Consider the following 132,376-nt stretch of genomic DNA (forward strand, 5'->3'; position numbering starts at 1 on the left):
GAAGACTACAAGATCAAAATTATCACCCCAACTGTGAATAGGGCCAACGCACCTCTCCAGTCCTAATACCCGCAGGTACTTATCTGCATCATCTGAGGCATATTTGGCAGCTGACTTCCGGAACCGGAGGACCTCATCATATGTTGCAACAAGACCATGCTCATTTAGGTTCCGAACCAGTTCTGAACTACCATGCTTATGATGAAGTTTTACAGCTAGTCCCAAAGTTGTCTGATTCCAGCTTTTACTGATGTGCTGCTGGATGCATTGAGCAAGTGTGAGTGCTGGTTTGGTCACCGTTTCTTCCCTGGACACAAGACTGGAGATAAGTCTTAGGAGGGTTGGACTTGTATCTTGAATGACCCTTTCATGCCTAAAGCTGCCAAGGTCGTATTCACGAGGAAAGGGAATATTCTGTACCTCTGCCCGCACTTTTCTGACAACCTTGTTGACATCATCATCGTCGTCATTGGAGAGGCCAGTTTGTCCTACTAATTTGAGGGATTTACCAATGTACTGCCTAAAGCCAACAATTGTCTGGCATCCTTCAACTCTCAGTACAATAATGGCATCACCATAATAATCACACAGGTTGGCTAGCATTTGCTTCTGGCACAAACTCCCAGAATTGGCTACAAAAACATCATGTAATTCGGAGACAGTCCAAGTCACTGACTTGTTTGCACTCATGTGGTCTATGACCGAAACTAGGCAGCTGTCAATTGGTTTACTAGCAGTTGCACTTGAGTCAATGGGTACCTTCCTGAAAGCATTGTAACACTTGGAGTGATACTGAGCATCAGCTGCAGGTAGGTCCATGATGCCATTAACCCGTAGCTTCACAACTTCTGCCCAATCATCCTGCCGTTCATCACATTTAGACAAAATCACATCTTTGAAGGATGGAAAGCCTGGCCTATATAAAGTCTGACATTTTTTTACTGAATTCCACCTCTTAGGATTTTTAGAGTCTTTTTCTTCACAGATAAGACCACAGAACAAGCACTGTTTTGAATACTCAAAAGCAGAGAGTTGAGAGCGAATTATTCGCTTTCCGGGCTGACTCTGACATGAGTCTGACTTGCGTTTGCTCACATTTCTAGAGCGAGAAGTATATGAGCTGTAGCAAGATTTGTGACATAGCACAGAAGCTGATGAAGCACCAGCGGCATCAGCATCAGTAGCAATGATGTTTGACAAAGTCTCATGTATGGCTGTGTCTCTGAGCTCCTCGCTTTTAAGTAGCAGAGTAGCAAGTCCTTTAGACCCAGATATTTTAAAGTCGCAATCTTTGCCACTGCACGGTGCAAACAGACACTTCTTTCCTGACATTTTGACCTGATTAAACCATCTCTCTTTGTTTTGAAAGTACTGCTCTAGAGTTGAATGGTAAAATTATCCTCCACAACAACTTCAGAAAACTGCAATAACACTGAATATCGATTGTTTTTAATCCTTTCCTTATCAAACCACAAGAAGTCTGAATTGAAAAAAAAAATACTAAATTTTAAAATAATTCCACCCACAAAATGGATCTGATTTGAAATTCACAATGTATTGAACAATACTTTTACTTTATATCTTAATGTGAAAACATTAGTAAGGTCAACATTAAATCCCTTGACTGACTTTTGAAAGTCAACACTCCGACACTAGAATTGAAATGTCATTCCAACTTACATCTCAACTTGGCAGAAAAAATCTTGAGACTAACGGCTGACCGCTACAACTATGACAGATAGTGCCATACGGATCGTGTATCGATGTATATTAGCTAAGAGAACGGTTAGCCTCCACCGGGAAGCTAATGGCAGCTATTTCGGTTAACCGCTAGCTAGCTGACAGCTTCATTCAGTCTAAAATAACGTTACTCAAACTAAACAGTAGGAAAAGCAGCTCCAGCTAAATTAAGACTTTACAGTAATATTAAAGACAAGTATCGAGTGATTGTATTTTAAATGAGCACAAGTAGAACTGACGTAACAGTTGTTATATATTTAAACAGTTATTTTCAGTTTTGAGGGTCTTTTACATGGTGTTTCAGCAAGCGGTTAGACGAATTAGCTGTTAGCTAAACTAACGTTAGCTTTCCAGTTGAGGTGAACAGACTTTTTTTAACTGTCTATGGTAACAGATTGTGCAGTGTCGTAAAGGTCATTAATACGCGTTAAACATGTGCAAACATCTTGCAAATGCGCAGGACGGATCGTGTACAGACAAGCTCTTTGCTGAGCACGAAATTTAAGTTATGTTGTACCAAAAATGATCCATCCTTAACGTTTCAGTTGTTTGTGATTAGCTTGTTTGATATGGCTATGAGTTAATAACGCCGGCGTTCTGCTTTAAGGAAGACATGTTAGTTGGTGAAACTACTCCCTTTATGATTAAGTTTTCCATACATTTTTAAATGTTTCAAGTACTTTAAACTAGACTATGCTCCCTTGCTTTACAACATAATTATTACAACAACAGCTAGCTGCCACACCTTATTTGCATGAAAACGTGACCGGACCTCAAAAAATGTAAACAAATTTAGGTTATCAACATTCACATCAAAGAGCAAGAGCTCTAGTAATTCTGAAATGTAAGATTATTGTGTTAACCATGAAAATAACGTTAAGGTTTGTCCTAAATTAATAAGAAATGTGTCTAAATGTGTCTAAATTTATCCAATTTTGTTATAGAATCACCATTTTGAAGTCTGAAAGTGCAGGAATTGAATTCAGCATCCTCTAAAACATCTTTAACCACTCTAATATTGTAGAAAATGATTGCAAAGTTCAAAATCTATTGTCAATCTGGACGATTCTGCTAATTATGCTAATTATGCTAATTATGCAAATTGCTCAACATATGCAAATTAGCATCCGTCATTTTCTGTATGCTGGGGACCCATACTTCACATTTATGCAATAAAACTTTGGTGTACTCAACATTTCCGGGTTCACAATGGGGCTCTATGGGCTGGCTACTAGACTATTTGGGTCTCAGACTTAGGAACAACATACAACTCTTATTACAGGCTGTACAGGACTCACCATGATGATTAAATGGTGTGAAATGGGTGGACTACCCCTTACAAGCTTAAATTGTAATGTAAGTTCACAGATAGTCTTCCAAACTGAACACAATTGGCAAAACCCATTTAAGGACTTACACGTTAAGGCGCTGACACACCAACCCAATAAATCGGCCGTCGGACAGTCTGGCGAGGTCGGTGACTCGAGTCGGAGTGGTCCGGAGGGGCCTGTTCAGTCGGAAGGCGGGCACTGCCAGCAGTCAGACTCAAATGACCAATCTGAGTGGTGGGGTGCAAATGAGCGTGACTAGATTCTCTCAAAATGGGACAAAAATCTTTTAAAACTGACCTTTGTTGATCGGACATGAAGACAGATTCAGCAGCTGCACGGCCTATTTCTTGCTTAAAATGTTTTCAGAAACACGTTTCGGTGAGTAAAATATGAGATCGTATTCTGAACAAGCCACCATGACAGTCTGGCTTTGAATTTCCAGAGAAACCAGGGGCTTTACACGCTTTGATAGGAAACTCTCCGAAAGAGAACGCAGGTGTCTGGGGTCAAATCAGGACCTCATGTGATTTAGAAATCACATTTGTGTTTCGTGCGGCACATTTGCACGGGATAAGCTTATTTAGGTCCGTATTTTACTCAAATTTACAGACATTGTCCCCCACAATACCATATCCAGGACCTGCCAAAATGTTCATTACTAATTGCCAATGCAGCCAATACAACCCTGAATCACAGAAATGCCGATTCACGGGACTAATATCACACTATCTCTTTGTCTGGTGAAATATGGTATCCAATTTGAGGACAAATTTTTACTTGACATGGGAGATTTTGCAGAGGATTAAGATCACAGGCCCAATTATCACAAATGACTAGAGGTCCCTACTAGACCTTTGCGGATAGGGCTTTAGTCCGAAAAGCAAACCTACGGGGAAAACCTGAATGTGCTGTCAGTTCAACTAAAAACAGTCCATTCAACTAGCAGACAAACTCATTCTCACTGTGCTTTTGAACACATTTGAGGTTCAAAACCACAGTGAAGGACAACACCGGACAGATGGAGAGGAAGGAAGGGAATCAAACAAAAGGCACAAAAGGCCCAAAGATAAGGACAGGGCTCCGTTTCAGCTGGCCGCCGAACAGAGGACGCACTGGGCTAAGGAAAGGACACTGGGACACTGCCAGTAAGAGGGAAAAGGGGAGAGGGGGACATAAAAGATGAGGCAGAGATTTCTCATTTCACGTTTTTTTGAATTTCTATTAAACATAAGGGATCAGAATCATTAGACCTGGCATGTACTCGCCATCATTAAGGACAAACACTGACTTCGACTGGGGGTTTTGAGCATTGCAGCGAAGAGCACCATCTAGTGTTGGCAACAAGGTACAACCACGGTGTTCACTCTGGCCTTGATTTGTTGGCTTTATAAATCCTAACACATTCAAGATATCGCACCCGCGGATTTGTTTATGCTGTGTGAATATGTAACCCCTAAAAATGATTCATTTCAGCTGGATGAGGAAGCGGGTCCGGGCACAGGGCCAAGCTGTGAGGTTGTTCAGCGGGGCCTTTGTACTTTGAATAAGCTTTGAAAGCATCGGGCTTCAGCCACTCCTGGGCTAATTAGCAGAGGAGAAACATTAGCTCTTCCAAAGCCAGCAGAGAAATGTCGAAAGCAAATGTGATTTCAATTTAGCCCCTTATTAGGCAAGACCTGAATGATGATTGCTACCATGCCCCTACCACAATGAACTGTCAGCACTGCACAGAAAACAGATGCAGAAAAAGTGGAAATATGCATACTATTAAACCCTCTCCCCTCCTTCACTGCCTCACTTTGATCAGCCATGGAGGCAAACTCACACTCAGCAGCTTTGGTTAAAAGAAAAATGCTGTATATCATGTGGAGCCCACAACACCTAGGAACACGGGCACGGATGACTCCCGAGACAGAACAGACTGGGACCGTTCAGCCCCGAAACCTTCGAGCAGCATGAGACGCCATTCACACGCAGCACCGCACCAGCGCCAATTAAACACAGAGACACAATAAAAGCCTGTTTAAAGTGTTGTGAAAAGAATTAAACAGATGGGGAAAAGAGAACACCACAAGAACAGGTTGGAGGAAGAAAAACATAGGAAACAGGAAACCGTCTCAATATTAAAACATTATGTTTTATGTTACAGGACTATATTTCGGAGATTTCAGGATCAATAGCGGATTTTATGAGATAAAATCGATAGTCATATGCTCTTCAAGAAAAAAAAAGATTTAATGCATCATACGTAGGCAACAGCAAACTTCATGGTAGGGCTGGGCAATATAGCAATGTATTGATATCGCGATATGAGACTAGATATCGTCTTCAATTATGGATATATAGTAATATGGTAAAGGGTTGTCTTTTCCTGGTTTTACAGGCTGCATTACAGTAGAGTGAATTCATTTTCTGAACTTACCAGACTGTTCTAGCTGTTCTATTATTGACCTTTACCCAATAAGTTATTAAATCTTTTCTGGAGAATATTTATCAAAAATCTCATGTGTAAATAACATTTTGTTAAAAGCACTAATAGTCAACCATACAATTTTGTCGCAATATCGACATTGAAGTATTTGGTCAAGAACATCGTGATATTTGATCACGCACTATCTCATGGCACCCACACAGCTAGGAGCAGCAATTTTGACGTTGGAATAAAAAGTCTTTATTATTACATTGCTTATTCATAGAATACAATAGTTGCTTCTTTAAAAAGGCTACCTACAAAAAAAAGTAGGTTCAAAGCAGCAGAAAACACTCTATATGTTCTTCCAAATATACAAGCTTCTCTTTAAAAGTGAAATAGGCAAGCTTGTTCGGTTAATCACATCTTTATTGAAGCAGCAGTTGGCATCCTAAAAGTAAAACCCCTTCAACCCCATTACTGCCCCAACAAAGCAAGCCTCGCTCTCTCAGACTGCTCGGTAAGCAACCAGATGGGCCTCAGTGGTTTTGATCAAAGCCTCTTCCTCCTCTCACTCTGCAAACTCCTCTTCCCACCTCTGGTGCAGGGCACATCAGGCCCACATGCACTAGACAAGAGGAAAGTCTACCCATGGGCACCTATTAGTACAGCACAAAACACAAGACTTCAAGGTGTCATTCTGCAGCCCCAAATAGACGGCGCAAGAGCAGATAAGAGCTTCAGAGAGGGCAGATAAAGACGTAAGTGGGTGAACGGAAAAAAATAAAGGGGTAGTAGAAAAGGGTGCATGAGTGTGATACAAGCAAGGGAGTGAATAGAGAGCAAAATAAGACAACAAAAAAAGGTATATTCTTTTCAAAAACAGAAGCTCTTGTTCACATCGGTAAGAACCTTATCTTGACAGCACCCATCCAGGACGGAACCAGGGGGCGGGGGGGAAAGGGAGTAGGGGGCAAAAGGTATAAGCCTTTCCATTTTTCTCTCCCCATTTCACATCCAACATCCTACACTGCCGTAACCTATATATCTACTCAACGGCAGCAACATTGCTCTTACACAAAACTGAGCCCCTTTTTGCCACCCAGGCACCCGACCGACATAATTACTGAGCAGATACATCCAAAGACAGAAAGTAAACAGCTAAAGTAAGACAAAAATGGGAATACCAGAGGATGAGATGGAGAGAGAGACTTGATGGACCAGAGGAGGAGGTCAAGATGGGCGAGGCGCCGTACCTTTCATAGTTGCTCTGCTCGCTGTCGTCGCCAGTTGGAAACAGCAGTGAGGAAGAAAGAGATAGCAAGGATATAGTAGAGAAAAAGATGACAGAGAGAGAGAGTGAGACTGCCAGAGGGTAGTACTGGAAGGGCTCAGAGTCACATGACCAGACTGGAAGCAGCTGGCGGCTCACCACTGACCACGGGCCACAAAACCACAGGGTGGGTTTGGCTGTGACAGTAGTGTTGGCCCGTTAAGGCAGCGACAGGCACGGTCAGAGAATCAGCCTGGCACCTGGGGGTGGGTCACCGAGACCCCAGCCAGCGATTTATCCCGAGAGAGAGAGAGAGAGAGAGAGAGAGAGAGAGAGAGAGAAGAGAGAGAGGAGAGAGAGAGAGACGTACACCTGGAGTGTGTCTAACAGCGCTAACGGACATGACAGTGATGACTAGAAATGGGAATGTGTCCTAATGAGGGTGAAGTGGTATAGGAGGGGGTTGGACCGAGTCACCCAGCAGAGAAAGGAGGGGGGGGAGGAATTCCTTTTTTATGCCTTCCAGCGGCCCTGGTGAGTCAAACAGAGGGACAGTAAACCAGGAAAAACAACAGCTTGAATGCAGGGGGAACAACATTCCCACATGGCTGAAGACCAACGGCCATAACTGACAATCACAAACGTTATTCCAGCTCCTGCAGGAGATGAGCGAGGGTGCTGCATCACTCTCCCTGACAGTTAAATCAAAAAACTGTATATCTATAAACACAAGACAGACCAAATAAACAAGAAGCTGTTACCATGGTGAGTAGTTAAAAGTTTGGCATTGTCCATACAACCAGGGTCTGTTGTTTATTCACCTCATAATAGCAACACATGATGTCATTGACAAATGGTTACCACTGACTGTTTTGATGGTTGACTTCCACCAGAGAGAGGCCTTGTAAAGGTCAGCTCATGTCTGGCTGACCCCAGGACAGGGAAAGGCTCTTAGCCCCCTTCCTAACGTGATCAATGCTGCTCAGTAATTTACAGTATGTCCTCTTGGCAGCAGATGAGTCTTTCAGTCCCATGAACCATTGAGAAACTCTTAAAGAACACTGGCCTTCATTTATCAACCCAGCGTAGAAACCAGCGTGGAAATCATCACGTCATCAGGCTTCACGTGTGATTCATGAAACGTTCGCATCACACCAATCAGAGCGTAAGACTGCTCGTACATTGATAAATGAAGCGGCTGGAAACAATTGTAATTGCATATCATATCACGCTCCGATATATTCTTGGTTTTGAAGCCTCGCCCCTACAATTTACGACATGGCCAGAGGTAATCCGGCTAAGAAGCGGAAACCTTTCAGAGGTGGAGATTGAAACCCTGATATCTCAGGTCCACTTGCTCTAACGTGTGTACTGTGCTATTTGGCAGCCTGAAAACTGTTTTTTAAGGCTGTAGAAATAACGCGGAATGGAAAGAGTTTACTGATGTGGTTAACAGTGTTGCCGTAGTAAATCGGACTCCAGCTGAAGTTTGTTTAACTTTTACATCCTTTCCTTGACAACCAGTATGTATACTCCTAACCGTAATATACAGGCTTATATTACAATCTCTTGGGCCTACATGAAGGTGTACCTGTATTTAAATAAACTAAGTAGCAGAGTTTATTCAGTGTCTTTTATTATACCCATGTTTTTTTTAATGAGTCAGAGCCAGGCAACTGTGAGCTGTGAGGGAGAGCGCGTGTCCTCCACCCCCCCGACCCTGTGTCCTGACAGCAGACGGGCTGGAAAAACGAGCCGAAATATGGACAATGACAGAAAAAAAAAAAATCGTTCACTTGTGGCCATTAACACCGACTGTGACACTTTAAAAGAGAAAACCTGAAGAATAAATGAAAATGTGGTGCATGGTCATGTTTCCTGTATTAAATACCATTGCCAACCATAACACTATACCTTTTAAAAGCGAGGAGGAAGATCCTGTCTCCTTGGTATAGCCCCAGTTGGGGCTGTGCTGGACACGGCTCTCTGGGCATCAGGTCACCTGGCTCCGTCACTACATCTATGGCGCCCCGTTTTCCTGCACGATGTTGTACAGAACCCCAACGTGCTAATACAATGTTCCAGACTTTTTCTTGCATGTATAGTAGGGTCCCCCCGCTGATGAAAGACAGAGCCATTTGCCCTTAATCAAATCAAGCGCTCCACCATGACTCGTGTGTGTAGGCTACGTGTGCACGGCTGCTCAGCTTACTTCTAAAAGCACCAGCTGTGCCATTGTCGATAAGTGACCAACTGAAGATTTCTCCTACTCCCGTTAAACTAATTCTATGCTGCACCGCAAGTCCACAGTGACTCGAAAACTTGCGTACACGTGTTCAGGTCAGACGTGAGATTTTAGCGCAACCTACGCTCACGCTCAAATTGATTAATGCCAAGCTTTGGTAGGAATCGGCATACGCCCGTCCTACGCCTGTTTTAGGTTGTACGCACGTTTCATAAATGAGGGCCACTGTGTTTTCATGAGAGGAACAACTGGACGCAGCTTATGTACTTACAAGACTACCACTGACGCAGAAGAGTTCAACTTCCTCCCTCCAGTGTCTGGGCCCCTGAACGCCACCTGGTCCTGAAAAACAAATGATTGACATACTGTAGTCACCACGGTGTGTCTGGGATTCTCACTTCCTGTTAAAGCTATGATGAGAGTTTCCTTTTCCCCTTAAATAGTGCAATACCTGGGAGAAATGAGCATACAGTGCAGATAAATCCAAATTCAGACCAGTCCAGTTCAGGTAAATCAAAATCAACCAAATGGTCATGCTGGGTATTTAATCCTGTTAATACCCAACTACTGTGTAAAAGGTTTTGGATTTCCCAATTGAAATCCATGGTGCATCCAGGACTAAATGGGAACATTGATTACGCTCCTCTCTTGTGATGTGTTTTGTTTCTGTTAATGGATATTGTTCATGTATACAGATATCCAGCTGTTAGTTTGATAGATCTTTTAATATTTTTCCATTTTTATTTAGCACTTGTATTGGGACTGTATTCTGTCTCATATATTGGAACCATATGTTGAATTGTGATTTTCTATTTTAGTATGGGTTTGAGTATGATGTCACTTCCTCTCTTTGTCCTATATATTTCCTGCTTGTATCTCACTTCTAGTTAGTCACTCTGAAGATAGTTCCATATTGCCAAACCTTCCTCCACAGCGCCGCGGAGGAGGGTTCGGCCAGTCAACACAGCATTCCGGGATAGGAGAAAAACATGCTCTGGTTTATTGGCAGTTCTTTAAACCAATAACAATTGTCTTGGGCGGCACGAAGCACCAGGAAAAGTCACGGTGCCTCTGCAAATCAGCCTCGGGCAGGAACTCGTTTTGATGGAACATGTGTACGTTCAAAAGCAGTTTCAGTCGTGCAACAGAAAACTCAGATTGGACATATAGTCTAGCTAGCTGTCTGGAGTTACCCTGCAGAGATCTGAGGAGCAGTTAACCACAGTCCTCAGAAATCCACCGGATGTTAGAACGCCAGCACAGAGAAAGAGGAAGCCTCAACGAGGGAAATCCGGTGGTATTTTCGACAGCAACGGAGATATCTCGGAAGTGGAACATCATGGATATAGACTACCCTGAAGAAGATCTGTGTGCCGCCACGCATTGGTGCGTATTTTTTAAAGTATTTCTTAAAATTTTAAAAGTCTTTTACTTTGCTTATCCTTTAGCCGCAGTAATAAAAGGCTTTTAAACTTTTTCTTTAACAAGAGTCCCTTTGTTTTCACACAGTTCTGATGCTATTGGATCACCCCTGCACCAAAGAGCACCTTGTCAGACTTCTTCAACCACCACCAAAAATAAGCGCTCCTTTTCTCTGTCTTCCCCGAAAATGATTTTGATTTTAGGTCACATCGTCCAGCCCTAGAGAAGAGACAGCGACATGCACATTAGCATGTCCCAATACACCTGTTTGTTTCTATTGGCCGCTGGGCTGGGGTGGGTGTGGCCTACCTGCACCACCGAGCTGAAAAGCATCTGTGAAGCAAACTGAAGGAGGCTCAGAGAGGCTAACTGAGACAAGTGTTGTTAATGTTATGTCCTAGTCTGAATTGTCTACAAATGAACTGCCAACTTAGGGTCAACGCTGTTTGCACCACCTGACGAGAGAAAAGGAGCGAGCTGGCAGCAGAGCGGATAAGGAATCGGCACCCGAAGTTAACGACCAACGTGGGCCTCAAATCCCCAACTCCAGCCTGGCGCTGAAGCAGTTTGCTTTTCTAGTTTTTTTAATGCACAAGCAAAAACCAAGCTCCATCGTAATCCTAGACGTAACAAGAGTAATCAAGCTTTCCCCGGGGAAAATAAATAAAAAACAGATTCAGCTACCCTCACAAATTGAATCCAAGTAATGGCACTGTCACTATTTTATCAGAATGACCAACATTATTTAATGTCACTAAACTTAATGTGGATAAACTCTAATACATAAACTTGTCCATGAACGGATACATTTTCATCGGCAATGGTGGTTGTTTAACAATGAAGACAACTCCCATGACACCACGCAACTTTACGACGTTATCAAAGTTGCGCACACACACACAACACCCCACCCCCACCCCCCCCCCCCCCCCCTTAGGCAGCTATGAAGAAATGCTGTAAACTAAATGATTTAAAAAAAATACATAATGATCATTATTTTGATCAATATTTGGTGTTACTAGCCTTTGCCTTCAAACCAGCATCAATTCTTATAGGTACACGTGCAAAAGGTCGGGCAACGTTGAGGATCGTAGACGCAGTGGTCGGCCAAGGAACCTTCGTGCAGCAGATGTAAAACACATCAAGCTTATTCCCCTTCGAAATCTGAAGATGTCCAGCAGTGACATCAGCTCAGAACTGGCAGAAACCAGAGGGACCCGGGTACACCATCTACTGTCTGGAGAGGTCTGGCCAGAAGTGGTCTTCATGGAAGAGCTGCAGCCGGAAAGCCAGACCTCCGACATGGAAACAAGGCCAAGTAACTCAACTATGCCTGAAAACATTGGAACTGGGAGGCAGAAACATGGCAGCAGGTGCTCTGGACTCATGACTCCACATTTGAAATATTTGGCTGTAGCAGCAGGCGGCTTGTTTGCGCTACAATAATGAATTTCTAAAATGTCCAAAAGGCACAAGGGAGTTGATTTTAAGGAAGTGCTGTATTTTGTTCCATGAGTCAGGTGCACTAAAATGAAAAGCAGGTTTTCCAAGTTCACATCGAGCTCGTGGAACATGAAGTAAAAGCCAGACAGCACAGAGAGTCTGAATGACATGATAGTTCTGTAAGGCAAGATGGCAGTTTTCAAAAAGGCTAGATAAAGAGATACCAGTGAATAATGATGTGGGGTTCCTGCAGGGTCACAATATGAAAGACTACAACTTTGATTGAAGATTTGTTTTGAAAAAAATTCAACCACGCTAGCTAGTAACTTGAGGGAAAAGTCTGCAGATTTTCTGTTCTGCTGGACATGGACTTTATCCACTGGCAAAACTGTTAAAAGGGAAAGTTATCGTTCAACTAGCGCTGGACAATACATATATTATATTGATATTGGATATGAGACTAGATATCGTCTTAGATTTTGGATATTGTAATATGGCATAAGTGTTGTCTTACCCCGGTTTTAAAGGCTGCATTACAGTAGAGTGATACATTACAGCAGACTTAGTCATTATATCCACATTACTGATGATTTATCAAAAATCTCATTGTATAAATGTTTTCTGAAAGCACCAAGTGTCAACACAATATTGTTGCGGTATCGATAGAGGTATTTGGACAAAAATATCGTGCTATTTGATTTTCTCCACATCGCCCAGCCCTACGTTCAACCCTTCGGAATCAAGTCATTCAGAAGGGTTGAACCTCAACTTTCCCTCTTTAGCATTTAGCTTAGCGCCATAGCAACCATAAACACCCCTGGCTCTAGCAGTTTGCTGCTTCCTGTTTGGTGCTGGAGGGAGCGCACACATTCGTTGTTGACAATGTTCACATGATTTAACTTCACTACCAAGATTAAAAACGGGAATGGAATCGCTTGAAAAGTTGTAAGCCTCACAGATGCTCAAATAGCAATTTGGGGGAGCTTAATGGTAAGGCAAGATGTTTTCACAAACTAGTGATCTGGAAAACAATATGGGTGCAGATCCACAGGGTGACACAGCCACTAACAGCACGCTGTTCCAGGCTAACAGGCTTTAAATCGTCATGGTTTCTCTGTTGCTCCAGAGATCTGGAGGCACCACAGTGCAAACTAAATCAGACATTTAGGTGATCTTCCTTTTTTTGAATTGTCAAACAATACTTTGTGTAAATACAAATCAACTGCTACCCACAAAGTTTTCTTGAGAGTGATTTAGTGGCGGTGAACACTACAGGCGGGGTTGTTTGGAGAATTATACACCTATAAATCATTCCTGTTTTGCATGTTTTCCCTTTAATGTCACGGCAACCAAGCCCACCCAAACCAAACTCTGATAGACAAAAACCACATGCACGACACAAATGCAAAAACTACGTTACAGCTGGACGCGGGTTTCATCACCAGCGCTGGCCCGTGTCTCCTAGCAGGAGAGACTCACTGAACATCTGCTTCCAATAGCTTCCAAGCCTCCGCCCTCCCTCCCCCTCTCGGAGGGTCTGTGGGAGGCAGCGGACCCACCGGACCCATTTGAAGCCCGAGCCCCAGCTCTGTGGACCGGGGCCCCCAAGACAGTGATGTAACACCCAACAGGCTTATGTAACTAATCTCTGTTGGCAGCTTCTCCCTCTGAAACACACCAAGTGGAGACCCTGGGAACACTCCAAGAAAAAATAGTACACCGCTTACACCTAGTTCTATCTAGCCTTGTAGATGTTTTTTTACTTTTAATGGTCCATGTTTTGCAAGGTCATTACAGATTTTACATGATATGACTGATCCATCCTATAAAGAAGCATCAACTGGTGCAAAGGCACCTTCAAACTGTCTGATGAGCGCAATCTTGAGAGAAACGTGTATTAATAAAATATTGGTGATGTACTGTTTATTTAGACTGGGTAAACCCAGCCCAATCTGCCAGAGATTTGATTTCTCCCTGCAGCTCAGGCTGGAAACCTAACATAGACAGTTAAAGAAGTGGACCAACAGATCCCGTTGTTCTGGACGGAGACCAGTGAAGGAAAATAGAAACACTTCTCCGGTGATGGCTAGGCGTTCCTGTGCAGCCTCCAGCTGAGCTTGACAACATAGATGTGACTGGGCAACCTCATAGTCCGATAGTTGTAAGTCTTCTGGTAGCACACTGACAGCAAGTTAGAAGGCCCAGCCGAACTCACACAGTAACATTAGTGTTAGCCACCATGCTAACAGCATTGATAACTATGGCAGACCATGCAGTCCCTATTTTTCCAGCGGTTTATTAGCAAGTGTTTCTGGCATTTTGTAACTTTGTTTTTTACATTCGTTTTTAATATTCATTCATCAGAATCATTTATAATGATTAAATGATTGAGAAAAAAAAAACTGACATCAACCATGTTATGAGTGTTGTCAGTGCATAGTTTGTCCACAAGAGGGCACTCTACACCCTCCCTGTTGGCAAAATTGATTATTTTTTGTTATTGGGATTTAAGGACTTTAAGTTTCATATCTTAAGTTGTGTTTTTGTACATATTATTGTAACTTTAATATATTTTGATGTTTCTCTGTTCAGTTACAAATTATTTTATTTAGTGAGAACTCATAAATGACTACAAATAACTAGTGTTAAGGAAATCTGTTTTGTTGCACGTGTGTTTTTTTTATAAATAAGTATCGGCCGATATCAGATTTTTAAATAACCAAATATTTGTATAGGTCTTAAAAAAAAAAAGAAGATAAATCGGTCTCTCTTCTATTCGGTATTTACCGTAGCTCCATGCACTAAGATCTTGTGTTGCTAACTCCTGCTAACCTGTTGTCATCAGACAACACATGCAGGTATAAAGCAAGATTTGCCAACGTTAGCCAACACATTTGAAAAAAGCACACATTTGAATACTAATTTAGCATTTGATTATAGGGATGCAACAATATGAAAATGTTGTGACCGAAATTATCATGGTTTTGGGTATTATTGCGATATTTTTAAAATGGTGTTCAATGCATTTAGCAATCAACGGTCCTTCGGCATTCTTGTGACAAAAATGAGTTAAAATGACTGTTGTACCAGTAATCGTTTCCCATCCCTACTGCGCAGACTCTGGTTAAAAAATTCCAAGATGGCAGAGGCCTTATCTGGGATTTTTTGGAATCACATTTGTACGGTGGGAGGAAGTGGAGTCACGTTGTCCATCTTTAAATACAGGCTATGAGTGGCAACACTCAGACAATATTTGACCAAATACATCAATATTGCGGCGATATTGTAGGGTTGACAATTAGTGCTTTTACTAATATTTTCACATTGAGATCAGTATTTTGGATATAATGACTAAGTGGGTAGAGGTAAATTATAAAATAGCTAGAACAGTCTGTTAAGTTCAGAAAATGACATAACTTTACTGTTATGTAGTCTTTAAAAACAGGAAAAGACACGTGTGTCAAATCCCGATATTACGTTATCCAAAATCTAAGACGATATCTAGTTTCATATATCGAGGTCGACATAATAGCGATATATTGCTCAGCCCTAGTTGATTTTCAGGTGACAACGCAGGAACTCAAACTTGCGTAGCTCGAAGCACCCCGGTCCGAGTACTCATGTGCCTATGTTTCTGCCTTAACTCCTCATGCTGCGCTCCGACTCCGTCCCAGCTCCGGCGGTCCCCAGTCCTCCGGAGCAGATACGCAGAGCTTCTATTTTTGCCGGATGCCAAAGAGTTCCGCAGCAATTCAGCACATAGTGCTGGACAGGAAGTCAAGCACAGAAACAAAAAAAAAACATCCGGGTAATTTTTTTAAATAAAATAGGCCGTGCTCACAGCGGATCATTATTCCCTGCACTACACGTAGAAAACACAGCTCAGAGTTGTTGCCCCTCTACTCCTCTGGATGGAAACAAACGGTTGTTGGTTATGTGGTTTTATTCTACGTGAATACAGGAGTTGTCATGGGTCCTCGTGACTTCAGCTGTCAGTCATGGCCGCAGCCGTTCCGCAACAAAATCCGGACGTGGTGGGTGTTGACGGACGGCGGAGCACGGAGCCGACACGCAGCGGAGCAGATTTGAAGATGTTCTGCAACCGGTTCCATCAAGTGTCAATTTCTGACAATTTCTGTGCCAAGTTCTGATTGGATGTGAATAGGCCTACAACTTGAGTAGGACAACAGCATACAAGAGGAACATGAACAGTGGGAAACGCTGTGTGTTCATACCCAGGTCTTCAGGAGAACACCTATTGCAATTTAATTAAAAAGAAAATGAATTAGGGGGATGAACCCTTTGCCATTTTCAAGTGGCACAAAACATGGAAGTTTAGAAACATCCTCAGCAGATCATATTATCCCGGTTCCACCATGGCAAAACAAAGGCAATGTACCAAACATTGTTATAAGGAACAGATTCTGTTAAAAGTCACAGCCCAACCATTATATAGGCGGGCCGATATTATTGGCCAATATTAGGCATTTCCCAATATATCGGTATCGGCCGATATAATTATGTAAATTATAATAGACGATTACATTTTCTTATATTCATTTATCTGAATCATTTATAATGACAAATAAATGATTCTGATAAATTTCAAAAATAAAAACTCAACCATGTTATGAGCGTTGGCGTTGCATAGTTTGTCCACCAGAGGGCGCTTTACAACGTCCCTGTTGGCAACACAATATTTTTTTATTAATGTGTTTTTGTTCAAAAGGACTTTGTTTCATATCTTAAGTTTGTATTTTTATACATTTTATTTATCAGAGCTTTAATATATTTTGATGTTCTTCTGTTCTGACAATAAACGAAATTAGTATCATATTATTTTAGTGAGAACTCAAATAACTAATGTTAGGGAAATCTGTTTGTTTTGTAACGCGTTTCTGGATTTTTAAAAGATATATACAGTATATCAGCCGATATATCGGCATATCGGATTTTTAAATAACCAAATCGGTCGGGCTCTAGTTTGGAGCCACATTTCTGAGGGAAAAGTGCAGCATTATCCATGTAAAGTCATTCCACTCTCTAGCAATTACAATGATCAAGCACAAGGTACTCAAGTGTTGTAACAATCCCTCAGGGTTCACTGACCTCACATCTTGAAGGTCTGGTGAAGGGGAATGGCTACTAATTAGCTTCCCTATGCACTTCCAAGTGTGGAACAAAAACAAAAAAAGTAGCATTCCTTTTTCGTTTTTTTATTTTTATTTTGGCAGACATAAGAACCAGACTACCTGCCAAATATGAACGAAAGGAGAAACACTGACAGTGCAGTTCAGTGTGTTTGTCTAAAATGTGTGATATAGACTAATTTGACAAAATGTGCATTTACATATGATGTAGACTGATTCTACATTGCGTGATACACTGACCTACTGTCCAAACTTGTAGCGCAACGATTTGTTTGCCATACATTGCTGCAAAAAGATAAAGAAAGACAACCATTAAACCCATTGTGCTACATTGTGGCAGGGTGCGCCAAACAATTGAAAATAATCCACATTTTTAAGTTGCTTTGCTTATCATTTTCGGAGATGTTAGACTTTGAAATTGTTGCCCAACTCCTACGGTAACTTCCTCGGTCAGATAATCCTCCAAGTGAAACTAAACAAGTTTAGAATATTCCTAATTTCAGCATTTCGTAAACTGCTGAAGACACCCCATCCCTGAGACCTCTCGTAGAGAAAACCGTGTGGATGACTCGCGTGTCAATTATAATTAGGTCTAAATATCACTTCCACGAACGCTGCATTGTGTGTTGGAAAAATGCCGAAATAAAGAAAATATTGTAGTAAACTAAGCAAGACGTTGAGTCATTTTTGTTTTGCTACGTATCTTCGCAGGCGAGCATGCCAACTTTAAATTTCAGTTTTTTTCCAACGGAGTTTGGCGCTGCGTTCTCTCCCAAACTACACGCGCACCCAACCACGCAGACCAACGTCTTCATCTCTCTGATGTCATGTAGCCTACAGTTTAGCCTAACATAATATGTATCTGGCGTTGTGGCCTGCGTTCAAAGATAATAAAAAAAAAAAGTCTAGGGCCTTGGTCCTGGGTCTTTAGTTTTACAATTTGCCTAAACACAGACTCTTAACTCCACCTTTTTTAGCCTACGTCTCTGGGTTATTGTGGATGGTGTCGCTAATTTGATTAGTCTCCACCTGTCGGGAGGATGGGCTCACCAGGATGAACAGTGGCTGAAGGTTTCAAGCTTCACGTGAGAAACAGCTAGCTCACTTTCATAACATTTTAAGTGTTTCATACCAGACAAAACGACATTGAAAGCACCACCCGACCGCTGCAAAGAGGTACATTAGCAACTTGTTGCGTTGCAGGTAAATGCGTTGACAGCCTTCAAACGTCTCTCCTCTTTTTCTGCTGTTGTACGAAAAAGACCTTAAGTTGAACAACTCAGAGTCCTTTCTCAAGTTAGAAAACGTTAGAAAGCACAATTTTAAAACACAAAAATACAGGCAAGTAACTCACCCACGCTGCCCTGCGGGAAAACAACTTGACTCTGGTGTCCACCGCTAAACACAAAGCTCTTGTAATATCCCGCGGACACACACAAACGCACGCACACTCGAATGTCATCACACAGGTCCGCCTGCTGTTAACTTCTTCTTCTATCAAGTCAAATAAAACAGCACAACGTGTTGCCGACTCGAGTTTTCAAAATAAAAGTCTATTAGGAAGTCGAGTAGACTTCCTTTAGTGAACAACTGGCTATGCTAAAATTGGCTTGTTTCTAAAGACAGTAGCCTATAGGTCTGTTTTCTAGTGGATTTTGCACAGCACAAATAATAATGCCGACTCATACGCCATACAGGCTACTTGCTCTTCTTTTATTTATGTATTCTAAGTCTACTTACTTTATTTATGTTATCCCATCTCAGCTTAACGTAACCTATGGACTGATAGATTGATATTTATTGCGGCCTTACAGTTTACTAAAATAAATGCACAAAAACTGAAAACAGAGGTAGCTACCTCATGCTTACGGCCACAGAATAATGATCAATGTCAGATAGTGACAGTAGAATAGTGGCAAATGTGTAAGCTGCGAAGCTTATTACGTTGACCCTTCTAACAATATAAACTGAATGGAAACAGGCTTCACATTATCTCAACTCATCTTATTTCACTCCATACACAATGGCTGCCTCGTTAGGATTCATTTCGTGCTCTTATTTTGAAGGCAAGATTTATCAGCATTGATCTCAATTTTCTGGCTTGACTCAGCTTTCTCCTCTTAAAGGAGATAAATGTATAATGTTGCATGTCTATAATCCTGCATGTCTCTGCTATACCGTTCCTTTTTGATGTATACCAAATCAACCATGTGTACTGCAAGTCCTCTTTCTCTTTTGCATGTGTATATTTCAAAGTGCTTTCATTTTCTCTTCATCTGTCTATGAAAAGTCCTCTCTCTGATACACATGCACAAACACATTTTAAGTGTTTTGTCCTGCAGTGACTTATGGGGTCAGCCGCAGTGCAGCGGACAATCAATTCTCAGTCTGCTCTAATGGCAGAGTTAACAGTCCACATATCCTGTCCATTAAAAAAAAGAAAAAAACAGATAAACATCCCATTTCCCCACAGTTGGAGCTACTCCTATCGATGGGACTCCAGCACTTAATAGGCTTGTAAAATGCAAAACGCCGGAGGTGAATAGATCACCCTCTTTTGCCATCAAAGCCTTATAGACAGAGAAGATACATTGTCTGGAGGTTTAGGCCCAGTTTTCTATCTAGATGGAAGTCGCTGAGGTGGAAAAGGTAACCTTGGGACTTTGTTTGTCTGACTTGTCACCTCTGCTCTTTGTTCACTCTTACTCTTTTGAATAGTCGCTACAGTGGTGAGTTCCAAGGCATGTTGCTAAGGGAAACAGGCTAATGACAAACAAATGATCCCCAGCCGGCAGCAGCAGTCAGAATAGTTGATGAGCCTTTGGGGAACATGAAACTCGCCAGCAGCCATATGGAAAACAGAGTGGATGAGCTGGACCTGTAGATTGATAACAAGGCCCACACATGGCAGACCTTCTTCAAAGTGATGATATTCTAAGTTATGCTGTATTGTGATTGCAAATGTATTCCCTGTCCTGGTATCTCAATCACGTGTCAGCCCTGATAGATAAAGGACTCTTTGTTTATAAAAGAGAAATCTCAAACACGGCTCTTGTTGCCTCTGAGTTGCTACCAAATATCTTTCACAATGCTGCAAAGGATGATAGTTATGGTGTTTGAGTAGTGCATTCCGTAAATGCCAGTACTGAGATATGAAAGTTGTAAATCAGAAACACAGAAGGCAGACAGGCATGCTATAGACTGCCAAGGCTGTTACGGATGACTTCTTACTTCTCTGAGTATAACCGAACACGTCCATCAGTGTACAAACTGAACCGCATGCATCAGGGAAGACTGGAACAATAGCTATGTTCCCATCCACACGTTCTTGTCCGAATTAAGCGATGTTGAGTGAAAAATGCCTTGTTGAAAGAGTAAAATTGGATGGAATTTCATGAAAATCGACTCAAAGGAAATGCGTTCGGTCTCATCGGATTTTCTCTTGATCGATGTAGGCCTATGGCTTACTCGATAAACGCTGATGGAAACGTTATTTGCTGAATAAATATAAATTGCGATTAAGTTTTAGGTCATTTTACGATTACAACCCGCCACAAAACGAAGGATAAGAAGTTTTAGTTCATTTCCGCCCAGTTTTTCCGCTCTGTTTGCACACATGGCGGACGTCAACAAAGACAGATGGAAGTGGACGGACGAGGAGATGAGAGACTTCTTGAATTTAATTCATGAGCAAAATGTAACGGCTATTTTAGATAGCAAAAAGCTAAGAAATGCCACAAGTTATCAGGAACTCGCAAAGGAAATGGCCGACAAAGGTTAGGACAAGGCGTGGGACGTCCTCTGGAGTAAATGGAAGGCGCTCAAACAGCGAGACGTGTCTCAAAAAGAGTTGTCTCACAGCGGTGCCGGAGGGAAAATAAAAGCTTTCATCTGCATCATCATAGCGATGTGTTGACAGTGTCGTTGTTTTCTTATTATAGCTTGATATGTCGCTATCAGCTGCTACGTTAGCACTATTCCAACTTGTCCAATGTTGATCATGTGTTGGTAGACGGCGCGATCCATTTTATCTAGAAAAATTCAGTGCGAAAATGAATGGAAACACCTTAAAATGTCTCAAATCAATTCGATATACCAATTTGCTCGCAAAACAGCATGTGACATCATTACGAACAGGTTTTTATTCGCTTTAAAGCCGTTGGATGGAAACACACTTCCACCAGCTTGAGCATGAGTTTGTTTTTTTATCAAACTTCAGATAGTTTGATTGTAGTATGTCTCCATACATCGGTACCTTTATCATCTATTGAAAATTTCTCCCGCAAAGTCACAGAATGATTTACGGCAGGTGGACGGCGCTACAGTAACACATTCTGACGGGGAACAGATATCGATATCTGGAAAAGCCCGTGTTAGATTATCCAGCCAGGTAAAAGGTAGCAGGATATTTCTTTACATCGTCATAACTGTATTTTAATTTTATTTAAGAAGTTCACGACACATCCAAAGTAGGCTACCATATAACACTTGAAATGCAACAGTGTTTCTGTAACTTATTCTCTTATTGTACATAATTAATTTTCTATCCAAGCTAAATATTCATTGCAGGGGTGGCCTCCAGCTCACCCAGTAAGAGGGAGTCCTTCAGTGGCCGGGGTTTGAATCCGACCTGTTGCCCTTTTCTGGTTGTCATTCCCCATCTGTCTCGCCCCCCTTTCATGTCTATCCACTGTAATACAGAGTAAACCACCCACAATTCATCACGACTATATGACTTATCCGTAACACTCACTCAGTAATCTCACTAACAGTGGGCAATGGCCGCTAGAATCAACGCAAACTGAAAGTTACATATAGCCACCTTGGTATAAAAACATTGATTTTAGCAGCATTAAAGAAGAATTCCAGTCGATTCCAACACGTAGCTCTGTTGTTTGATTATCTGGAGTGCTGTCAGTAGAGAGAAAAACTAAACCAGTCGGTGCTGCCTACACCGTGTTATCCTCCTGCTAGAGTTAGCACCCAACAGGCTTGAACAGGGCAAGTTTTAAATGGGTTTTTAGCCTCTTAACATGTTCAAAATGTCATTAAAAGTGCACTCCAAATTTCCAAACAACCGAGCTACGTGTTAAAATCAACTAGAATTCACCTTTAAGAGTCTCTCTATTTTCTTTTAAAACTATAGTGCGTAGTTTCAGTCGCCCCCATTAGGAACACTGTCATGCATCCACATGGCGCAGGCCTTCGCTGATCGCATCCCCCCCCCCCCCCGGACATTTTCTAGTAGTGTTTAACCCGTCAAATCAAGGAGGACAAGGAGGATTGACAAACATGATGGAGTCTTCTATATTGTTGTATCCTCTTTGTCTCCAAAATGAACGCTGCTGTTTCCCACTGTTTTTCCCCCGCTTTCCCAGCGTTGACACAGTGACCACCACTCGACCTTCTTTTCATTTTGTTAACATATAGTGATATATATATACACTATATGTTTACAAAACTATATGTTTACAATATATATATATATATATATATACACTATATGTTTACAAAATGAAAAGAAGGTCGAGTGGTGGTCACTGTGTCAACGCTGGGAAAGCGGGGGAAAAACAGTGGGAAAACAGCAGCGTTCAGCTTTGGAGACAAAGAGGATACAACAATATAGAAGACTCCATCCAGTTTGTCAATCCTCCTTGTCCTCCTTGATTTGACGGGTTAAACACTACTAGAAAATGTCCGGGGGGGGGGGGGGGGGGTGCGATCAGCGAAGGCTTGCGCCATGTGGATGCATGACAGTGTTCCTAATGGGGGCGACTGAAACTACGCACTATAGTTTTAAAAGAAAATAGAGAGACTCTAAAGGTGAATTCTAGTTGATTTAATATAATTATATATTATATATATATATATATATTATTATATATATATATATATATATATATATATGTATATGTAAATATAGTCATACTGAGGAATGCAGAGAGAGTTTTGTGGAGCTGGCTTAATTAGCTTTTTGGAACTCATTTGGCAATGAATAGTTGCGTACTATAGCTTTAAATGTTTTTTTGTTTTTTTTGTCTTTGAAATTGGGGGGTCTAAGGACAGTTTTGTATGTTGTATAGCTCGTAAAGCCTTCTAGGGCAAATTTGGGATATCTATGTGAATAACACTGTCTTTACTTAACTTGAATAACAGAGTGTACCAACAGGTTTTCAAGAGGCTTTGACGCTTTTTTTCAACTAAATATGATCACAGCAAGTTATATGATGATACAGTAATTTTTCCTTTCCCTATCCCCATGTGGCATATCATATTTCAATCCGTCAGGTTTGTTTGTGTGCACTCAAGCTTGCATGGCTGTGAGGTCATTTTTGGTCAGATATCCTATAATGGTTTCTTGGACTTACATGAAGGCCAATAATACTAAATTCACTTACTCGACTAGGGGAAAGCGTATCTTGAGATCCATGTTGTTGACTGTTGCCCCTTCAATCTGATTGAAACACAGTGTGTTATGCTCTCTAAACAGGTCCAGGTCCTCCTGCACTTCAGAAATGGTTCGTTGGCAATTCCATTTAGCACTCGATGCACGAGGAACACGTGTGGCTCCAGCAGGCCTTTGAGGCTGTGACGTTCCACACATGGGTTTGGCGTGTACAGAACTGCTCGGCCGACCACGAGGTTCTCAAATATCACATAAAACAGAGACAGGAAACAGAAAGCCATCTCAAAATAAATCGTCACATCCTCAATGAAACAAAGCTGAATCAGAGCAGAAAAATGAAGAGTCGGTATGTGATGCTAATGCCACCCCCTGAGGATTTTTATTCCAGTATATATATTTATAGAGAATTTTCAATAATATCAAAAGCCTCTCTAGTGGCCTCTACAGGCTACCATTATATTACACCCCACAGGATGTGGGCTTGTGAACAGATGCTGTGAACAATGATTTATTTTTTATTTTTAGAGCCTTACCAGCAGTGGGGCTAAAAATATCATGTTTTTCCTGAGATTGTCTCTAGAGGAAATACCAGTGGGTCATAAAAGTCATAAGGGTTTGTCAACCTTACAGTCTGAATGTGCTCAACACGTTTCATGGCAATCTACCAACGTGGTTGTGTGAGTACTGTATAGTGTGTGTCATTTTGGCCTGAAGGTGGTACTAGATGAAAGCACATGGAGTGTCCAAAATTTTATTCACCAAATGTTGCTCAGTAAATGGCATGGCAGTAGGCCCATTATATTTTGATATGTCCAGGTGGAAATTGTGGCCTTAAAGTAAAATCAAGATAATAATATAATAATGTAAGAGTCTACAGCCGCCCTAGCAGCTCTGTGAGGTTGTACTTAGGAACAGCTTTGAGCAATATGCTAACGTCAGCATGCTAACATCTATCTCTATCTCTATTTAGCCTGAGGCCTTTGAAGGTCTTACCTATGGGGTACATCATGTGTCTAAACAGTACACTGGTATTTTTAATTGTGTACACAATTATCTTCTTTATGTACATTTTTGTACCCTTGGTATCAGTGTTGTTATACTTGGTCTTGGTCTCAATTTTTGAAGGTCTCGGTCTCAGAATCAACCACATTTTAACTCGGTCTTGTCTCAGTCTCGGAATAAGAACACTCAGGATTTTATTTCAAGACCACAACTGCAGGGGTTTTTGCCAAACTGCCTGTATTGTCTGGTATACATGTGTTAAAACCTTCAAATGCAACCATTAACTTGACTCATATCTAACTTGAAATTTGTTGCCGTAAACCTCCCTCTCCCCGCCTCCCTTTACACGCACACACACTGAATGCGGGAGACAGTAGAAGAAGCTCTGGCTGTCTAACACGTATCTAGTCTTGGTCTTTACCTGGTCTCGCCCTGCCGTGGTCTTTGTCTTGACTTGGTCTCAGCCCCTCAAAGTCTTACACTCTGGTCTTGGTGTTTATTGTCCGGTTTAGGGGTCTCGACTCAAAAGTGGTTGGCATAGAGCCTCACACATTATGTTTATTTTTAATCATAAGTTTTTACTTATTATTTTAAAACAGTGAACAAATTTGGTTGACTTTTTCAACGATGGGTAGCACTTCTGTAGGATAGTTTGGGTTTTTAATATGCCGACTTTTGAAATTATCCCCCGTTGTTTAAAGAGCTAAGCTTCTACCGTGAGCAAATTAGTGTGGGCTAAAAAAAGGGGTGATTTCCCCTCTCTTTCGGGGACCCCAGGGGGACCAAGTAGTGAGGGGGCCCCAAGAAGAACGTGCCTGTGTGTAAGTTATCACACGAGAAAGGGGGTTTTGTTGTTTTTGCTTACGGCTGAAATTTAGCAAATTTGGAAAAAAAAAATTAGGTAAGAAATGTATGTTGGTGTGGGGTGTGGAAGGGCTAAGTACCCACCTAAAAAAAGGCCACGACAAAATGCAATAAAATTTTGCTTTTTTGCTTCAAAGTCTTTAAATTTACTAACGCCATGTTTTTTAAGTGTGCCTTTCTGATCATTATGTTTAATGCTCTTATTTTATTTTCTCTGTATCGTTCAAAATTTTGCATATCAAAAATTTTTCAGTTAGTTATTTTGGACCATTCAAAGGATAAAAAAGGAATGTTCTAAAAGGTCCAGGGGGGCTCCGGAAGGGGGGACGGAATTACTTCTTTGTTTTATTAAATACCACCCATATACAAAACCCTATGCCAGCCCCAGCATTTAGAGGATCCCAGAAGGCAATCCCTCTTTAAACAGTTTAAGCGGAAACGCAAGCCCTTTACGTTGGCCTCGCAGTATCAATTTCGCCCCCAACTTGTGCAAATGCTGGCCCGTTTTTTTAAAAAGACATTTTTAAAAACTCTATGGCTTCCGCCCTTTTTGAATTGATTTAAATCCTGTGTTTTCTTTTTAGCCCTTTTGTGGGCCCCTCTTTTTGCGAGATTTTTAAATTTTGCAATTGGGGGGGGCCTTGCGCCTGGGCGCTTCCTTTTGAGGTCCCCCAGGTCAAGACTTAAACCCGGGGGCGTGTTCTTTTCCGCGCGTCCCAGACCGTGGAACAAAATACCCCCTGCCCATCCGCACCACTACTGACCTCAGCCTTTTAAAACAAAGCTTAAGCCCCACTTTTAAATTAGCATTTAATTCTGACTAGGGCAATACTGTCTCTAGGTGTCTCCTTCGTCTGCTCCTTCTATGCATTTCTGGAAGGCTTTTAATGTCCCGCAGCGCTGCACCACTACAGCACTTTTAATTGAATCTGTATGTTTTGTATGTGTAGTATTGTTTTATGGTTTGTTGTAAAGCACTTTGGGTACCTTTTGGCTATTGTAAAGGGCTATACAAATAAACTTGATTGATTGATTGATTGATTGATTGATTGATTGATTGATATTGGACAGTCCTGGAAAAACTGCATTACTTTCAATACCAACTGCAGTATCTGTGAATGGCAACAGCAGCAGTTAGGAAAAGATTCTTGTTATGAGAAATAAACTATGGCTAGGATATGGTAACGTTAGGCAACTAAAACAGTAGATTTAGGTTTGGGAAAGTTTGTGGTCACTGTTTGATAGGTTGTCTTTATGTCACAACCCACAATGATGCTAGTAAAGAAAATGGTCATATAAATGGTTCCTAAAATGCAAATACTCCCCCTGCACGATCTCTCTGCTCATTGTTTTTGCTCCCAGTCAGGCATAACGTAGTAATATTTCATTTCCTTCATGAACACGCTGATGTTTGTGAGGCTTCAGAGAAATATGGTTGCGTGGGTCGGATTCATTGCTGCATGCCAAATGAGTGTGCATTCTTGGCATGGGGTTGTCTAACTGTTGAGGGCATTTATCTGTGCCGCCCCGACCCTCGTTAACTCTGCGACTAGCATTAAGCCTCAGTAATGAGGTCAACCTGGCAGCGGACTCTGGCAGCTCTGGATTCACTAACAAGCCCCTCCATTATTCCATTGTTCTTGATATCTCTGGACAGACCGGAACCTTGTCACCTTGTTTGTTTCTGCAGAGCTGATATTTTAAATCCCTCCCTGCCATTATTTTAATTGCATTTTGGCATAATCAATAATGATTGTGAGCAGCACTGTCTTTTTCTTCTTCTTTTGATGTGAAAGATGCCGTGCATGCCGCCAAAGCAATGCTATCCCCATGGGATGTCTTGTAAATAACCCATGTAACTCCTGATATTATTTTTACATACATTTGATATTATTGTGTGTAATTTTAGTTGTGGATTTTTTTCTCTCTTTTTTTGTATCCGTATTTTACTTTCTTTCCATCTGAATTGGAGTATGCCTCGGAGAGTGCCCGGATTAAGCCCCTCTGAATTCTTTTTGCATCTTTCCATCACATCTTTTCTTGATTATGTGTATTATAATCTGTAGTGTTTGTGTATGTGTAAACCAGTAAACGAAACTAAACTAAGGGCTCATAATGGCCACATAAGAGCAGCAGATGAACCTTCTTTATCATCCACATGCCTAATAATTTCCTACTCCTAATAATGGGAGAAGAACCCGCCTGCTGAAAATTGCAGTTGAGTTGTCAACCATGTACCGTTAAATGCAAAACAATCCTCACCCACCACTGTAATCTGTACCTTGTGTTTGAATTACAGTGGATGCCCGAAATAGCCAAATGAGATGTTATTCAAGAAAAATTGGATACTCTAATGAGTATAATTTTGGATGTCAGAGAAGGCATGGCCGGGTGTGAACTTTGTCCTTTGCTGTGGCGAAGGCCAGCTGAGTTGTTTCTTTTTACGTTTCAGAAGAAGAAGAAAGCTCCTTTAGTTTCCCTACAGCAATCATGTGTGTACCATTCTCTCACTGGGGGCTTGTACCCCCCAGAGAGAAGCTGTTGGATGTGAGCAGGGTAGTGTGACGCTGAACAAACACACTTCGCCAGGTGAATTTTTACTCACTTTGAATGGAAAAAGTACATTTAGAAATGCAGGCTTAAAGTGGCAGCTCATCCAAATGCTTATTAAATGTGATGTTAAATGTTTTTTTTTTCACTTAGCTCTAGCACCACGCAGATAGTAGTTTCATTTTCAAAGTTTTTGAAATATTCGCCACTAACAGTGGTAGAAGATGGATTCAAAGGCTTTACATAAAGCTATAGTGCTTAGTTTTAGTTGCCTCCATGAGGAATTCTAAGTAATGACAACAACACTGTTGGCGCGTCCGCTTGATACAAGCCTTCCGTTATCGTGCACCGCCGTCCTCCTCCACACAGTTGGCAGTAGCCAAGGAGACACGGACAATGAAAAAACGTGATTGACTCTTAAGATGGAGCTATCGCTAACTACGTCATACATGGTTTGGTAGTCTAATCAAGAGTAATAGATCCTACTTCATAAAAAGTACAGTATCAGATAATTTGTATAGAAGATGTTAAAAGCCCTGCATGTGTGTGTGTGTGTGTGTGTGTGTTTTGACCTATTCCAGGATGGATGTGATCCTGGCTGGTACAATTTCATTCCAGACTGACCCCATAAATTTCCTCTACCTAATAAATCCTTGCTAATTACAAGGGCATGCTTTCAGCGGCCTCTGGAAACAGAACTGAACTGTACAAAAGTCGAAATGTGTCTTTGCCATTCAGACTTAGTAAAGTGGGACTTTTTGAGATTTGAGTCATGCATTTGCACATTAAAACGTGTGTCACATTTGTTGATAGTTCACTTGTATTACAAACAGTAAGTTGTAACATAATAGACTAGACTTAAACAAAAATGTGGATCTTTTTTATAGCAGACTGTTTAAAAGACACTTGTGTCTTTAGATGTGGACATATATACTACAGTGTACGTGTTCGTTTGGTTTTATTTTAAGCCATTATTGTGTTTCATTCAGATTCGGTTCATGTTGTTGGTTTTAGAAATACTACAATTTTCCTAATAATGTCATTGTGACCTCATTGTGTGACAGGTTTTTTTATGCAATCATCCTTTAGTGGAAAGTAGAAATGAAAAACAGGTGTAAAAGTTGTGTGGCATTGAATCAAGGGAACTGTATGTCAGAGAGGTCTTTTTCTTCTGGGCTCTGTTTTTCTAAGATTACTGAGACCTGTGATGAGGCCAACCAATGAGACATTCCCATCTGCAACTGATTATTGTGAAATAACAACAAATTATATAAGACGGTTTAGACGCGGGCCAGTGCGAGTGATATAACGCGCAGTCATTTTCAATAAGGTCATGGTTCATGAATGATCATGGACTTTTGAGAAGTGATTATGGCAGAAAACCTCATACCTTTCAACAATTACTAAGACATTTGAAAAACTGTAATTTTAGGAATATCCACACATAACGCAGGATGGGTGAAAATGACAAGGGCTGACTTTATTGAAACTTTTTGGGGCCATTTTAGGCCTTTATTTGATAAGACAGCTGAAGACATGAAAGGGGAGAGAGAGGGGGAATGACATGCAGCAAATATATATATACTGTAAATATATACAGTATATATACATACATACACACATGTACACATGTAAACACATACATAGACTTAAGTAAACCTTATCATCAATGTTTACGTAATCCCAGAACCCCATCCGCCCCGGCTTTTATCTTTTTTAAAGGTCTCAATAAGCTGACTCATTGAGACTTTAGCTAGAGAGTTAGATTAGTTCATACATACCCTTCTCGTCTCTGTGTGTCTCATAACTCTGTCTGATGCCCCCACCGCTAGCCTAGCTTACCACAGATCCTGGAGATAACCGGCTCCAACTAGCCTACTGCTCCCAATAAGTACATGTTCCTTTTTACATGTTGTGATGTGTAAAGTCACAGCGTGTACAAATAACAGGGTCACATGAGACACAGCCATCATCTAACCGTATACATACTGGGAACTATATTCTCAGAAGGTGAAGCACTGCTACTTGGGCGGACTGATTTGCTCGTAGCACCTGAGGAGCAGAGAGTTCGCCTGGAGTAAAAATCCCTCCGCCCAAGTAGCAGTGCTTCACCTTCTGAGAATACAGTTCCCGGTTGGTTCCAGATGTCTAACGTGACCTTGTTATACAAATCACAACTCGTAAAGGGGATCATGTTGGCGTTATTTTGTCACTCATTGGGAGCAGTAGGCTAGTTGGAGCCGGTTACCTCCAGCATCTGGGGTAAGCTAGGTGGGGGCATCAGACAGAGTTATGAGACACATGGAGACAAGAAGGGTATGTGGGGACTAATCTAACTCCGGGGGATACGGTGAATAAGCTAAAGACTAAAGTGATGCAGCTGGATATATTTTCTGTCTAATCTAATGCAAATGGCTGCATGGCATTATTTAGTTCTGCCATTTCTGAATCATAGGCAACCTTTTCAGCCTCTTTGACCCTGCAGGCATGTCATGATGTATCAATATCTATTTAACCGCACCTCTTATTCCTCTCTCACAGCACATTCAGTCACATGGGAAAATGAACAATATTTTGGAAAGCATGCGCTTCTGCGGCTCAAAGGAAGAATAATGGCAGACATAAATAATGCAACAGCTCAGCGGGCTTGAGCAGATTAGGGAGTGAACAGAACACAATCTGCTTGTTGCTTACAAGTCGGTCTTGTGTTGACGGAAAGCTTTGCACGCAAGAAACGAGACGAGAAGAAAAAACATGACAGAATGGACAGGATAACAAGATGAGAACAGGAGCAGAGGGGAGGAAACACAAGTGAGCTGGCTGTGTGTGTGTGTGTGGGTGTGTGTTGACTGTCAATTCTATAATTATGAGGACCAAACCTGAGATTAAGCAAGGGGTAGAAGTTAATGTTGGGCATATACATGTGGTTACAGTGTGCGGGTTAAGCCATGACTGTCCAAAACACTCCTCACAAACACAGCAGTGCTACTGTGAGTGGGTGTGTAACAGACTGGCTTTTCTGTAATTGAGGCTGACATTCCAACATTCATCTTAGCCGTTTTCTGGGGTTAGCGTTGTTATTTTGCTCTAACCAAATCAGCAGTCCCTCCTGATGGTCTCGTATTGCCAGATCTCCCTCCACAGCGAAAGGGTCTGGCTAGTCCACAAAGCATTCTGGGATGGGAGAAAAACATGCTCTGGTTTGTTGGCATTTCTTTAAACCAATCACAATCGTCTTGGTCGGTGCTAGGGGGCGGACAGAGCCCCCGTGCCTCTGCACGGAGCTGGTTGATGTGGCTCGGGAAAGGGAAGTTTGGGGTCCCCTACTGGAGCTGCTGCCCCCGCGACCCAATACCGGATAAGCGGATGAAGATGGATGGATGGATGGATGGATGTTCAAATGTAGTTTTAGTCGTGCAACAGAAAACTAACTAAGTTATAACAAAGTTATAATTTGTCCCCCCAAATGTTGAAACAAATGTTTTCCCTAGATAGGTGGAGATCTCGAACCCCCCCCTCCCCTCCAAATGCTGAACCCCAAAAAGACATCCTTGCTTTTGTCATTATGTGAATATTTATCTAGATCTATTTTGCAGGACTATTTGTGTCTCAGTCTGTTTGTGTGAGCTAGATTGTGTCTCCTCCGCTTGCATGTATGTGTGTGTGTGTGTATGTGTGTGTGACTGTGTGTTTGTCGAACAGACAGCAGTCCACACAAATGCAACCACTCTGGCTTCACAGCAGCTCTGTCACCGTTGGATACAGTCAGTAAAACTGCTGTGGCTCGGCCCGTCTGGCCGTTGACTTTCTGTCTGTTGGGTTGCCAGATCCAGGGTGGTCCGCACCGCCGCACTCATCCCGCACCGGCCGCCTTTGTTGTCAGGGGAATTATGCAGATTTAGGAGCACTGCCTCACTCCTTCCCTCCTCCTCCTCCTCCTCCTCCTCCTCCTAAATTCATCCATCCTCTTCTCGTTCTTCTGTTCTCACGCCTCTCTGTCGCCACTCATGCCAGTCGGGGAAATGCCCTTTCCACTAACGTCTGAGCAGCTGGCTCTTCACGAAGAGATAACATTCTCTGAATGTGAGAAATGTCACACCGACTGTATGCATGAGATGCTACTTTCCTCAGCAGACACAAAAACAGTCCAGGCTGTAATGTAAAGAGTAACAAGCCAAATGTTGTGTAATACAGGTTTTCATAGACTTGTTTAACACCTTGTAACATCTTAGTGTTTAGATACAAAGATATGGAGGATTTAAAGTGCACACAGTAAAACAAATCACATCATTTTCCTTTTAACATATTGTTTTATGATATGCTTACATAAAAAGGAAATGCACGTCAAATTGTGTATTGTATTCCACTTTATAATTGGTTGGATTTGTTTTTATTTGGGCAATTGATATCTTACACTCAATTAGAACTATAATTATTGTACGGGACCGACAAAAACACACAAAAAATAGTTTTAAGTAAAACAAAGGTTTGGGAGATTGGGGACATTTACAAACTTGTGGCTGGTCTCCTTCGCTGGCCGAGAAGGTACTGGAGGAGGTCATGACTGGCAAATTAACTCAATTGGGACTTAGTTGACTTAAAGAGGCCAGACACAGACGACACTTGCATCTTCCACCAGCCAGTTAGAGAGCTTTTGGATGAAAGAAGGCTACACAGCAGGAGAGGTTTACATCTGCCCATCGTAACCTAAGTGAGGTCAGGTTCTTTTCGAGCTGCTGTGCTTTATGTGAGATCTTGAAGTGCAGCAGACAGGAACAGCTCATATGATCGACCTGAGGAGGGCCAGTTATGTGGAAACAAGTCAAGTTGAATTACCACAATTGCTCTTGGTTCAGTTCAGTTTCTAATACATACTTTACAACCCACACGGATACACAATACACATCAACAGTGGCCTACTGTACATGCTGTACAAAAATGTGTTTATTTGAATGATTTCATTGTGCTTGGAGCATTATGGAGCTTTGAGTGGGCAGTTAGCTGCAGTGTCAATCTAAATAACCATCTCAATCACCCTGAATGCTGAATGAATCAACACAAAGACACAGGGCCAATATGGATACCCACGTTACTCAACATCTAACTATAATTTGAGGAGTTTGTGTGTGTGTGTGTGTGTGTGTGTATGTGTGTGTATGTGCTGTGGGGGCGGGGAGTTGCTACATCCCTAGAAGGATCATTGATTGCGAATGACGGTTCACCGGCTAGCAGCGTCGTGCCAAAAAGTGATCATCCGCCAAAAACTGATTCCTGGTTACCCTACATGCCAACGATAAAGTTCATTGTACAAAAATACGTGCAAACAACACGCCCAGGATTATATTTATTAGAAAGTTCTGAAAGAAAATACTGGGAACCAAGGATTTTGCCCATTTGGAACAGGCACATGCTTCAAAATGGTTTTAGCTCATTATTATAAAACTGTTTATACTTCCTTTCACAAGAATATATTATTGCATGTCATTTGTATTACCGGATGAGGTTTTTCCTTCCATACTGCCACTTTTCATGACAATGTCTTTCCAAACAAACAGGGAAGTTATGTGATTGGCTGTCACATTATGCAAAACAAAGCAACAGCCAATCATGGAAATGGCTCCATTTGTCTTTGTTATTGACAGAAAAAAGGCTTTCAAATGAAATGTCTCAGTATTAAATAATAATAATAAAAAAATAGTTGTGAAATAAAAACTAAAGTAATGTGAAAAAACATGAAATATATTATTTAAAAAGCATATCCCATTGCTTACGGAGGGGCCGGGATTTATGGCCTATACTGCGTCCAGCTCCACCCCTAACCCCTTCACTTATCCAGTCTATGCATCAACCCCTGGTATGAAACCCATGTCAAAGTAGACATACATTCGGCCAAGGTGTTACTTATGGATGGAATTATCATAAAAAATAAATCATTTCCCGTTTTGCTGGGGACCCCCTGGAACCCCCTTGAGGATTCACTTTAGGATAAACCGCCTTAGGCAGTGACGTGTACATGCGCCGAAACTACAGACGCGTAAAAAAACAACAGCAAAACTCAACAGCGTGAGTTGGACTTGAGCTTGTCAAGACTTTACAGTTTATGATTCTGTAAAAAATCAACATCCTAGAGTTTTGACGGGACATGTAGCCTTTCTCCCTAGACGGAGTCTGTTGACACAAGTCTCTCCAATTCATACATAATTCATGGTTAAGCCTGTTGTACCGTTTGTGGCCCACTGTTAGCCATATGAATAATTAAAGACAGAGGTTTCCTCTCCATCAGGTGGAGATACAAAATGGAAGGTTTATATTGCAACAGTATTAAGCAGTACATGGAAGCTACCATATACTCTCTCTTTGTGGCAGCTGGTGTTGGTACCCCCTATGTTATATAAAGTTCCTCAGCTGGCCAGGCCTTCATGTTGCTCATCTGGGTGTACTTTCCCAAAGTGAGGTAATGTTTTTCAGTCTGCTCTCCCAAAACTCTCAGAGCAAATAATTTTGCAATGTCATTTCAAGTTGGGTTGTTTCGCAAGCTTTCATTGCGGAAAATGGAAACAACTCTGTCCTTGGTTTTTTTGTTTGATCTGTGCCAGATGTTGCCCTCGCTCTGAATTTTGTCCTCCACTCAGTGTCCAGCAAATAAAAAAAAAAAAATGCTGCTTTCTTTGAGTCCTCCAACAGGCTCAGTGTTGCGTTGCTTAGCCATGATGGAAACCAAACAAAAACATGTTTTCTGAATTTTTTTTTGGCCTCATGTGAAAGAAAGGGTGGATGATGATGTCAAATACAGGGGTTGGATAGCCTCTTCCCCGAGCCCTTGACCCATTTTATTAAGATGCTGGAAACATTCTTTCAAATTGTTCAGTGGAAAGACCACAGTGGTTTGACAACAGCTGGGTCTGTGGTCAGCTGAGAAACTGTAGATGAAACATTGGGCTTTTTTTCCCGCCCTCATAATCACTTGTATGGGTATATTTATTTCAACATGTCTTTTAAAAGATCCACATTCCTACACATAACGAAATAAACTAATTCTTAATTGTCACAGCAGAGGGACCAGGAATAGACTCTAAACGCTGTTTTGTTGTAGGCTATGTATCATAGCAACGGTTTATATATCCAGTTTTCCTTTTTGAATGAAGAATAGATGACCGCCGCCCCTCCCAAACAGTTACCCACCATGCACCCAACCAACTGCAGACTCTTTCTCACCTTGTAATCCTCCTGCTGTTAAACATGGAATTTTATCTCATTCATCTGACAGGGTGGGGTATTGTCCATTTATCATAAAATAAAGTAAGTTTTACTATAAATATTTGAAATGTAATGGCGTAGGTGTAATAATATTATTAAAATCTGCATTCCCATGTCTCCCGGTTCCAGGACCCTGAAACTGTGTGTGCAGGCTTATTGGAAAAAATAAATGGAATAAAAACCATCGTTAATGTAATAGTCTCCTGTGGTTCATCTGCAAAGTAAAAAAAAATCTGCTTATTAAGGCTTATTGTAACCTATTTATTACACATTCAAACAACATGTCAACAGGTTATGTGTTCTAGTAGCAAAACATGCTGCGTTGTTACTTATTATTTAACAGGTAACTTGAAAGACACATTTTCAATTCAAGCTTGGCAATTACATTTTGGGGAAATTTCTGTTTTTCTATTGGAAAAAACACCCATTTATTTTCGCAATGCTTCCTGTTCATGGTCACGAGGCACTTGAAATCTCTTAACTGTGAATTAAAATCATTGTACTGATTCCTGAAGGTTAGGCTATACATCATGTTAATAAACTGGGGATCTTTTTAAACGGATGCTTTTTTATTTTATTTTTTTTATATAAAAATGGATCTACCCGAGATCATAGACCGTTGATGTACAGTCTATGCCAGAGATCAAGGAAGGCATTTTGACGTCACATGATTTGGTTCCAGTCCGCGTGCGTGGCCGCCACACAGGACCGCATGCAAACCATGAAGCCGCAAACAGAAGTCCGTTAATTGATGTTGCTAGTGCTAATGGCGGTGAAACTCAAATAAATAAATACATAGAAAGTAAACAGCCAAAACAACTGTGCAGTCGAAAGGCCGTCATAGTTTGTCAGTTAAACCGAAGCTTGTCTACAAGTAAGTAACTTTAAACAATATGCTATGAAATAGAAGTTCATACTCCTAAATAGGAGTTAGTGTTAGCTAGCTAGCTAACGTTTGAGCTAACTTAACTTTAGCTAACGTTAGCTAAGTTCGACTCTTATTTCCGCCCGTTATAATTTTTTTTATCGTTTGCTCTTCCAGCACAATAAAACACCGGGCATCTGAAACACAGTTTGGTTCATGTTTGTCCAGCATAATATAAAGTTGAGATAAGGTCGCTCTAACTGTTAAGCAATAATACGAAAATGTTATCCTCGTATCATGTACTAGCTAGCTAAGTTAACGTTATCCGAATGCATTAGCTAACGTTAGCGATAGTGTATTGTAGATTGTTGGTTTAAAAAAAGTACCATTATCACTAAATTAGTTAACAATTATTCTTTCTCCCATTTCCCTGTTTTCTCTCTGTGTGTGTGTGTGGTGTGTGTGTGTGTGTGTGTGTGTGTGGTGTGTGTGAGACGTTACACTGAGCCTGGAGGACTGTTTGAGAGGAGAGGGAGATTCATACTTATGCAGCCTATGGAAGACCTGTAACGTTGACTGCATCATTCCACAGCAAGGTACACTTCCCCCATACACGCCACTCTGGCACTTTTTATGTGTTTATCCGTTTCACTATTTTTAAATAAAGAGTATAGCCAGTATGGGTGCATGCAACTAGTAGCCTAACTAGTGGGTTACCTCAAGGTGACTTAAAAGAATGTGAACCACTGCCATCTTGTGGCCAAATTATGGAACTATAAATGATGGGTGCGTTTTTTTTTAAATATAAACTTCCTATGTTGTTAGAAGGAATACATTTTAGTCATATTTAAAGCTCAAGTTTATTTCAGATAAATCAAAATCCTTACATATGTGAATTGACTCCACATGATAGTTAAGGAGATTGTTGAAATGTTTTTACTTAACTTTACAATGTGTCCTTCACCTAGAAATGTAGGCACATGTAATTATATATTGACTAGTATTTATTAAGACAGATTCATTGCAAACTGCTGCTATTAGCAGGGTTGTCGTGGCCGAGTGGTTAAGGCGATGGACTAGAAATCCATTGGGGTTTCCCCGCGCAGGTTCGAATCCTGCCGACAACGGTACATTTTAAGTCAAACTTGTAACTGTTGCTTACAATGCATTGCTTATAGTTGGAAACACCCCTGGATAGAAAAATTGCAATAAAAAAGCCCAGTAAGTCAAAAGACATTTGCACAATTCTCTGCCAAAACACACTACTAGGGATGTTAATTTATGCTCAGCTTAAATCTTTTTTCTGAGCTTAGGAGACTCTGTCCCATATCATCTGTCCAAGACGCTTGGACACACTTTCTGTGTTGTGCCATTGCACAGCTACGATGTTCCAAGCATTGTCGTGGACACATGTAGGCACTTAATTGGAACTGTTTGCATGTCCGTACGACCAACACAAGTTTGCTATTGTCCGAGCCGTCTCCACCACATCCACCAGCGAGGTGTGTAGGATGGCCGATTTAACCAACCAGTCCTTACCGATAAAGTGGCATGTGTCACGTAGCTCTCCACTGTGAGAGTAACTGAGACCCACAAACTTAGCAGAAAACGAGTTAACGCAAGCTAACTAGCAGTTAGGAAAGATTGTATAGCCTATTTTTCTTTTACAATGCAAAACCTTTTTTGTTTTTGTTTTAATAACGTTGTTAACTCATTGTGTGAATCCGTCGAGTCAAACTCTTATTTTCGGTTAACTGTTGAAATTTAATCATTAACATCCATAGACACTACCGATACAAATACTACTAAAAATGTAAATTCTGACTCTCAAAGGCAAGCAGACTTTTGATTACCCCCCCTTCCTCTCCTCCTCTCCTCCAGTCCACCTTTTCCCCCTCTCTCTTACCTCCTTTGAGTTGGTGATAAGCTGCTGATCTGCAATGGACTTTTTTTTTTTTCCCCCACTTCTGTGCGATGTGGTAATGGTGAGCATAGCTGGGCCTTCCCAAACAGTTGGACCCGGGGTTTGATTCCCGGCCATCGCAAATCTTTTCTTTTCAAGGAATTTGTGGTACAACCAAATGACTTTTTCTTTACAGAGTTTTTGATGCATCTCTCCTTTCCTTCACACCTTATCCCCCCCCCTTCCTTCTTCCCCTGTATTCAATGTTTGGATCCATCTCTACTCACCAGCCAACCCCCCCCCCCCCCTTCCCTCCCTTTCAATGGTCCTTCCTCTCTTTCACACCTCTTTTTTCCCTTTTCAAGGAAACAGGGAGTCTGCCGTGGAAATTACTTTGTACTGCGATGGTGGTATAGTGGTGAGCATAGCTGCCTTCCAAGCAGTTGACCCGGGTTCGATTCCCGGCCATCGCAAACTTTTTTTTCTGAGTAATGTTTGCTGTTGACCAACTAATTTGAACAGATCCAAAATCTGAGAGGAAGGTGTAGTTGGGAAAAACCTGAATGTAGTTTTCTGGGAACATAGCTGAAAAGCTATTGTAAGGTACAAATTGCAATTGTCCTAATTGAATTGGCAGAGGAGCTGAGAGCAGAGTTTTATAGAAGATCTGGATCAGTTTGGAAAACTCCCTTGCTATAAACTTAACCTGGAAAAGACTGAATTGTTCCCTGTCAACAATGCAGTTCATGAATAGCCAACACCAAATTTACCTTTTAAGACTGTGTCCTCAAGATTTTAATATATCTGGGAATCACGGTCACTCGCTCATATAACCAATTATTTAAAAGCAACTTGTCCCCCTTGATTGAGAAATGTAAGTAAGCCATGGAGAGGTGGACGTTTTAGGCTGTATGCTGATGGTGGTTTTAAGTGGTGAGCATAGCTGCCTTCCAAGCAGTTGATCTGGGCTCTATTCCTGGCCATTGCAAACATTTTCTTCTGAGGAATGTTTGCTGTCAAACAACTAATTTGATCAGATCCAAAATCTGAGATGGTGGTGTAGTTAAGAAAAACTGGACAAGAGATTCATTGTGGTCTCTCCGCACAGGTTTGAATCCTGCTGGCAACGGTTGGTTTTAAGTTCGATCTGCTAAATTGTTCAAACTTGATCAATGCAATACAAATACAATTAGCTCAGGCAACTTTAGTTCTACAGCACAGGCAATTCAATTACATTCCTTTGCACTTAAGTTAGTTCTCTAAAACGGTAGTTCAACGTTGACAGCAGGGCAGTCATCAAGTTTATTGTTAAAGGTTTGTGTCATTATGCAGTTTGCACTAAAAGTCTTGTTGTTTACATGTCTTTCCAGGCCATTTTTTTCCTGAGGAATGTTTATCAAATGGCCTGAAAACGACACCAGGCTGCTACAGTATAAACATACAGACTTCTACAAAATCAGACTGCTGCTTGGAACTCAACAGTTCTCTGTGAAGGATGACGTAAATTAGGCATAAATTAGGTAGATACCTACCCATGGAATGAATATTTCAATGTTTGGATCCATCCCTACTCACCAGCCGAAAAAAACAAAAAAAACAATGGTCTTTCCTTTCCTTCACACCTCTTTTTCCTCACCTCTCTTCTTCACTTTCAGTAATGTCACAGAAAGTGGTGAGTCTGCAGTGGAGTGTACATTACTCAGCGATGGTGGTATAGTGGTGAGCATAGCTGCCTTCCAAGCAGTTGACCCGGGTTCGATTCCCGGCCATCGCAAACCTTTTTCTTCTGAGGAATGTTTGCTGTAGAACAGGGGTGACCACACTTTTTCAGCTTGCGAGCTACTTTTAAAATGACCAAGTCAAAATGATCTACCTACTATAAAATTGCAAAATAATATATTTATTTCTACATATATTTATTTATAAATATATTGAAAATTATATATACAATATAAGTTGGTGTACCTTGCATAACTGCATTAACCCATATGCACAATACAACTGTACAGTTTTTTGTCATCACCTCACTCTGACGACTTGCCCTGAATGGAATCAGCCAGGGATGCATAGTCTGGACAATAGCTGCTGATAGCCAGCCTCAAGCACATTTCCAAATGATCATCAGTTATGGTGGAACGGTATTTTGACTTAATAATCTTCATGTGGGAAAAGGCTGACTCACTTAAATAAGTGGAGCCGGACAGTGCGGTCAAGGAGGTAGCACATTTCCTCATGTTGGGGTACTTTTCCTCTGTCAGCAAGTTCCAAAACTGTCCATGAGCCCTAGACTTGAGCTCAATGTCAGCTTACAGTGTCAGGATCTCATCCTCCACTCCAGACGAGTTCAGGTGAAACAGTGTTGCAATTTTTGATGCAAGTAAATCCACCTCAGCATCTTCCCGAAAAGGGTAGTACATGAATGTCGCGACTGGCTCCAATAATGCAAAGTCTTGAAACCGTTTGTTAAAGTCTGACTGACAGTTTTCAATCTGCTCTGTGTAGCGCCCATTGACAAGTTGCGCACACGCCTTCCCTTGTGTCTCTTTTGTACAAAACTAAAGTAACGAGTCAATTGTGTAAAATGTAAGGAGTAGAAAGTACTGAGATTCGTGTTAAAATGTAAGGAGTAAAAGTTAAAATTCACCCAAAAAATAAATAGTATAGTAAAGTAGGGATGTCCCGATCTCGAGATCGGGATCGGGATCTGCCGTAAAGTACCCGCTAGTTACGGTTGACGGTAGTTGCGCAATACAAACCTCCGCGGCGGAGCAAAGCAAGCATGTCAGAAGTGTGGAAGTATTCTATAGCCTATTTTTCTTTTACAATGCGAAACCTTTTTTGTTTTTATTTTAATAACGTTGTTAACTCATTGTGTGAATCCGTCGAGTCAAAACTCTTATTTTCGGTTAACTGTTGAAATGTTAATCATTAACATCCATAGACACTACCGATACAAATACTACTAAATAATGTAAGATTCTGACTCTCAAAGGCAAGCAGACTTTTTGATGTACCGCCCCCTTCCTCTCCTCCTCGACTCCAGTCCACCTTTTCCCTCTCTCTCTTACTCCTTTTGAGTTGGTGAGTAAGCTGCTGACTCTGCAATGGACTTTTTTCCCCTAACTTCTGTGCGATGGTGGTATAGTGGTGAGCATAGCTGCCTTCCAAGCAGTTGACCCGGGTTCGATTCCCGGCCATCGCAGATCTTTTCTTTTCAAGGAATTTGTGGTACAACCAAATGGCTTTTTCTTTACAGAGTTTTTGATGCATCTCTCCTTTCCTTCACACCTTATCCCCCCCCCCTTCCTTCTTCCCCCTCTATGTCAATGTTTGGATCCATTCTACTCACCAGCCAACCCCCCCCCTTCTTCCCTCCCTTTCAATGGTCCTTCCTCTCCTTCACACCTTTTTTGTCTCCCTCCAGGTTTCCCTTTCAGTTTGTCACAGAAAGTGCTGAGTCTGCAGTGGAAGTTACTGTATGATGCGATGGTGGTATAGTGGTGAGCATAGCTGCCTTCCAAGCAGTTGACCCGGGTTCGATTCCCGGCCATCGCAGACCTTTTCTTCTGAGGAATGTTTGCTGTAGACCAACTGATTTGATCAGATCCCAAATCTGAGAGGAAGGTGTAGTTGGGTAAAAACCTAACTGAAGCTTTCTGGGATCATAGCTTCAAAGCTATTTTTAGAGTATAAATGTGGGACTTTAGTTTTGGCAATTGTTCTAACTGATACACCAAAAAGTCTGCGTGTAGTCAGAGATCGCCAATTAACTATCGCCATTATATCAAATCAACAGTCTAACTCAGTCTAACACCTAGCTAACAGGTGAAAACACAAACAAGCTAACTTTTAAATTTGCAAAAACTATAGACCAATACAACATCAGGCTTAAATTACCTGACAACATAAGTTTAATGACTTACAGTTCTCAAAGATGCACACAAACTCATCTTATTATCCTCTGGACAGCTAGTCTCTTTTACCTTTCTCTCACTTTTGTCTCTGTGTGGTGTGCGAGCTCGCTCGCGGTGTGAGCCACTTGTCCGCGCTATTCTCCGACATGCACTCACAGTCACACCTGATAGACAATCTTTTGTACAAAACTAAAGTAACGAGCCAATTTAGTAAAATGTAAGGAGTAGAAAGTATGGATATTCGTGTTAAAATTTAAGGAGTAAAGGTAAAAAGTTGCCCAAAAAATAAATTGTAAAGTAAAAATATCTGAAAAATCTACTTGAGTACAGTAGCGGAGTATTTTAATTTATATAAGTATGTATATATATATATAAGTTTATATAAATATTTATAAAGTAGCACTGCATAAATTAGGTAGATACCTACCCATCAAATTAATATTTGACTATTTGAATTAGGGTTGAGCACCGAACATCAATACTTTTATGGTACATTCCTTTTATGGAATGTTGTTTACATTCCTTATCTGTTCTCTCTGCATATTTGCTGAGCTCTGACACACACACACGCACACACACACACACACGCACACACAAGAGGTGCAGACAGAGTAAGCTTGAGCAAATTACATTGGCTCTGCATTTTTGTTGAAGTTACAGTGAGTAACAGCAATGCAGATAAAGTGGTAACAAATGGGGTTACAGTTTTTCAAAACTTTACGCATTAATGGTGACACCAATGTGCTGTTGATGTTGTTACTCCCCAATGTAAGTTAAGTGCAGATTTGAGTGATACGACTCCACCATTTCCAAACAAAGGAACTCATCCTCCGCCTCGCCTGGCAACAATCTGGGTGGCTATCATCTAATGGCACAAAATAAGCTTCTTCCTGGACCTTTCTATTCTATAAAACATTTTCATGGGAACTTACACCTCTACTGCAAAATATGTGTTTAGAATCCCTAGAAAAAGGCCATCTGCCACATACATTACGCCGAGCATTTATTTGCCTTAACCCTTGTGTTGTCTTCCCGTCAAAATTGAAAAGCAACTTTTTCAATGTTTCCAACAATTCGTAACACTAACTTATTAACTTTAGTTTTACAGTTATTTTTGGAATTTATTATCAATGAACCTAATTTAAACCTAATTAGAATAATTCCTAATAGGAAATTATACCTAATGTTTGAGTTAGAAAAGCAGAAATTAGGAATTATTTAGACTAAAATTAAGGAATGGATGTTGGTGGATAATCACAGACTGGAATATGTCAACTTTTACTCAATACTATTTTGAAACCACTTCAATTTTTTTCTAACTCTATAAAATTGAATAAGACACCCCACAATTAATTTGAACTTTCCAAAAAGCGTTGTGCTATCATTTTTTGTGTGAGTGCATTAAGCGAATTGTTCCTTTGTTTACCAGCAGATGGTAGTATTTGTCTTTCCTGTTCATTGGGAAACCGTATACGTCACTGTAAACGCTGCTGCTTTCAGATCAGACTCTGAGGCAGGCCCCTTCACAGCCGAGCTTGACGCCCGCTCACGTGTGACGCTTTTAGAAAGAGGAAGAGTAGGCCTGAGCCACAGATAGGAGAAAAACACATCACACATTTTAATCACTTGGGTTTCCCTGATGCAAAATCAGTAGTAGATATGGCCAATGACTAAACAAGAACAATTCAAAGTAATAAAGGACTTCACTAAAACTTGATTCAACCCTCATCTGTGATATAGTTGCTAGCTGGGAAATCCAGGAAAGCCCACATCAATCAGTTTCCAATGAAATGTTAGTTCGGTATTTCACCATTTTGTTGCTCTTTCTTGATGAAATACTGTAGAATATGTAGCAGGAACATTACCACTTTTACAGTTTTGCTTCATGTTGGGTAAAACGTATTCACTACTTAGGTAAAAATAGAAATAGAACGATAGAAAACGACTCATTATTAATCCATGTTCTAAAGCTACACAATTAAAAGTATAAGGCATTCAATTTGTCAAGTAAATGTAGGCGTAAAAAGTACTTTATATTTAGAATACAATAGTGTAAGTAATGACTCCAGTTAATGTCAGTTGGTCGGTCCACCACTGTTAGAGTTTTTGATGTGCCTCCCTCTTCCTCTTCTTCACGCTTCTTTTTTTCCACCTCCTTTCTTCCCTTTCAGTACCTCACAGAAACCTCTGTGTCTGCAGTGGAGAGAGCTTTGTACTGCGATGGTGGTATAGTGGTGAGCATAGCTGCCTTCCAAGCAGTTGACCCGGGTTCGATTCCCGGCCATCGCAAACCTTATCTTCTGTTTGCTGTAGAACAACTAATTGATTAGATCCAAAATCTGAGAGGAAGGTGTAGTTTGGAAAAAACAGATTTAAGTTTGCTGGGAACATAGCAGCAAAGCTATTTTCAAGGTACAAATGTAGGACGTTAATTTTGGCAACTGACCTAATTGATACGCCAAAAGTCTGTGTGTAGTCAGAGATGTGCTTAATGTGAAACTTAAAAAAGGGTGTTGGGGTCTCCAGGTGAATAAGATTTATGATCGTGTAGCAAGATATGAATTAAAGTGTGATTTTGTGTATATTGTCAGCCAATTAGATTCAATTTGGTATTGATGACGCAAAAATAATAACTAACTGCAGTGAAATTATTTTAAATTTAGTGAGGACTAGATTAGGACTGGATTTAAAGCTGATTTTGTTTTCCAACGTTGGCCCAGTTGTGTCTGTTAAAACATGGACGGAGACAACTTCTGTCTGTTGATGCTTTTTACAATCAAGTGTGGTAATATTAGAATAAATAATAAAATTTTTTTTACCATAACATCATCTTATATAACACAACCTGGTTCGATGAGGATGGGACTCGAACCCACGCGTGCAGAGCACAATGGATTAGCAGTCCATCGCCTTAACCTCTCGGCCACCTCATCTTCTACACACACTCTAGACCATTTTATCACTTTTTTCACACACTATACTGTGTCTTTTTTCACTTTTTTGACACACTACTGTCTTTTTTCACTTGTTTGACATGCTATACTGTCTTATTTTTCTCTTTTTTCGACATAATATGCTCTGACTTTTTAATATTTTTTATTAAATGCTATATTATGACTTTTACATCAATTGAAAAATTGAATAATATACTAAGACTTTTTTTTTTACCATAACATCATCTTATATAACACAACCTGGATCGATGAGGATGGGACTCGAACCCACGCGTGCAGAGCACAATGGATTAGCAGTCCATCGCCTTAACCTCTCGGCCACCTCATCTTCTACACACACACTAGACCATTTTGTCAGTTTTTTCACACACTATACCGGTTCTTTTTTCACTTTTTTGACATACTAACTATACTGTCTTTTTTTTTTTTTACTTACTATACTGTGTCTTTCTCTTTGTTTGACATAATATACAGTGTATTTTTTTCTCTTTTTTAAAATCTCTATACAGTGTCTTTTTTTCTCTTTTTTGACGTACTATACTGTGTATTTTTTTCTCTTTTTATGACTTACTATACTGTGTCTTTTTTTGACATTTTTGACATGCTATACTGTGTCTTTTTTGACATTTTTGACATGCTATACTGGTTCTTTTTTCTCTTTTTTGACATACTGTACTGTGTCTTTTTTTTCTTTTTTTGACATACTGTACTGTGTCTTTTTTTTCTTTTTTTGACATACTATACTGTGTCTTTTTTTATCAGTTTTTCGACATACTATACTATGGCTTTTTAAATTTTTTATTACATACTATACTATGACTTTTATATCACTTAAAAAATGTAAAAGTCGTTTTTTTTTACATACTATGCTGTGACTTTTTTTCACATGATAAACTATAGCTTTTTTTCACTATGCTGTGACTTTTTTCACTATTTTTTGGGCTAATTTTTGACATGCTTTCATCATACTATACTTTGGTTTTTATAACAATTGCTATGATTTCTTTCAACCTACCATACTTATACCAAAAAATATAAAATGCTCATCCGCCGGGGAAAACCTGTTAACATTATTATTATTAACATTGTTACTTTTTCACTTTTTTGAAATACTATACTACAACTTTTTTTAAACTATATTTTCCTTGTTTCTTGAATGTATTTTTGATTGGTTAAAAGTAACATTGTATAATCCATGTGCAGTCATCTTGTTTCTTTGAGCTACACGTGTTTTTAAAAATGAATCACCACAGAATCTCATCCCGCAAACACTGACGGTGTAGACGACCTTTAGTACAAAACTGAAGTAACGAGCCAATTTTGTAAAATTTAAGGAGTAGAAAGTACCGATATTCGTGTTAAAATGTAAGGAGTAAAGTAAAAAGTTTAGGTAAAAAAATAAATAGCAAAGTAAAGTAAAAATATCTGAAAAATCTACTTGAGTACAGTAACGAAGTATTTGTACTTTGTTACTTCCCATCTCTGGTGTCAGAATATACACATTATTGGCTAAAAACTATTTGGGACGCAGCCTTTTTTCCAGGAACAAATGTGCTCATTCTAAAAGTTACCCAATCACGTGACTTGTTTGAGTTTGCTACAATGTAACATATCTCTCCTGTCTCTCTTTCACTGTTGCCAACTCTTTTCCAATTAAAGTAGCTGGCACTAGCTCCAAAAGCAAGCTAAGCAAGACAACTGTATGCAGCCAGCAAGCAATCCAGGACCTGCTTTAACCTTCTTTTAACTGCTGTGGCCATTCAACAGCGTGCTGCGTGTGACGTCTATCTCGCATGCGGGTCACTGCATTCGTGACACTCGGACGGACTACCCCACTCACTCACTCACAGAGTTTCCTGCCTTTATTGTGGGGTGACCAAATACCTGCAAAATGAATGACAATCCCGTCAGCCTAAGCCAAAGGGAATTGGAATGTGTCGTCATCAACAGCAAGTCGGCCATTTTTGGAGGATAAGAGTGACACAGACATCCGCTGGCTGTTTACTGTCAAAATGTGTCAAAACGAACTGCTGAGCTAACATGAAAACACTACACAGCGAATAAGAACACATCTCTTAAATTACTTTTATAGTAAAGAGAAAGAGAGCAAAAGAGAGGGGGGGGGAACTCAAGTGTCCCCTGCCCACTCTCATGTTACCATAGAACCACGTTCCCTCAAGAACAGACCTCATTCTGTCCTTTCCATTAACACTCATCTGTGATCAAGACTATAAAATATCAAATCAAAAAAAACCTTGTTGCTTAGAGATATACATACCTTATGTCAGTGCTGCCAACACATAAGTCTAATAGTAAGGACATGATGTTAGAAAAAGACAGTAAAGGTTATCAAGAGCAATGTGAAACATTCTGACATAGTGAATGTTGTAATTTCACAGGAACCTTTCTTAGTTATGAAGCTACAAATGTAAAATGAATAATCTGTTTAAATCACTACCCAATGTAGAACTGAAATATCACAGACAGATTGGTATTTTCATTTTATTGCATATTGCATAATGACACATTTTCAATTAGATATCACATGCATTCCACAGAAGTGTCATTTGCACAGCATCATGTTGTATTCATATTCCACAGGAATTTACCCACAGTCCATAAAGAACTACATATACATGTTTGCATGCATACTTTAACAGAAAGCTTACATATATTTGGTGATAGATAATTTATTTTTAATTTTTTTAGGCTATGAGACATAGTTTTCTTAAAAAAATTGCATTCTTTTGATTACTATGTTAACTACCACACTAAAATGTAGTATGTACTAGAATAACATAGGGAGCTCTGGAAAATTTAACCAGTAGCTGATAGTTAATGCTTAATGATACACAATACCAATCTCTTCCAACCACTGTCCCGCAGTGTTGTTGAGTCACATCAGCCCATTTCAGCAACAAAGTTGAGCTAATTCCATTAATTTAAAGTCATCTTGGAGTCTGAACAATTGCAGTTTGTCAATGAGCCAGGTCGCCTGCAGCTGTCCACCTGTCTGAAGTGTTCATCAGTCCTCCAACGTGAAAGCCAAATGTTTAAAAAAAGGCTAAAAAGTAAAATATCAGTTGGCTCTGACTAAAATCCACCCACATAAATGGTGATCTGTGGTCCAGTGCTAGCCATATTCTGAGGTGGGGGGCCCTGTTACCAGTTTACAGTAACCTGACAAGGCCCCTAGGTCAATATACAAGGAGCCCTTCCGCCTCATGTGGCCAGAGTCCTCAGAGTACAGAGAAGAATCTGCAGAAAAAAGAAAGGCACACATGTCTGAATAGGGCAAGTATCTTGTCATTAATTACTGGAACCAAATTGACCTCAGCATGTGCTTACCCTGTGTGGTGTCATGGTGCTGGCTCTGCTGCCGTAACATTGTGTGTGTGGCCTCCTCCAGGGCTGAGTCGAGGCTCCAACAGCGTGGCTGATCCTCCCTAAGCGGGTTGATGGCCTCGTCCTTCAGCAGCTCAGACGCCGAGCTCCGCAGGGCAGGGTTCTTCTCCAGGGCTCGTTCCAGGAAGGAGCGCATGGCCGGGCTACAGTCCTCAGCTATGTCCTCCAGAGGGGGGGCTTGCTTATGGATCTGTTGGGGAAAGTGATAATGCAAACATTGGCATAAGAAAAATTGTAGCATGAGAAAAAAAATACTAAATTACAAACACAGTTAATGCTTCCAAACAACCAACAAACAAACAACATGTGTATATATTAGGGCTGGACGATTAGTCGTTTTAAAATCGAAATTGCGATTTAAAAGAATGCGATTAGCTAATTGTGAAGACCGTGATGAATCAAATGTACAATATTTTGTCAAATGTTTGGTGTAACGTGAATGATTTTTATATATATAAAAATCATATATATATATACACACACACACACACACACACAGTATACATAAGATAAATAATGATGACTAGTGTTACATATCACGGATTATTAACAGAAATGTCCTATTTTCAATGGATTTTTCATTTATTTTGTATTACTTCACTGAACATGATGGCAGTAATATGTAGATGCTGCTGCTGAACTGAGGAAGATCAGACATTTCATTTTACAGGAAAGTACTAGTATTTGTTTGTTGGAATTTTTTTTTGTAATACATGTTCTATGTTTGACTGTTCTAATGCTCCATGCCTATTAAAAGAAAAACACTAGCTGGCAATTCATATCTAATGTTCTCATCCTTCATAAGAATATAGAGCACTTTTGATGGCGTCTCATGTTATAATGCTCCTTGACATGTTGTATCTGTTATACAGTTAATATTGAACTTTAGCTTTACTTACAAAAAAATAATAATCACTTATCAGATCGTAATCTGGCAGAATAATATTATATTATATTTTCTCTAAATCTTTCAGCCCTAGGTGTGTGTGTGTGTGTGTGTGTGTGTGTTAAATATATATATATATAAAACTCCTCCAGCAGCAGTGACCCAGTTTCTTGACATCGTGAGCAGTAGCTTGAAAAACAAGTTTGGTTGTAGCCAAGCTCAGCCTAGTCGCGACTTAAACCACGTAACATTACTTCTCCATGACGGCAGTTTCACAAGGAAGTGAGTAAATCAAACAAGCTGATAATTGTGCTACATGACTTCTTGAAAGCAAAGAACCCATGTAATGGAAAACCTTTTAGAAGAAACAGAAGTAGTGACTGACTAACTGAGCCATAGGTCACAAACTGCAATCAGTCACATTGAGCCTTTTTTTAATCACATGATATCTAGTCTGTGGAAGTCATGCTAAAGTGTGTCATTTTTTTAAATGCAGCAAGATACAAGATACTGTCTATCTCGCAAGTGTAATATATGCCACTAACTGTGCAGGTGGGATGCTAATCGCAAAGAAAACCAAACTGTCAGATGGATAAAGGCTTAAGGCCAAAACATGCTTTTTGATATTTAGCAGTTGAGGTGACATTAAAGTCATAATAGTCCAGAGGATGGTGTCAGAAAAAAAGACAAAGGCTTTGCCATAAATTGAAATAGCTCAATCCTTGTATTCTTGAATAAGTCTTCAAAGATATACACATATCCAATAGTTGGTGAGACATTTCAATATAAAACTAAAAATATCAACCATGCAAATGAGTGTCACTAGAAGAAAAGTCAGGTGATCACTAAAGTCAGTTGGCCTCATCCTCTAGGAATCATGCATGTCTTGCAATGTCTTTGCAATCATTTCAACAGTGACAGTTATTTCAATCCAGCGTGGCTCATTAAAAAAATGTACAGTTCTTACAATGTAGAGGTAGGAAGGGTATGCAGTACGTGGGTATCTCTGGACCCATGGAGGGCTTCCGGTCTGCATGTGAATGATGGTTGTGCCCAGGCTGTAGATGTCTGTCTTGGTGTTATGTCCCCGACACAGAACCACCTCTGGGCTCATATACATCTAAATGCAAAAAGAGTGACATAACATACATTAGAAATTGCATTGTGAAAGGAGTTGCTCTTTTTTGTTTGCCCATTTAATTACGTGTGTCAGTCTTAAACAACATACAGGAAAAACGAAAAACAAAAATTTCTGTTTCAACCAACAAGATAACCTTTAGACCCACGCTCTGTGTGTGTGTGTGTGTGTGTGTGTGTGTGTGTGTGTTAAGAGCAGTGCGTAAGTGTATTGGCCTTTGGAGTGTGAAAAGTAAACACACTACCAGAGTTCATCTCTTTCTCTGGAAATTCCAGCCTGCTCTTCCATGTTAATGTAGGCCTGAGCAGCCCAGTGCATTTGCTAGCTCTGTCTCTCTTATTATTACTGCTGGGAGTCTGCCCTGGGACTTTCCACAAGCCAAGTCATGAGAGGCCCAGGGTGCATGTCCAAATAAAGACACACAAACAGGTCGATGGGAAAGCTGGGCAGATAAATGATGGGAGAAATCTCTTGGATTAATCCTAAAATGTCCAAAGTACTGATGACATCTGTTCTGAGAACCCTAAGCATAAGCCCACTATTATTAACATCAGTGAGGTCAATGAGCGCACTGACTGCTCTGCAACAACTCTTGCCAATCAGTGACTTCCAATCATTTCGGAAAGGCCCAATGCTGACAAGTCCTAAAAAAAAATTTTTTAAAACCCCTGGGGGTCTACCCTGAGCCCGATCAAAAATCCCCCTTTTTAGAAAAACCCATTCATGATGAGAGCGGGGAAAACAATTATCATTAACCAAGAATTAACAAAAAAATTTTGGTTTTATGCACCTTTAGGGGCTTAATTCAATTCAATTTATTGTATTAAGTGATTCATAACAAAATTATCTAAGACCAAGTAGGTTGGTCTAGCCCACCTATAATTTAAAAGGAACAAAAAATTTAGTAATTCCTCCAAGAAAAAGCATTTAGTGCAACATGGTGAGGAAAAAACCCCTTTTGGAAAAACCGGGACAGCCCCGGGTTGGTAGGAGTTGTTGAAGCAGGTTGGGGGTGGGATGAATAGGGCTTTAAAAATCCAATAAAGAGAAGGAAACGTCTGAACTAGTAGTTTGAGTTTCTGGCATAGCAGGGCACGGGGCGTTAAGGGAAACCGCAGAGCGTAGCAGGAGTGAAAAGGCATCGCAGGACTGGGCAGGACCACGGGAGCGCGCCATGATTTTGGAGCCTCCCAAACCCAAGGAACAGTGGGGGGAAAAGGAAAAGACCCCCGGGGGAATGACGCCCAGGCTGGGTTGCACCGAAGACTCCTGCAGACTGACAGTTTTGGCTTTTTTCTCCCTTTTTCCTCCAAGCCCCGGGGAATGTATACGCCCTCTGTCATGGCCCCGTCAGGCCAAAGTCCACCAACACTGCCTTGTCTGACATCAGGACAATGTTACTGGCTAAAAAAAACAAAACAGAAAACAATAGTTATGGCCCTCTGTCAGAGAGGCTGCTGTGTACAGTATTTTCAGTGTTTACATGTATGCTTTGCTTTGTAGGATGGCATTTGAGATAATAACTAGCAACTTCTCAGCATACTGAGCTGGCTTGCACTGAGTTTGCATTGATTTCAACTGGGGAAAAAAGGCCACAAAACCTCCCAAGAAGAAGACAGGCAAGTCACGTGCTTTGAGCCAATGAATTTAAAAGATAATTTGAGGGCAAGCCTTCCGTGAATGGTCTCATCATTGCGCTTAAAAACCTCAGCAGGTATAATTACATATTTTGATCGCAGGCAGGGAACGCTAAGTACCACAGCAATGTCTCAGAGGGCCCAGCAGCCCATTGTCGTAAGTCACTTGCTTCTTAGGACCCTACATTTAACCCTGAGAGAGCATGAGAAGCAGGCTGGAATTTCCTGACACCAAACAGCCTTTAGGCCAAGATTATGGCCGCCGGTTCTGGAGAATGCTTTGATCCCTGCAGCGGGGCTGGGATTCAACCACTGGGAAACTAGCTCGCATCAAACCTCAGCTGGGCCCCACCTACTGAAACTGGCATGTGTTCTTATTATCTATTAGCTATTTGTGTCTGGCCTGATGCACCTCTTCCTGCTTGCCGCTTAAGACTATAATTATATAATTATATAATTATTTTACAAGAACTGTGTCCGTCTGTGGCTCAACTTTTTTGTAAACAGGGTAAAAATTGACATTGACATACTTCCTGAACTATGTGTAGTAGCTCACTACAATGCAGTACATCCATCAACAACTGTGCTTTACAAGCTGTGTGTTGCTCTTACGTTTGATGTCGTGGTGGATGACGTTGTGTGAGTGCAGGTACTCCAGGCCCCGCAGGACTTGCTGGGTCACCCAGATGATCTCGAACTCCCTCATGGGCCCACAGCTGTCCAGCTTCTCCAGGACCGAGCCGCCCTCTCCGGCCTCCATGAACAGGTGGACGCTCTGGTCCCAGAGCACAGCGCCGTAAAGCTCGGCGATGTTCTCGTGGCGGAACCGGGCCTGGAACTCCACATCGGCTGCTTTGAAGTGCTCCATAGGGATCTGTGAGCATGATGATAGGATATGAATTATGGCAAGGAAATCTCTTGTAACTCAGATACCAAGCACACACACTGGTGCCAGTAAGCCTTCTCTGTGTATTTAACAGGGTGAACAATACACTGTGTCAACATAGCATTCTGATGACAACATCAGACTGATAGGAAATGACTCTCCTTAATTGTTTCCATGTAGGAAAGAGTTAACAAACAACTATCATTATTATCTATCAATCTATTTATTATTAAATAGATGAGGAAAGGAGAGAATGTGTGACAAGGATGTGTCCCAAACATCCAGAGAAGCCGTGGAAAGCTGTTCAATTTCCATTCTTACTTTAATCTTGGCTAATTTTGTAAGTTTGTTACACAAAACCTGGTTCTGCTTTTAAGAACACTGTTCCTCTTTTAATTCAAGGGCAAACCTACCCAATGTCATGTTGACATTAACATGCATTGTACAAACATAGGAGTAGATAATTAACAAACAGTACTTGGCAGGGGATGAATATTTGGCAGCTGGGGCAAGAGTTACGAGAAGACAGCATGAGCTGGATTCCAGGCATTGCTCAGCAGCACTCACCAGTTTGCAAGCCATTCTCTTCCTGGTGGCGGTGTCCTGAGCCAAGTGGACTTTCCCAAATGAGCCCTTGGGCACAAGGCTAGAGCCGTGATCCTTGTAGGTCAATTTCCATGGAAACAGGAGCACGTCCATGTTGATCTGGTAGCGGCCTTTTTTCACAGCCATGGCCTTCTGCAAACAAAGTTTCAGTTAAGACGTGGATCCAGTAGAGGTTAGGGCTGCACAATCTATCGCACTTACAATATGGACTAGTGCAAATCCAAATCGCAGGGGGGGGGAAGCAATATTTGTTAATGGCAAAATATGTGTCTGTTATTTTAAATGAAGTATCGTGGTGCTGCAGAGACGTCCAGCCTACAAAGTGTATCCTACAGACTACGGAAAAGATCTTTTGGTCTTATTTTAAAATAAGAATATTGATACAAAAAAACGATAATTCCCTCCAGCATCGTGAAACATATTGCAATTACAATATCAGTTAAAATAATCCCAATTAGATATTCCCCCAAATCGTGCAGTCCTTGTAGGGGTGAGGGGAAAAAAATCGATATAGCATAGTATCGCGATATTTTCCGTGGCAATACTGTATCGATACATATCGTTTGTCTGCTCGACAATCCCATTTTGCAGGGAATAAAATGTAAGTCTGATTAGCAAACAGAGACATTTATCTTTTTAAATAAAGCAAATGTTGACAAAGCAATACGTTTTGAAATTGTAATAATATGGTATGTGACATAAGTATCGTGATATTGTATCGTGAGGCCTCTGGTGATTCTCACCCCCCCTCAAAACCCCCCCCCCCCTAAATAAATCTCTGACCTTGTTCAGCAGAACACCCGTCTCCTCAGACAGGTGCTGCAGGGCTGCTGGCTGCCTGTTGGACAGCTGGTTGACAAAGGACAGGAGGTCTGCCACCGCCCCGTACCGAACACCACCAACCCCGTCAGCGTAGTCCTTCTGCAGACTCCCCGAGCCCACCGAGTCCCCTGCCTCCTCGTTCTCATCCATCTCCTCCTGGGAGAGACCTTCCTCTTCAAATGACAAGCCTCCTTCCTCCTCTTCCTCGAGCTGATACAGAGTCTCTGCGGCGTTGATGATGTCTTCTATATTCATGTGAGCCAACAGCAGTTCTACTCCGTTTCCATATTTGTAATCCATCTTGCTGCTTGACTTGTGCTGCTCACCCTAAAAGGACACATCAGGAAGTCAGTGAATGGACGTTTCTCTGTTTGGTTGAGACTCACACAAAGATCCTGTCGGTGATCAGTCATTGTGTGAAAGACAACAGGATGCGCAGGACACACAGTAGGGCACTGAAACTTTGATTCAGCTGGCTGAAAGCACAGCTGGGAGGGGCTTAAAGGACATGTTTTTCAAGCAAATGAAGGGAGTTTCACTGTAAAGCTGGGAAGCCCCCGGGAAAGCTTGGACCTTATTGTACATCTACAAAACGCTCATAATAGTAATACTAATAATAATAATAAGAAGAAGAACGTGTAAATAAGAAAGAAAGAAGCAGAAGTTCATGGTCGTTGGCTTGTGAAAAGAAATCCAGCTCATACACATATGATGCAAATCATACACATCTGCAAAATATAGCTCAGACCACCAAGCACCATGTTAAAAGGAAACAAATAAGACACTGATGCAATAGGCTATACAACCACTGTATCCCAATCTAAAGCAAATTAACAATACCTGGCTTTTGTAAAAATGAAATATGTTCATAATTCTGGGTGTTAATAGATGTTACAACTAAAGTATTAAGCTGGTATTTTTCTTTTTGTATTTCAACAGCTTACGTCCGATGATATAGTAAAGGGGGAAACGCACGCGTACTTGCCGTATTCTTTGAGTCAAACGGAAAGCGACTGCCGTGTCCCCATCGTGCGTCTCAACCGTCCAACACTCACTCGCCGACTGACTGGAGGACAGAAGTCGGACCGTGTTAAGAAGGAAGTAAACAGAGGAAGTGCCGTTGATCAGCGCGTAGGTGGTGTGTGTGTGTGTGTGTGTGTGTCAGGTGCCGGCGCTTACTCTACAACTCTGTAGGTTTCGTTTTCCCTTTCTCCTTTTGTCAAATGAAAAACAAATTGCATGTGGCTTGACTGCTAAAACACAGGCCATCACCTTCCGCAGAACTGTTGGGTGTTTTCCTGTGGGAAAATGTGTTGTGTTGTTTTTTTTTTCTTTCCAATGCAACGTTTAAAAGAGGTCATAATAGAAATGTCCACCCTCCATTACAGATTATAATATATTCGCATATTCATTAGACATAGAAAAAGTCAAATGACATATTTCATAAAGTCATATGTGACTGTAATAGCTACCAATGACACAGTAGAAGCCGATCATCTAGGTCTGCAAGTATTTCTCAGACATATTTTATTTATCGCCACGTAAGATTTGGTACCTCTCTGTTGCCGTAGACAAAAACCGCACGCATGCGCATTTCCGTTTATTACGGGGCAGCAATGGCGTCCCCCTTTGCAGTGTGCAGGTTGGGGGAAGGGGCCGCCTGGTGAAGTGTCTACAGAAGGTCGAATCATTTCTTCACAGGAATGTTGGAACAGACGTTGTCGCTGCCCAAGGTGAAGCACTAGTTTATTACATTTTAACAAGCTGTTAAATAAACCTAGTTAGCCTACTTGCTAGCCCTGTCTCCTGTATAGTGACCGTCATTCCAAACTTCATTCAGAAATGGTTATATTTTCAGTATTCTTAGCCATATATCAAAATTGGTAACTTATTTAATAGAAAACGAAAAACTGAAGAAATCACTAGGGCTCTCGGTAAAAAGCGGCACTATGTCTGTCCACCAAGGAGTCTTGAATTTGCTAGTTAAGTGAAGTCTTCTGTATGCAAAGTGATTCTATCTGTCATTGTAGATCATTTTAATAACAAGTTGCTTTGTTGATGATATTTATGCCGAATTGAAGTTTTTTCTAAGAGTTGATAGAAACTCACTTATGAAAATAGTTGTATGTGTTTTTTGCCTTGCAGAAACAATCTTAGAAGTGCCACACACTGTAAAATAATTTTGAAGTTTGGAGTTGCGTTCAGGAGCCACTGAAGCGCAAACTTGTGTAACAAATAGTACTGAAGTCTAACTTAAATATAACAAAGGAGAAGATGAAAGTTATTCATGTAATCGTTGGATATTCTGCTGATATTCTGCTGCTTCTTTGTTGTCAGAAGAAAGGCATGGATGCAAATCTTTGCATGCTGTCCAGGCGGAGGGACAAGAACAAGCAGAGAGGTCCGTTCTCATCAGCTGCCACTCCAGAACCAATGAGAAAAAGTTCCTCAAGTATATATCAAGACATGGAGATATCAAGAAGTACTTTTTTTATGAAAGTTATGTAAGTGAACTCTCTACTCAGCAATAAGCATTGTTTTCCAACATATTTTAAGACACATACGAAAAACTTTGCTGTCATGCTCCGATTTGATTGGATGATGAAGTTGTGTGTATACTTATTTTCTAGGGCTTGTATGCTGTGGTTGAATTTGCCAACCGGGAAAGTGTTGCCTCGTTGTTTGAAGGGGCCGCCATCCCTAGCGGCAGCCATGAATCCACTGTGCCTTTTAAATCCAGGCTGCTGTCGCTAAGGAACGTCGGATTGGCTGACTCATCAAACCAGCAGTCAGGCCAACAGTGCCAACCGCAAACACCCATTCCCATCAACGAGCTCATACTGAGGCTGTCCAAAGAGGAGAGTGTAAGTGGTTGGGTTATCACGCCCAGATTTACAGGTCAGATTAAAGGATTCATCCAGCCAATGTGTGAATTAGGGCTGAATGATATGGCAATATAATATTTTGCGGTCTCTTTAGACCACTATTTGAATTCAGATTTCCTATTGGATTTCTTATTCAAAGTTCCTCATCTTCGTCTATCTTCTTCCTTATCTATAATGTTATTATTAGTAGTAGTAGTGTTTTTTTTTGTTTTTAGCACGAAGCAAAGGGCCGCCGGTCGGAGTATTAGTATTGTTGTTGAACAGTAAATATGAATCTTACTGATCTCTAGTCAGTAACAGTAGTGTAACAAATCACACACTGACTACGGCTCTACCACTTGAAAATATGGGAAGTACAAACTGAAACCTACACCGTGCATTTACTACAATTTAAAAACGTTACCACCAATTTGTTTTCTGCTCCGATCACCAACACCTGTCTGCTCTGATCCACCATCTCTCTCTCTCTCTCTCGCTCAACCAAACACTCACTATGCACACATTACATTACTTGTACAAAAATCTAATTTGTAAACATAAATCACAGTTGAAACTGGCCTGGGGCCATTTTCACACATTAGTACTGCTAGCGTCAAACTTTTTTTTACAAGTGGTTTTCTTCATCTGCTTTCATTCGCATATGTCCCATGGAGCGTAGCGCAGTGTGTGTGCACGTGAACCCCCCCCAGGGCCAGTTGTTTCCAAACCTTCTTGTTGGGTTGATTGCGTAACACTTAAGTCTATATCGACGATGTTTCGTTCACGGGATTGATCCGGTGCTTACGGAGGTCCGGCCGAATGTCTCTCATCTTTGCTTATTAATTCTTTTTGAGTAAAATTCTCATCATACACTCAACAGCCATTCTAATCCCAGAGCTCGCCTCCCTACGTGCACATGTTCCACCAAAACCAGTTCCTTCCCGAAGCTATTTTGCAGAGGCACCGTGACTCCGTCCGACGCTTAGCACCACCCATGACGATTGGGATTGATTTAAAGAAATGCCAATAAACCAGAGCACGTTTCCATCCCGGGATGCTGTGTGGACTAGCCAGACCCTCCTCTGCAGCGCTTTGGAGGAAGGTCTGGCAATGCAAGACTATGTAACACAATACCACTTTTGCAATTTAAAAATTGCATTCTTTTACATTGCTGTATCGATTTGAATGTATTTCAATTTAATTTAATAAATCTAGTGTGAATCCATTCCAATAAATTCAATTGCAGTAGGATTTTTGCATCAAGGATTGTGTTAATCATGGCCTCTGTCTGTCTGTCTACTCTCAGATAGACCAACAGATAACCTCCCTGACAGACGTCTATCAGCTCACAGAGGAGAATAGCCGACTACGTTTCCTCGTCTGCTCTCTGCTCAAGGACATTGCGGCTGCGTACTTCCCAGAATGCACATCAAGCCCTTTGGCTCATCAGTGAACGGCTTTGGAAAGCTGGGCTGTGACCTGGACATGTTCCTGGACCTGGATGGCATCAGTGGGAGAAATGCAAAGATGGTAATAGTGGGAGTTTGGGGGTCATCTTTCAGTAGGTGCCTTTAGACTAAATGAGGTGAAAACCAAAACCACTAGCCGTGTCATGTGTTCATGACAGTGTCATGCATAGAGTATTTGTCCTTGTTAAGGGGAGCATTTATTAATTTCATAATCATTTTGTTAAAAAAGCTAAACAACCTTTAGGCTGTAGTATCAGGAGCAATAATAAGGACTTTGGTCTTATCTTCATCAAGCTGTAAAAAATTGTTCAACCATCCAGTGCTTAATGGAAGACAAACATTTGAGCAATTCCATCACTTTGTCTCTTCCGGGTTAAAAGAAACATAGAGCTAAATGTCGTAATCATAATAATGAATTATGGATTTGTCAACAACTACAGTGGTGCTCATGGGGTACTTTCCATAAGATTATTTCTCAATGCAAATCAAACCAGCGATTAGGCTAACTATAATCAAACCATTCCATGGTGAAGGGTATGTAATGATGTGTGGTGTGGGGGGGGGGGGGGGCTGTTTTAATTCTAAAGGCCAAGGAAACTTTATCAGGATGCATTGTACCCTGATCCATGAAATAACTGTCCTTTAATACTAAAAATCTGCCTACTTCTATGGGAATTTAACATAGAGGTGTTTATACTCATGCCCCCTGTATTTTAAGGAAGGACATTTAAAGCCCATGTTGCAGGTTTAATTTTGCAACGAATTTGTGCAATTTGCTTGTTGGTAGTCAATATTTGAACTGTTATCAATTGTATTTGATAGTGTAGGATGTCGCAAAACTGAATATAATACGAAAAGTCGGCACAATTTTACAGTGTTTCCTTCTTTCCCCCCACAATGCATTGCATGACGTCACGTTGGGGAGCAAACAGAGCAGCCTTCGTTGTATTTACCACTGGTCTGGCCTGATGTGGCTTCTGGTCTTTTAATATTAACAGTCTATGGTCTCGACCGAGTCCATGTGACTTTATTATAGCTATAATAATATTGGAGGGAAAGTGAAACACAGCTTAGACGGGGATTTTGTTTTTGTTATTTATTATTATCATTTATTCACAAACAAAATTGGTGTCCTTTTAAAGGTTGGATTTTTCCTCTCTTTTTTTTTTTTTTTTAATTAAGGCATTAAGATCAATTTCCCAAAGATGCTTTTTTTTTTTTTTTATTCCTCTTTTTAGTCAACTTTAGCATGGGTTCCTAAACTTATGAGCACCACTGTATAACCCCTCCTGTGGGCACCCATAGTGGAGGCTGGTGTATAAATAGATAATGAATGACGATATAATAACACTCAGTTGTAACAAAAACGTTGTCTTCATAGAGTAAGTTATAATTGTTGACAGATACTTTACATTATTGAACACTTAGAAATGTCCATATATCTGCGTACAACTGCATTTTAGTGTGTTATAAACCATTTTATAAATGTTTGTATACTGGTCATAAAGGTTAAAGTTGAAGTCAAATGTAACCACAATAATACACTAGACTGGTTCAGGTCCCTGTTGATTTATGTGAACCAGACACCGAATTCCTACCAAATCAAGGTGGTTGTTCTTTGAAAACTCGTACAATAAGCAATATATTGAGATTACAAAAACGTATGTATCCTCATCATGATTTATCACCAATGGGCACAGTTTTGCTATAATTGTCACATCTATCAAAAGCAAAGCATGTGTGTTTTTTAGAACTTTGGTGTGCACAATGTAATGCATATATAGTACACTGGGAAATTGGCAGTCTGAATAAAATGGTACAGAATTAATATAGTGCACTAGGTAGGGAGTGGAGAGGAATTTAGGACCATTAAACATCTCTGAACTTTCTGCGCAGCCAAAATCCGGTCTGGCCCTGGAGTATCAGATGAAGAGGGCCAACTCGGAGCGGGCCGTCACCCAGAGCATCCTGTCCGTCATTGGGGAGTGTGTGGACCAGTTTGGGCCGGGGTGTGTGGGGGTGCAGAAGATTCTCAACGCACGATGCCCCCTGGTCCGTTTCGCCCACCAGCCCTCTGGTTTTCAGTGTGACCTCACAGCAAACAACAGGTAGTCACCCTGTGCACATGTGTCGTGAGACCAAGCCTGTTTGCCATACAACAGTACGAACAGTGATTTGTCATGGCTCTGGTATTAGAGTGGTTCATTAAAGAATGGGTCAGTTTCAGAAGGGGTATAACTTGAAATGTCAGTCAGAGTTGGTCATACGGCTCTCCACAGAAACTGCTAGTTTTATGTCGTGGCAAAAGCCCCAAACAGAAACCTGACTCCGACAGGAAGTGCTGTGATGGCACGGTTGCGTGCATGCCACAGTGAAACTGAACAGAAGGGCCAAAGAGGGGGCTTGTTTGTGTTTCACTTCTTCCCTTTCAACATTAAAGGTATGTACACAAACACGTACACACTTGCTAACGTACAGAAAACCACTTTGCAGTTTCTAAGGAAATGGGGGTTGAACCACAGGTTGTGGGTGGATGTGAGGGGGACTTTTCTCAAATGTGTGTGGGTGTGTGTGTGTGTGTGGTGTGTGTGTGTGTGTGTGTGTGTGTGTGTGGGGTGTGTGTGTGTGTGTGTGTGTGTGTGTGGTGTGTGTGTGTGTGTGTGTGTGTGTGTGTGTGTGTGTGTGTGTGTGGTGTGTTGTGTGTGTGTGTGTGTGGTGTGTGTGTGTGTGTGTGTGTGTGTGTGTGTGTGTGTGTGTGTGTGTGTGTGTGTGTTTTAACAAGCTGAAGGCTGCTCTCTAGTGGTGGTTTTGTTATGGTTCAGTTTCCCTGACCCTTGACATTCAACATAAGAGTATTTTGTGTTCTGTACTGAGGAGGCATTGGGGTCAAAAATATTTTCAAATGATGCTAAATATATGTCCAAATACAAGCACTTAAGGGGATGAAGAAGACGGGCAGCATGTCCTTATTGGCTGTCCCAGAGCAGGACAGTGGATTTCTATCCAGTAATTTTATGCTAAAAAGCAAAGCAAACAAAATGCAGTAAATATCAAATATTTAAATATTTACCCAGTGAGGTGTCCTTCCTGCACTTGCATTGGAAGTCTCCACACTCCAAATGCTGAAAGGAAAATCCACAACTAAGGCCTGTGAAAAACATGCAGCAGAGTAAAACAGTGGTCGTGTCTCTGTATGTTCTCTCCACAGGGTGGCGATGAAGAGCACGGAGCTGCTCTACCTGTACGGAGAGCTGGACCCGCGGGTCCGTTGTCTGGTGTTCACCGTGCGCTGTTGGGCCCGAGCTCACGGCATCACCAGCAGCATCCCTGGCGCCTGGATCACCAACTTCTCCCTCACCGTCATGCTGCTGTTCTTCCTGCAGAGGAGGAGCCCTCCCATCATCCCCACCCTGGACCACCTCAGGGACCTCGCAGGTACCACCCAGCACCACATCTCACACAGTAGACTAAATAACCTAAATGATGATTTGATCATCCGACTAGATGTTGGTAATCTACTCATCATTTTAACTTTAAACTAATTATTTCAGCAATAATATTTACCATCAGGATTTTAAGAGAGTATGTTTTCAAGGGATTTTGGCGTGTGAGCCCTTAAAACCAACGACAATGCGTCTTCTTCACATATGTGTTTGCATCATATTGACTTAGTGACATTTTTTTAATCTTTAAAGATGAAGTTATCTCATAATTCATGGACAACATAGATGACATGCAGGAAAGGGCCACAGGTCGGAAACACACCCACTACCTCTGCGTCAAGGACTGAGCCTCTAGGATAGACTTGTGTTAACACTAGGCCACCCTCCCTTTTTTTCTGTTTTTTTTAAATTTTTTTCTTTTTTTAATGAAAATGACAATAATGATCCAAAAAGGATTCCCTCCAGTATCGTGAATCATATAGCACAGGGTACGTTTTTTAAAAACTTAACGCAGACAGCGTTTGTTGATATGATATTAATGGCGCGGCGAAAGCGGTCGAGGTGCTGTTGACGTTACACTTCCTCTGAGACAAGCGGGTACAGCAAAAAGACAATTCAGGCAGCAAACCCCACCTTAATTAACTAATTTTCTGCGGGAAACCCTGAATCACAATATCAGTATAATAATTGCAATTAGATATTTTGATCACATCGTGCAGCCCTACTTAGAGCATACCTTACTATGCTATATTACCGTGTAGACATCTGTAATAAATGTGTCCACCAGCGCGCCTGTGTGCCTGCAAGTCCACTGCAGTCCCTCCATCTCTCCCTCCCTCTGTCCCTCTGTCACCTTGGCTGCCTGATAATTGCCTTCCAAAAGCAATCTACCCCCCCCACCTCCTCACCCCTCTTCCCCACCCCTCCTCCTTGGCCCCGTTTAGCGCAGACTCTATCACACAGAGTGCTTACAGGGCAATAAAGGGCCCATCGCTCTGGGAAGGTCAATGACCCCGCCTCCTCTGGACAGACACGCGCGAACGTACAGGCGCACCCCCACCACCAGCCCCATCGTGGTGAAGGAGACTGTTAACAAGGGCATTGCTGGAGCAGCAAACCAGCCAAGCGAGGACATGATCCAGGCCCCCCTTTTTTTCTCTTTTCTTCGTACATGCACCTGCTCTCTCTCCGTCTCCCTGTGTCTTTCAGTCCCCTCCCCATGAATGCACCGACACCATCCATCTGTGTCTAGTTTATGGCCATCATAGGCATGTAAAGGCAGTAATTTACCGTGTGTCCCCCACTCCCGTCCCACAAGGTCCCGCCGACAAGAGCGTGATTGAGGGGAACGATTGCACGTTTGTCAGCGACTTCAGCAAGATCCAGCTCCAGAGCAACACAGAAACACTCGGTGAGCACAGGAGCGTAGAAACAGGGCGGCAGGGCTACAATTCACTTTGATTGATACTAAGATTTCTGTTAGCCGCTAACTTGACTTTTTCTTGCTTTGTCTCAGAGCAACTTCTGGGCGAATTCTTTGAGTTCTACGCCACCTTTGCATTCAGCAAGATGTCCATAAATATCAGAAAGGTATGTATGAACATTCACATCCAAGTCCCCTAACAAAGAAGCAAAGAATTTGCACAGTAATGACAGTTTAGATTATCTTTCGATTGTTAAGATAATCTAAAGCGGCTTTTTTTATAATGATAATATAAGACAATGTGAAAGGGGCCGCACCTAGTGATGACCCTACAGGGAATTATCGCCTGACTCTGCAGCTCCCCTCATCTTTACGGAGCTGTATTGTGAGTTTCAGGTCAATGTTCAGCTATCTGGCAAAAAAGTCACTGTTTGGGTTCACTCTCATCGCTCTCATAGTATTCTCATAGTAAAAACCTACTCTACGCTAACTATTCAGTTAAAAAAAACTATTATAATTTCCCGTACATGAATAAAGACATTTTCCCCCCAAGTTGATGCAGAAAAGGCACAAATTGTTGCAGAAAAATTTGCCTGAATGCAGGAAATTAAGTGTTTGATATGCTCAAATTTCAATGCCCGCCCCCCCCCAATGTTGGACCCAATGTCACGCCCTTGGGACCATCTTTAGACATCGGGGTCAGCCGATGGCTGATAAATGCCGCCGATTTATTTTGGTCGATATGTACTTGTTTTTAACTCTATTTGAAAGATAAAATGTAACACCAATAATCACTTAAGATACACAATTTCTCAACAAAAACATTTATTGAACACTCGACCAATTCCCCTATCACCCTAAAGTAGGATTTATGCTTATGTGGGGGCTCTACGCAGAACGTTCGCTCTGAAGGTTTTACCTGTGCGTCGTTCTAGCGTATCTCTTAAAGAGATTAGCAGGCCTGGTGTGTGTGTGTGTGTGTGTGTGGTGTGTGTGTGTGTGTGTTGTGTGTGGTGTGTGTGTGTGTGGTGGTGGTGAGGAGTGTAGGGTGGGTGTAGTTTCAGGGCGAGTGCCTAATTTAGGAGGATTAGTTGAGAGAAACAAGGGTCTCCCTGTTCTTTCTGGCCACGGTGGGAAATCTGTAGCAGGAAACCGTTAACCCTTGATTTCATGTTGTTTATGGAGAAAGAGAACCAGGAAATGAGTGGTGTGTAATCACAGTAGTTTGCCAAATGCTGAATGACAGATGCTAAAGAGTTGTTTATGATTTTGAGAGAGTGTCAATGTTATTTAGTTTGTCCACCAGAGAGCACTGTCCCTTCTTAAAAATAAAATGTAAGGGATCCTGATCAAATAGTTTAAGTTTAATGTATATGTTTATGTATTTAAAAAGTGCACATTGGCCATAAATTGTGTTTTTGTAACTCTCTAATACCTTTTTAATGGTAACCGCCTCCAAAATCCTCACAAAATGGTCCGTCCAGCCCTAAGTCTATCCTGCTTCTTGGATGGCATCTAATTTTACCTGAAAATGAAATTATTGCATCACTGAGAAACCTGAGAACATAAAAAAGTATATTCAGGAAGAACTTTAGCGCGCTTTTCCTCCCAGCCTCAGAGCTGAGAAATCTGTTGGTAATAAAGACATTGTTTGTTGGATGCCGTCTTCCCACACACACCCACACACACACACACACACACACACACACACACACACACCACACACACACACACACACACACACACCACACACACAGAAGATGACAGCTGTCCTTGTCATATGTGATTGATGCCAGCCCCTCAGGGCCCGGCGCCCTTGAGTTGCAATCCCAATTAAGAGCTCCGTCAGGCAAAGTGTAAACAAACACATATTTATTCTATTTAGACCCATATCCAGTCTGTTGCTGCCTGTGGAACACTTTTTGTAGGCACTGAAAGAGTGTTGACGGTGGAATTTTGGAACTTTAAAAACATGAAATGGAGAGAAAAGATCAAGCCAAAAGTGTTGGGGGTCTCCTTCCAATGTCTGAAAGATAATATCAATGGGAACTATTCAAGGCGGACTCTTCCTGTCTAGCTAGGGTGGCAGTAGCTCAGTCCGTGGGGCGTTAGGTTGGGAACCGGAAGGTTGCAGGTTCTAGTCCCCATACGGACTCGTAGCTGGAGAGATACCAGTTCACCTCCAGGGCACTGCTTGGGGCACCTTGTCATGGGCAGCCCCCCCCCCCCACTCTGACATCTCTCCATTTAGTGCATGTAATGGTACTGAGCATGTGTGTAATTCAGGCTTGTGTGTAATAACAACAGAGTGCAAATTATAATTTCCCTTTGCGGGATTAATGAAGTGTATATTATTATTATTTATTATAAGGTGTGCAGGTTAGTTCATTAACCTACCTCTAAAACCTGTAACATTTAATGATATCCTATTTATCATCTATTAAGTTGCTCCGAGAAATTGAGTTTTTTAAAAAGCAGGTGTTGCAGATGTGGAGATGCAGAGACTTTGCTAGTGCTTCAATGGAGTTTTAATGAATTGATGTCACTGGGAAAGAGAGACCCTGCAGCTTCATATATGAGACTAATGTCAAGTTTGACTCAGCAGAGGAAGGCTGCAGGTAGACTGTGGCCGTGACCCATGCATACAGGCTTTCACCAGTGAAGCAACAGCCGTAAATCTGCTTTACTGTGTTCCAATTCTCCAGTTTGCTCTGCTCCTCTGACTGATGGCTTTATGCTGCCATCGCTCACACACACACACACACACACACACACACCTCCAACCCTTTATCCTTTCAGCCTCTTTATCCTTAGACTTTACACTGGAAACCGCATGCAAAGTACCATGGGAGGTTCTTGACATCTCTCTGACCCACATATTGATGGTTCATTTGATGGCCATGACTGATAGATTCATGTAAAGATCATGCATGCTTCTTTTGTTTACATGTACTGTGTGCATAGTGACTTTTCATAGCAGTCATAGCAGCGCGTTCCTGTCATGTTTTTGGTTTCCCTTTTTGAATTAGTCTCACTTTTCACAAGTCAAGTCAAAATGTCTTCCAGAGCTATGTCTATGTCTTTGCCTCTCCCATCTGCTAGCCTGCTGAGAGGCGTACCAGTCAGCTATATGTTCCCCAGATACAGCCGTAAGACCTAAAAGCATAACCAACGAGACAGATGGACCCTAGCATACAGTTCATACAGGAGGGTGCTTATGGCTGCTGCTCGCATATGTTTTCAACTGCTAGCATTGTCCCATTCCCTCTGTTCAGGGCAAAGAGCAGAACAAGCCGGAGATAGCCCCGCTGCACATCCAGAACCCGTTTGAAACCTCTCTGAACGTCAGCAAGAACGTTAACGCCACACAGCTGGACCGCTTTGTGGCTTTATGTCAGGAGAGCTCCTGGCTTCTCCAGCAGAGTGACACCAACGCACCCGGAGGTGGTAATAAAGGGTCCACACCTTGGGGACTCGCTACCCTCCTCCTGCCCTCCCAGGTTGCAGGGATCAAAAGTCGCAAGAAAAGGAGACGGGAGCCCGCCAGTGAGAGGATCAAGAGCTTGCTAGAATCCTTAAAGAATACCAATCAGCAAAAGAAAAGCTAAGCTCCATCCTCCTGCTATCACTTTAACTCATGCGTTGGTGGACATCTTCTGGTGTTATTGTTATGCTGGCTCACTGAGAAGGAGAGGCTTCTGCAGTTAAATTCATCTGCTGGACTATAGTTCCAAATATGGACACTGGAGGGTGCTACTGAGGCCTGTACAGTATGTGCATATGTTTGGGACCTGGAACAATGGAGTGATTACTGTGTACATTACTATAGACTTGTCTACTCTGTTGTAATTAAAGCCAGTACTGTGGAAACTGATGCAAGTCCTGCCAGACGCTCTTTAAGAGCTAAGACTGTAGATTCACAGGTTAATTTAATTCAAAATGTGTTGTACATGGAAGTTTTTATTTACTCTGATCACTAACATCTGTTAACATCTCCAGCTAAATCATTATGGATATCTTTTTTTGTATTAATGTTACAATACAGATGGAATAATGAAGCTTTTATTGCAAACTGAAAACACTGGGTTTGATTATTATTGTGCTCCAAAACTCCATAGGCAGTAAAATGGTTATCAGATGCATCAGAAATATAAGTGAATACATCAATACTATTAGTTAAAAAGGAGGTTACAATAATAATAAACGTGATACTTTTTGTCAATTGATTGGAAAAGAAAAGAGAAAATCTTTTAGTTTTCTTCTACCTCCAGTAACTTAATAGGATAAATTACAGACATATTTATTTGACTCCTCTGTTCATCTCTGACCAGCTAGTTTTATTTATTACTATTACTAGAGCAAATAGAGGACAGCGTGGCAAGTTAGCTCACCTAAAAGCACAGGTAGCAAACTGAGCACCAGTCTTTTCACCTATACTTACTAAACTGGAGCTAATTTTCATCATAAGAACACTACACTAGAGCAAGCATCCATACCACATACAGCTATAGTATCACTGTATATAAATTATAGCTTGCAAGCTAACAGTAACACACCTCTACACTAATTAGCCATTCACAGACACTGTCTCTTCTATTACCTGCCGAGCTAGTTGTGCTTTATAAAACAGAATACAGTTATGGTAAGATTAAGATTTACTATATTAATCTTTATCCTTCACGGTACCCTTCAAGGATTGCTCCGGTGCTGCAGGAACTTCTGCCAGATGCATGTATTTTCAGTTTCATTACGCTTTCTTTTGTGTTGTAATTCTAAACTCTGGTGGGACTGTGTTGACTACGGTTCACTGCTCCTCAGATCTCTGCAGGGTAAATCCAGACAGCTAGCTAGACTATCTGTCCAATCTGAGTTTTCTCTGGCGTGACTATTTTGCAGCGGCTCTGTGCGGAGCATAGCACCGCCCATGACAATTGTGATTGGTTTCAAGGAATGCCAATAATCCAGACCACGTTTCCTCCTGTCCCCGAATGCTGTGTGACCTTCCTTCAGTGTGCTTTGCAGGAAGGTCTGGATTTGGTACCTCATTATTCCAGATACCAGTCCTCAGAATGTACTTGGTCCACACGGGGGACCTGTGCCGACGTCCTTCCGTTTGTCGAGCCACGTCAATATGGGTTGAGTCGGTGATACCCAAAAGCAGTTCCCTGACCGGGAATCGAACCCGGGCCGCGGCGGTGAGAGCGCCGAATCCTAACCACTAGACCACCAGGGACTGACAGAAGTGTTGTTAGCTAATTTTAATTTAAAAAAAATAGAAACGTTAAAAGCTAGCAAATTTTATTTCTGTTAGTTTACTGGCTGAAATGCTTTAGTTACTCCAAACGGACTTTATGGCAACAGTATTATGCATTATGGACGAATAACACAACCTCTACTGGCTGTTATAGTTTTATAATTAAATTAGCTTCAGCTTGGTGCAGTTGCTGTTTGAAAAGGCTGTTTAGCTACCTATGTTTTCAAGTAAGCTAGCTAACCACATAATCTGATGCTCTAGTCTGATGCATAAGCATGTCGTTCTTCCCTGGGGAAGATGGTGTATATAGTTTCAATGCATAATATACATAACTAAATGTGTAGGTGGTAAAGAAAAACAATTTAAAAAGCATATTTTTAGTTCCAAAGTATAAAGCCTAATATGTTTTTACAGTGTTTTTGTTGTTGTTAATGCACTCACTTATATGTTTGGCTTTGTCCGATAACCTTTTACTGCTTTTTTTGTACAGTAGAAAGAACACCAACAGCATTTTCTCTAATGTAACATCTGGATTTCAATTTTTAGAAGCAAATGATCAAAAACAGTGACATAGTGTTGCTAGCCTATGTCATATTTATATAGAAATAGACAGCCCATCAACTTGATCACCCAGATCATTGGAAACCAAAGTCAGTCAGCCAGGCAAAGTCTGTTGAATGGATCGACCCCTCTGGAAAAAAACCCACTGATTGATATGTCATGTTACGTATGTGAAGAGACATACCACTTTAACTTTTACTAATACAGTTTCCAGCTTACAATGCCCGCTAATCACAAGGAAATGTGGCTGAAACACCAAAAAAGGAATTCACATCCCTTATTTTTTTTCTTCTTTTCAAAGTTATATAACCTATAACCTGAGTGTGTGTATGTGTTTGTGATAGAGGAAGGAGAAAAGACCTCGGAGTGCATGTGTTAAGAGTGCGGGTGCAGGTTCACATCCTATGAGTTTGCCTCAGTGTGTTTGTACATGAGTGATTCAGGCCCATGGGATAGTGTTTGAAGAGCAGGGAGTGCGCAGCCCACAGCCGTTTTTCCGCCCATTGCTGTGGGAGGTCAAGGGGTGAGAGGATATACTTTTAACTACCTTCCCTCCCACCACCCATCCACCCGTTGCCACGGGGGCACGATGCAGATGGGAAGAAATGGAGTGAGGCAGAGGAGAGCCCTTTGCTCCTTCACCCCCTCCTGGTTTGGAACTTCACTCACTGTCCCTGCCTCCTCTGTTCTAGCTTTCGTTTTGCTTTCAAATTCAACGTGCCTCTCTTTTTGTTTTTTTACCTCAGTCATCTCTTTTTACTCTCAAGAGTGGCAGCGTGCTTTGAGGTTTGCAGAGTTTGTTTATTACCATAAGTAAGTTTCTGATTGATGGATCTGCTCTGGTGAAGCAACAGAGTGGTTATGAAACGCGGTGGTTAGAGAAGCGTTGGGTGGGGAAATCAACACCTCGGGAGAATTTGATGGAATGGGACTTCTGGGTGTTGTAGGGTTCATTTAAAGCAGCTAGATGTCAGTGACTAGAACCCCTGATTTGTAATTTGTGGTTTAAATGTGCTGTTCTGTTCATTATGATTTATAGACCCCTCTGGGATGGTACTTTCTTCATCCATTCACAGTTTATGGGGTAATTACAGACATAGATAGAAACTGTGGCCACTTGCCAAAAGGTTGCCACAGGTCAATGTCAATGTTAATCATAATTTTCTTTTTCTAGCTCATCTTAACCATTGAAGTGGTAGGTTTGATGCGACAGACTTTCAGCAATAAAACACTTAAAGCAACACTATGTAACTTTATGTACCTTAAAATAATGTTTCCAAAACCGTTTGACTGGTTCATCAACTCGTAACAGGGTGAACAGCACATCTGCATTAGCTTTGCGGCTCTCTACATGCTATAACCGCACTATGCAGGTTTTCCAGATCAGGTAGCGGGTCTGTAGTTCTAATGAGACATAATGGGACATCTCCGCGTCCAACCTGTAGGGGCAACGAAGCGGGAAAAGTTACATAGTGTTGCTTTAAGTCTGCAAAGGGGACCAAGGTTGTGTTTAGCTAACCTGCCTAGCAGTGACCATCCTCAGAGGTGTTTGCAGCTCATCATCATCACATTTCCCAATAAATGAGAACCCACAGTGGGTTCTCATTTATTGGGAAAACTGGTGAAAAGTCCAAGATGGATTGGCACTCCCTCAGGAAGTACAGAGGTTCAGCAGGATGATAGCCAGAGTTTATGTTGCTGCCTTTTTCTTGGCTCCAAATGGGCCTTCAGAGCCTGAAAGAATGTAAAAAGGTGGCCTGAGGGTTTGAAAAACATGGGAGGGATTTGAGGAAACACGGTGAGGCCGAAGAAGTAGGAAAAACAACAAGAAATGAAAAAGATCTTGGCACGCATGTGAGGTTGAATGCCCCTCTAAAAATGTTAAAGTCTCGGGGCAGCTTCTTTCACAGAGTGCTGTGAGCATTTGAGGGAAAACTGTTTTGCTTCTGGAGAGCATGCTGTTTGATGTGGAGGCCTTATCAGTTGGATCCCTTACCAGAAGTTATTTTATCAAGCCGTGTGATCACCACGCCACTCCTTCCACTTACCTCCACAAAGACCTGTGAGCAGTGTGGAGAACGTAATCTCCAAAGCACTTCCCCTCGCAGTTCCATGAATTGTCCCCCCGCAAGATTGTTAGCGGTGATTACGCTGGTTTCCATGGTTGAAGGACAAGCGTCTTTTGTGGCCCCTGGGGGACCCATACGCACCCTTACTCCCAGGTTTTCCACTCATCAACACCACGGTTGACGGTGGAGAGGTGGTGAGAGGGAGCAGAGAGCGCCAGAATGCACTTGACGCATGCCGAGGCTCCTGATGTCCAATTTGTGTATCTCTGTACTGGCTAGTAAATGTGCTTATTGAAAGCTACATTTAAGGGACCCCAGTCAAAATGCAACAGCCTGGATCTCCGTCGTGTCCCCTTATATCACATTGAAAACATGTGGTAAACTATTGGCAAACAACTTGATGGTTTACACTTTACCCTGTGTGGGAATGCCCGGGACTTACTGTACCATCCAACAGTACCATTGTTTCAGCGTAGGATGCATGGCTGCCTAATTGGAGCCTGGCACAGAGCTACCAGCAGCCAAAGCCCCAGAGTGGCAGTGACCGTGGTGGTTTTTCTTCCTCTCACTGGACAGTAAAGAGACTCCATCCATTCAACACTGGCCAGATCAGGCCCCTATTTCAGACCGTGACTGTATGTTGTGATGGAAGATGAACTGTCACATGGGAACACCACACACAAGCACACATGGCCATTATACCGCTGAGATCGCAACATGGGCGGGTATCCATGGAAACGCACCCCGCTCATCCAGAGCGCTCCAGCAAGCTCTCCTGGGTGCCTTTACTCCGTGACTGGAGAATGCATGGGTGATGCCTCATATATACAGTACATGTGACACCAAGTCCCCAGAGCTCAGGCTGCTGCATTTGTACCATCACTTTGTGCTTTTGATGTTTTTTCAAAGCTGACGCTGTGCCATGAAGGGGCAGAAACTGGTTTGATGAACAGTATTTGGATATAGCAGTTGAGAGTTTATTGCCTCCTTGAATAAACAAAATTAAGGTAATGCTTTAGGGTGTTTTCACACCTAAAAGTCCGGACCATCGTCTGTGTTTACTTACATCGTCTACATTTGATCCCGTTCTTTTTGGTTTCACATAGGGATTTTGCTAGCGCACTAAAGAACTTTCCATGACCAACCTACGGCGTGTCGTCACTACGTATGTGTGTTGCGCCTCCCTTTGATTGGTGAGTAGACGGGCGTGTGTCTGACGTTGTCGTGTCGTCATTTCGGTATTTTGGTAATTTTTTGGCGGGTAGTCTGACTGAACAAATGAATGTGCTAATCCCAATTGGGTTATTATTATTATTGCTGTACCGTTCGCTCATAACCTCTCTCTTTCATCCGCTCACAATTTATTTTAGTAAATGTTGCCATTTTTGTGAGTGTTTTCGCATTAACTTTTAATATTTTCGTTTGACCAAATTTAAATTAAATATCTAATCTCCTCCTCTCCCCACGTACTTCCACGACTCATTGTTTTCTTGTCCTAGTGTTTTTTTTCTTCTTTTTCTTCTATGGTACGTAGTTACCTAACTTCCTATAATTGGTCCGAACCAACCAAAAAGTGTTTTCATAGTGCAAATGAACCGAACCATAGTTCACTTTGGTCCAAACTGAGACCACCTCTTTTGATTGGACCAAAATTTGGTCTTTTGATCCTGACCAGGGTCCGAGTCACCTTTCTCACATGCGATTTTGGTTCGGGCCAAACTGGAAAGTCTGAAAGTCCAGACCAAATATTGTAGTTGTGAAAATGCCCTTACTTTCCAGGTCTGTACTTTCCTTATAATTTCCTGGGTCATGTTATGGAAAAAACTAATGTGTCACTTGTTACAGGCAAACAGGGGTACTTCATTAAACTGCCCTTTCCTGTAGACATATTTGTTATTTTTTAGGGCCGTAACGATACACCACGGTTCGTATCACAATTTTTGACCCACAATTCAATAAAAACCTTGGTTCTTTTTTTGGGGGCGTGGGGGGAGGGTTCTCAGTAAACGTAATACAAGTGTTTTCCTGCCACATGGCATTGTTTTGTCATTGATTACATCCCACTTTACAACACGGTTATACAACAGATACCTTATTTTTTTGATATTGATTGATTTCAATATCGATCGATCAAACACCGAAGATTCTTTTTGTACCTTAAATAATGTTCCCAAAATCATTTCAGTGGTTCATTAACTCGTTGGAATGAGACATAAGACTAATGGTAATGGTAACAGTAATGGACATTTCCGTTCCCCCTACTGTGAAGATGCTGGTTGACTAGTAGCTAATGTTATTCTTGGTGGGTAAACGACATTGTTTATTTTTTTAGTTTAAATACGCCAGTGTAGAATGACTATATAATAAGGTCCAAATTACATACTTCTTACCGGGAAATTGCTGGGATAATTTTCAGAAAATTGTGGGTAATCAGTGACCCCCACTACTCTTATTGTATTTAATCACCAAATATCCTGTTCAGTTTGATCAAGATTCTGTTATAAGTGTTACGTCAAGGCAGATCTTCTAAACTATTACTGAGTTTTGACAAAGTTCATTTTTAACTCTTCTGCCTGTGTTTGCAATATAGTAACGCAAAGTCAAGAAAACTGATTTGATTTTCGAAATGAAAATGTACTGTTAGTGTGCATAGACAATGCTATTCCAAGGACAGTAGGCTACAGTGTTGGGGTTGTAGAGATAATAATGTTGGCCCTGTGCTGGGTGTTTGATCGCTAACATCCCCTCTCCCTCCGCATCCTCATGAGCCAGATTTTGTCTCCCTTTTCTATAAGAGCTTAATCTACAGTCTGCACCGCAGCCAGTTGGGGCCTTATCAGCTGTGTGAGTGCCTGCATATCAGCTCCAGCCTTGGCTCCCTTTGCTGGACAGACCTGGCTGTGTAGATAGACGCTCATATGGACATGCATAATATGCAACGCCACAAGGCTAGTTATAGTTCACACTCTGCTCTGAAAGGACTACTTTTAGGGGAGTCGAGTCACAAGTTATAAAAGCTACAGAATAGAAGACCGTATTTGCTGAATAGTTTACTGTACTGGTCTGATTCCAAAACATTTTTGGGGCTTGTGATTATTTATAGCCAAGAAATGCCTTCCCAGTGACTAGTTGCATATGTCTATGAGCAATGAGCAGATCAATCAAAGAGGGATGTTCCATTCTCAATATGGTGGAGCGAAGTAGTAAACCACTATGAAGTAGTAAACCACTGTTTCTGCGGGCACCAATAAATGTCACTTACTTTTTGGAAACATTCGATTTTTGGTATGACTCATCACTAAAATAAAAATATTAATAAATACATATCAATAAGATCCCATGCGTCCATCAATGTTAGTAAAGCTAGACTATAGACTGGATCACGGTGACATTGCGGCGTCACAAAAATCACTTCTGGGTTGACAAATGGCAGTGGATTTGAATTGCGGAGATATTGTGAAATCGACAACCTTCATTTTCAGACGTAACTGTAACGGTTAAGGATAAAGTAGTCTATATCCACAACGTTCCACCTCTGGGATCGTTCAGGTGCCACCAGAAATTCAGCCGGATGTCTGTCCCCTTCCTCTTTCTTTGTGTTGGCGTTCTAAACTCTGGTGGATTTCGGAGGACTATGGTTAACTGCTCCTCAGATCTCTGCAGGGTAAATCCAGACAGCTAGCTAGACTATCTGTCCAATCTGAGTTTTCTGTTGCACGACTAAAACTACCTTTGGGCGTACACATGTTCCACTAAAACAAGTTCCTTCCTGAGGCTATTTTTTTATCCTTGTGATTGGTTTAAAGAAATGCCAATAAACCAGAGCACGTATTTCTCCCATCCCACAATGCTGCGTGGACTAGCCAGACCCTCCTTTGCAGCGCTGTGGAGAAAGGTCAGGCAATGTGAGACTACAGATAAAGTAACATGGTGGTCCGGCCTAGCTGATGTTTTTGCTGGGCTTATTTTCTGTCCTATGTTGCTTTGCTAACATCTTTAACCTTCTGAGACCTAAGGCCATTTTTACAGTTTATTGTCCGACTGGATTTATTTTATAAAAAAGCTTGTCAAAATCAACCCTGTTGTCTCCAGTCAAGATATGAACATCATTTTTTTAAGAACAAACTGGGTTATTAGAATATTTGGGTTGCAGTGAGGTCACTTGCATGTTAAAAATGGTTGTAGGGCCTTAAAGACAAATAAATAAATAAAACGGAACATGAATCTCCCAGATATGTATTGATATCACAGACAGATAAGTAATGAATAAGCAATTTTCCTTTCTAAAACACTTCTCATATGTCTTGGGAGTCACACTGTGAAGAAATAACCATTATAACTTATACAGTTGACAAAATACATACATTTTTTCAAAGAAAGTCAAGACGCTTGTGCCCTCATGACATTTACTTATGCCAATAATAACATAATAATGTCATATTTATTGATATTACACCCACAGCAATGCTACACAAGCAAATGCGTGTCAAAAATGTGCTCCTCTCTGCCTTCCATACAGCCTTTGGCCGTTGATATGGAATTGTGATCAACAAAAGTGGATCGAATATCTGCGATTAAACAGTTTGGAATTTACTAAAAAGCCCAACGACCCCGAAAGAAGCTGGATGTTCCAGGCTCAATAGAAAATCACCTGTAGAGGCTAGAAAGACCCGGAAGAGACTAACTCGTTACCTTTCAGACGCAACCGTTGGTAAGTCGCTGGCTTGTATGGTTGATAAATTATTAAACTATAAATCAGAGGTGCTGTTTTTACGCGTGGGCGAGTGTCTCGGGCTCAGAGGGTTTTAATTAACCAATCATCTAGTGTTACCAACATGTCACCGCCGGGCGGACATTTCCATTAGTCTGTAGTCCAACAGATAAACGAACTCTCCAAGCTAACGTTAGTCAAAGTGTTGACAAATGAAAGCATCAAACATGCATTTAGATGAATGATACAAGAATATATCCAGCTGTTCCATGTCCCTGTTGGATCAGCGCCGTTATATTGTATGCACTGGACGCACGGGTTTTCTACTCTACTTTATTGTAAACCAAAAATTATGGTTGGGTCTATCAAATGTATTTGGTATGACACTTAATCCTAGCATCTTATGGCTCCAACAATTCTGTGAAGCAGTCCCTGATTACATATGATATACATATTCCAGTGATAGAAATTCGATGGTTCCTTTCCATTATTTAAAATGTTGATGCAAGTTCACACTAAACTGTGTTGCCGCACAGAAATAATGCATGTGCATGTGTTAAAATGAGCAGCACAACCCTTTAACATCGTTTTAGGCCAGACACTTCTGTGTTTGGGTTCCATTGGCTCCCATCCATTCAGACAAAATGGCATTCATTCCAGGAAATCATAAAGATACCATTCAGAGACTCTGTTTTTATAATCAGAAACTTGGGGCTCCTCTATTTTCTATTATTTTTCCAATCAAAGCCGCAGTATTTCGTTCCCCCTCAGTGTAAAAGATTGTTTTCCTTCAGCGGTATTGCTCATGCAATATAGACTGCGACCTCCACACGTTTCACTTCTATGGAAAACATTTTCCTCCCTCTACTCCTCCATGCACAATTAATTTCAGATGTCACTTGTAGGTGGCTGGTGAATTCCTGAAATACTGGAGTGTTTTTTTTTTTCTTTGCCTCACTGTATTCCAGTAAGTACAAATTAGAGATCTGTGTGTAAGAAAGAGCTACGGAAATGAAATGAGACAGACTGAAAACAAGCCTTCTGCTGCCGGTGCCCTACAGAGAGGGACTTATTCAAACTTATTAAGCTGCTGTTAGGAGCTGGAAGGGGAAGGAAAGCCATCCAAATGCCCCTCTCAACATGATTAAAGTACACAAATGACTTCGTGACAGTGGTCAGATTTTCAGGCCGCCCTATAAAGGCTGTGTCTTTTTAGACATATTCCTTCACAACACAAAATCATTCTCATTGTCATGTCATTGGACAAACTTGGGAAAACAGTACTGGCACTTGACAGGAGCCAAATTAAAGCAAAATTAATTACACATGACCATATAAAATAATTTCACTGTACAGGGAAAGTCCAGCTCAAGTCAGTTTAAGCCCTCATAAATAAATTACTAAATGTTTCATTCAAAGCTTTGGCAAAAATGTTCAATGCAATCCTTTTAAGGATGACCCTAGTCTGGAGCAACAACAGTTCATTTACTGGTAACTAATCGCTGGAACATCCATCCCTCGCCTTGCAGAACTCTGTTCCTCTGTTCGGGATCAATAACAACCTTCGAGCTAGCGAGCTACCCGCTGAAAACGTCAAGTTTTCTAAAAGATTTGGATGGTGCAGGTCTGCTTGGTTTATTCAGGGAATAATTGTAAAGATTTACAGGGCATTTCCTCTCTAACTGGGACGTTTTGGGACTGATTGGTGGTTGTTTTTTTTTGGGTTGTTCCACCAAAACAAAGTTCCGTCCAGAGACTATTTTGCAGATTTACCACTGCCAAGACGATTGGGATTGGTTTAAAGAAGTGCAATCAACCCACAGTTGTTTTCTCCTATCCAGGAGTGTATGGGTGGACAGGCCAGAGGTCTGGCAATGCGAGACTAGGATGACCCTGAATATGTCCATGTCGTATTTAAAGTTATTTTATTGGACGTTCTTTCAGGTACATAAAAGTAAGGTGAGCTCAAACTACATTATAAGACATTGACCTTTTCCTCATATTTGAGTCATTTAAAAAAAAAAAATCCTTAATAGGTTTGCTGAAAACTTCAACAGATTCCTCTTAGGGATGACCCTGACAAGGACGTGCACAGGTACAGGCTACTGTTGCCCTTGGCAACTGCCCGTTTGCCCTGATTATCCTAGCTGCCCGTCTGGTGAAAGAACCTAAATAAGCCTCACTTTATTTTCTTTTATTTTTTTTGCTGTTGTGGCTGCATTATTACAATAATACGCCAATCGTTACTAAAGTTAAATCAAATTAAATCGCTATATCATCCAATCTTGGCCTCAGCGATGCCCTCTGCCCCCAGTCATGTGACTGTGTTTTTATTCTCTCACACGGAGCACCGCAAATGAAAGAGGGACAGCCAGACCCGCCTGCCTTCACGTGAGTTTTTAAAGTTCAATAAAACACCCAAATTCATTGAAAGTAGTGAACTAATCGTTTATTTTACTTGTAAAGAGAACCATCTACATTATTTCTTTGGGCAATTTGGTTGCAATAAATGGTACAAACCCACATTTCTGATATCAAAACTTTTTAAAACGGGTAAAATTTGACCAGAGGACAACGGGAGGGTTAATAATATGTTGACTAATTACAACATTTTGGCCTTGTAAGGTATTATATCCCTGGAAGGTGGAGATGCTGCAAGGGAAGGGTGGAAACAAGCACTTTTCATTGTGGGTTTGGTCCAGGACAATATGGGTGTGAGGGTGGAAGCCACAAAAGCAGCTCTGTGTGTGAGCATGAGCTCCGAGTGGCTCTGTTGGCAGGCACACATAGATCAGTATTGTATCTGTGGATAGTCCATGGGACCCAGCACTTAGTCACACCCCCACAATGTCACATGAACTCATCCAGATGTGTTGAGTGTGCATCACGAGATAGGGAATCACATTTGTATTCAAAGAAAATACAAAAAATGGGACAATAGTACTGTATTTCTCTCAAAACAGCATCGCTACGAGTGTCTCTTGTTACAGACAACAAGGCCTACACTTCATATGTATCTCTGCAGCTATAATTGGGAGAGCAGGTCGTGTGTGTCTCCTCTTGCACTCTGACGTGAAAAATCTACACTGAGAGGTTGGATAAATATAGGCCCTGAACTAACTATAGAATGGAGGTACATACTTAGAATGAACCCACATTTCTAAAACATCTGAAAAAAAAAAATGCCCAAGCTTGATTCTGTCAAACATCAAATCTCCTCGCCTCAAACGGCGCCTGATGCCTGCCAGCGGCACAACAGGATTGAGGTTAGCTGTGCAGGAATGAAAAAGGAACAAACACGAACTCATCCTCAGGAGTATTATCCTATTTCTTGCGACACATTCATATTTATCTCTCCCTTCGCCTCTACCTCCGATTTCCTCAAGATCAGGGAGAACCGCAGAAAAAAGGCAGAGATGAAACACAGTTTACCACCTCGCCCCCTCTTCCACTGTCGCCCACCTTCCTCGTTGGCTCCAATTAAACTGGCCCTGGTTCCTCTTGCGTAATAAAACCCTAATAAAACCCCCTATTGGCTTTCTGTGCAAGTTCATAGTGTGGTTAATGAAGCTGCTATCAGCTCACAGAGCGGGACATGGTCTTATTAGAGTCCGTGGAATGTGGCGAGGCCCACTGGATCAGAGGTTCCTCGCTCATTAGAGAGCATCTGTAGCGGCCAACTTACATGGCACACTGGCTGATTGGGTGTTACACTGGCTGGCTGACCAGACTGATAGACCCGTAGGCTTTTAATGTATCCATTTTCTGCCAATGTGCCTTGTTTACTTGGTTTCTTTTGGTGATTTCTAGCTAATGATTGGCCAAAAATAATAACTAATGCCGACCTTAAACCAACACACGACTTTTTCAGCAATTCCACAATTGCAGCTAACGCTAGTGGTAGCTAGCTCGCTAGCTTGGTTCAATTTTTCAAACCAATCTAGTTGTAGTCTTGCAATGTGAGACCCTGCAGATCCCCAGTCTTTACACATTATGAACGTCTTTGACGTTAGATGTGAGATGGTGTCAGACTTTAGTCTTTTCCGAGACTGCTCAGCCTTCTAGTGTATGGTAGGCATAAGTTGACATGTTGTCATTCAAAAGTCAACCAAGAGAACCTAAAATTTTAGTTGACTATAGTCCAAGTCATGTTTAAGTCTTTGAACTAGACTCCAAGTCAAATCCCAAGTCTTTAATATGAAGTCCATGTATTTTGCATATCGCGCTTCTTTTGTTTGGGCCTTATGTGAAGTTTTTAAAGCCAAAGCTTATAATGAATTGCACATTATTATTATTACACAATATTATTCCGTGTTATGTAGGTTACGCTGGGAGGGGGATAACATTCAGCTCATCAGACGTTTCCTTAAAAAGAAGATTGCTCACGTCAAGTCCTGCATCTCAAGCTTGAGTCGAGTCTCCTGAGGACGAGTCTTAAAGTCAAGTCTGAAGTCCTTGTGTGTATGACTTGAGTACCATTCACGTCCGATTCTCAAAATCGAGTCCCCATCCCTGGTCCGCGGACACGAAGTGTGGAAAATATATCCGAACCTCGCAGATGGGTTAACTGGGACTCCGTTGCCTGCTTGTCGGTAACGCTTAATGATCATTAACGAGGGTCGGCTATTGGTCAGAAAATGCCCTTTAAAATAGCATTCCTAGTTTACAGCTTGCAAATCCTAATGATACAGCTACTGTCATCTAGAAATAGCTTTGAACATTGGGAAACGGGTTAATAATCTTTCAAAGCCTGTGGCAGAATAAAATCTGCTTCATATAAACACACCTCAAGACAGAGTAGTCCACTAATGATTTAATCAAACGACTTTCCAAATTCCCAACTCCCAATTCCTAAACGCCTTTCACAAAACGGGTATGAAAAAGCCACGGGTGAGTTGCTGTACATATGGACAAAGAAAGCCAATAACACAGTAAGTACAAAGTTGTTGTTTTTATTCCAGTGTCAAAAAAATGAAAGTAATGAAGTTGTGACTTCAAATATTCAATTTTCCAATTAAATTTTATTTATAGTATCAATTCATAACAAGAGTTATCTCGAGACACTTTACAGATAGAGGAGGTCTAGACTATAATTTACAAAGACCCAACAGTTCTAGTAATTCCTCCAAGAGCAAGCATTTAGTGCGACAGTGGTGAGGAAAAACTCCCTTTTAGGGAGAAACCTGGGACAGACCCTGGCTCTTGGTAGGCGGTGTCTGACGGGGCCGGTTGGGGGTGTAATGAATGGTGGCAATAACAGTCACAATAAAGATAATGGAACAGTGACTAGAAATAGTAGTTATAGTAGTTCATGTCTGCATCGTCAGTACGCTACTGTCAGTGGAGACATTGATACATCTGCCTTTTTGATGGATTATCAACTGCTTCAACATTTGTAGCAGATCTCTGGAAGGTCAATTATTCCGTTTAACTACAAGGTGAAGCTGCCCTGCAATAAGAAACAGTTCAGAAAGATAGTGCAGGAACATTTCTCTTTAAAGACTATGTCTCAGCCATGAATCACTCAGTCTTTTATGTGCTCATCGCTGTGAATCCGTAAATATGGCTGCATGTCACTATACCATACTACTTTTCCCTTTCACTCCATGTGCTGCTATGTTAAATGGGAGCAATCGGTCTATTGCATTATTTGGCCTTGCATGCGCCCCTCAAGCCAAGTCAATAGGTCATATCAAGAAAGGTTATGAGGGTCGAGCTCCCTGGGGCTTTCACGTCAAGCAAACCTGTCTTTTATTGTCCATTTTGGCCCTTGACTTTAATTTCTGTTTATGTTTTGCATGTCTAATGCGTCCCGGCCCAGTAGCCCTTTGCTTGAGGAAGCATCCCATCATCTGTCCGAAGGGGCCCCTGAAATAGAGCATCATTGTCTGGGAGTCTGGAAGAGGCTGATTTTGTGTGTGTGTGTGTTGCATTTCCACTGTTGCCGGGGTGGAGTGCATTAGAGGTCTTTTCATTGGAAACAAGGAGTAAAAAAGAAAAGAAAAGGGACAGAGATTAGACGAGAAGTGAGAGGGGGGGATCAGAGCCTGACTGGGGGCCCGGGATAGACGGGACTTTCCTCTACAGGGATTCATTATGGTAACACGATAGCCCTGTCTGGGATAATGGAGCGGAGAGAAGAGGAAGAGGCCATGCAGGGCGAGGGCTGAGAGCAGCATGATGTTGATGCTTTTTTCCTGGACAGAGGCCCTTCTCCGCAAAAATCCAGCCTCGAGTACTGTGTAACAAGAGCTGTGTTGTGGTTCAGAGAAGGACCCATAAGCTGTTGTGTTGGGGATGGAGAGTTTGGACGAATTCAGCTGATGTAGGGGCAGATAGGAGCCCTTTGAAATTGCTTATTCTCTGGATGCTGGATTGCACTGAAAGCTCAATTGCTATAACAGGAAAAACATTTGCCTATTTTAGGCTATGGAACACCCAAAATTAATTGTTTCACCTATCGCATTTCCTTTTTACTTCCTAATGCATAAATATTGAAAAAAGGCAATTCTGTAAAGTGATTTATTCACAATTTTCTTTGATAAGATTGTGAATCAAGGGCCCTATTTTCCTTTGGGCTCATTTTTGCAAACATAATATGCGAGCTGAGTGCCTTTCTCTGCTGTGTTTAGGTAGCAGGCGTGGGGGTAAAGAGACACGGGCCAGAAGCCTCCACAGCAGGTTTCAATTCCCCACCAGCGAGGCAGGTTAACTTATGCAGACACCAATATGTGAACGTGGCCAGGTTTATTTTCTTTTGATTAAATAGGCATCTGGGGCATGTGCAGCCGGGCTTGAGCCTCTATAATGCCTTTCTTCTCCGGGCCCTTGCCCTGGGGAGCGAGGGAGGCATGGAGGGAGGCAGGGAGACAAGGTGAGAGAGGAGCCGGATGGGGAATGAGAGAAGAAGTGGTAGTAGTCTGTTTCTGTTTCTCCACTCCTCTCCTCTCCTCTATTCCCTCTGACACTATGCCCTCTTCTCCATCATCTTCTCTCCCATGTCAGAGCTCCGGCATGAAATTCCACACATGCCTTTAATTTGGAATGGGGCAGCTCAGGAGTGAAGTTATCTTACTGCTGTGGAATTTTCCACTCTTGCCTCTGACGGGAGCCCAGAAGCAATTAAGCAAAATCAAGAGTGGGGATGTATTATCGGATTAAGAAAGCGGGGGGATGGTGGCCTGTGAATGAAAGTAAACGCGGTGCTCGCCCCTGTTTGTTCAGGTGTTCAGTGTTTACCGGAGTGAGAAGAATGGCAGAATGGAGAGATAACGACGAGAAGGTGAGAGGTGACAGAGGGATAAATACTGCAGTCCTCTCTGGAGTTTTATGCTAAAGTGGGCCAAACGTACTGAGGATGCACTGAGAGAGGATGAGTGAATGAACATTTATCTTAACCTGGCTGACCCATGCTCGTTATCTCACTTTCCTGCTTTCACTCATTCAGGAAATGTTTATCCATTACGCCTCACATGATGAGTCAAATCTCAACTGAGTCATGCCTTTTAATTGGCTTCCCAGCCATGTTACATAAAAGAAAATGGAAAAGACAACATTTTCTTCATCCGACAAAACAACTCCTCTTCCGTCCCACTCGTCCTCCTTTGGGAAATCTGCGACCCACAAGTAACCCAATCACTGAATGCACGATGGATCTGTCAGACATGTTAGATCCATGGCTCTGCATTTGACCGCCTGGCCTGCTTTTGTACTCACGTCCTTGGTTTTGGTTTTCTGCTGAGGAAAAAGCTGGGTTATAAAAAGACCAGTGGTTGAGGGCTTTTGAAGTTTTCCACGAGAAACTGTGAAGAGGAGTGGGGGAAACAGTTGGGTCCCTTCTACTTGAAATACCAATTATGCTAACGCTTTGATACTTTGGATACTGGGAGCATGCGTTCAAGCCTTTTCCTTTTCTCAGCGCTATGATACAGAGGGGGAAAAAAAATTCATTCTCCTGAATAATAACCACACTGACGCTCAGAAAAGATCTTTACACAAGAGTTCAGAAACGCGCAGGGCTTTTTTCTTTCCCAAAATCTGAGAATAAACCTCCTTTTCAAGCATTAGTTGATTTAGAATCTAATGACCAGCTCCTTCTTCTCTCTCTTTTCGAAAATGGCACTATGCCAGCTGCGCAGCTAAAAAGAGAATTCACTCTGAGTTAAGCAGCTTCGTATGAAATATAGGCTATGCTCAGGCCCTGCTCTAGTTTCTGTTTGTCCAGGTCATAATCTGAGAAAAGCTCTAAAATATATTGGATCTGCAAAGTGGGATTCGATCTTGACTGATATATATTACAAATAGGAAGGGGATCCACAGGGCGCAACAGCATTTTGGCAGTCAGTCATCTTCTTTGTCATGTGTAGTTGGGAAAACGTATGACTGCACTGCAATGAGCTATCATCAGGAAGTGAAGAGAGGACGACTGAGGCCTTTGCACCAGTTTCAGTTACATGAAACCCACCCCTGCTGTCCGGCCAACTCCTCCTCTCCACCCTGGGCTGCAAACGAAAACATGGGTGTGGGCCGCAGATAGAGGGAAGGAAGGAAGAAATAGCCGTCTTTTTTTTTTCCATCTAGCTATTGAAGATCAGCCTGACGTCGTCATACTCAGATTCTAGTCAGAATACGAGTCTGATCTGACTGAGCTCCATTGGGCTGTGATTATGAAGAGTGTTTCAACCAAAAATACCTCTGCACTCAATTGGATAGACCTACAACCAATCAGAGCAACAACGCTCACGCTAATGGAGATGTAACGTCGTGTATGAATGGCCGCTGTTCTGACTCGGGTGCCTGGGTCTGTTTCCCAAAGGTTCAGTAAACTGCCGTTAGCTTCCTTAGCACAGGAGTTAAGTGCTGACCGGGCTGGTTGCTAGTGGGATGTAATCAATGACAAAACCATACCATGCGGCAAAATCATCGAATCGAACCCTGGGCGTGGTGTGTCGTTACAGCCCTACAAGCCGCATACGATTGGGAGATAGGGATAGAGATGACAGTAAGAAGGGAAAAAGAAGACAGTAAAGGACTCGTCTGGCTTACCAGATGTACAGTGCGGGTATAAAGCCTGACATAGGGCCGGGCAATTTGGAGAAAATCAAATGTCACTATATTGTACCTTTTTAGGATATTTGCATATCATATAACTGATCCCTGTGTGTTTCACATCAAAATGTTCAGAATAAACTCAGCTTTCCGCATAGTGACACCCAATTTTCTTTGGAGCGATGTGTAAAGAGACAATTTGGCACAAAGCTGAAATATTTTCTATTTCTTTTGAAAACAAACCTTAAACAAACTGTTTCGGTGCTTGACATGAGTTTACACTACGGTCAAAAGTTTGGGGTCACTTAGAAATTCCCATTGCACTCCATTATAGACAGAATACCAGCTGAGATCAGTTACATGTTTTTTAACCAAAAGGGTTCTCCAATGTTTTCTCAGTTTAGTTTTTTAAATGATATCAGATTAGTAAACAGAATGGCCTTTGGAACATTGTAGGAATGGTTGCTGATAATGGGCAATGTAGATACTGCATTAAAGATCAGTCTCCCACTCAGATCCGCTGGTATTCTGTCTATAATGGAGTGGTATGGAAATTAATTTCTAAGTGACCCCAAACTTTTGACTGGTAGTTTAAAATAGTAAATAAAAGTCTGAATGAAATTGTGTAGTTTTGCTTTTTGAGTAGGAGTTTTGACCAAACGTTTGGACGCGTCGGTGCGTCCTTCGTATATTTTATTCTAAGTAATGACAACAACACTGTCGTTGCATCCACATTGAGCAAGCCTTCTGGGATCATTCAAATGCAAGTAGCCAAGGAGGACACGGAGGATTAAAAAAAACTTGATGATCTTAATAGTAGCAGTTTATTTTGAACATGTACAAAAATTAAATAAAAATATATATACATACATTCATGCATACATACAGTATATATAATTAAAATGACAGATAAATAAGGTCATATACTTCTTAGCACAATCTTCCAGAATGATTGTAATTCAAACAAAAAATTCCCATGTTCAAAAAGGAGTAATAAGAAGTTCATAAACAACCTACCCCCTTTCTCTATTTTTTATCCTTTAGTAAATACAAAATCATATGCTTCACTTGTTTATGCATCATAGACACAGATGCATACATATATACCTACACACATTTACACTGTTTTTGTTTCTTTTCTTTTTTTCTTTCTACTCCTTTCTTTATCATCTATCTGTAGCAGATTAAATAATAACACATCCATACTAGACTTAGTATATAGATGCACCATACAGTTCAACTCACTGGACTGCACATTCCCAGTATACAGTTGAGCGAGATTTCGTTGCAAAGCTCCCAAAAAAGAAAAGAAACAGAAGTAAAAAAGAGATACGGTATAAATACAAGAGTGCAATATAAAGTATGTGCAGTATAAAATTGAAAATTAATAATTATTATAAGACGGAAAGACTAGTGCAATTATCAGTAGCAGCAGGATGTATTGCAATGAGAACAGTGAAATGAAAAATAGTGCAAATAGGGTACACAGTGTCCATGTAAAGTGACTAGTGTGGGAGGGGGGATTATTGGGAGTTCAGCGGTCTGATGACGGGGGGGGATGAAGCTGTTGGAACCTGGTTGTTCTGCATTTGAAGGGAGAACAGTCCGTGGTTGGGGTGGGAGGGATCCAGTCTAGTCTAGTCTATATTGACAATGTTTCACTTCAGTTTAAACAGACTAAAGACAAAAAATAGACAGGATGTAGAGGTGGGACGTTGTGCAGTGGGTTGTCCAGACCGGCTATAAAGTCTGTGTCCTCTCCCTGAACTCAGACACAAAGAGGTGACACTGCCATCTGCCTCTCAACACTCAATATCAATAACCGCATTGGACATCACAGGAGGAGGACGTTAAGAGGAAGGAACGGAGGCTCTTAGTGGGATGGGTAGAGGGTGTGAAACCTGCACTGTTTCTACACTTGTGAAGTCGTGAGGAGGAGGTTCGATGGTGGGGTCAGACTGCTCGGCTTGAATTTAGCGGTTAGAACGAGGACACCAAAATCCTCCATTGGTCACTAAAGGGTCATTTGCTTTGGTGTTGCGCACAGTGAAACCTATTATCTAAAGTAGAAAAAAAATACATTTTAGTGAACCAAAAGCTATGGACTACTGTCAGCATGAAATCCTTGAATCAGCTTTACTGGATCAGAAGAATAAAAGCCTTGCTATTAGTAAGTCTGTAATAGTTTGTGTTTGACCTTTTAAGCTTCATCAGGATGGTGGACATAGCTTATAAACCGCAGTAGTTTTGTTTCATTTGTGTGGTGTATTGGCTATTTTTATGTCAAATGTTGATGTGCTTCCAGCCAAGGTTCATACAAGTGGCTGGTATACTTGCTTCACTCAGCAGCATGGGCGTACATTTAATCTAACAGATGAGGGGGAAAAAAAACATAACATTTCTCAAGAGCAGTTATTGCAGGGGACACATATAAAACAATTTTGTTATTAAAATTGTGCAGTATAGGATATGCGTAGTGACATTCTTCGGCTCATTTTCTATAAGCAGTAGCTTGAAAACACGATGAGTGGAATTGGCAAGCTGGCTAGTTAACTATATATCAACCTACCAAACAAGCTTAGCGACGTGACTGTTACTGTAACCGACTCATGGAAAAATACATTATTTTTTGTCATGTCTCAACACTATTTTTATTAGAGAAAAGAATATCTTTATCCAATGGCAGCATACTTATTGAAACAATCCCATTTCTCCCATGAGCAGGGGCGTCGGACTGGGAGGTAAAAAGGGGACTGAGTACCCAGGCCCTCATGTGAGGAGGGCCCAACCATATGATCGAATGAACAGCTGTGGATACAGGGAGGGGCCCATAGAAAATGCCTTTCTACAGGGTTCAGAATTTTGTGCTACGCCCTTGCCCACCAGTCCCATTGGACTTTCAATACCGTTAACGTACAGGGAGAAAACCAAGCAGTGGACCAAACCACTGTGAGGCATAGGAGGGGGGTCTCAACATGTTTCTTCATTCAGAATACACTTTCTTTGACTGCCTGCAGTGATCAAGGACAACATGTTGGCCAGACAAACTTGTCCAACAACCTAATTTACTGACTCTCAAATACAATGTTACTGTCAAGTAGTCAACATTGTTATTTGATTGGTGGAGGGGGTGCCCATGTTTTGTTTCCCTTCACAGTTAGTTAGTAAGTTATTCTACTGTGTAGTTGTATATTTAAAACATGTTTAAGGACCTTGTAAACCATTTCTACTTCCAGTGTTGTAAACTGAGAGTGGCAATCGATATAATATGTAACTTTTCCACTTTTAAATGTTATACAGTATATGTAGTTGAGTTGTGTACTTACATTATCCCAAATGTTACCAACAATGTTCAAACCTAAAGACATTCATTGGACACAGTTGCAATTGTGCATGCGTCTAGCGTTGTATTTGTCCGCCAGAAGCTGTCAAAAATAGACTTTCTATCCAATTTTAAGCCTCATTTTTATGATACACTTTGTAGATATTGTTTTTGTAACTATATGTTTGAACCAGGTAAAGGATTTTAGTCATTGGTCTCTGGATCTTTAGTTATCAGAGAAACAAGCTGAGCAAACGTTAGCGGCAGCTCGGCTGCAGCCCCTCCTCCGATGAGCCAAAAACAGCATTGGAGGAACAGTTTTTTAACGTGAAACTGCTTGACTCATTGGAAAGATTTAGAAAAGTCCAGGGTGCTCAGGAAGTTCAGCCACATGTTTGAAGGTGCATGTTGGGGTCGGGAATTCAATTAAGTATATAAAAAACGGGAAATCTAAGGCACTTTTCTTGAAAATTATTTTAAAAAGCGGGTTTTAGCCTTTATTTTATTTCATAATGGAAAATCTAAAAGACATAGGAAGAAGAAACCCACGCGTAGCAGCACAGACAGCCTTCTTCAGGGTTTTTATTGGTTTTATTTATCAGATCTGTTTGCTTTGGGAAATTTATTGTTGGTGTAAACCATTAAAAGTCTAGTCTATATCTACGACGTTCCACTTTCGCGATTTCTTCTGCAGGAAATTTCGCCGGATTTCACTCCTTTCGGCCGGATGTCCCTCCCCTTCCTCTTTCTCTGTGTTTGTGTTCTAACCTCCGGTGGATCTCTGAAGACTATGGTTAACTGCTCCTGAGTATGAGGTCGTGCCCTGACAGTACCGAGGTAAGGACTACTAGCCAGTCAGAAGCAGAGTATGAGGATGTGCCCTGACAGTAGCTAGGTAAGGACTACTAGCCAGTCAGAAGCAGAGTATGAGGACGTGCCCTGACAGTACCTAGGTAAGGACTACTAGCCAGTCAGAAGCAGAGTATGAGGGTGTGCCCTGACAGTACCGAGGTAAGGACTACTAGCCAGTCAGAAGCAGAGTATGAGGGTGTGCCCTGACAGTACCTAGGTAAGGACTACTAGCCAGTCAGAAGCAGAGTATGAGGGTGTGCCCTGACAGTACCTAGGTAAGGCCTACTAGCCAGTCAGAAGCAGAGTATGAGGGTGTGCCCTGACAGTACCGAGGTAAGGACTACTAGCCAGTCAGAAGCAGAGTATGAGGGTGTGCCCTGACAGTACCGAGGTAAGGACTACTAGCCAGTCAGAAGCAGAGTATGAGGGTGTGCCCTGACAGTACCTGGGTAAGGACTACTAGCCAGTCAGAAGCAGAGTATGAGGATGTGCCCTGACAGTACCTGGGTAAGGACTACTAGCCAGTCAGAAGCAGAGTATGAGGATGTGCCCTGACAGTACCTAGGTAAGGACTACTAGCCAGTCAGAAGCAGAGTATGAGGGTGTGCCCTGACAGTACCTCGGTAAGGACTACTAGCCAGTCAGAAGCAGAGTATGAGGGTGTGCCCTGACAGTACCTAGGTAAGGACTACTAGCCAGTCAGAAGCAGAGTATGAGGGTGTGCCCTGACAGTACCTAGGTAAGGCCTACTAGCCAGTCAGAAGCAGAGAATGAGGGTGTGCCCTGACAGTAGCTAGGTAAGGACTACTAGCCAGTCAGAAGCAGAGTATGAGGGCGTGCCCTGACAGTACCTAGGTAAGGACTACTAGCCAGTCAGGAGCAGAGTATGAGGACATGCCATGCTAGCTAGGCGAGCATTATAACATGTGTTGCGAAGTGATGAGCATTTGTCACAGAAGTAAAGGCTGGACTACAACAGAGCTGTTTGGAGTAGTTTGTGAACAGTGTTTAATGTTGAGATTGTAAGTCCCTTTGGGGGGGACTTTGGGCTTTTTCACTTTGTAAATCTATAACATGCACAAAAAAAGATATATAACACAATGCAGGAAAGGGGAAAAGCCAAAAAGCATAATATAAGCACTTTAAATCCAGACAGCTTGCCATCTCTCTGTCCAATCTGAGTTTTCTGTTGCTAAAACAACTTTTGAATGTTTAATTTCAATTAAAGAAATGCCAATAAACCAGAGCACGTTTTTCTTTTAAAACAATGAGCTTTGCACACATACGCTATACAGATATAGCTAAAGCTAAAGCTAATTCCGGCCTACTTTCATAAAAAAAAAAAAAAAAAACAGCTGACAGACTCATTTAAAATGGTATCCCATATGCCGGGTAGAACCTGGGGCAATTTCCTATGTTTCATTAAAAATAGGTTAGCTGACCATTATACTCACTCTCCTTAAAACGTAGTGTGTTGTGTTTATTAAAAATGGAACAATGAGCTAAAAATAGTAAGTAAAGTTGACTTGGATTCTGTTGTCTCCATCTTACTCCATTAGAAAAAAAAATGAATTGTTCATTTAGACAGACGTAGAAGGACAAAGTAATAGATGCAAGGGGCCAAGCAGACCAAGGAGAACTGGCAGGATTTAGTGAAAGCATGTGGTTCGGGGAGAGAGGGACTTAAACACTCAAATATCGCCGGGCGCTTCTAAAACTAACATACCCCAAATCAGAAATGTAGTCTTTAGGCGCCCAGGCTCACTGAACCGTACCATTGATCTTGCAATGTGGCGACCATCCAGAACCTGGCACCCGTGACCCATTTAAATGACCCGGACCGGAGTTGAAGAAGTACTCTGCTGTGAGCGATGTGGAGCGGGCCATCGTTGTTGTTTTTGGACTCCAGAGTTACCAACTGCGAACTTCGCTGGTTCAGTCCAGACTGGGCCTGCTGATCCGTGCTATGGCGCTCTCACCAGACAGCGCGCTGCTCCGCTAGCCTGCCTGCTGGGCTTCCTGTGCTGGGGGGAGAGAGTTAGAGCGGGAGGCGGGTGGCAGGCAGCCAAGAGCCAGGAGCATGTGTGAGCAATCTGTAGAGCCTGAGCAGTCAGTCTATGTGTGTGTGTTTGTGTGTGTGTGTGTGTGTGTGTGTGTGTGTTTGCGAGGGTGGGGATGGGTTCCATATCTGTGTAATCACGTCTTAATCATACCTTTCCAATGTCACTCTCTGCATATAGCCGCATGCAATCTTCCAGACACTCGGTGATAAGAGGTTTCAGTTTAAAGTTTTTTCTCCAGTCAGTTGAGGTCTGTCACCAGAGTCAGTTTATTGTTCTCTTATCTGTACTAGGAAAGAATTCTCCCCCAAAAAACACATTTGATTTCCATGTTCCATGTTTTCTCTCCGGAGGAGCCATTTGTTTTTTTTTGTTTTTTTTAATGCCCAGATTAGTGGATGCTATTGCACAAGCACACAAACCAGTGACCCTGATCCCTCAGTCCATCCCCACAACAACCAACCCCCGAGGCCTGGAGAGCCTCTGAGCCCTGACCCATGAAAGTGACCTCCCAGCCCTCCGAGATTAACCCCTGACCACTACCTTTGCTAATACATGACCTGCATCCAACCCTCACAGAGACACAACAGAGCCACGTTAATGTGATAAACTCCCTGGCTGCCCGGTAGACAGACAGTCAGGGTGCTGTGGGCTCGCCGTCGGGCTAGACCAATCATTGCACTTTACAGTTTACTCCGGCACGCACGTGCTGCAGCGAGACATGACTCCACTCTTTGTCTCAGAGCAATTTATTTGTATAATTTCCTCTCCACCTGTGGGACAACACACTCCCTTCATTTCATAACTTCATGTCGCTGTAGATCACAGCTGATCTACTTCCCTCCCCCAAAATATTGAACACTGTGAGGACCTTAGGGACCGGTGCGTTGTTTACGGAAATATTTCTTTCATCACATGGGCGCTGACTGTAGCGTATGGTTGGACTTGGCACTTAGCTTGAACTCCTGAAGTCAGTCTGTATGCGAATAATGTGTAGCGGTATATTCCAAGAAAGCTGATAACTGCATCAACCCCAAAGCAACACGCTCCCTCCTCCGACCTACATGGTAGCCTAGTAAACTGACATGACAAATGGAATGACTTTGCTCTAAAAACAATCAGCATGTGGGTGTAAACTTAAAAGCTCATGCTATAATTATGATGGATGCCTTTTGTTACTGTACTTCTTCAGTGTTGCTGTCAGTGTAGCGCTCCAGGGCAAAAAACTGCTTATTGATGGAATCAAGCCGTCTTGAAGTTTTGTATTTATAGTGTGCTATCAAGTTTGTTTTGGAGTGCTATCACAAAGACATGCTATCAGTGTTCCCATGCTGTTATCTCTTGGAATGTGTATGGACACTGGCTGGGTTCCCACAGAGACGGGGGGTGGGTGTGTCTCCCACCAGAGACGCTGTCCAGAGTGAAGCGAATGACGCTGCAGAAATCCCAGTTTGCCAAGTGGCATTGACGTCTGGATGTCGAGACTGAGTCCACACTGTGAGGTAAAGACGGGGGAGGGAGAGAGGACTCAATGCAAAAGGAATACATCTTGTTTAACATATTGAATTACATGAAGGGAATTTCTGCCTTAAAACGGACTATCATCAGTTTGTCATTCCATTTGATGCAGTGAACATACATATATATTTTTTTAATTTAATAATTCTAAATTCACAAGTCGCCAGGATGGCCAGAATCCTGATGTCCCAACTGCAAGCAACAATCCCCCAAACCTCACCACCATCTCCTGCAGACCACTAAACAGTCCTCTGTTGGTTATTTTCCATATTCACTTAACCCTTGTGTTGTCTTCCCCAAAATCAACACTTTAGTTGACACTTTTTATCAATGTCTTTAACTTGTCAAATTTGACCCCTTTCCAAAAAGTTTCTAAATCAGAAATTTGGGTTTCTTTCAAACAAATTTTCCAAAGAACTAGCGTGGTTGGTTCCCAACATCGTTCCTCACAAGTTAAAGAAATAATCAGTTCACTACGTTCATTGAATTTGTGTGTTTTTTGTCAGTTTCATAGCATGTAGAGAAAAAACAATTGGTAAAAGATCTTTTAAAAAAGTGTAAAAAAAGAGAGAAAAATGTCAATAAAAGTGACAAAAATGTGAACAAATGTCAGATAAAGTGACAAAAATGTGTAAGGATGTCGAAAAAAGCAACAAAAATGTAAAAAAATGTGACAAATGTAGAAAAAATAAAGCTTTAAAAAGTTTGGGAAAAAAACACGAAAATTTCAAAAGGCTCAGGGGGTTAGGGTTAGAAAAAGTTGACAAACGTTAAAAAAGGGACAAAATCATTGGAGGAAAGCCACAAAAGGGTCAAAAAAGACAAGCAAAACCTTGATAAAAGGTTTTTCATTTTAAATTTTGACTCAGAAAAACCATTTTCAGGTCCGCGGGAAGACAACACGAGGGTTAAACGCATGTACTTTTAAATGTTTAAAGTCTTTAAAAAAGCTGACTCAGAAGAGCGTACTATTGGAGTTGCCTTAATATGATCTAATATTGGTTTCTGCCTTAATAATTTCAGCCAAATAACTGTATCTTTAAAGCTTCTTTATTAATATCTTGGCCGCTTGGGGACAATGGAACCAACTGTAAACTCCAACAACACTGACATATTATCATAAAGTTGTTGTCTATTTACACATCAAGCAGACCAGAGAAACCTTCACATTCATTTGGATTTGTCCAATAATCACTCTCTTATGGTCTCTACTTGTCTATGTACACAACATTTCATTTTCTGGATTGCTCCGGTGCCGCTGGAAATTCCGCCGGATGTCCTTCTTTTCGCCCGGACGTCTGTTACCTTCCTCTTTCTTTGTGTGAGAATTTTAAACTCTGGTGGATTTCTGAGGACTACGGTTAACTGCCCCTCAGATCTCTGCAGGGTAAATCCAGACAGCTAGCTAGACTATCTGTCCAATCTGAGTTCATGACTAAAACAAGTTCCTTCCCGAGGCTATTTTGCAGCGGCGCCATGGCTCCGTCCGGTGCTTAACGCGGCCCATGACGATTGTGATTGGTTTATAAACCAGAGTATGTTTTTCTCCCAATCCCGGATTGCTGTGTGGACAGGCCAGATCCTCCTCTGCAGCTCTGTGGAGGAAGGTCTGGCGATGCGAGACTAGGTCTCCACCAACTCCTGATATAAGGGAAATATCTGTCTCTTTAGTTGCTAAGTGCTCCAGTATAATCCCCAGCTGGTTGCTGAACAACAAGCTAAAAGGTGCTAAAACTCTCAGTACAGCTGACAGGAACTGCAGTTGGGTGATCATTTTACATAACACAGACGTTTTCCATTGTTACTAGAAAAATGTTGATTTTGTAGCTTTAAATTATAAAATGTAAACTACTCAGGATGCTAACATCCCCAAACTCCTAGGGTGTGACGGTGTGACAAGATAGTTTTTCCAGGTGAGAGCTGCGATCAAAGCAACATGTCTGGTTCACAGAGGCCACAGCTGCTAGAGATTTCCCCCTTCACGATTACTTAACTGATTGTTATTAAATGGTGACTAAAGGGTCTTCATCTTTGATTAATCAATATTTGGCTAATGAGAATAAAACCACGAAACAGAATGGGCCCAAACATGAATGTTACATCACCAACAGCTGTTTGTAACAGCACCAAAGTGTTTAACGGTGGGCTTTTTACTTTTAATCCACTTAACCCCGCAGGTGTCCAAGCATTCATCACTGCCCCACATAAACACAGCAAAATATTCTCCAGGAAGCAGCGTTGTCACAAAATCTTTTCTCACTGTCGACCTTTACACCAAAGCACTTGGATCAATATTTTCATAGTTGGCTTTTACCTTGTCTCATTTCCGCAGACATCAGCAAAGTTGATGCAGCCGGACAGGGAAACCCTGTAGTACCCACTAACTGGGGGAGGGTGGGGAGGCTTTAGAAAACGACCACTAAACGAGTCTCCAAAGGGCCTTGCTGCGTTGGTGGTCCTTCCCGCCTCAAATTTTATGGCCCAGTCTAGTTAGTGCTTTCTTGGATAGCAAAAGAGGCAAGAAAAAGTGGAATGCTGTAATGTGTTGCATGTGGGGAAGCACCCTGATGTGTGTTGAGGTCTCTTCTTCTGTAAAAGATGGTGGCACTGGAGCCTACTGTTAAGCAGGCACGGACACATGGCCATCTGTTGTGGGATGACACTATATGCAGTTAAAGTGTAACTTCTGTTTTTTTTTTTTACGTGGATCCTATATTCCTATGTTTTTGTGTCTAAGTGACTGATGAGAACCACAATCGTTGACATTGGTCCAGTATTAAGCAAGACCACTGCAGTCGGCATTGCTTGTTTTGACATGATCAGATTAATATTCTAAGTGTCTGACAATGTTATGGAAACAGTTTTTTTAAACATAACAACATCAGCAAAATTGCATTTGCTAAACCTACCAGACTCCATTTAAATAAACAGTTATTTTAGCATCATAAAAATACACTTCATTCAAAGTCGACAGAAACCAAAAAAAAAACTATGAAAAGCTGTTTTGGGTCGTCTTTCCCCTTTTCCAACCATCACATCTAATTTGGTTGAAATAAACACATAGTTTACAGACTTACATGTGAAAATATGCTGGCTCTATACACGCTAAAAGTATTGTTCTTTTAAATGGAGTCTGGTAGGTTTACCACTAGCGACCTCAGAGCTGTTACTGATTAAACAGAATAGTCTAAAAGAGGGTTTTAAAAAGCCTGTCTCTGTAGGGATATGTTGTAATAATGTTGTCAGACACTTATAATAATAATCTAAAGCTTTAGGAGCAATAAAGCACTTTTAGTGGACCAACTTGACAATGTACATTTGCCCCATAGGCGTACATTGCAGCCCGGTCTGTGGCTGCCGATTCCAGTGTCCACTGGACCAATTTTAAATGACCCTTTATTAAACACCAGTTTTAAAACATGAATAACAAGATGAATATCAAGAAAAGGCTGAGGTGAAGAAACTATATTCATCATAATGAAATAAGTGCCAGCAGATCGTGAAGCAGTTTTCATCATAAAGTAAGTAAGTAAAAGTTTATTTGTAGTTGCAAAGTGCTTCACATGCCAAATAAATACATAACTTAAAAAAGATCAATAGTCATAACAAGCACAGTAAACCACAATAAATCTTAGTTTTACTAAAAATCAATCATGATAAAAAAGATGCGTCTTGAGCTGTTTTTTTTTTAATTTCAACAGATGCAGACATTCTTAAAATATGTGGTAAGGTGGGCCACAGTCTAGGAGCCATTGTTTGAAAAGCTCTATCACCTTTTGTCTTCAGCCTGGTACGGGGAACAGCCAGTAGGTCCAGATGTGATGATCTCAAAGATCTGTTGACAGTATAAGGGTGCAGCAGATCACTTATGCAAGCTGGTGCCTGACCATTGCCGACGCTGTAGGTAATTACAAAAATTTTGAACTGGATCCTGAATTTAACTGGTAGCCAGTGCAAAGAGGCCAGGGTAGGGGTAATATGACATAACCTCCCTGACCTTGTCGGGACCAATTTGAAACAATTTACAGATGATCTAGTGAGGCAAGGAAAAAGAGAATTACAGTAATCCCAACATAAAGAAACAAATCCATGTATATTAATTTCTAACTCGGTGGAGGATACAACACGCCTCAGTTTAGAGATGTTTCTAAAGTGGAAAAAACTAGTGCTTGTTACTGACTTTGAATGTTTGTCAAGGCTCATGACCTGATCTAATGTTACACCCAGAGTTCTTAGGCTGGAACGCACAATGGAGTTTAGTGAACCAATACTGCTTACCACTTCCAACAAAATGTTGTCCACGGCAACAATCAAAACCTCAGTTTTGTTGGCATTTAACTGAAGGAAGTTACTGGCCATACAGTCTTTGAAAGCAGACATACACTCCTGTAAAACAATTAGATGATCATTGATATTTTGTCCAAGTGGAAGCATATAAAGGGCGAATAAAATTGGTCCCAGAATCGAACCCTGGGGCACCCCATATGTTAAAGCAGTGAACTCAGAGATGTAAGGGCCAACAGCCACAGAAAAGCTCCTATCTAACAAATAAGAGAACCAGTCAAGTGCTCTCCCACATTCTTCATAATCCTATCTCCCCTTGGCTACAGTGTCAAGGCTCCATGGCCGCCTTGTGTCCCTGACTCCCACCACTGTCCCTGAGCTGTTGCAGGATGGCAGATTACTGCTGTTTACAGAGGAAGAGGGAGGTGGAGGTGGCTGGTTGGACAGTTGGTTGCTGGCTTCAGATCACAAGTTGTGTGCATACAAACCTCAGAGCAAAACAGGCCATGCCAGGCAGCCCCAGATCTGCTCTGCAACGTGATCAAGTTCTTAACTTGCACAGTACTCCATATGTGTTTTTTTTTTTTTTACCTGCACACATGTCACGTTGGTGGTTGATTTAGATTTTTGCAGAGCCCAACATTCTATTCTGTTCATTTGAGAGAAAAAAATGTCTTGTTTAGGTGTACTACGTATCACTGTTGTAGCACTCGAGATTGGTCTTGGTCTCAAGACCACTTTTTGAAGGTCTCGGAATTGACCACATTTTACTTGGTCTTGTCTCAGTCTCGGATGAAGAAGACTCGGGATTAGATTATATTTCAAGACCACATCTGCAGGGATATCACTAAATTGCCTCTGTAACGTCTGATTTATGTGTTAACATCATTAGTGTGATTGGGTGTAAAACATTTCTACTTCAAATGCAACTAATAACTTGACTCATTAATCCCCGTCCCCCTTAACACACACTCCCAAAGTGAATGTAGGTGACAGGAGAAGAAGCTCTGACTGTCTGGGAGATGTCAGGTAAATTTTCGGTTATAATATTTTATTCATTGCAGTTTTTAAAGAGTTTATTTCCAAAATAACATCTTAAAGAAAACACACAGCAATGTGTAAACTCTGCAATGTAACACTAATGGCGTTTTTCCACTGCTGGTACCAGCTCGCCTTGACTCGCCTTGACTCGCCTTGACTCGCCTTGACTCGCCTCGACTCGGCTCGACACATTCTACGTCCGTTTTCCATTGCAAAATGAGTAACGCCTCAGCGTGGCTGGTCACCATAGCTACGCGTGATGATGTAATTTTCAACGCGACTCACAACAGCACGTCGGCTACTCGCCACAGCCAGAAGAAATGTTTTGTTTCAAAAGAAGCTGAAGGAAGCAACAAAATAGCCGCTATAAAAAACGTGAGTTTGGGAATTCCGACGGAGTTCAGACGTCGACATGACGGTTGTTCGCCGACACAAAAGGGTAAATTAAGTTTCCTGGTAACGTTAGCTAACATTTGCATGTGTTCGGGGCCCCGGTCAGTATTTACTATACGTTAGCGTTGTATAAAGTACATGAACTTTAGCAACCATGATTACACACCAACACGTGTGCTGTGTACCGTTTGTGTTTCAGAGCATTCACGCTTTGCAAAATCGCCGCCGCAGACCGTCTGGTGGGCGATGTCCGACCGGTGAGACCTCTGGTTCTGACCTACTGGGCTTCGTATAATCTTTATAAGAGTCCCGGAGAGGCTTATGACAATGACTGGGATGTATCTGGGCCAGCAGAGCCGGTGGGGACACTGTCCCAGGGTGCAGAGGAAGAAGGTCGGGATGTACGGGAGGGTTTGATGCGCTACTTGAAAAGCTAAATAAAAACTTTTCATTGATAAATTGCCTTTTTTTATTTTTTTTTGAATAACAGTGTGTAATATTGGAAACGACATAAAACCCCTAATAGCCCTTAATATTGAACAGTTGAAAAGTGAGAATAGTGCAGAGAGTCAATAATCTGTCGGTGTCTGGCTAGATTTTTGTAGATGTCCCATTTGTTCTGGACACACACTCCGCACTCTTGTTTGCTATAAACGCAGTGATCCGACCAACCAGCGGTCTGCAGGTTTTCATGTCACCTTTTGGTATCGCCTCAGCTCGCTTGGAACCTCGACTGAGGTAGTACTAAAAAAAGTACCTGGTTGCGGGTCCCAGGGACTTTTTTTCGTAATGGAAAACCAAAAAAGGCGAGTAGAGTCGAGGCGAGTCGAGTAGATACCACGCAGTGGAAAACCGCCATTACTGACACAGTTGGGACCACCTAACATTTGTTTTGGCACAAAGTAAGGAAGCATCACCGAAAATAAGTGTGATGCTGGCGAAGCTAACTAAAGATATTAATCTGCCTCTGTACCAAAACTCTCTTGAAATCTCTTCAACCCTCACCCAAAGTGATTTAGCAAATATTAACTATACATATTAGCTAGATGTGTATATACTGTATGTTTCAGTTGTTTGGTCTGGTCTTGGTCTTGACTCGGTCTAGCCCTGCCGTGGTCCTGCTCTTGACTCTGTCTCTACCCCTCAGAGTCTTGGTCTCGACACATTCTAGTCTTGATAAGGACTAAGTATGCAGGTTTTGTCATCTGTGCTCATCGTTTTTTATTTTTTTATTTTCAGTATTCAACCTTTATTTATTCAGGGAAGGTTCACTGAGAGGCAGTGTCTCTTTTGCAGGAACGACCTGATCACATTCACACTGGTGGATACATTTACACCTGGAAGCTGCCCAGTACAACCACAGTCTGATCTGCTGGCCACTGAGCGGTTTTGAGGTTAAGGGCCTTGCTCAAGGGCACGTCAGTGGTGGGAATGAAGGAGGGACAAGCGCTGCTCTTTCACTTTCCCCACCCAGATTTTTGTCCTGTTGTCCTGGGGCTTTAACCAACAACTTATAGGTCACAAGCTCTCTTCTCTAACCTTTAAGCCACCACTGCCTCATTGTATCTAGAGCAGAGGTGTCCAAATTCATTCATAAGAAGGGACAAAAATGTATCTGGATGAAAGGCCACGGGCCAAAAAGTAAATGTTGATTTTATGAGAAAATGTATTATATTTTATAGAAAATTAACATAACACAGCTCTTTAATCTGCATGTTTCGCCCATATTACACTACGTCAACAGTTATTTATCACTTGCAATAGTGAGCCCTGTCCTTGTTTGTCACGTAGTTGATACTACACACTCCGGTGGAGTTTTACTTTTTCTGTAACTTCAGGTTACAGGTCAAAAACAATAATAATAATTAAATTTTTTTTTTTTAAAACAAGTATATGTTACAATCTAATCCTGTAGACATAAAAAACCTAAAGAGAGCTTTACAGCACTCCCTGCAGTCCTCACCCATCCATAAAATCCCTTCTAAATTCCATCCCCGTCCCAATTCATATATCTTGTCACGTAAGATGTCCTCTCTGAATCATATTTACTACACTTCAGGAGGACATGCTTGACATTTTCAGGAACATTACAAACCTCCCATTTATCAGACATACATTTTAACATTAAACGACACATTGATTTTAAGCCAGTATGTATGTCCAAACCTTAATCTTGAAAAAAAAACTTAATCTCTTCTACATTTCCCTTTGAAACCTTCTACCTTAATTGATTTCTGTATGCTGTAATAGTGTCTCCCTTTGGTGTCTGTGTCCCACTTCTTCTGTCATACGTCACCCACTGCTTTGCTAATCAATGATTTGGCCTCTCCTTTTCCAAAGGGAACTTTCAGTGTTTCATCATCCTTTAATGTCAACTCTGCTGTCTCATTCCCCTCAACGCCAACATGAGCAGGGACCCAAGTTGTTACGCTTGACGCCAGAGACTGTTTTAAAGTTTGAGGGCCAAGAGCAGCCTGCCCATTGATTTTACTATTTTCCCACTGACAGAAGCAGAGCGGCCCCATGGAATTCCTGGTTTTGAGCAGGAATTTTTCATTTTTTGAATTTTTCATACAGTGCAATATTTAATAATTAACCATTTCCTTTCATTACTGTGCAATATTTTTATTTATTTATTCATTTATTATTTAGATACCTTGGGGTCTTGTTTGCGAGTGAGGGGACCATGGAGCGTGAGATTGGTCGGAGAATCGGAGCAGCGGGTGCGGTATTACATTCCATTTATCGCACCGTTGTGACAAAAATTCAATTCAGTTCAATTTTATTTATATAACGCTAAATCACAACATCAGTTATCTCATTGTGCTTTTCATAAAAGAGCAGGTCTAGACCGTACTCTGTGAAGGGAGCTGAGCCAGAAGGCAAAGTTTTCGATCTACCGGTCAGTGTTGGTTCCTACCCTCACCTATGGTCATGAAGGCTGGGTCATGACCGAAAGAACGAGATCCAGGGTACAAGCGGCCGAAAGGGGTTTCCTCAGGAGGGTGGCTGGCGTCTCCATTAGAGATAGGGTGAGAAGCTCAGTCATCCAAGAGGAGCTCGGAGTAGAGCCGCTGCTCCTTCACGTCGAAAGGAGCCAGTTGAGGTGGTTCGGGCATCTGGTAAGGATGCCTCCTGGGCGCCTCCCTAGGGAGGTGTTCCAGGCACGTCCAGCTGGGAGGAGGCCCCGGGGAAGACCTAGGACTAGGTGGAGGGATTATGTCTCCAACCTGGCCTGGGAATGCCTCGGGATCCCCCAGTCGGAGCTGGTTGATGTGGGTCTGGAAAGGGAAGTTTGGGGTCCCCTGCTGGAACTGCTGCCCCCGCGACCCGATACCGGATAAGCGGATGAAGATGGATGGATGGATATTTATTTCTTAACAATTTAATTTCCTTACAGTGCAAAATTAATTTGTTATTAATACTTAACTAATTTTTGCATAATGTGTATAAAAAGCTATTTTATATATGTAAATAGTTGTAAATATGTAAATAGTTTATTCCTACTGCTAAACAGTAGGAATAAAGTGTAATCCACCAGGAATGTGTGCCTGTTTGACAGGGAGGGTCAAACGGTGGAGATGTTTTTTAGACAGAAGAGATTGCTCCTAAAAAGTTGGAAGGATTATTTTGTGATGAAGCAGAGCCTGCCTGACACATAAGCGAACTAAGCGGCTGCTTAGGGCTCCTGTGGCCATGTACAGCCCCTTTTAAGTTGATGTCCTAGCTTGCAGTAGAGCTCTCTCTAGTCTCTCTGTCTTGCTTACCTCTCTGGGCAGCACATCTCTTGGTCTGTCTTTGTATTGCTCGCTTGCCAGCCAGTTCCAGGGCTGTGTTCGGTGACATTGTGCCTTGTCTATAAACATGACTTTCCACTTCTGGGAAGGACTGTGGTTAACTGCTCCTCAGATCTCTGCAGGGTAAATCCAGACAGCTAGCTAGACTCTCTGTCCAATCGGATTTTTCTGGTTCACCACTAAAACAACCTTTGAATGTACCCATGTTCCACCAAAGTAAGAGGCACCGTTGCTCCATCCGCCTCTTAGCGCCTCCCAAGACGATTGTGATTTATAAACCAGAGCATGTTTTTCTCCCATCCAAAGGATATCTGGTTCAGCCAGTTTGAATCATGACGCAGCTGGAAAACACAAATGTTATCTGTAATTTACAGGTGCTCAAGCTTGTCAGTAGAGGAGATGCTGACTTCAGCCAGTACAAGCACAGACTTTGTGTTATTGGTTAATTGTAATAAATGTATGTTCTTTGCCATATGGTTGCCTTTGTTATGTGGTTTTGGTTGTGTCATATCTTTTCTTCTTTCTGAAACCAAAACACAACAAAATGTTGAAGATGACTACTTTTCACTTCTGCCACCTAAACATAGGCCAACATTTGTCTTATTTTACTATTTTTAAGTTACATAACGTTGGTAGGGTAGGAGTTTGGCATAAACAGCATTACTTAAACCTATATTTTTAGAGAATGATTGACAATATTTCCCCAAAAATAGAACTTATGCTCCGTTGATTTGCTGATCCAGTCAGAGAGGCTTTTGAGAAAACATGCGGGGCTGGAGCCCCAGCAGCCACCCCTTTGCTCCGCCATTGATTACAATGAGGGTGGGGCCCAAAACCAAATCCTGTTAAGTGCCCCCATAATTCTAATGCCAGCCCTGTTGTGCAGTTATAGTCAGTGGTGGAGGAGTATTCAGATCTTTCAGATTTAGGAGAGACAGTATTCAGATTCCTCAAGTAGAACTACACACTTTACAAATACTCTGTGACAAGTGAAAGTCCTGCATTGAAAATTTTAGAAGTAAAAGTACTAAATGCAGACAAACCCTCACATTTTAGAAACTGGAAACAATCAAAACAATTCAATTCAATTTTATTTGTAGTATCAATTCATAAAAAGAGTTGTCTCAAGACACTTTACAGATAGAGTAGGTCTAGACCACACTCTATAATTTACAAGGACATAACAATTCTAGTAATTCCTCCAAGAGCGAGCATTTAGTGTGACAGTGGTGAGGAAAAACTCCCTTTTAGGAAGAAACCTCAGACAGACCCAGGCTCTTGGTAGGCGGTGTCTGACGGGGCCGGTTGGGGTTGAAAACAGTTGTGTCAATCAACTAAGGTTCTTATTGGGCAAAATTATCTCAGCTAGAATTTCATTGTTTTGTAGATGTATATTAAAACCTTGTATTTTATAAACTACATGTGTTTTGTGTGCAAACATCTTAATGTGTAAAGTAACTAAAGCTGTCAGATGAATGCAGTGGAGTAAAAAGTATGTTTCTCTCTGAGATGTAGCAGAGTAGAAGTAGAAAGTGGCATGAAAAGAAAAGACTCAAGTAAAGTACAAGTACTTTAATTAAAAATTAGTACTGTAGTACAACATTTGAGAAAATGTATTTTGTTAACATTTCACCACTGGTTATAGTCATAGACAACAGGATGTAGATACAGCTGATACACAGGGACTGTACTGCACTGGAAGTCATTGAAGTTGTGCATTTGTCCTGTTGCAATCATCCCATCCTCTTCTCTCGTTCTGTCTCTCCACCGTGGTACATTGTGTAATCCCGGTGTGTGTGTGTGCTTGTTGAAGAACAATACATGTTAGGCATGTGATTCCCGCAGTACATGTTCCACATACAGAGCCCATGCACTGATTAGATTCTGAAGCACCTAGATGCATACATTTCCATACTAATGAAAGCACCGCATCCCTTTTAATGCTTTAGGCTAATTTTTTATTAATGGTGGTCATGTGAAGTGTGTTGACTTGGACTTTGTGTGCTAATTATCGCATCAATGTGCTAAATTATTGACCTCGGACATTACGGGTGCTGTTAAGAATATCATGGTGATTAGAATGAGTACACTAGGCGACTCAAGTGCCTGTACAGTATATTGTAAAGCTGTACAGTTCACCTTGAGGTGGGAGCAGTTCAGGCAGCAGTAATTCACTAGCGCTACATCTGTATTCCGTAGCCTTGGTCTTATGGCTCAGAGTAAACTCTGGAAGAATGATTCAGTGGTGATGCACTGTGTTTGACCCTGTGTGCTGCTTCCAGTCTGCTTCGATGGACTCACAGTGAACTGCGCAATTGCTGATAATGTTAATAAAGAAGTTGCTGGAAGCCTGTGGAACGTGTTGAGGGATGTGTGCGTATGCAGCTGTAGGAGGTCCACACGTTGTTGATTGGTAGCAGACCAAATCGGGTGGGTCGGCACATCACAATGGAGCATCCAGGTTTAGTCCCCGGGCTTTGTGCTGTCCCCCGTTACCTTATTTACACCTACACAAACAGCTGGAGAGGAGCAGTCATCCAGATGCATGTCTTAAAAAAATCTGACACAGATGACACCCTTCCCAGCTCTGTCCCACACCGTGCAGGGGCGCAACAAAAATTAGGAAGCATGCACGGGCCTTTTGAGAGTTGCGGATTGGGCCTTTAACTTCATCCTTGAGCGACTCCTCGCCGCAGACCTACAGCGTTGCACGGAACAGCACAGAGAGCTTAGATTCCACCCAGGATCAACATGCTAAAAAACAACAAACGCTTTTAGTCCGCTTGGCTCAACTTCTACGCTCAGTCTTCACCTCTCCAGAGCGCTTGCTTAGGAGCTCTGCAAAAATAACACTGTGTCATATTTCCCTCGCCCAAAATGATTTAATGTTCAATTGAGCTTACATAAAGGCCAGTGGTTTTGTTTTGATACACTCAGGACACACCTCTCCCACTTATCCGTGCTCTACCTCCCAGTTTTTTCTGCTTATTTATTTGTCTTCTCTTCTATTTTTCTATCTTTTGGTCCGTTTCTCTTAAATTTCTAAATCATACCAGGCACTCAAAATAATATTCCTTAGAGCAGAACATGCAGGTAAGCCTTTTTAAGTGCAATGGGACTTATGTTACTTTATCGAAAGTGCTTCTCATGCCATCGGCTCCCACTCCTCTCCTGCATAACCCATCCATTAAAATAAAGTTAGAAGTAAGTAAGAAATATGAGTTTTGCCTAGTTTCTTGCATCCTAGAAAGTTACATTTTCTTTGCTATAGAAGGCAAAGCCCAGGGAGTATGCTGAACAGCTGGGAGTAGGAATTGGGTGCAGATAGGCTGACGCTATAATTAGTCACTGGAATGGTTTCGTGGAAAGCGAACAGTGACCGCTGTGAGTCCTCAGGGTGGAGGAAGAGAGTTCCTTATCCTTGAGCAACATGTCGAGAGAAGGAGGGAAACTGCTAAAGGAATCCCAACCATGTCTAATATCTGTGCGTGTGTGTGTGTGTGTGTGTGTGTGTGTGTGCGCACTCCATCAACCGCTGTTGCTCTTCCATCTCTCACGCCTGTTGGCCCCCACAGAGCGAATCATACTGCTAATGTCTCTTCTGGGAAGGATGGATGTCCTTCCGTGTGTATGAGTGTATGCTGAAGTGTGTGTGTGTGTAAGTGATAATGGAGACTCTACAGTATGTCACACTTAAGACTAAGTTTTGCACATACGTGTACCATCTGCTGAAATTCACCGGCACGATAACAAGTTAAAGCAGGTTTTAGTTAAATAAACATGGTATCATCACCCTTTGCTATTTTGGAATTCCATTTTAGTTTTGATAGGAACGACTTTACATAAATTGTGCAATCCTGTGGTTTTGGTCAGTTTCAATGTTCCCTTCCAGCCGCTTGTTAACTGAACCCGTGCTCAGCTCACCCACTGAACAATGAATAAGGAGAGGGCCCAGTGTAGTCGACCAGATGGAGAGGTTTTTCTCAGAGTGAGTATGAGATTTACAGCTGACTCAACTGAGGATTTTCTGTCCCCATTCTCTGCCTAGTGACTCCAGTAAAAGCTGGACCCTGTTTGTGGCTCCAGATGTGAGTTATCTCACCTCATATCAGTGACTCACAATGCTTATCATCACCCCCCAGCTGGGTGGTGTGGTCTTAGTCGGTGGAGGAAGGCGAACTGGGGCTTGATGGGTAGAGATGGCTGCCTGATATTGGTCACAGCATCATCCTGCTGCAACTCACATCATCAGCTTTAAAAGAGGTTGGTTAACTAAAATGATAAACAGTGTTTCCCCCAGTGTACTCCAAGTCTGGTGGCCCAACGGGGCTAAGTTGTCCCCCACTGGGCCTAAGCCACTGACCTAATGTGAGGCCCTATGAAATCTGTTTTTAAATCTCAATTTTCACGATTCCATCCATGATTCTGTTATAACAGAAACTATTGGAATCTACATTAAGGCTGCCATTTTGCTTACTTTTGATGCCACCTAGCCTTGCAAATCATTTGTGTTGTTGTCTTGTTCATTTTTGCAGGTTTATCTGTTGCTGAGATTTCTGCCTCCACCCAAACAGAGAGCCAAAGGGAAAAACTAGTTTGTTCTAAAAGTAAAAAAAGAAAGAAAATAATAAAAAATAAAATGACTACAAATCCAGCCCTCAAACATGTACTCAATGGTCTGAAAGTCAAAGTAAATAAATAAATCAAGTAATGAATCTTGACGTATATTAAGCATGTGAGACAAAAGCATCAGATCTGTAGGGAGCGATGAGGATGACTCTGACGTTCCTCAAATTAACAAGAAACATAAATTTCATATTTATAAATTATATTATATTTTATATTTGCCACTGTCACATCAAAATGCTTGCTTATGCGGGAAATTGTTAGGTCTGTGTATATTATAGAATGTGGTCTGGACGTACTCTAGCTGTAAAGTGTCCTGAGATAACTTCTGTTGTGATTTGACACTATGAAAAAATTGATTTGAATCATATTTCTATCACAGTTTAGGTTTATTTGTACAATTTAGAATTAACAGAGTGACAAAGATAACAAACAAATACAGTGCAGGGAGAGGAAAAAACCCCAATGGGCTTATTTGAAGCCTCCACCTTGATTATTTAAAAATTTCACAATATCATATAGAACAAAAAACAGAAAAAATAATAAGACAAGTGAGAGAGAAAAACATTAAAAAATTGAATTCTACATTGTCTTCCAACGTATGAGGTTTGACAGGAGAAATTAGTGCCACTAAATGTTTAATACATCCAACTCCTAAAGGCCTTTTTACAGTAGCCGCAGCCGAGCTGGCGTGCATTATGTATGACATCCATCCATCTTTATCCGCTGATCCGCGGTGGAACGAGCTCCAGCAGGGGACCCAAAACTTCCCTTTCCAGACCCACATTAACCAACTCCGACTGAGGGATCCCGAGGCGTTCCCAGACCAGGTTAGAGACATAATCCCTCCACCTAGTCCTGGGTCTTCCCCGAGGCCTCCTCCCAGTTGGACGTGGCTGGAACACCTCCCTTGTCAGGCGCTCAGGAGGCATCCTTACCAGATGCCCCAACCACCTCTGCCCTCTCTGACGTGAAGGAGCAGCGGCTCTACTCCGAGCTCCTCTCGGATGACTGAGCTTCTCGCCCTATCTCTAAGGGAGACGCCAGCCACCCTCCTGAAGAAACCCATTTTGGCCGCTTGTACCCTGGATCTCGTTCTTTTGGTCATGACCCAACCTTCATGACCATAGGTGAGGGTAGGAGCGAAAACTGACCGGTAGATCAAAAATATGTATTGGATGTATTTGTATGACATATTTATCGAAAAAAATTCTCACGTACGCCCAGCAGTCCTCCAAAGTACCCATAGGCGTAAATGTACCCCTATTTGAGAGACACTGCCCTAGTATCTATGTATGTATGTATGTATGTATGTATGTATGTATGTATGTATGTATGTATGTATGTATATATATATCCAATCCATCCAGCCCAGATTTACTATCTGTCCAATCTGAGTTCTTTGTTGACGACTAAAACAACTTTTGAACGTACACATGTTCCTTCCCAAGGCTGTGTTCCAGAAGCGTCGTTGCTCCGTCCGGTGATGATTGTGATTGGTTTAAAGAAATGCCAATAAACCAGAGAATGTTTTTTTTCCCCGTCCCAGAATGCTGTGTGGACTGGCCAGACCTTCTGGCCCTGCAAGACCACCTTTACCCTAACAGAGAGTCTAACTAATTCAAAATCAGAGTGACATTTAATGCAAATGACAAAAATCCAACATAACCTCGCTCAGTACCAATAACCAATAACAGTCACACAGCCTGAGGATGTTAACTTAAAAAAAAAACAAATGTTATTGTTGTTCTCTCTCACATGTCATGCATTTACGAGCCTTTGAGAATTGGGAGGATTCAATGTCACCAGCTCTACAGAAGAGGCGAATTCAGACATGCCTGCGACGACAGCAGAACCAAGAGGGCCAAACCGTTTAAATGTTGGACACAAAAGATGACATTAGAAAGGAGTGTACAGTATGTAGCTTGTTTTGTACTATGGTGTCTATCTATTTAATTACTGATAGATAGATAGATCAAAATAAGTTCTATCTATCTATATCTATCTATCTATCTATCTATCATCTATCTATCTATCTAATCTATCTATCTATCTATCTATCTATCTATCTATCATGAGGAAAAATGAGGGAGAAACCAACAGTTATGATGACATACTGCTAACACATTAACAGTTTTTTGCCAAAACCATGAAGGGTTGGAACTTTCTTGGAGCAAGTGCTGTGTTAGTTTCTAACCTATCTTAGAATATGGACAGTTTTCCAGAAAGACAGATGAATGAAAAATGTTTTGAGAGATTGTGTTTGCTAGTGGGACAGCTGCTAGCCTGGGTGATTTTAGGACATTGGCTGTCTAAATCATTAAAAAAGATGAATGGAGTTTGGTTTGAAGGGCTGGACTCATAAAAGAATTACATTTTCAAAGGTTTTACAGCAATGCGTCAGTCACTCCAGAACACTCAAACCATGTTTACATGTATAGAGTGTGTAATGGTTCCAATGAAAACGATTATCCTGGAAAACTCTTTATACAATAATAAAATAGAAACTAACTAAACAAAAAGTCGTCTGTGTGGCCAGACACCACAAGCGTTAAGTGAGAAAAAAGTGAGTTTTTTTTGTAATGTGGGTGAACAAGACCTTTTAAACCTCTTTAGCTCTCATCCCGCCACCTCGACATCATCCACCACTTGGCCCTGAAGTAATGCACTCTGCATTGTCAGGCTGGTAATTAGGCTAGCTGTGGTGTAATTACACATTACTGCTAACTTATAAAACTTTTTGCAGATTGGAAACACTGGGCTGTCTACACGATAAGCCTGTATTTTCCCTCTGGCACTCTTCCATTCTCCTTCCCTCTCTTTTCCATGTCTGGCTCACTAGGCTGTATGTCTGCTGCACTCTAGTCAGATCCCATGAGAGACGGGTGTGTGTGTTTGTGTGTGTGTGTTACTGTTACTGGGATTGTGTGTTTTTGCCATATGACAGCCCAGTGATACTTAGAGGGAGCAAGGAGGAGTGCAAACAACACACTGGGATGGCAAAACACACAGATTGATTAACTTAGTTGTCTACCAAGTCTGGCAATCGTTTTTCCGAAAGAGTGATCCATGCAAGTGCACATACTCCTGAGTAGATTTATCATCCAAATGCTATGTGTGGCAAAATTAATTAAGCGTATTGATTTATGAAGGACTGTGCAGTGGGATTCAGTATCCTTGCTGCAGACAGTAATGTGCATTGGATCACCATGACTCTGCTATTACCCCTGCGATATTTCATCTGTAAAAGCACAGAGGACGACAGCCATCAGTCACACCGAGTTTCTCATGCTTTGGCCCTCTGCAAAGTGTACTGATGTCATCTCTGGCATGAGCAGCCCTGATGCGGACATATCAAATTAGCCATGATGTCCGCATGAAAGCACTTATCTGTATGACTCATATACCAAACAGAGGTCAAATATCTCACCCACGGGCATCTCATGTCCTGCCTTCACGGAGCATCTATATCTTATATAATTCAGAACATAAAAGACATACTTCTGCATTTAAACAAGGGAAGAAGTCGCAGAGGGCACGTAGTTCTCTGTGGGATACAAGTTTGATCAAACGTGTTGTGGGGGGAGGGGGAGGGGGGTCAGGACCCACCCCGTCTGAGGGTTGTCCTCCCTTTAAAATATTTAAGCCATACTGTGTAGTTGTAAATAATATTGACTTCAAATAATTGTGTAAGTAGTTAAACAATAAACATGCACATGGGGCAACAAAATGTGTTTTAAGTTTATATACATGGCTCCCCCCCCTCCTATGCCTCGCAGTGGTTTAGTCCACTGATTGGTTTTCTCTCTTTACGTTACAGGTATCAGAAGTCCGGTGGGACTCGTGGGAGGGAAGCAATATTTTTTTTCCCACTATGGCCACGCCAAGACCCGCTATTCAATAGCTACTATTGGCCAGGCTCTCCAATCGGCTATCCTAACCTTAACCACTCGAGGTCAAATGCCTAACCCCAACCAAACGCCGACGGGTCTTGGCGTGGTCATAGTGGGATTCGTAATTTTGCGGGAGGGAATGAGTTGTGTCAGTAAGGCTGGCAAACATCAGATAAAGGGATTTTTTTCTCTACTACAGGTGATGCTGAGTCATTAATAAATTAGTCATGGCAAAAGTCCACTGTGTTAGCCGTTATAAAGTTACTTAGCTTGTCTGATAGCTTAATGGATAGTTATTAATGTTAGCTTGCTATACCACCCACCATGCTTCCACGATTTACCGTAAACAAGCTTATCAAAGTTGTCACTCATCTGGCAAGAGCGCTGTGCTTAATTTAGTGGCCGGCTGGCTGGCTAGTTAGCTAGCTAGCTTTCTCGAAGGCTCGGTTCTCAGTTCAGCATCACCTGTACTAGAGAAAAGAATCACTTCATCCGGTGTTTAAAGTGAATAAAATAGCTTTACCAGCCTACTTACTGGAGTTCTACAACTACACATATCATCAACTAGTACAATTGTGGCTGAATTAGTGTCCCTTTATATATTTGCTCTTAAGAAATTTTATGTTTATTGTCCCCCCCCCCATCTGTTAGATGAAATTTACGCCCATGCCTCAGGAAAGGGCTTAAATGTAATGAAAACAAGTAGGGTCTAGTGACCTTAGACTTAGACTTAGACTTCTCTTTATTTATCCTTTTGGGATGACTCCCGCAAGGAAATTGAAAATTCCAGCACCAGTTTTAGCAAGAAAGAACAAATTAAAAAATAGATTAAAAAAAAGAAAAGAAAAGAGTATAAAGACAACAAAATAACAATAATGATAATAACAACAATAAGAACATTTGTCAAATAAAACAAACAAAAGACCATAAATTATTATTAAAGTGTCAGTGTTGAGTCCAGTATTGAAGTGATAAAGTGACTAGGTGTGCGTGTATGTATGTATGTATGTTTACTGTGTATGCATGTATGTATATATGTATGTATATATGTATGTATATATGTATGTATGTATGTATATATGTATGTATATATGTATGTATATATGTATGTATGTGTGTATGTATGTATGTATATATGTATGTATGTATGTGTGTATGTGTGTATGTATGTATGTATGTATTGTCCTCTCTGCCCTATTTCCTCCTCCCCCCTAGTGAGGAGTTGTAGAGTCTGATGGCATGAGGGACAAAGGAGTCCTTGAGTCTGTTGGTCCGGCACTTGGGAAGGAGCAGCCTTCCACTGAACCGGCTCCTCTGGGTGCTGATGACGGTGTGCAGGGGGTGGCTGGAATTTTCAGTAATAGCCAGCAGTTTGTCCAATGTCCTCTTCTCTGCCACCGTCACCAGTGAGTCCAGCTTCATGCCGACCACAGAGCCGGCCCGCCTGATCAGTTTGTCCAGCCTGTGGGTGTCCTTCTTTGATATGCTGCCCCCCCAGCACACCACAGTGTAGAAGAGGACACTGGTGACCACAGACTGGTAGAACATCCACAGCAGTTTGCTGCAGATGTTAAAGGAGCGCAGCCTCCTCAGGAAGTACAGCCGGCTCTGTGTCTTCCTGTACAGGTGGCTGCTGTTTGTTGTCCAGTCCAGTTTGTTGTCCAGCCACAGCCCGAGGTATTTGTATGATTGGACTGCCTCCACCTCAACTCCCTCCAACAGGACTGGTTGCGGTTTTGGTCTGGACCTCCAAAATCAACGACCAGCTCCTTTGTTTTAGAGGTGTTGAGCTGTAGGCAGTTAGTGCGACACCAGAGAGCAAAGTCCCCCACCAGACTCCGATACTCCTCCTCCCTGTCCCCCCTGATACACCCAACGATGGCTGTGTCATCTGCGTACTTCTGTATGTGACACAGCTCTGAGTTGTAACAGAAGTCCGAGGTGTACAGGGTGAAGAGAAGAGGGGCCAGCACTGTGCCTGGGGGGCTCCAGTGCTGCTGACCACAGTGTCAGACATGATGTCCTTCAGCCTGACGTACTGTGGCCTGTCGGTGAGGTAGTCTCTGATCCAGTCCACCAGATAGGGGTCCACTCCCATCCTGATCAGTTTTCTTGCATGCTACTCTTAGGCTGGCAACAGCAGAATGGGGAGTGGATTAATTTAATGTACCATAATGCGAGGAGAGAATGGGTGTATCATTACTTAATTGGTTATTCTCCTCCCAATTATTTCACGACTTCTAAAACAAGCAGCTTAAGCAGATTAAATGGAATCTTGGTAAAGCAGAAAGGAGAGGCTGATGAGGTCCATAGCCAGATGGCTCACTATTTTGCAGTCCTTGACTAAATATCTGCAATCCACTGAAACAAGCAACTACAAGGATTGTATTGATGCAAACTGCTTCCTCAGTGCACTGCAGTCCTTCTTTTTTTCCAAGCCGTGCTCTATCCATTAACAGAAAGCTTATTGATGGAACAAAAAAACAAATGTTATTTACAGCTTTTAGTGATATCCAGTACCTTGCATTTTTGACATATAACTTTCTCCAACCACAGAAGCAGAAATGCAGCTACAGTACTGTACATTCAGCTTTTCTTCAGATAGAAAAATTTCACCCATAAGACTGCTCTGATGGCTGGCTGGCCGATTTCTGTATAATGTAATTTCTTTTTAGTGGTGCCTTTTACTTTTTTCAAATCAATGTTCAATTTGTTCAAAAAAGAATGTGGGTAAGGATTTCCTGTCATTTCTTTTTAAATTCAACAAAACATTTGTTGTGTATTTTAGCAGAATGCTGAAAGCTGCAGAAGTGCAAAACTTTGTACACTTCAGTATCTGTTTATTTATAGCGAGTAATATCTTTATCGCAGTAGTCAACAAAGTTATTTGCACATCTTAGACAGGTGCGTCCAAGGGGGACAGGTGGGACAAAAAGCAAAGCTGCACACTGTCTAACTCGCAATAAATATATAAATAGACTAGACTATCTTCAGGCAATTGGTGTTCCATTCAGAATAGCCATCTTTTGTATGAGGGGACTGTTTTTTGTGCACCAATCAACGATCAACTTCCACATGAAATCAGGTATAGATACATAACATTCATTCACATATCCATTACTATAGATATAGTTTGAAATTCAATTCAACCCTCCTATAGTAACCATAATATATATATACTGTATATATACAGTGTATATACTGTATGTTTATATATATATATACACTGTATACAAATATACTATACTAGACTACTATTTACATATCATACCAGATCGATATATAGTAGATTGATGATATGATGATGATCTGTATACTAAATCCACACATGAAATGATGTTCATATTAAGTCTTATTTCCAAAACCCGCTGGTACCTTCTCCATTAAAAGATAAATAGAGAAAAAATATCACAATAAACACAACAAGAGTCCTCACAAAAAAAATCATTGAAGGGCAATAATACCATACTTTTACTTTTTGTGTTAAACAACACTGAAATGTATAGGGACCCACAACTCACTTTTTGCCCCTTGGCCCCTGGTGGGAGAATATTACATCCAAACAGGTAGATCCTAAACGCAGAGAGATGAACATCCGGAAATTTCCATAAGCGACTCAGTTGTGTGCATGAATCCAGATCAAGGTGGATCAAAGTTCATCTCTGCATCAACATGAGACAGCTGTTCACACCACGGGTTCGGAGGTGAGGGGGCTTTACATGATCCTCATGTGTTGCGAGTGGCCTGCATGCCCTCTTCCCCACAGATCTCTTACCTTACAACAATAACCACAATCCACGGCTGGACCGAAACACACAAAAAATCCCTGGTCGGGCCTTCAGATCTCCTGAGCAGATGCTTGTGGGTGGTGTGATATCAGTAGGGAGGTGCAGACCTCATACAGTCTGGCCCTCTCCACATCTGTCCTCAGTTACGGTGGGCACTTTACTCCTTCAAACCCCAGCTGTTTAGGGATTTGCTCAGTTGGTGTGGAGCTGGTTTGATCAAAGTTGTGTCATGTAGGGGAAGAGGCCTTAAAATCCTCTTTGAGAAGATTCAGTACTTCTGTGTGGGTGAATATGGGACTGCATGTGTCTGTTTACGTTCTGTGATGCCATGTTCAACTGCTACACTGCGGTGCCCTGCTACGTCCTGCAACGTCCTGCAACGTCCTGCTACGTCCTGCTACGTTCTGCTGTGCCTTGTAATGCCGCACAGCGTCCTGCTATGCCATGAACTACTACAAAGAACTTCTACAAACTACTAATTTTTTCTATTTTTATTGCCACTCTTCATTCTAACCCCAACCGGCCCGTCAGACACCGCCTACCAAGAGCCTGGGTCTGACCGAGGTTTCTGCCTAAAAGGAAGTTTTTCCTCGCCACTGTCGCACTGTTGCTTGCTCTGGAGGAGACTACTAGAACTGTTGGGTCCTTGTAAATTCTGGAGTGTGGTCTATCTGTAAAGTGTCTTGAGATAACTCTTGTTATGAATTGATACTATAAATAAAATTGAATTGAAAATTGAATTGAATTGAATTGTTTATGCCTTGAATATCATTGCTTTCTCCCTAGTCTTGCATTGCCTTCCTCACCTTCCTCCAAAACATTGTGCATTCATGGATGGGAGGAAAACGTGCTCTGGTTTAATGGCATCTCTTTAAACCAATCACAATCGTCTTGGGCTCGGGAAGCAACTTGTTTTGGTGGAACGTGTACGTTCAAAAGTTGTTTTAGTCGTGCAACAGAAATCTCAGATTGGACAGATAGTCCAGCTAGTTGTCTGGAGTTACCCTGCAGAGATCTGAGGAGTTAACCGTAGTCCTCATACATCCACCGGCGTTTAGAATGACAAAACAAAGAAAGAGGAAGGTGAGGGACATCCTGCCGAGAATAAGGGACATCCGGCGGATATAGACTACTTTTCCCCCCGAATTTCTCTCTGCTGTTTTAGCTAACCAGTTGCTATGGGATCACAGCCAAGGAAAATGAAAGAATCTGAGTTGATTAGGTAACCAGTGTTGGGATATGATATAGTGAGCTCACTCCTTCTGAGTGTATTTGAAGAGTAATCATCTCGTGGCATGTGATGGCTGAGCAACAGATTTTGTTTTCAAATGACTTTGGTATCCAGACATTTTGTTACAGACAGCAGTGTTTTGAGTGGAAAACAAGGAGCACATGTCCATAGTCGCAGTCCAACAACACCGCCAAATGTTGACAATGGTTCCCTGCTGTTGAATCACAATTTCATTGGAGACGGTGATGATGTATTGAGGAATGTAACACAGAATCAGTTTTGTGTTTGTGTTACACTGTGGTGCAATTGTTTGGGTTCGGGGCAGCTCCTGTGGCTCCGTGAGATAGATTCAGAGGATGAAGTGACCACTGGATACTTTGGCGTTCTTAAAATAATCCTAATTATAGGTCTGCAGATGGATTCTGATGGGAAATGGACAATTTTGGTCCACAAGGCCCACAAATGTGCAGTTATTATAGCCGAGCCAAGTTTAGCACATTCTTTCTGTGTGAAAAAAAAAAAAGCATTCAACTTTTGAAATCAGCTAGATAGACTAGAAGCAGCATAAAATCATTCTTTGGCAATTCTCTTTGAGAGCGAGCCATCAAGGTGACGTTAAATAGAATCCGTCTGGAAGTGGTTATATAACCCCTACAAAAATGGCCAGGCCCGTTTTCTTTTTTGTTGCCAAGAAGAAAGGTTAAATTCTTATCAGTTATTTGTCAGTAGAAAACTAAAAACAAATGCTGAGATAAGAGCCTGCGAGCCTGCTTCTGGATAACCGGTGGCCGTAAATTAGACCGATCACAGAAAGGCTTGTGTTTGCCAGGTGGCACTGTAGCCCCCTGATGGTAATCTGTCCGGCCCATGCCAAGCTTTAAAAGGTGGCTGCACCCGCTACATTAGGATTAGGAAAGCTTCTGTAGCAGGCCTTTCTCCACGGCCACTTTCGATGTGAGCCCACCTCAGTAGAGGTAACTTATGGAATACACCATGTACACTGATTGGACGTAATGATAGCGTCTGTCTGTTCAGACAGGGCTGTCCTTACAGTTGAGTGGACTGAGTTAAAGGGATATTTTTGTGTTTTTCAACCTGGGCCATATTTTTACATGCATTTTTGTGTAAGTGACTAATGTGAACAAAAATCTTTGACCGGCTGTAACCGGGCTGCAATGTAACCCTACAGGGCAGGGATGTCCCACGTTTTATAAGCCAAGGACCGCTTAACTGAGAGAGAGATGGAGCAGGGACCCCCTGCACATATCGTATAACATTAGCATAATAAAGTGCAACTTCAATAACATGCGAGCAGCCTAAAGCCTTTATACATGCCTTTTTACTTCATATAAAATACTAAGCTATTAAATTATTGTTGGCATTATTTTATAAATCATGTTTGAAATTTAAACATATTTTAATTTTTAGGATGAACTGTATCTGTGGATGGCAACCTTACCTATATTCCATTAAGCCTATCATCAATGTGTTTAATTTTTTCACAAATATGCTGATTCATATTTACTAAGGATTTTTTGGATTCATGTTAAGACATTTACATTTTTGAAAAAACTTTCAAAAGTTGCAAAGAAACTCCCTTCATTCACCCGATGATGGTGTGGCACCGAAACGTTGCCTGCTATTCAGTGTATTTTTTGCAAGTTAGACAGTGTGCAGGAGTTTCTCTGCAGATTTTGACTTACTTCTCCCCCTCCGACGCACCTGTATAAGGTAATGTAAGTATTTTTCTGTAATGAAAAACTTTAAAAAAATAATTTTGTGGCCCCCCTTGCAGTAACTCCCCTAGTGGCCCCGGACCCTCTGTTGAAGATCTCTGCTATAGGAGTAAATGTGCACCGTTAATGTACGACCACTAAAAGTGCTGCTTTGCCACTGACAGGCTCAGATTGTTTCTCACTACATTTTGTAAAAATGCCCCTCTAAGTTGCCTTTAATCCTGCCATGCTTTCCTGTGTAACTTACCGATGCCAGGTCAACACAGCAACTTCAGCTAATAGCATTAGCTTACTTCTGCTCTATCTGCAGAACTCCACTCTAGGAACAGCATTTTTCTTTAGGAGAATGTAAAGTGGAATAGGACTTCTTCTCTTCTTTGGCTAGCAGTAGTCATCCCCAGACCACCTGGTCTGCATGGCTCAGTGTATGGACCGAAGTTATGATCCATTTGTAGCTATAGCAAAACCAGTCTCAACTTCAACTTGTCCGTATTTGAAAGATAACATCTATCAAAGCTGCGCAAAGTGTAGCTTGACATTTTGTAGGCCCAATTCGTAAAATCCCAATTCACAATCTTTTAAAAAACACAAAGCAACACTTCTTGTACTTCAAAACACCCTCCCCAGGACCCATCTCTCCCCACTCATCCACTGTCAAATATATGAAAAAGCCCCCAAAAAACAACCTTTAAATAAAAAAAGAAACCCCTCACCATCTTCCAATAACGTTTTAAGACACTGACAATCTGAGACTGTCGGTGGGAACCCCCCCCCCCCCCCCCCCACCTGTACACAGGTGTGCGCTGGCCCTACAGCGTAACATTGCAAACCGGTTTGCGTCTGCCAGTTAAAGTGTTCTCGCTTAATATTGGACCAATTAAAATCCTTTTTGTCACATTAGTCTCTTAGACACAAATGCATGGTGAAATAGGGTCCAGAGTGAAAAATTCCCAAATCCTCCGTTTAATGTCCTCTGTTTTATTTTCCATTTCTACTGTACAACAGGTGCTCCCAGAATAAGACTAGGAGAATCAATAAAGATCCAAACAGGTAACAGTTTTTTCCCCAGTACCGGATACACCAGGCCAGCACTTAGAGGCTCAGGAGGAGCTTCTACCCTCAGGCCACTAGGATCACACACATATATTTATTATGCTATTTAAATTAGGGCTCGGCGATATGGAGAAAATCAAATACCACAATATTTTTGACAAAATACCTCGATATAGATACCACAACGGTATTGTAGTGTTGACTATTGGTGCTTTTAACAAATTATTTACACAATGAGATTTTTGATAAATAATTATCAGTAATGTGGATTTAATGACTGAGTGGGTAAAGGCAAATAATAGAACAGTTACAACAATCTGGTAATAAAATTACATCACTTTACTGTAATGCAGCCTTTAAAACCAGGAAAAGACAACACATATTACGATACTACAATATCTCAAATCTAAGAAGATATCTAGTCTCATATCACAATATTGATGTAATATTGATATGTTGTCCGGTTCTAATTTAAACTCTTTATAATGCACAATTTGAGGGAACTGGCAAGATTACATTTCACTGGAATTGTACCTTATGTGAAATGATGTGATTGATTAATTGAGTGAATGATTGATTGATTGATTGGTTGGTTGATTGATTGATTGGTTGGTTGATTGATTGATTGGTTGGTTGGTTGGTTGGTTGGTTGGTTGGTTGGTTGGTTGGTTGGTTGATTGAATATGAAACTACAGTTAAGGGACGGTTAGCTTAGCAGAAAGACTGGAAACAGCTAACTTTTTTGAAGGTGACAAAATCCTAAAGCTGCACTAATAAACAGTTGTATCTTGTTAATCTCTACCAAAAAACCACTAAGTGTAAAAATGACAAGGTTTTATGAGAGGTTATGGGCTGGACTATTTTATGTCTGCAGTTTTGTTTGAAAATACTTCAAATGTCAACAAGAAGGGACATCAACATCACTAGCAAGTTGCATCAGCAAATGTACTTTCATATTTAAGAAACTGGAAACAAAACGTCATATAAAGTGTCAAAACAGTTATTTGTTTAATATACCAATATCAGTTTTATGTACAATGTTATATTGTTGGGAAGTTTAATTTCTAGAAAAAACATCATAAACCAAGTGTTTTATGTCCAAAACTCTTAATTTGTAAAGCAACTAAAGCTGTCAGAAGAATGTAGTAGAGTAACTAAAGTAACTAGTAACTAAAGTAACTAGTAACTAAAGCTGTCAGACGAATGTAGTGGAGTAACTAAAGTAACTAGTAACTAAAGCTGTCAGACGAATGTAGTGGAGTAACTAAAGTAACTAGTAACTAAAGCTGTCAGACGAATGTAGTGGAGTAACTAAAGTAACTAGTAACTAAAGCTGTCAGACGAATGTAGTGGAATGAATGCACTGAAATGTAGCGGAGTAGAAGTAGAAAGTGGCATGAAAAAAACAACAACTCAAGTACAAGATACAAGTATACCTCCAAATTGTACTTAAGTACATTACTGGAGTAAATGCACTTTACATTCCACCACTGTGTGTCACTCTTAAGATTCCTGAATTTGCGTTCAAGTTTTTACCGGGACGCCACTGCTCACTGACTAGACACACACACACACACACAAACACACATGCACACACATCTACACACACACACACACACACACACGCACACACACACCTACAGATTCAAGATGTTAAACCAGGGTTATGGGGAATTGGGGAGCGGCAACTGCAGTAGCCCACAGCGGGCCGCGCTGCTCACACAAGCTCCGAAACGCTCAGACACAAAACCGCAACTGGCAAAACGAAGCAGTGACATCATCGTCTTTGCACCACATTTCAGTGCATTGCATATGAGCTGCATATGTACGGCACAATTGAAAACAGACACAGCCAGACAGTTGGTTGCTGGGCAGTATTCAGGCGGCGTGCACTCTATGAGCACAGGGTGACCTTCAGTGATACTGAGCAGATGCCAGTAAGTCACACAGGCCAAATCAAATGATATGCCTTCTCCCAAACTACTGTATCACAGCAGCTACAGTATCTCATATCACCCCCATTGTTCCTCTCTGCAACATGTCATGTTGTCCAAAGTCAAACCTAAAAAAAACCAATATATTGTGTTCCAGTACAAGCGGCAAAGGAAACTCAGACACCACTGTCTCATTGACTCTATTTAGTCATTATGGATGTTTTTCTCCATTTGTCAGTGGCAACAGGATATGTAAAGTCAACAACTGGAGCATTGTTACAGGAAAGGAGATAATCATCAAGTAGGTAATTCATAGCTGACTTTGTGTAAACATGATCATTATTGTTGCAACTAATGCCAAGTGGACACATTAACAGCTGCATGGGGGCAAAGGGGACAATATGTATTTCAATGGTCGGATACTAGGCTGAAATGATTGTCACTGTGGGAATACACAAGCCAGGGCCGACAGAAGCCTACCAGCCTCCCTCCCTTACTTTCAGGGGAATTCAGTTGGATGCAACATCTGTGTCAATATTATGGAGGTTTTAGAGTCCTCTGTTCTTTTTTAAGAGGTGGAAAGGGAGTACAGCTTTCAGCTCTGATGGCCTGGAGCCAGAAGGGTGTAAAGCAGGTTTTGGCAAACCTTACGGGAGAACCAAAACAAAAAAGTGGACCAAAGTTGGATTAACTGCTGTAAATAACTTTTTTTAATATATATTATGATGTTATGATTGTGTTCTGCATAGGGGCGTAGCACAACCTTCTGGGCCCTCCTGAAATAATTTTCTGTAGGCCCCACCCCGCATCCACAGCTATTCATTCTAGCATTTTTTTGGGCACTCCTCACATGAGGGCCCTGGGTACTCAGTCCCATCTTCCCCCTCCAGTCCGACGCCCCTGATTCTGCAACATAGACCCTGTGAAGGACATTCTAGGAGATATGGAGTTCATTTATACCTGGAGCCAGAGAACTTTTGGATTTTTTGCTTAAAAATTCTAATTGCTTTGCGGTGCCCTGGGAGCTCACCTGATGGAGTGTGCGCCCCATGTGCCAGGGCTCAGTCCTTTCCATGGCGGCCCAGGGTTCAAATCTGACCTGTGCCAACCCCTCTCTCCCTATCTTCCTGTCTACAGCTTTTCTATCAATTGGGACCCAAAATGGCCCAAAAAAATTGGACCCAAAAAGGGACCTAAAATGGATAATCTTAAAAAAATAAAATAGAAATTGCTTTACTGATTAATTGATTTAATCAACTAATTGTTTAAGCTCCACACAAGTCTCGGTGGGTAGAATAATAATAAGCTAAATCTATAATAGATTATAGCCTATAATATTGCATTTTTAACCTTTTAAAATTCAAAGACAATATTTAGCATATGAATGCATATTAAGCCTACTGTGCATACACACAAATACACAGTACAATAAGAGATGTGTGGAGTTGATACACACATTTTATTTCGCAAGTAATAAGCCTTCATATAAAGCTTGGCATCAATCATTCTGATTACAGCCATAGTGCCGTCATCACAGCAGGCTCTGTCTGTTATATAATCATTTGATTCCAGTAGTCTGCCCAGTTAAAGACAAGATATAGACCTATAGACTGCTAGAGTTGGTAGTGTGAAATGACCTTATCGCTGAGCAGCATCCGGCTGCTGCCTGCCTCCCCGCTGGAGAAGAGGGATGTTTCCTCCGTGCTGTGTTAGAGGGGCTGGTCCATGTTTTCTCAGCAGATCCCATTCCGAGCCCAGTCGGTCCAGAGCAGCGGCGGGGATGAGCGCTGGGGACTAGGAGGCAACGCGACCACGCATTTCCCAGGTAACTGTAGGCTACTTAGGTAGAGTGGCTCGAGCTCGAGCGACACACCGACTTTCGTTGGAGCTCTGTGTGTGTATGTGTGTGTGTGTGTGTGTGTGTGTGTGTGTGTTTTTTAATGTAGCTTAGCCTACAAGTCTCGTGCGGGCGGCTGAGGAGGCAAGCCGCTGCTGTGACGAGTGCACAGAGGTTGAGAGTCGCATCTGCTCCGCGTTCAACATTTCCAGCGGTCCCTCAACTTGCCAGTCTACCGGCTACCTCTCCTGTCCGGGCTGTCCCTGCTTCCTCTGCCGGCATTAGAGGCTTTTAGGACCATACTGTGGCACTTTCAGGACACAGCATTAGAAGGTGAAGGCATGGGAGGATGGCGGTGTTTTATTTATTTTTTTAACTTGAAGCGTGTGTGGGGGCGACGGCCACTATTTGCGGACGCGCGCCTATCAGCTGAAGGTTAAAGATTGCCGATGGAGCTAACCAGGCTAGCGTAGCGTTAGCCCCGTTATGTGCCGTTTTGTCGGCTGTGGAAGAGAGGCCAAACTCCGTCCAAATAACCCAGCTTTATATGTCCTGGCTTTCCAGCAGATATTTATAGCGAGAGGAACACCAATTAAGGACTTAAGTGAAATATTGCAGCCATGGCTTGTATTCGGTAGGCATTCTGTTTTTACTCTAAAAAGCTGTTACTTAGTGATACATTTTTAACTTGTAGAATTGCTTTTCCTTAAGTGGGATTCCATCCACAATGTGCAGTGATGGGCGACAGTAAGCAGTTAAGCAGTTGGAGTTATAAAAAAAAAAGAGTCATATTGAAATACAGTCTGTATAGTGGGTCATCTATCCGCCGAATTTAACCATGGACCTCTACTGATCCGTACCCGGTCTTAAATCCTGTCAGAACAGGTATGCATATATTCCTTACTGTAACGAAGCTTTAAACAGACTAATGTTTTAACGGGACTTGGCGTGGTGTCTCCCTGCGTCTGTGAAGTGCGCGCATCGGGGCTAGGCTAGAATGCTACGGCAGCAACCTGCAACGCAACCAGCGGGGCTAGCATCATCCCAAGCCTGTCAATCATTTCGTAAAACGACATGATGACAACCCGAGTGTAGGCTATGGCTCTGGGTTCTGCTCTGGCGCGTAGGGACGCCAAATGGCGATGGAAATGAGCTGCGAACAGCCCTTGGCAAATGGTATGCCAAGTTTCGGTTGCTTTGATGTTTGCATGCTGTCACTTTGTCACACCTGCTGTTTGCGTGATGATGGCTGCTGCTTGACCTCTCTTCTCCTCCTCCTCCTCCTCCTCTTCCCCCCCCCCCCCCCTGCATGCCTCCTGCACGCTCTGCCTCACAAGCTTGCATTATTTTATAAGCTACTGTCAAAACAGCCATCCTGCTGCCAGTTTGCTGACATTGGTAATGTTATGTGCTAACGATTTACATTTGTTCTTATAATGAATGCTGAACTTAAAAGGTTTTACAGCGTTGTAATATTTAATAGCCTTCAGGACTGGATGATAAATCACTTCCCTGCTTTTCACTCACACCTCAAATTATGTCACAGTGTTTGCGATTGCTTGATGTCTCTAATTTTAGAAGGTCTTTGCACATAAATTGTTACTGTCACTTTAGGGACCTCTAGAGGCCACATTGATTGATTGAAAGCCAAGATTTTCTCCCTAATCCGTTCAAGTGAAACATTAGGTATTATGTCGCTGCAGTGAACAAATGGATTACCATCATCTCAAGTAGGTGTTTGTGTTGTTTTCCTATTCTATACCCGTGTCTTATTTGGACTGGTCTGCCATGGCCTCAGGTCAGATTATTTTACGTCGTGTTGGTTATAGTATTTATGGAAGTAGTCTATTAACATTGCCCGGGAGTGATCTGTTCCTTCTCGCCAAGACCTTTCATAGCTCAGTGAGCTTACATCAAAAGCTGTTAGTAAATGTCAGTAAAGAACCATTTTCCCTGACAGTGTGCAGGATTTGCATTTCCCAAACCAGCACCAGAAAAATCTGAGGTGTGTTTTGCGTAGGCCCGTGTGTGTTATGTGGTAAGTCTTTCACACATCCTTGAGACTGGGATGGTGTGTGAACACAAGGCCCTGCTAGATACCCTGAGGGGGGGTGGGGGGGTGGGGGGAAGAGATGGTGGGACGTGGAACATATTAAGAAGGGAAGCAGCTCATTAATTCCTTCCAGCAGCGGGGGAAAGGGTTGGTCAGCAAAACTGGAGGGGCCCTCCACTGCTATGAAATGAGTCATACTAGTTCAACTTTCATGAGGGATCTAAAACAGCCAGCGATAAGTGCTGGGCTGGAATAACTTCTTAGTGTTGCAGGCAATCCGGTTATCCCAGGGCTAGTCTTTCCCTTTTCCCAGTAATAGCTTTTGTGCACTGCACTCATTGTTTTTAGCAGGTTTGACAGACTATCTAACTCCCTCAGTCCACTCTCTGTCTGCCTTAAGTTTCTAGGCCAAGTGCATGAAGAAAACAAGTTGTTGTGCCATTGGGGTAGCTATAGCCAAAGCCTTTGAAAGTCCTCTGATGTTTGCCCGGCTACAGGGATCCCCTCGGAGGTCCTGCCTGATGTCACATGTGATGTCAGAGCAGAGGTGACGCAGGCAGGAGGAAGGAGGCCTGTAGATGAAGCCAGCCAGAAATGTGTGAAAGCTACTGACATCTGCCAGTGTGCCTGTAGAGAGGGAGAGCGCGCAGGGCAGAGAATGTGAGACATGCAAAGGCATGCCGATTTCAGTGAATATACTGTTAATATATGTAAGTGAATATACTGTTAACGTCCTATCTGGATGTTAGCTGGTTCATATGTTTGGCAGATGGTCGAACTGCCTGCTGTGTGATTTCTGCGTGTCAGTTTTATGCCAGTGCGGCGATTAAGCCCTTCAGATAACCCTGACCATTCATTTTCACGTGTTTACTGCTTTAACAGGGCTGCACAACATATTATTTTTTTTTTTGTAGTTGTCATCACAATATCTAGTAACACAACAAACACATCACAAAATAAACATTCAGTTAAGTGTTTAATTTGTTCAATGAAAGAATGTTGGGAATGATTTCTTTTCATTTGTTTAAAATTCAACAAGCGATTGGTTGTATTTCATCAGAATACTGAAAGCAGCTGAACTGAATACTCTTTAACATCTGTTTCTTTCTTTATCGAAATACTCAACAAAGTTATCGCATATTTCCCTCGTATTGTGCAGCCATAGTTTACATAGCACTTTTCCAGTTTACCAGGCCACACTTAAGACTAGGGCTGGGCGATATGGAGAGAAATCAGACATCACAATATTCTTTACCTCGATGTTGTCATTGCGATGGCATTGTCGGCTTTACTATTGGTGCTTTCATAAAATATTTTTAGAAATACAATCATCAATAATGTGGTAAACAGCTTCAAGTGAAATTATAGAGAAAAAATACCTATTTTTTCCCCGGCTACATACTGACTGTGTTTACGTGCATGCACAAAAATAGTGCGATGTTAAAACAAATCTGCAATTCTTCACTTGCTATTCCCTCAAAAGGTTTCACGACAGATCTCCTGAGAATATGGAGTAAGGGTGTGCTTGTTATTGTCAGTTTAGACAATGTAATTGTATATCACCGTATCTCGATATATGATTTCATCACGATATGATTCCAATAGAAAGAGGATCGATTATCATGTTGAATTATTGCCCAACCCTACTTTACACACGTTATCTACAATACGGGTATCGCATATCGCGATATCACAATACGCAATACTATATAGAAAGTGTCACAATAAGTATGCAATATCGTCCGTTGACTGTGTGGCTTAGTTGTGTTCGATTTAGTGCCCGCCTGAAACGCTATAATAATCACGTTTCATTGGCCAGTTACCGGGCCACTTGCACATATAAGTGCACGTCAGCGCACAGGGCCACTACGTGACAAACACTATGGAGCGTACCACTCGACAGAGTGACGGTGTAAATGAAGAAATAGATAGAGACGACAAAACAGAATGAGTCATGAGTGCATGATACTATCCCAATTGACAACCTGTTGCAGTTAATACGCCCCAGCTAGCCAAACAAGCCTCGCTAGCGATTGTTTTTGCTAGTGGCACAAAGTATGACAAGAACTCAAAGAGACATACCAAAATCACCAGTGCTATAACGTATTATTTGGCCAAAGACATGATGCCCATCCACTTTGTGGATAGAAAAAGCTTCAAGAAGCTTCTGAATGAACTAGACAAACAGTACTAGTCCCATCCTGCTCCTATTTCTCCTAGGTAGCTATACTGCAGCTTTATAAAAGGCGGTGCAGGCTCAGTATGGATAGATTGAAGATGTTTCATTCACGACGGACCTGTGGTCCAGCTGCACTACCGAGCCATATCTAAGTCTCACTGTGCACTATATTGTTATGAATCTATGAATATTATTACGATGCGTTTTCCCGTAACTTTAGTAATTTTACTAGAGTTGGGCGGTATCCAAATTTTGATACCGTCAAACCTCCTCCCTATTTTACCGCGGTATATGGTATTACCATGACTAATTAAAAATTAAGACGTAAGGCTCAGACGGCGTCACCAAACTGTTGGCTTGTGTCTACAGCGTTCAGAAAGTGAATACCAAACATTGATACTTAAACACCCCCCACCCTCGCTCTCCCCTCCACACGTGATGACAACCACACATAAGCATTTTTAGACATTAAATACATTATGTTTAATATTTAATCATCCTTGTCTCCTATATAATTGTTTAAATGTCAGTATTGAAACTGATACGTTGCTATTTTTAAGACTCTCTGTATACCATATTACCGCCCAACCCTAAATTTTACATATGTTTAAAAATATCAAAATTAATATCAATATCGTAATTTTCATAATCAATCACATTTTGTCAATATCGTGCAACCCTACTGTCAACATAACTCCGCTGTTCCCACGTCCTATCAGCTGTATTTAGAAATATCATACTGTTGATGAGGCGTACTCTCTTGGTTTGGTAAAATAGATATTGTTATTATTGTGGGATTGTTTATGACTTTTCCTTCTATAATGCTGTGCGGAAGGCATGCCGAGTTGATCTGATTAGCAGGAAGCCAGAGCGTGCTAACCCTTTGATCACAGTGTTTCTGGCTGATAAACAGTGCCACTGTCATCCCTAGCAAGCCCCGGACCCTGACATACACTAATTACAATGAAGCCAGTTTGGCATGCTCCAAAGCAGCATGGGTTTGGAATCGTTCAGTGCAGGTGATGCGGCGGTTGGATTGGCGCGCCTAATAACCTCTCCTTTATGTTTTGTTTTTGTTCTTTGTATGATGTGATCATTTTTCAAAGGTTGGCATGAGCTTTGCCGTTTTGGAGAGTGTTAGATGCATTCAGTTGAAGGAAATCTCATGACGTCAAATCGCTACATTGCAGCTGAACTGAGCTAAGCCTTTTCTACAATGGAAACTGGGTCCATTGGTATAATTACCCTCACATAGTCAGTGTCTTCCTGGTTGCTGCACAGCTCTGCCTTGTGCATTAATTAGCTGTAAGCTATACTGCTCTTGTGTGTGAGCCAGTATAGCTAATGATACTAATGATCATGCATTAGAAAATTGTTTGGCTGAACTACTTTTTTGACAGTCAGAAATGAATCAGAACCAAACCGTACTGTTTCAGTCTGTGATGTGTTGGAATATGGTGCTATAAAAAACACACACACACACCACACACACACACACAGACACACACACACACACACACAAACACGCTGCCCCCTCTCCCCATCCCATCCTGCCTTTGATTTCACTGCCAGTGGAGTCTGACTGTAATAAGTTTAGGACTGAAACAATGCAGCGGGGAGTATCTTAGCAGTCCACATGCTATTGTCCAGGAGCTGCCATTCACAGAAGCAACAACTGTTGCCACGGGATATTCACAGCAAAATAATACAGTGGGCGTTGTTTGGCTAAACCTTTCTGCATGAGCTAATTCACAATGTCTGTTACTAGCACGTGGGTTGCAACGTGGTGATGAGCTCTCTTTTGTGATGGCTTGTGAAATCTTCATTCCCATCAGTTAAACAGAGATTCACTTGTTAGTTTACAAACCCGTTGCAGAGATTTTCAACTTTAATTTGTCATTGTTGCAATAGGTCATAATTGCCCCAAACCAGGGGTATTCAATGTTTTTTTAAGCCAAGGACTCCTTAGCTAAGAAAGAGACGGATCAGGGACCCCTGTTACATATACTGTATGAAATTAAGTTGCAAGTTAAACTGGGCCTGCAATAGCATCGCTTTGCCAGACCTTCCTCCACAGCGATGCGGTTGAGGCTCTGGCTAGTCCACACAACATTCTGGGATGGGAGACAAACGTGCTCTGGTTTATTGGCATCTCTTTAAACCAATCACAATCGTGTTGGGTGGTGCTAAGCGCCGGACGAAGACAGGGTGCCTCTGCAAAAAAGCCTCAGGAAGGAACTTGTTTCCGCTTTTGGGATTGCTCTGGTTACGCCCGAAATTCTGCCGAATCACACTGTTTTCGTGTTACCATTCTAAACTCCGTTGGATTTCTGAGGCCTATGGTTACCTGGTCCTCATATCTCTGCAGGGTAAATCCAGACAGCTAGCTAGACTAATTGTCCAATCTGAGTTTTCTCTAACACAACTAAAACCATTTTACAATTTTGCAGTTTAAAATGCCAACACAAAGGAAGTCCAAGGCAACGGATATTCAGCTTAAATGACTGAAATCCGGCGGATTTTTCTGTGGCAACGGAGCAGTCCCAGTTGTGGAACGTCAAAGATTTAGACAGACATGTACTAAAGACCCAGACTTGAGTAAAAGGTGAAGTTGAAGTGCTCTTTAAGCACCACACTTAGGTGGAAGTACTAAAGTATTAAACATTTTTTGTACTTAAGTATTGCAAGTAGTTTATTTTAAAATGTACTACTCAAGTATTGTGTTGTGTAGTTATTAAAGAAAGCAGTAGAAAGGTTGAATATCATATTGTTTTTGTTATTTCAAATGTTTAACCTAAATAGAATAAAATTACTCTCGGCTGAGTTGTCCTAACTTAACCAAAAAGGCTGAGGATGTTGCAAATGTTGGTATAATAAGAAAATGGCTGTTGGATTTAAGACAAAAAAATAATAATTTATTGAATGAATCAAATTTGACATGTCTGTCAGGGGCTTGTTGATCTTTTCATTGTTAGTTAGTTTCCTATCCTGGGCGGGACACATTCATACGGTTTGATTAAGGACTTAGTGGACTTTAACTTATCATTGCACTTACAATAACGAGCGTAGCTGTCCTCAGTTTAGGTCATCCTGTACGTCTCATCTCTAGTTTATCCTGCATCCACCGTGTGTGTGTGTGTGTGTGTGTGTGTGTGTGTGATTATGTGTGTGTATTGGATTGAAAACAGCAGCCGCTTTCAGCAACTTCATAGTGAAAAATTGTTACAGCGTACATTGAAGTAAAAATATATACTGGTTGGCAGGACGGTCTGACATGTTTTGCACCGTCTTTTGCTGAACGCTTTGTTGGTAAATGTGAGATGTTCGAGTCACACACGTCTTGTCTTCATACCAAGGGTGTAAGCCTCTCTCCACAAAGCGTGCCTCCTATGGCGCCATTTTGATGCTAACAGGCCATCATCCGCCGTTAGCATCCCTTTCATTTTGGCGGCACTTTGACAGTGAATAACTTTACATCTGAAGCGTTAAAATACTCTATTTGTCCGTTGTTTATTTCTAAAGAAACAACAATGTATAAAAGGTTCTATACCTTGTACCTCATGTTATGGCTCTATAGCAGACGTTTTTATAAAAATAGGCTAACGATTGTTTCATAACCACGCGACTTACTGTTGGACAGTAGAGGAATCACCGTATAGTACAGGGTAAGCTCACAGACAGTTTGGACTTCTATTAGCTGTTTAGGTTTAATTACTAATGTTAACTAGCATGTTAGTTAGCAGTAATTAGCCTGTGCCTATGTTATCTCCTAACATATACCTACCTCTCCGTCTCTGCTGATTGGGAATGATTGAGATTTCTCTTGCACAGCTACCAGAAGACTTACAACTTTCAGACACGTTGCTCCCCTCAAGCTCAGTTGGAGGCTGTGCAGTAACGCAGTAAGTCACTGGTCTCCATCCAGAGCAATGGGGTCTGTTGATCCATTTCTTTAACTGTCTATGCTTCATATTAGAAACAAGAAAATGAATTTGGCAACGCACGTATGTTACGTCAACCCGTTCTCACTCCCGCTTGGTCAGTGCTTCTCAGAGTCACATACTGATCCAAAGTCTGGCACGTGGGACTGCTGGGATTGGTTGAAGTTGCGGGAAACTCCGGTTATTGTGGAAAAGTTGCGGTGAATGGTCAAAATTGCGAGTGATTGGTTGTAACGAGTAACGATGCAGCACATCAAAAGTGTATCGGGGTAAAAATAGTAAAATCATCGAAAATATGTATTGAAGAAAAGATTAAGAAATTAAGAAAATTAAGAAAAAAATATATAGTACAGTATTGAAGTAGTTCTACTTCTTTACTATACATATCTGGATGTAGACTATACATATCTGGATTTAGACTACCCCTGCAGTAGCTTTGAGGACCACCCCCCAGGGGTTCCAGACCTCCTGTTGAACATCTTTACCCTAAACTTTAGTTGAATGTCTCCTGAGCATAGTGGGAGTTTTCTGATGGATGGAGAGTGGCCATAGGGCAGATAGCTCCCCAGATAATATGCCCACACTTCATGCTGCTGAGTTACAGTCTACCTTTAGTGGAGAACTTTGTGCTTTCTAGGGGTCAGTGTGTTTAAAATAATGCCTGAGGTCGTTTGACTGTTTATTCCTCTGGCACCAGCCCCCCAAAAAACTGCCTCCAACTCCCCCCTCCCCACACCCCCCGGACAAACAGGGAGCTGCAGAGAACCTGATTGAAAACGTTTTCGACACCGTCGGCTCTGCTCCGTCCCCACGACGACGCACTTCCTCAGGAAGAGAGACAGTCCCTCTGCCGGACACGGTGATGTCACATAGATAAACAATCTGTGGACCGTTGCTTTTGCTGAATGTGATGGGCTGTCACCCCTGAGAAAGTCCCTGTGCGTGCACAGTCCTTACAGATGCAGGCCAGAGTCTTAGCCAAGCACACACCCACTCGGGTCACTTGTTATAGATCCAAGGGGACTGGGAACAATGTGCTGGAGAGGTGCGGCTCTTGTGGAACATTTTAGGAAGCAGGCTAATCGGGGTTTTTGGTTCCAAGCTCTGGCGTATAAGATTTCTTTTGTTGTGGTGTTTTTTATGCTGGAGCCTGTTCAATCTAGATTTGTTTTGGTCCGTAGTTCTTCACTTTCACGAGGGCTGTGCTATTTTAACACATCGCAGTGTCTTCTTTAGGACGACTTCTTTCACTGTTGCTCAATATCTTTTGACCACAGTGAAAAACATATTCTCTTTTACAGTATATTTCCATAGACTCAAATGGGTACCCCATATCAATAAAGTTTACTTACATACTTTGTAACCCATGCCTGCGTTCTGGACTATGTCCTCCCCGAGGCCTGATCTAGGTCTTTGTCCTGCATTGGCTGCAGTGGTGGAATGTAACTAAGTACATTTACTTAAGCACTGTACTTAATTCTAAAAGTTGAGGTACATGTACTTCACTTGGGTCTTTTCTTTTCATGCCACTTTCGACTTCTACTCCACTACATTCATCTGACAGCTTTCGTTAATTTACAACTTAAGAATTCTGCACACAAAACACATGCAGTTTATAAAATATTTTTAAGTCAAAGCTTTATTATAAAGTAAACTGGCCAACAATATAAGGGCCTACAAGTCCAGCTATATGATTAGACCATTAAACACTTTCTACAATGAGAGGATGTTTGTGCATTGAGTACTTTTACTTTTAATACTTTATGTACATTTTCCTGATTACACATACTTTTACTAAAGTAAAATTTTCAATGCAGGACTTTTATTTGTAACAGAGTGTTTTTACAGTGTGGTAGTAGTACTTAATTAAAGGTTCTGAATATTCTT

The 132,376-nt window shown here is 41.6% G+C and overlaps 2 protein-coding genes, 2 long non-coding RNA genes and 9 other non-coding genes across 14 annotated transcripts; 9 read left to right on the forward strand and 4 right to left on the reverse strand.

Annotated features, from left to right (window-relative positions):
• Positions 1–17,192: 17,192 nt before the first annotated feature.
• Positions 17,193–29,818, forward strand: LOC116671915 (uncharacterized). The gene is made up of 3 exons (XR_004327402.1): positions 17,193–17,204; positions 17,567–17,572; positions 29,729–29,818. It is a non-coding gene; the product is annotated as an uncharacterized LOC116671915 (long non-coding RNA).
• A 5,904-nt stretch (positions 29,819–35,722) lies between these two features.
• LOC116671916 (uncharacterized) lies at positions 35,723–47,791 on the forward strand. Of its 2 annotated transcripts, none has more exons than XR_004327403.1 (3): positions 35,723–35,967; positions 36,453–36,554; positions 46,389–47,791. It is a non-coding gene; the product is annotated as an uncharacterized LOC116671916 (long non-coding RNA). The 2 variants fall into 2 exon arrangements; XR_004327404.1 differs by having other exon boundaries at positions 46,497–47,791.
• trnas-aga (transfer RNA serine (anticodon AGA)) lies at positions 37,004–37,085 on the forward strand. The gene has a single exon. It is a non-coding gene; the product is annotated as a tRNA-Ser (tRNA).
• On the forward strand, positions 38,263–38,334 carry trnag-ucc (transfer RNA glycine (anticodon UCC)). Its single transcript has one exon. It is a non-coding gene; the product is annotated as a tRNA-Gly (tRNA).
• Positions 39,564–39,635, forward strand: trnag-ucc (transfer RNA glycine (anticodon UCC)). Its single transcript has one exon. It is a non-coding gene; the product is annotated as a tRNA-Gly (tRNA).
• On the forward strand, positions 40,992–41,063 carry trnag-ucc (transfer RNA glycine (anticodon UCC)). Its single transcript has one exon. It is a non-coding gene; the product is annotated as a tRNA-Gly (tRNA).
• trnag-ucc (transfer RNA glycine (anticodon UCC)) lies at positions 41,345–41,416 on the forward strand. Its single transcript has one exon. It is a non-coding gene; the product is annotated as a tRNA-Gly (tRNA).
• Positions 43,993–44,064, forward strand: trnag-ucc (transfer RNA glycine (anticodon UCC)). The gene has a single exon. It is a non-coding gene; the product is annotated as a tRNA-Gly (tRNA).
• On the reverse strand, positions 44,627–44,708 carry trnas-gcu (transfer RNA serine (anticodon GCU)). Its single transcript has one exon. It is a non-coding gene; the product is annotated as a tRNA-Ser (tRNA).
• trnas-gcu (transfer RNA serine (anticodon GCU)) lies at positions 44,976–45,057 on the reverse strand. The gene has a single exon. It is a non-coding gene; the product is annotated as a tRNA-Ser (tRNA).
• map3k8 (mitogen-activated protein kinase kinase kinase 8) lies at positions 47,218–55,251 on the reverse strand. The gene is given in 9 exon segments (XM_032503399.1): positions 47,218–47,987; positions 48,078–48,324; positions 49,988–50,142; positions 51,459–51,506; positions 51,509–51,562; positions 52,408–52,669; positions 53,249–53,419; positions 54,071–54,436; positions 55,091–55,251. Coding segments are annotated over 8 exon segments (1,401 nt in total). The 5' UTR covers positions 54,410–54,436; positions 55,091–55,251; the 3' UTR covers positions 47,218–47,862.
• Positions 55,252–55,646: 395 nt separating this feature from the next.
• On the forward strand, positions 55,647–67,648 carry mtpap (mitochondrial poly(A) polymerase). Its single transcript, XM_032503397.1, is given in 11 exon segments — positions 55,647–55,753; positions 55,756–55,842; positions 56,447–56,613; positions 56,740–56,973; positions 58,280–58,400; positions 58,403–58,503; positions 60,339–60,550; positions 61,651–61,877; positions 63,204–63,296; positions 63,402–63,475; positions 66,584–67,648. Coding segments are annotated over 11 exon segments (1,707 nt in total). The 5' UTR covers positions 55,647–55,695; the 3' UTR covers positions 66,917–67,648.
• An 821-nt stretch (positions 67,649–68,469) lies between these two features.
• trnae-cuc (transfer RNA glutamic acid (anticodon CUC)) lies at positions 68,470–68,541 on the reverse strand. The gene has a single exon. It is a non-coding gene; the product is annotated as a tRNA-Glu (tRNA).
• Positions 68,542–132,376: the final 63,835 nt, after the last annotated feature.

Source organism: Etheostoma spectabile, chromosome 22 (genome assembly GCF_008692095.1).
Source record: "Etheostoma spectabile isolate EspeVRDwgs_2016 chromosome 22, UIUC_Espe_1.0, whole genome shotgun sequence".
Lineage (NCBI taxonomy): Eukaryota > Metazoa > Chordata > Actinopteri > Perciformes > Percidae > Etheostoma > Etheostoma spectabile.